This window comes from Erythrolamprus reginae, chromosome 1 (assembly GCF_031021105.1).
Source record: "Erythrolamprus reginae isolate rEryReg1 chromosome 1, rEryReg1.hap1, whole genome shotgun sequence".
Taxonomy (NCBI): Eukaryota; Metazoa; Chordata; class Lepidosauria; order Squamata; family Dipsadidae; genus Erythrolamprus; species Erythrolamprus reginae.
The window spans coordinates 82,587,418-82,713,075 of record NC_091950.1 but is presented as its reverse complement, the minus strand read 5'-3'; the positions used below and the strand labels follow the sequence as shown (position 1 = coordinate 82,713,075).

At 38.1% G+C, this 125,658-nt stretch overlaps 2 protein-coding genes across 3 annotated transcripts; one reads left to right on the top strand and one right to left on the bottom strand.

Annotated features, from left to right (window-relative positions):
* Positions 1-11,151: 11,151 nt before the first annotated feature.
* FSIP1 (fibrous sheath interacting protein 1) lies at positions 11,152-56,033 on the top strand. 2 transcript variants are annotated; one of them, XM_070734181.1, is made up of 13 exons: positions 11,152-11,236; positions 12,485-12,616; positions 12,882-13,038; positions 14,793-14,891; positions 16,719-16,897; positions 18,237-18,330; positions 19,399-19,494; positions 20,136-20,254; positions 22,679-22,783; positions 25,829-25,993; positions 29,413-29,544; positions 52,628-53,132; positions 55,414-56,033. In XM_070734181.1, the coding sequence occupies exons 2-13, from the start codon at positions 12,491-12,493 to the stop codon at positions 55,446-55,448; spliced, it is 1,812 nt and encodes a 603-aa protein (XP_070590282.1). In that variant the 5' UTR covers positions 11,152-11,236; positions 12,485-12,490; the 3' UTR covers positions 55,449-56,033. The 2 variants fall into 2 exon arrangements, with proteins under 2 accessions (XP_070590282.1, XP_070590290.1); XM_070734189.1 differs by lacking the exon at positions 16,719-16,897 and having other exon boundaries at positions 11,162-11,236.
* Positions 56,034-71,470: 15,437 nt separating this feature from the next.
* THBS1 (thrombospondin 1) lies at positions 71,471-93,861 on the bottom strand. The gene is made up of 22 exons (XM_070756622.1): positions 93,788-93,861; positions 92,983-93,077; positions 90,513-91,087; positions 89,895-89,970; positions 89,498-89,685; positions 88,215-88,325; positions 86,543-86,636; positions 85,599-85,772; positions 84,401-84,577; positions 84,037-84,210; positions 82,832-82,959; positions 82,585-82,737; positions 81,968-82,186; positions 81,133-81,240; positions 80,244-80,403; positions 79,582-79,700; positions 78,678-78,912; positions 77,338-77,565; positions 75,896-76,167; positions 75,449-75,546; positions 74,608-74,747; positions 71,471-73,915 (listed from the first exon to the last, which is right to left on the bottom strand). The coding sequence occupies exons 2-22, from the start codon at positions 93,047-93,049 to the stop codon at positions 73,911-73,913; spliced, it is 3,501 nt and encodes a 1,166-aa protein (XP_070612723.1). The 5' UTR covers positions 93,050-93,077; positions 93,788-93,861; the 3' UTR covers positions 71,471-73,910.
* Positions 93,862-125,658: the final 31,797 nt, after the last annotated feature.

Here is a 125,658-nt window from a genome sequence, read left to right as displayed (position 1 = left end):
GGTCAACCGGCAATCATAATTAATAATAATAATAATTTATTAGATTTGTATGCCGCCCCTCTCCGAAGACTCGGGGCGGCTCACAACAATAATACAAAACAATATTATAGCGAAACAAATCTAATATTAAAAAAGAAGCATAACAAATCCTATCATATTTAAAAACCAAACAACACATACATACCAAACATAAAATATAAAAAGCCTGGGGAAAAAGGTGTCTCAACTCCCCCATGCCTGGCGGTATAGGTGGTTCTTGAGTAATTTATGATTTGGTGAGAGGAAGGAAATTTCCTCTACTGGTTCTATAGAGCTGGTCCAAACTGGGAGCAATCCACCTCTGTCTGAAGGAAATGGGAGTGATTGGAAATAGGAAACTTAAATGAGAAAAGAAATATTTGAAAATCATTCCTGGCTACCTAATGCAGTGGGTTCACTCTACACATTATAGAAATCAAAATCTATTGCAATAACAATAATCTTACATGTATCCAGACATTTCACTCTTGTCTGCTTTCCCCCCTTCTGTATTTTGACTATGGTTTATTATTTATTCCATTAATCTGGAAGATCCTTTGTCTCTTTCATTTATTAGTTTGCAAGCAATCTCTTTTCTCCATTATAAAATGATGTAAAAGTGATTACTACAATTCATTCTTAAAACCCTAAGCTGATTTTATAAACTTAAGACATTCCTGCATTCAAATGCTATAAATAGTTTGTGCTTCTGGGCCACTGAATATAATAGAATTCTGGATTTTAACTATTAGTGAAATATTGTTACTTTTTAACATACCATTTCCTAAAATAACTGCTATCTTTGTAGCAATCATATTTAAATAGCACCGTGTTTAATTCTAGGGAACAAAACAGCATAAGCAGAGCTTATAAAACAAAGGTGTTCCTCCTTAATGAAATATCCTCATATGAAATATCAAAGGGGTCTCCAGTTTCTAAGAAATCTAAGAGTTATTTCTGTATGTTATCAATAGTAAACTTTGCAATAAACTTTATAAATACTGTAATAAATAAATAATTTACTACCAGTGAATCAAGTTTTTCTGTGTTTTTGCGTCTCAAACTTTTTGTGATAATAATAATTTTTGGTTGGCTTTGCATTTACAGTAATTACATCCTGAATTCCTGAAAATATTTACATATTTAGTTGTTGCTAAATGGCATGACAATTATCTGGATACAGAGCTAATTCAAAAACTACTCTGCTCTTCAAGTGGTTTCTTCTCAGCAAACTGGAGAAAGGTATCAAGTGTGCTATAGAATTTAATATCATTTGGGATTTGTACTAATGGCACGTGCAGCGGTGGGCTATGAGCTGGAACTCTAAATTGCACTCGCTGCTGCGGCTCTTAATTGCTTACGGGGCCAACGCGATTTTGCTTCTGCACCTGTGGAGGTAGCAAAGTCACACATGGAGCCTCAAGTGCGCCTGTGTTTCGGCAAGGATTTTTTGCTTCTGCGCATGCCAAAACACAGGCGCATCTGCGGCTTCGTGGGCGATTTTGCTACCTCCACAGGTGCAGAAGCAAAATCGCGCTGGCCCCGCAAGCACTTACGAGCTGCGATGGCGAGTGCAATTTAGCATTCCGGCTCGTAGCCCACCACTGGGCATGTATAATCAGATAAAAGATTGCTTGCCAAATTTGTTACAAATTTGTTACAAATATTTGTGGGATGGGGCACATAGAACTATAGAACAGTGTTTCCCAACCTTGGCAACTTGGAGATATTTGGACTTCAACTCCCAGAATCCCCCAGCCAGCATTCGCTGGCTGGGGAATTCTGGGAGTTGAAGTCCAAATATCTCCAAGTTGCCAAGGTTGGGAAACACTGCTATAGAACACGAGTGAGCTTCTCCGAATACCAGGACTGCATGTGGTTTCCGGACATTGAGAAATGGCAAGTTTTGTTTTGTGTTTTTTTACTTGCAAAAAGTATTGACCCCTGGCAACTGTCTGGACATGTCCTTATTATTCAACCTTACATTATCTACAATAGACCTCTCCCCTTTTCTAAGAGGTCTGTAAGGGGCGTGCATAAGTGCACCTTTGTGCCCATCCTCCTCCTCCTTCTCGGAAAGCGGCATAGAGACACCACCAGCAGGAGTTGCAGGGGGCCTTTTTCCTCCCCCCTCTTTTCTGAACAGCTGATCAGTGCCCATTCGCCTGGCTACCCAGCCTGAGGCAGGGAGCGACCCATGAAGGAGAGCAAGGGAAATGTGATGTAAATTGTCACCCCAGTGAGCGATACTGGTGAGGTTGTAAGTCGAGGACTTAACAGTTCACTTGAACGATGATGATCATTCAAGTCACTCCCACTTGGTCACATGGCTGGCAAGCCACTCCTACCCAGTCACATGACCATCAAACCATACGACAAAATAAGCAACATCCACAGTAAAACTTTTGGCAGCCCATTACTGCTGATGGGCACAAACGGACCGAGAGCATTTCACCCTTGGTGCATACCCTTACCATCAAGAAGCTTAAAAGAACTGGCATTTATTATTTGCCTATCCAAAATTTTTCTGAATGTCTGTCCTTGCAAAATAAATTAAACATTTTGTAAATTTATTAAAAATAATATCATGAAATAAGCATAAGAAAGCCTCCCAAAATGTAATTCAGTTTTGGAGTTAAATTTTAATTTGTCCCAATACTCCAAACAATTCTACGCTTTTAATCTGGATCATCTTACATTTCAGGGGTAGAGATGAAAGGGGTCATTTAGCTACTGGATCCAACTCTTTGCTCAGTCCAGAAATCCAAATTAAAGCTTATCAGGTAGATGCTCTCTAAGCATTGCTTGAGAACACCATATGAAGTGGAACCAATCACATGCTGTGTAAATTAGTTTTACTGTAATACACGAGGAAATGCTTTTTTGCTCCAAATCAGGAGATAAATTTAAATGTATCGAGACAACTGTGTGGAAATATTTATACTAAGCTAAAGAATATAGCTTCATATCCCATTCCTTAAACATTTTTAAATTGATCCAATGGCATTAGATCTCTTTTATAAGTAAGCAGAGAGGTTTCCAAACACATATTCCATATTAATTGACATTAGAGTTTCCTGGTTTATTTATAAACAAAGGATATTGTCAGTACAGTATATAGTAACATCTTACACTCCCAAGGTTCTGTACTTTATCCCTAAAACTCCTTTTTGAAATCTCTGTGATTCTTGCTTCCATAGCTGAATCCTGTAGTATGGGAACTGAAGCTATGTGGTTGTCATTGTCTGGGTTTATTAAATTATCATTTATCCTTTTAATAATTGTGTTATAATATTACAATTTTGTACTTATTTTATTTATGTAAAGCAGTCAGTCAGTCTTATAAAATAACATATGCATCTGTAAAATAAATAAATGCAACTTAGCACTAATGCTAACCAGTATGATTGAATAAATGACATTAATATAAAAAAATTTCAAGAGCTCCAAAATAAGTAAAAGCAATCTTATATTTTTTTATATAAATATATATTTGGAGGCACTCCAAAATCAAAGAATGTACATATTTCTGAAGTGATACACTTTATTTATACCAATCAGTTTTCACTAGCTGTGGATAACAGCACAGTATATGTTTAAATTCAAAAGTAAGCACTGTTATGTTGTCCAATGTTTTAAAACAACATAAAACAACCAGTGACTGACAGATTTGGTTTTATATAACCATAATATTTCTGCATTTATTCATCTCAGTAATCCTGGAATCGGGAAGAGATAATACCTATGTATTAGCAAGAGAAATCCTTATTATTGATAACTAATGAATAATATATTGAAAAAAATACTTCAAGAGTATAAAAAGACTTTAGAAAAACAAATTAAAGTTTCATAGGAGAGAACACAGATGATAAATGTATAACATTTTGGGCAATATTACAGGACAGCTCTCCCAAATGAGATAAAACTTTTTTCAATATAATACAAAATGTGATTAATGTACTGAATAGATGCGCATAAGCCATAAACAACTATGCAAATTTAATTGATTGTCCTGCCTGCTGTATGAATAAACAAACTAATGAATCATTATTTGCATAATTCAATTGCGTTGCAGCTAAATAAAGAAGTAGTTTTGGAACACTTGCTCCCAGTAATATCAATGTGATGCTTCTACTGATTCAAGAACATTGTGTCCCTATTAATGTAAAGTTAAAATAATATGCTTTATAGTAGATGTTATAGCAAAGATCAAGAATGTTATTCCCTTTCACTTCATATTCAGCTGTATATTAATCACCTTATCTAATTCTAATTCTGAAACCTTTTGCCACATCTATCCTTATGAAGCAAATGTCTTCCTTGTATAGAAAAAGCTGACAACCTGTCTTTGCAATTTCTTTTTTATACTGTCTAACTACCAGCAAACAAGGTAGCCATCTGGATGCCTGCCACAGCTCAATGATGCATGAGCTCAAGCAGAACAGTTTTTGAAAGAAAAAAAGTCTCTCTATCTTTTTCAACCAGCATCCTAAGACAGAAGTGGCAAACAATTAACAGGCTTGGTATGGGGGCCAGTAGAAATTCAATAAAATTGAACGAAGAACAGGAGACATGGAGAAATGGATCGGAGTTTTAAGCATGACACAGCAAGGTACACAAACAGAAGTTTTAGTAGTTGTTCTCAATATTTTCTTTCTGGCACTGAGGCCATAAATCCACCGAGACTCCAATCTATGTATAGCTCAGTGTTTCTCAACCTTTCTAATGCTGTGACTCCTTAATACAGTTACTCATGTTGTGGTGACCCCCATCCATGAGTCTAGGCCAATTCTCCCAACAGAGCTTTAAGCTGATTGGCAGGAAGGTCAGAGGGACACCCCCACTGTAAACACCTGATTGGTTGGATTGTAAAAATATGTTCCAAGGCGCCAGAATAGAAGCTTTAGTTCCTAACACCATGGGATATTTGTCTTTTCCCGTGGTCTTAGGCATCCCCTGTGAAACGGTCATTTGACCCCCAAAGGGGTCCCAACCCCTATGTTGAGAACCACTGTTCTAGAGTATTCTATGATTCTACAGTCACACTGAAATAGAGGTGTGTATATGTGTTTGTGTGTGTAAAGAGAGAAGAGGTAAGGTTGGTTGGTTGTGGAATCCATTTTCCTGCTAACAAGAGCTTACAAAACATTTGTCAGACCAATCCTAGAATATAGCTCGCCTGTATGGAACCCACATTGCATATCTGACATCAACACAATTGAGAGAGTCCAGAAATATTTCACAAGAAGAGTCCTTCACTCCTCTTCTCACAACAAAATACCTTACTCCGCCAGACTTGAAATTCTTGGTTTAGACAACTTACAACTCTGTCGTCTCCGTTCTGACTTAATTATAGTTCATAAAATCATATACCAAAATGTTCTACCTGTTAACGACTACTTCACCTTCAACCGCAACAACACACGAGCATGAAATCGATTTAAACTAAATGTCAACCGCTCCAAACTTGACTGCAAAAAATACGACTTCAGCAACAGAGTAATCAAAGCCTGGAATGCACTGCCTGACTCTGAGGTTTCTACTCCTAACCCCAAAACCTTTAACCTTAGACTATCTACAATTGGCCTCTCCCCCTTTCTAAGAGGTCTGTAAGGGGCGTGCATAAGCGCACCACTGTGTCTACGGTCCCTGTCCTATTGTCTTCTTTTGTTACTTTTTATCATTACTTATCTAATGTTTTATTTGTACAAATTATCACCCTATAATTGTTTGACTAAATCAATCAATCAATCAATCAATCAATCAATAGTCTTAGGCGACCCCTGTGAAATGGTCATTGGACCCCCAAAGGGGTCCCGAACCCCAGGTTGAGAACCACTGGTATAGCTGATAAAGTTAGACATCAGATCCTGCACTTTCACAGACCTGCTTGATGGCAAGCCTCTTGCAGCTGTAGAGTTTGCTTCTCTGTTGGATCTTTATCATACACCTCTACTCAGAATAGGAAGCTAACTTCAGAATCTGAGTAATAATGAGTGCAAGAAGGGAGTCCTGGTTTAAGCCACAGGAGAGTTCTTGGCTGCAATACTGCTGGAATCATCTCTGCCAAGACTGTTCTCGCTGCCTGTTCTGTTAATCTTTAACAGAACCAGGAGCAGGAAGGGAAGGGGTTAAACATTTGCCAAAATCATGTAAAAATGTTTGCAATTTAGCAGTACCCATCTTAATAGAATCAAAGGCTCAAGATGAGTTTTGTGAACAGTCCATTGAGAATCCCCCAAACCAATACCGCCAGTAGATCTGTTTGGATTTAAAACTGCCTTTTCGAACTCTACTTGTAATTTAGCATTTAGCTTTACTGTATATACCACTTCATAGTGCTTTTTCAGCCCTCTCTAAGCCTTTTTGAACTCTGCTTGTAATTTAGCATTTAGACTTATATGAATCAGCATATTGCCCCCAACAATCTGGGTCCTCATTTTACACACCTCAGAAGGATGGAAGGCTTGAGTCAACCTTGAGCTGATGGTGAGATTTGAACTGCTGAATTACAGCTAGCGGTTAGCTGAAGTATCGTGCCATTGATAAGGATAATATGCAAATCCCTATCAAGTTAGCTTCCTTTTCTGGACAGAATAATGACCATCATCTATGGATTTGTCACAAGGTTCAGATAAAACATGAAGCCATATATAAACCAGTTGTGCCAAGATTATAGGCAAAGCTGCAGCAAATGTAGAGTTGACAGATTGATTTACTCAAACTTAGTTCAGGGATCTACTACTCCAGACTCAGTGAATTTTTTATTCATAATTTTGGTTGTAGTTCTGTTAACCCATTATGCGAACCAAGGCAAAGAGAATGCCTAAATGGTTAAGAGCAGGGGTTAACTCAAAGAGGCCCATTGTACCAGTAGGAGAGAAATAGCTGAGGAAGGATTTGGAAAACCAGTGTGAGAGTTCTTTGCGCAAATATACCGGCAGAAAGCTGAGATACTTTTAGCATTATCTCTGAAGATTGTGAATCACACTTAGTTAATATTCTGAAAGCTGGGCATTCCAACTTTCCTAGGCAAAATGTTCATGAAGAAATGATTATAAACAAGATCTAAGTATTGCCCACAAGATCATATGCGGCAACGTCCTGCCTGTCGGCGACTACTTCAGCTTCAACCACAACAACACAAGAGCACAGAACAGATTTAAACTTAATATTAACCACTCCAAACTTGACTGTAAAAAATATGACTTCAGTAACCGAGTTGTCGAAGCATGGAACTCATTACCGGACTCCATAGTGTCATCCCCAAATTCCCAACACTTTACCCTTAGATTATCTATGGTTGACCTATCCAGATTCCTAAGAGGTCAGTAAGGGGCAAGTACAAGTGCACTAGAGTGCCTTCCATCCCCTGTCCTATTGCTCTCCTATATCTCCTATACCTTTCTTCTATTCCTATATCTCTTCTTCTATTCTTTTATTGATATGTTCTATTACTACATCTTCTTTTCTATTATTTCTTAGATATATTTTACTATGAGTATCTCCTCTATAACCTTCATCATGTATTTTACTATGTGTATATAGATATATACTCACTAAAACCCTCATTGTGTATTGGACAAAATAAATGAATGAATGAATGAATGAATGAATGAATGAATGAATGAATGAATGATGCCAAATCAGGTAGGATTTTGCAACTGCCAGCTTTTATGAAGAGACTCTATTTTGCTCCTTCATTCCAATGACATCAACAATGTCAATATGTATGCCGTGTTTACATCTCTTGCACACAGCCTCTGGGTATTTAGCATCACTAAATAGCATTCCATTGATTGCAGTGCTTAATTCCCTTTTCAGTTCATTGCTTGTTTACACATGACACACTGAACCACAAATTAGTCAACTTAGGGTGCTGGACAAACACAGCTACGGGTACTTTATGTTTCAATGTATAATGCAAACTAATAAACAAATCATTAACATGAGTAAGTATCTCAGGCAAATGCAGTTTTTGTGTAGGTCAGTCATACAGTTTCACTTGCATCTGCAATCCCTCAAGAAAATCAAGATAAAGCAGTCTATTATTCACAATGTATATATCTAAAATTATGGCTTCTATGTATGTGTGTGTCAAAAAAGAGAACATAGAAGCAATATTATGATGCACCTCTTGTTCCTTTTGTACACACAAAAGGGGTAGGGCTTCCATTGTGACTCTACTCCTACCCCCCTTGAAACAACTCTGCAGCTGTCAACTTCACGTCAAACACAATTCCCAATGGTATGTGTTCATGTCCAAGTTGTTTTCTTGACAACACAGTAGAAGTGGTTTGTCATTGCCTTTGTCCTGGATTTTTCAATTTCTCAAGTCTAGTCTGCGCCCTGTATTTGCTAGCTTCCCATGTAAAGATATAACAGAGTTGGAAGGGACCTTGGAGGTCTTCTAGTCCAACCCCTTGCTTAGGCAGGAAACCCTACACCACTTCAGACAAAAAGAGGGCCATGAAAATATTTACGTACCCCTCTCAACCTGGACATAAATTGTTTCAACTCCTACCCTCAAAGCGACCCTAGCACTGCACTCCAAGACAACTAGGTACAAGAACAGTTTTTTCTCCAAACACCATCACTCTGCTAAACAAATAATTCCCTCACCACTGTCCAACCATTCACTAAGGCTGCAATACTATTACTATTAGTTTTCTCATCATTGCTATCACCCATCTCCTCCCACATATGACTGTATGACTGTAACCTGTTGCTTGTATCCTTACAATTGACATTAATATTATTTTCTGATAGCTTGTTTTTACCCTATGACAATCATTAAGGGCTGTACCTCATAATTTTGAGAAATGTATAATATCTTTTATGTACACTGAGAGCATATGCACCAAAGACAAATTCCTTGTGTGCCTAATCACACTTGGCCAATAATTCAATTCAATTTCTATTTCTATTCTATTCTATAAATGATTACCCAACATCTTCTTAAAAAACATCTCTGTTGGAGCATTCACAACTTCTGGAGGCAAGTTGTTCCACTGATTAATTGTTCTGTCAGGAAATTTCCCCTTAGTTTTAAGCTGCTTCTCTCCTTGATTAGTTTCCACCCATTGCTTCTTGTCCTACCCTCAGGTGCTTTGGGGAATAGCTTGACTCCCTCTTCTTTGTGGCAACCCTTGAGATATTGGAACACTGCTATCATGTCACCCCAACCCTTATTTTCATTATGCTAGACATACCCAGTTCCTGCAGCAGTTCTTCATATGTTTTAGTCTCCAGTCCCCTAATCATTTTTGTTTCTCTTCTCTGCACTCTTTCTAGAGAAGTGGTTCCCAACTTTTTTTTGGCCATGCCCATGTAAGCATTTATAAAATCCTGATCCTGATATATAATTCTTACTATTCAAAAAGTGAACTATTAACCTGGAGGAAGCCTAAAGGGCTATTAAATAGTTTTAAATAAGGTTCCAATTGTCCCCATTTGCATAGTCCTCTTTAGTTTGTGTTCACTGTACTGATATAAGCTAATTAATCCATGTTGGGGAGGGGGAGAGTAATAGAATGCAAGTCAGAAGACTCCATCTGGTGGCCGAAGAAGAATCCATTAAATAATTTGGGGTTGTCTACAAGTAAAAACTAAACCATCCATTCATCACCATTCATATCCTCTTTTAGGCTGCCTATTCACATGTAACAGAAAGAGACATGCCTCTGTTTTTATTCTCAAGTAAAGCACTTTCTTTTCAAAGTTCATAAATCCCGAGGAATAGATACTAGAAGCACCTTTAATTATGACGAGTATATAATAGAATAGAATAGAATTTTATTGGTCAAGTGTGATTGGACAAACAAGGAATTTGTCTTGGTTCATATACTCTCAGCATACATAAAAGAAAGATACATTTGTCAAGAACCATGTGGTACAACACTTAGCGATTGTCATAGGGGTCAAATAAGCAATGGATAAACAATAAATAAAAATAAATAAATAAATAATAAAATAATAAAAATCTTAGGATACAAGCAACAAGTATGTATGTACCACATCACATGCATTCAGGGGATGACTGCTGCTAAAGTAAAGTACATTAAAGCAACATAAAACAAAACTCCCACAATAAAAAAAATGAATTGATTTAGTATTTGTTTGGTCACACCAGTGAAAGTACTTAGAATCTTTAATCTTCCTTATCCATCCATGCACCCACCCCAAAGAACTGCTGTTTTTTTAAAAAAAAAAATCCACCCCACCCCCCAATCAGACATTCCTAAATTGCAAGCATGCTTGCTGAAAAATTCTGGAACTTAAGAGTCCACTAAGTTGCTGGGGTTGAGGGAAAAAACCAAACAAATTCCCTTAGAGCAGTGTTTCCCAATCGTGGCAACTTGAAGATATTTGGACTTCAACTCCCAGAATTCCCCAGCCAGCAAAAACTGGCTGGGGAATTCTGGGAGTTGAAGTCCAAATATCTTCAAGTTGCCAAGGTTGGGAAACACTGCCTTAGAGAATAAGACTGGACAATGGCAAAATAACGGAAGGTTACGGTTATTGATTGAATTAGTTGATTGATTAATATATTGGGTTTTTAGCTGTAGTTTTTAATGTCTTAGATTTATTTTATATGCTTTATTTTTACACTGTAACCAGTTTTCGGAGAAGGGCGGCATACAAATCAAATAATAAATAAATAAATGAATGAATGAATGAATGAATGAATGTGTAAATATTGTTGCAAAGAAAATGACATGGCTGTTTCCATAAAATTGCCAAGAGCTCCGCAAGAAAGACCTATGTAAATAAGGACACTAGAGTCGGAGTGGAAAAATAGATTCGGAGTGGAAAGATCCGGATCCCCACTGTACTGAACTCATTGTACTGTACTCTCCAGTGTCTTTTCCAGAGTTTTGCATCCTATCGGAAGATACGGAGGCTCTTTAGAACTTATATATATAGTGTAACAATAATAATAATAAAATAAAACTATCAATACCCGAGCATCTATATCAATGCTCCGCTTCAATTTTCCTAACTAGCTCTTGCTTTTTTCCGTATAGCGCCGACGGCCACTAAACTGCAGAGCGTTACCTGTAAAGCGTCAAAAAGCCAGCGTCTTAACTTCCGCCCTTAGTGGCTGCCCTGCTTCCTGTTTCCGCTCTATCCCTGGATTGTCATAGCAACACAGAAGCAGGGCGACTAGTTGCTGTTTCTTGATGGAGTCTGTTGCTTGTTTTGTCCGCCTCTGGAGGTGCATTTCTAATATTCTTTCGGGGTTATACAGTAGATTGAGTGTTGTGTGTAGCCGATTCTCCCCCCCCTTTTTTTTTCGTCTGGTAAGGGGAAATTATTATTTTTTCAACGATCGTTATGATGAATCTTTGGCGTTCAGGTTCATGTTGGATACCAATACAATAGCAGGAAGCCCAAGATAAGCCTTATGTATTTTGTTTTGCTTTGCTTTCTATATAATTATGTAAATTATATAATATAAATAAAATACATCTACAGTGTGTAAAACATCAATATAAATCAGATCTTCTAGTTTTTGATTGCAATGTTTTTCGGTTGTTTATTTACTTATTAGATTTTTTTAAATCCTGTCTTCATTACCTTATAAATAGCTCAAGGCAGTGTAGCAATTTTCTGGCTAAACTTTCTGCTTCCACTCATGTTCAATACAAAACAATGCTATGAAGATTGTTTTGGACCAAAGAGCCACCAAAATAATATTTTCAAAATATTAGTTCATTATCTTGTGACTGTTTCAATTAACCACACAGTGATAGTAAAACAATCAGTATTTTATTGTGCAATGGTAAATATGGTATCATAATGGTAATGGTAAATAGGTAAATAGTTAACATAAAGCAAGCTAAACATGTATATTTGTAGATGAAGTACATTTGCAAATAAAACTCTGTCATGGTTTCTGTCATGGCTATTTTCAGAAGTAACATTTTTTACTATTGATGTTTGGCTTTTAAGGATCCCCCTAACTCTCATTAAATTATTATTTTTTAAAATCTAGACATAGTGTAACTGATATTGTCTCTCTCTAACAAGGGCTGATGTTGGATCTGTTTGTAGTGGCAATAAGGGAAAATTATTATTATGCAAGAAGCTGGTGTCATGTTTTGTTTTCTCCTTCATATTAAGAAAAGTGTAGTTTAGAACTCAATTGGAGCTAGCCTGCCTGATTTTTTTCTTCCTTTCTGAATAAAAAAGATGGGGGGAAATCTTCATATAGCTTCAAAGCTATGAAAATCCCAGACTTTTGATTCCCATTCCTTGTGCCAGCCAGTCAAGGTCAAGTAAGTCTTACAGTCTCCTCGCCATAGCAGGGCCATTTATCCACTCATTTCTTTTGCCTGTTAAACTGAACCACTGATATAAACTGCAAAACTAAGAAGATAATGGAAGTTCATTACTGAAAATGAAGCCTGCAGAATTGTTAAAATAGATTCCATATAATTAAGTTCTTTTCTAATAATTTAAGGCTACAATGGATATTACAAGAGGAAGTCTGGATGGGATTTCCAGACCAGCATCTAACTCAAGAAATAATCATGGAAGCAAAATTTTAAGTTCATCTCTTGAGATTTTAACGCCGGAACCAGACCAGTCTAAGGTAGTTACTCTTTCTGCTCTGTTACTTGTTCTACTCTCTATAGACCTTTCAAAGTTTTGCATAGAGTTTCAGATTACAAGCCACTAGGTAAATGAATAATTACATGCTTTATTTAATTTTTTTCTAAAAAGAATATAAAAAGTCACATTTGTGGATTTTACCAAAGTATATTAGGTTATGATAATAAATAAGGAGCTTTGGATAAAAAGATTGATATGCTTGTTAAAACTTTCCATAAAAACTTTCTATTCCATATTGTTTCCAGGTTGATTTTTGCAATAATCACATAGAGGAGAACTCAAAAGAAAATTATGATAAAAATGGGGAGGAATATGAAACTCAACAAAGTTTCTCAGAACAAACATCTGAAGAAAAAACTGGTGATTTTCAACGGGTGGGAGAGCATACAAATCAGGAGGCAGGTATGGCAAGTACTACAACATCAATGTAACGATATTCATGTTTACTTATAATAATGTGCAAAATGCAGCCGGGCGAGCAGTCATGGGCTTGCCCAGACATTCACACATTTCTCCAACACTCTGCATTGGTTGCCAATCAGTTTCTGGACCCAATTCAAAGTGTTGGTTATGACCTATAAAGCCCTACATGGCATGGGACCAGAATACCTCCCAGACCGCCTTCTGCTGCATGAATCCCAGCGACTGCTCAGGTCCCACAGAGTCGGCCTCCTCCAGGTTCCGTCAACCAGACAATGTCGTTTGGCAGGACCTAGAGGGAGAGCCTTCTCTGTGGGGGACCTGGCCTCTGGAATCAGCTCCCCCCCGGAGATTTGTACGGCCCCCACCCTCCTTGCCTTCCGTAAGAATCTGAAGACTCACTTGTACCAGGCCTGGGGCCGCTAGATCTTCGCCCCTGCCCAATGAATGTGTGAGAGGATGTGGAGTGAATGGAATTATTGTTTTTCATGGTTTTTGCGGTGTTTTTTCTTGATTTTTAATTAATTAATTGGATTGTATTATGTTAATTGGATTGTATATTTTATATGTTGTGAGCTGCTCCGAGTCCTCGGAGAGAGGCGGCATAGAAATCCAATAAATGAATGAATGAATGAATGAATGAATGAATGAATGAATGAATGAGTGAGTGAGTGAGTGAGTGAATGAATGAATGAATGAATGAATGAATGAATGAATGAATGAATGTATAATAAGACCTGCGGCAATGATATAACTATATAAATATCTTAGATTTTGTAATTGGGTTCAAAAGGGACCTCCGGCGGAAAGAATGCAAATTAAACATGTCTCTAACAAAGATTGAGACAATGACCATGACGAAGACCAAAAAATCGGAGTATATAGTGGTTCCTCAGAACTTTTCCAAATAGTGAGGAATGAGGAATGACTTCCAGGTGCTGTGGATGGTTGTTCCTCATGCAGACACTGCAAGATAGCAGTTTTCTGCAGGTCTAAGAGCTGAGAGATGAAAAAAATAGCCATCATGTTCACAGCTGTAGTGGAAACTTTCTAAGGATACTGAGTTTGCAAACTTCACTTTCTAATTATTTTTGGAAATTGTTTATTTACTATTCTAAGGCTGTTAGAGATCTTTGAAGGACAAGTTTGGAAAGCCATCTAGTGAATTTACTTCTTTTCTTGAGCAAGAAAAAAATAACTCAGTGTGGGAATTTAAAGAATTGGATATTCTAGTTTTTGTTGCTTTTTGCTACTGTAATTAAGAACTTTTAATAAAAATGAGGTTCAGGTTAATTATATCTCTGTATAAAAAGAATAAAAGTAAATTTAACTGGCTAAATTAGTGCTTATATCTAGACTTTGTGGTATTGGACTGTGACATAGCTTTTCGTACTGTAGTATTTACATGCTAAGATAATTTCAATTGCTGAATTTCTGTTTCCTGATAAGATACCAAGAGTTTTGCCAGCAAAGAACGATCCAGTTGTCCTTTGATCTTTATAACACTTTAGGACAATGTGGAAAAATAAGGAACAATTAATACATAAATATAAATGTTAAATTCATTAAAGAATGTATATAAATATTTTACAAGATTAGGTTCAGTGAATTGAACATAAGACGAAATAGTTGGTTCCAGATTGCAGCCACCTTGGAGTAATTCTCTTTTGCAGTTGGTTTGATTCTTTAATAGCACTTTTAAATAGCACTTCTGTGCACTGTTCCTCTTTTTTCAGAATATTCTTCCAGTTCAGGAGATTCTGGTGATGACTTTGCTGAAAACAAACGCTCTTGCAGCAATACTTCTCAGAATAAGCCAGTTGAACCACAAAAAGGTATTTATCTTTTGTACTTTGTCTTATAGTTAGGGTTAAAAAGCAAGCTTAGTTTACAAGCATTAATAATTGTAGTGGGAAGGAAATGCAAATTATGAAATAGTGTTAATGCAAGTCTTGGCATTTTTTAATGTGTGTCATGATGGTGCACACTTACAAAAGGAATGGAGATTGCATTGTGCTGCTATAATGTTGTTTTTGTCATTTTGTTGAAAGCTTCAGATTCTATGGCACATCAGAAGTTTCTATTTTCCTGCGTGTCCTAATATTGTTAATTTGCTTTGGATAGTTGCATACCAATTACCTTCTACTTTTTAATGACTACAAAATAGTTCTCTGTTTCTGAGCTTTCTATTAGAATGATAATTTAAATTATTATACACATATAAAACTGGGGAAGATGAAAATTCTACTCTGTCTGCCTGTCTGTCTGTCTGTCTGTCTTTCCTTCCTTCCTTCCTTCCTTCTTTCTTTCCTTCTTTCTTTCCTTCTTTCCTTCCCTCCTCCCTTCTTTCTTTCTTTCCTTCTTCCTTCCTTCCTTCCTTCCTTCCTTCCTTCCTTCCTTCCTTCCTTCCTTCCTTTCTTTCTTTCTTTCTTTCTTTCTTTCTTTCTTATAACATTTATATAGCCACCCATCCTTCAGACAACTCTGGGCGGCTCTCAGTAAAATCCTTTAAAAGCTGTACAATACACTACTTAATATTTACTTTTAAAAATTAAAACACAAAACATTTTTTAAAAAAACCTGTCACCAATCCAAGCAAATATAGCATTGTCTAATCCCCCAATGCTTGGGGGAAAAGCCAGGTCTTTAAGACTTTAAAGAAGGCTAAAAGGGTAGAAGTCTACTGGGCATAATATCCCATGGGGGAAAGATTGCCATGGAAAGGCAAGTTTCTCATTAGATAACAATATTTGGGGGAGGAATAAGGAGTGTGCCCAGCCTATCTGGCATGGCCTTAAAGAATGGGTAGATGGGTAGATGTCCTTAAAGAAAGGTGGTTTTTCAAGAGGCCTGACCTTGTGCCATATAGAGCTTTAAAAGTGATGACTAGTACCTTGAGTTGCAACCAGGAAGAAATTGGAAGCCTAGATAGCTTGTAGACCTAGGCATCCTTATTACTGTGCGTATTGCCTTGTTCTGGGCCAGTTGAAGTTTCTGGGTGGTCTTCAAGGACAGCCCCATGTAGAATGTATTGCAGCATAATGCTAGAATTTCCTACATCTTCATTTATGAATAATCAATTAAGTGATGACCATGTATGGTTGACTAACCAAGGATTCCAGGCCAGAAAAAGGTGTGATTGGTGCACTAGACGAATCTGTGCAAAGGCTCCTGGCCTCAGCTACCATCTGCTCCTCAAGATGGAGCATGAGTCCAGAAGGACCTCCAAATTACACATCAATTCACACACACTCAGGAAATGCCATCCTGCCCAGAGTCAAAGATAGGGAATCATTTGGTCCTGGGGGCCCAAAACTCAAAGTCTTGCCAGGGTTGAGTCGAAGCCACTTCCTCCCATCCAGATCCTTACAACCTCCAGGCACTTGGTCTACATTGTCACTGCATCACTTATCTGGTTAGGGATGGACATCAGTTTATTTCATAAATATTTGTATTAGCAATAATAGTTTTGAAACAATTTTCAGCTTCATTAATGAAGAGCAATATTTTCTTTAAAATATTGTAGCATGGTTTGTATTCCCAGTGGATTGCTGAATAATATGCTTCATTTGATGAGGTTTTAGTAGATCAACTTGAAATGCAATTAAGAATATTTCTGATGGAAAGATGATTTGATTTTAATAGTCAGTTTTATATGTAAGTGACACCCAGGACTGCAAACTTGAATGATTCTAAGGGAAAAGATGTAGATCTTCTCATCCTCAAAGCAATAAAAAAGATGAAAAGGTTGGACCAGATATTGGCAAATAAACAATCCCGGGAAAGAGCTGTTAAAAAGCAAGGCAGAGAATTGAAAGCAAAACTATGGGAAGAATTTCAGGTTAGAAATACAACAGCAATTCCAAAATACTTCTATGAACCATCATTTATATATGATTATGAATGGCTATGTTTGTTTACATTTGAATTGCTTTTTGGCATATACCAATCATTTATCTATTATGTATGTGCTTGACTTATATTTTCTGCTCAATTATGTATTTTCTGCTCAGTTAAGCTAGCTATTAATTAATTTAGTAAGTCTGTAGATATGGCTTGGTAGAAGTTAATCTAGTTTGATAAATTATGGATGAATTGCTACAGAACTGAATATTAAAATGTATTTTATTTATTTAATTGGATTTATATGCCACCCCTCTCTGAGGACTGGGGAGGCTTACAACATATAAAAACAATGCAACATCATAATCCAATTAATTTAAAACAGTTAATCTAAACCCCCAGTAATATTAAAATCAGTCATTGCCATTCACACAACAGACATACACTATGTTCATTTGGCCAGGGGGCTAGGGTCTAATGGTCCCAAACCTGGTGGATTAAATGAGTCTTGAGACTCTTGCGGAAGGTGAAGAGAGTGGGGCAGTGCAGATCTCTGGAGGGAGCTGATTCCAGAGGGCTGCCCCCCCCCCCCCCACAGAAGGCTCTTTCCCTAGGCCACGCCAAACAACATTGTCTAGTTGACGGGATCTGGAGAAGGGACCTCACCGGTCACTGGGACTCATGCGGCAGGAGGCGGTCCTCCAGGTAATCTGCTCCGATGCCATATAGGGCTTTATAGGTCATTACCAACTTTGAATTGTGTCCAGAAGCCAATCTGCAACCAGATTGTGGAGTGCTGGAGAAACTTGGGCATATCTGGGAAGGCCCATGATTGCTTCCGTGGCTGCGTTTTGCACAATTTGCAGTTTCCAAACACTCTTCAAAATCTCTTAGTATAAAATATTTGTGTGCTAAATTTATATGAATTTATTATATTGTAGTGTTCCTACAACATAAACATATACACCCGAGTCTTCGGAGAAGGGCGGCATAGATATCTAATAAATAATAATAATAATAATAATAATAGTAGTAATAATAATAATAATAATAATAATATCATGCAGTATTTTCTGAAAATACTCTGCTCAAATCTTTGCTTACTTATAAGTTTAGTAATCTGTTGCTAAAAGATGCAATTACCAACATTTTGTTGAGTACATAGCCCAATGATAAAAGTGTGTGCAAATCATGTGGGGATAAAAACAAAGGGGTAAAACCTGCAGTTGTGAGGTGGAGTCTTTTAGAAACTTAAGGAAAAGTTTAGCAGCATGCATAAAAAGTCTGGAATGTCCATTTCCTTATATGTACATATGTATTTCACTACCTGAATGCAGTCTATGACATCCCGAAGTTCTTCAATAATCAATGAAGAGGAAGAAAACACTGGCAGATTTTTAGCTTTGGACTCACCATTATCTGGGACTCCTGGTAAGAATTTTAAAAAATATTATTTTTTGTATTAATTCTAATATAGGGCTAGCAACCTACAGCCTTTGAACTCTTCGTAACAGCTTTCAGAACCTCCTTTGAATGTGATTGATGAAAATTGGTGGCTTTGCTACTTTCCTTTTTGAGTAGAAAACATCACATTTGTAGCATATGTTTTTCACATATTTTTAAAAGTCCACCCAGTTTATATTATTGTATTATCACTGTGGGACATAGCATCTCCTAAATACCGAGTGCAGTTTTTGGTTGTCAGAAGATTGTTTAGTTTAATTTAATTTAATTTATTTGACTTCTATGCCGCCCAATCCCATGGAACTCAGGGTGGCTTACAATAATAAGTCAAATATTAAATACTTAAAAAAGTAAAATCCCATTAAAAAAAACAATAAAACCGTCTAATCAAACAAACATGCATACCAAATAAAGCATAATTTGGCTGTGACAAGATGGTAGCATTAACGCCGCCCCAGGCCCGCCAGTACAGCCAGGTCTTCACAGCCTTTTGGAAGGCCAGTAGGGTGGGAGCAGTACAGACATCATAATTGTTTACCCCTCTTATGTGATATATTGTAGCAAAAAGGCAATTTGTCCCCTAATTCAAAACTCCTACAACTCATATCAGTCAGGACTAGATGGTGTACCAGAGCATAAGCTTTTCTGATGTCTGTTATTTTTAAATTCACCTTGAAAATATAGGGAAAATGATTACTGTAGCTAACTTAGTTCAACCTAACAAAGTTGCTGAAAGACCCAATCCAACAGCTTCTTTGAATCAGTTTAGATCCAAACTGATCCCTCACTTGCTGAATAGAAATCATCAAGGAGAAATTTCCTGACAGTTAGAACAATTAATCAATGGAAGAGCTTGCCTCCAGAAGTTGTGAATGTTCCAACATTGTAAGTTTTAAAGATGTTGGATCATTTGTCTGAAGTGGTGTAGGGTTTTCTGCCTAAGCAGGGGGTTAGACTAGAAGATCTCCAATGATTATCCAACTCTGTTATTCTAGTCTGTTCTATCTTATTTCACAGTATGTGTTTCATTAACAGACCTTTGTCCTTGCGAAGATAATGGAACGTTTAACATATTTAAAACTCAGCTTCCTCCAGAAAATTATGAGACTAACGCAAGAGAAACAAAACAAGGTACAATATACTTTTGTTCTCCAGATATAATTTTAAAAGAATAACAAATATATGACAGCATGCTTTTATATTATATTGTTGTTTTTATTATTATTGTTGTTGTTATTGTTATTATTGTTGTTGTTATTGTTTTTATTAGTATTGTTGTTATTATTATTATTGTTGTTATTATTATTATCATCATCATCATCATCATTATATGGATTGCATGAAATAGAAGCATTTTTTGTCTATATATTGGCCCAGCATTGGCAATATTTAGACATAATACTGTAAAAATTACTTTTTCCCAAGAATTGTTTTGTATGATTCTTCCCTGACATTTGATGCGAGATCAAAAATTTCAATTTCATATTTACTCCATTCTTGGGAAAATGCATTTTGGATTTGAGGATGGTTGGCATGGCTTTGAATTTCATGTTAGTTTGTTCTTAGTTTGTGTTATCAATGAGTTTGCAGTAAGGTGGCTAATATTTTGTTAGGGTTAATATTGAAACGCAATTTACAATCCACAATACAATAACAAAATAAAAACTTTTACATAAAATGGTGAAACTCAATTTTGAAATTTAATTGAAATACCGGTAGCTATTTTTTCTTTATTATTTGTTTCCTCAATAATTTATTTTCTCTTTCAATAGCTGAAAGTGATTCAGCTGAAAGTGTAACAAAAAGTTCAATGAAGAAAATGGAAAACACTTGCTCCAAAGGTACAGCAAGCTTTAAAAAAACATCAAACTTTGTTAAAAAGAACATAGAGGTATGTATTTAATCATAAGATTGGTAAGATTTATTGTGATGACCCATATAGGGCAAGCAACACCGCTGAAGTAAAGACTTAACTCCCTTTTATTGCTCCAATTTTCCTCCAAAAGTCCCACCATTAACTGTAAGCAGTGGTGGGCTATGAGCCTGAACGCTAAATTGATGATATATTTGGAAATTGGGGAGTCCAGGACCTCCTCTGGTTCTATGATCTTGGAGATTTTTTAATTTAATCATAGCCTTCTTTTTGGACCAAATAAATATCCGGATTTCCCTATGTAAATTATTAAAGAAGGTTTTGTTCATGTTTATTGGGGCGACTTGAAAGAGGTAGAAGAATCTTGGTAAAATATTAGATTTTATTGCGAATATTTTCCCCATCAGGGAAAGTTTCAGATTGGACCATCTTAGTAAGTCTTTTTGGATATCTTTAAGTAGTTTATCGAAGTTATCTTTTTTTATGGTACTGTAATTTGAGGTCATCCATAAGACCAAATATTTATTTCTTTTGACTATTTTTAAGTTAATCAATTCTTCCAATAAGATATTTTGTTTTTGAGTCATGTTTTTGGTTAAAAAAAATTATGCCGCCTTTCTCCTTAGACTCAGGGCAGCTTACAACATGTTAGCAATAGCACTTTTTAACAGAGCCAGCATATTGCCCCCACAATCTGGGTCCTCATTTTACCCACCTCGGAAGGATGGAAGGCTGAGTCAACCTTGAGCTGGTGATAAGATTTGAACCACTGACCTACAGATCTAGCAATCAGCTTTAGTGGCCTACAGTACTGCACTCTACCCACTGCGCCACCTCGGCTCTGAACTGTTTACAAAGTTCATTGTAACTAAAAGTTAGGAATTATGTTGTGGAAGGGTAACACTGTCAAAAGATTTTTATGGAAATTTGTAGCATCTGGCCATGTAGTGCCAGCTACATATTATATATTAATATGTATTAATTATACAGGAGGGGCAGTGCATCTTATTAACTACTCATTCAGTAATCATTCAAAGTTACAAGAGTGCTAAAATAATTTTATGACCATTTATGATCATTTATGACATTCTCAGCCTCCTCAATTCATGTGATCTCTGTTACAATGTACTGTGTCTGACCTTTTTTTCTTTTCCTACCTTTGTAGAATGGGGAGACTGGAGAAGAAGAGATTAGGAGAGAGTAAGCAGGCACACAATGTGGAGTAGACATGAAAAGTAATGTGCTGATAAAACTCTCAGGAACATTGAGGTATTCAGCAGCCATTGTATGCCCGTTTATTCTCTTCTAACCCCAAGCTCCATTATGGCACAGCGTCCCGTTGGGAAAATAATTGATGACCACCAGTCATTCCAGTGCTTTTCTGTCCTTTTCTGCCTCCCTTGTGCCAACTGTATCCTCTCTTCTTCTCTCACTGCCCTCCAAAAAAAAAAGAGAACCGTGCCAAGTGATTTCTCTAGGCCAGGGGTAGGCAGAGTTGGCTCTTCTATGACATGTGGACTTCAACTCCCAGAATTCCTGAGCTAGCATGATTGGCTCAGGAATTCTGGGAGTTGAAGTCCACAAGTTTTTATTTATTATTAGAGTTGAAAGTCCAACCCCCTGTTGTACAGTTATATAGAGTTATAAATTATAGAACAGCCAACATTGCCTACCTCTGTTCTAGGCAATCTCTCCTCTGCCCCGCATCCCCCAACAGAACAGAGAGATTGCTGACGATGAGATTAGAGGAAAGTGCAGGCACACAATGGGTGTTTGCCAATTGGCTGCTGACATCAACACATTGCTTTTCATGTGATTAGTCTTTTCTAATCTCTTTCTCTCCAATGAATGTAAATACAAATATTAATTCCATTTTTGTTTATTATCCAGCACTTCAATAAACATTCTATAGGCTCAGAGATCAGTTAGGAGGCAAAGAAATGCAAAGATATGAAATTAGTTACTCTCTTCAGCTTTGACAGAAAGCTCAGTTATGATCATGTGATTTTCCACTTAGAAATTCCTTCATTTAATAACCAATGTGGGAGTCCCAAATGAGGTTGCTAATCTAGCACTACATGTAGTCCTCTTCCTTTTTTATTGAGAATGTGCTTGTTTCAAAAATGATTTGGAACAAATGCTTTGGAGCCTGTCAGGTGTAGCACCTCTACAATAATTTACTGTAGGTATCCTGTTTTTTCCACATTTCTGAAAAAAAATTGCTAATGTTTAAGGAATCACCCCTTAAAGTTGTAGCCCTTTTCTTAGGTTAGAAAGTCTGCTGGTTTATTGGATTAGCAGAGAGATATGTAAGATTGAAAGCATATCTTCCATCCATATTGTTTCTGAAGTATGCACAACTCTAATCCTTACTGATTTTAAAAGGATATTATTGATCTCCCAAGACTTCTCAATTTCCAAATTGCTTTCCTCTTTATGCAGTTGGCCAAAGATTCGTCAAGTGAAGCTATGCTAGAAGAAGAGAGACAGAGACTATCCGAATTACTGAAAGATACAGAAAATGATAGTAATAAACTTCAAGTTGAGGTATGAACTAGTAATATTGATTGAAAATACTTTTTCAACACAAGATACAAGGCAACTGAAATAATTCGCTATAGGGTTGTTTTCTTAGGCTTTTGCTGCAATGAGAAAAACAAATGTGGTATTGTGGAGAAGGTACTAGCCCAGGATTGGTGGTCCATGTTCAAGTCTCCAATTGATCATGAAATTCGCTATTTGATTTAGGGCCATTTACTTTCTTTCAAATTACCTCAGGAGATTTTAGAGATTAAAGAAAATGGAAATGTATTTTCTTTTGAGCTTTGAGAATGTTCCAAATCTACTGTGTTGCAAAGGAATAAAACTTTGTTTTCCTTTTTATGACATAATACAAATCAAAATGTGTTTCCAGTCTTCACTTTTAAAGGCATCCTGAAATTTAACATCTGCACAATATGAAAGTATGCATGCATACATTACATTTACAAACTAAACCAACTAGCTCAAATCAGCATTATATTGGTCCTCTTTAAATTTTATGCTCATATTATCCAGTGCTTGTACACAAAGTACAGCAGTATACGTATAGAATAGAATAGAATAGAATTTTATTGACCAAGTTTTATTGGACACACAAGGAATTTGTCTTGGTGCATATGCTCTCAGCGTCCATAAAATAAAATATACATTTGTCAAGAATCATGTGGTACAACACTTAATGATTGTCATAGGGGTCAAATAAGCAATGAATAAGCAATATTAATAAAAATCTTAGGATATAAGCAACAAGTTACAGTCATACAGTCAACATGGGAGGAAATGGGTGATAGGAATGATGAGAAAAACTAAGTCAACATGGGAGGAAATGGGTGATAGGAATGATGAGAAAAACTAGTAGAATAGAAATGCAGATTTAGTAGAAAGTCTGACAGTGCTGAGGGAATTATTTGTTTAGTAGAGTGATGGCGTTCAGAAAAAACTGTTCTTGTGTCTAGTTGTCTTGGTGTGCAGTGCTCTGTAGCGACATTTTGAGGGTAGGAGTTGAAACAATTTGTGTCCAGGATGTGAGGGGTCAGTAAATATTTTCCCCGCCCTCTTTTTGACTCGTGCAGTATACAGGTCCTCAATGGAAGGCAGGTTGGCAGCAATTGTTTTTTCTGCAGTTCTGATTGTCCTCTGAAGTCTGTGTCGGTCCTGTTGGGTTGCAGCACCAAAACAGACAGTTATAGAGGTGCAGATGACAGATTCAATGATTTCTCTGTAGAACTGTATCAGCAGCTCCTTGGGCAGTGAGCTTCCTGAGCTGGCGCAGAAAGAACATTCTTTGTTGTGCTTTTTTAATTATGTTTTTGATGTTAGGTGACCATTTTAGGTCTTGAGATATGATAGAACCTAGAAATTTGAAGGTCTCTACTGTTGATACTGTATTGTCTAGTATTGTGAGAGGTGGAAGGGTTTCTCCTACAGTCTACCACCATTTCTACGGTTTTGAGTGTGTTCAGTTCTAGATTGTTCTGGTCACACAATCATGCACCTTTGCATTCAGATGCCTTTTGTAGTTCTATTCAGATAACATCCAACTTTCCTTAATGAGGAAGTTATAATTAATCCTAGCTTTTGAGTTGGTGTGGGAAATGGCATAAAGCAGGAAGAGTCGTCTCTACATCTGAACCTTTGAACTGTTGTTATCCCAAGATATCATCTCCATCTATGTGGAAGCCTATTTAGAGCCTCAGAGCCAGGAGGTTGAAACCTAACATTATTGTTTGTTATGAGAGTGGAGCTAAGGATGGATGGTACCTGGCTTTGATTGCAACTTAAGTGAAGCTGGGATCGATTTGCATCTTTCATGGAACATTAGGCAGAGACTCATTCCAGTACAATCTAGATAAATTAGCCATTGGTTCTGAATGTAATCCAGTGGTGGGTCTGAGTGATAGAATCCATCCTAGTCAGTGGATATATCTGTGGCAGAATGTAGTCCAGAGTGACAGGGGAGAGGGACCCTTTCCTCGAAAGCAAAGAGATAGAAAAGCTTAGAGTCTCTGGTATGCAGGAAAAGGGCAAAGCGGGACCCTTCCTAGTAATTCACTAAGTATACCTCCATATGCAGATATGGAGATTGTTGTCTTAAGCCTGGCAAGACTAATGCAAGATCAAAGGAACCAACACTGACATGTGGGATTAACTTTTCAGTAATTTCTTTATTGTATTCACCTATTGACAGACCATTATCAAAAAAGTTGTACATCCTGCTCTGTAGATATAATTGCCTGAATGCTCTTGTGGCAGATGCAATATTTGATTTCTACATGGCATTGATGGTCCAGAGATTTCTTTTAGAATCATCACTTCAACCATGTAACTTTGTGCAAATTCAACCACTGTTCCCAGTGTAGCATTTTCTGAGTAATCTGGGTCATTCTTTGTATGCTTACAAAATATCACATGGAAACTTATTTTGAATGCTAGCATGCCAATTATTTCCAAAAATAAATAGGTAACCTAATTATCACAGGATTTTCCAACCTGCTACAGTATATTAAAAAATTCTGCCTCCTGTAAATTCAAGACCAAACATTGTCTTCCGTCTGTATTTATATGCCAGTAGGTGGTGCCCTTGTAATTTGGAAATCTTGAATTAGAGACTTTTAAAATTCTAAGAACTCACTAGAATACATAATAGTCTTCCACTTTTCTAACTACACTGCATTTAAAGTGCATATGTCTTTAACAGAGAATGGAAATGCATGCTCTGACTTAGAATGTGCATTGTCAATAGAAATATATACCCATTTTCATATAACTCTATTACAAAATTTAAATAAAAAGATAACAATAAAAATGTTTATAATAAAAAGGGGAAAAAATAAATGAAATAGGAAAAAGACAAAACCAAAATTGCAAGTAAAAGAAACAAAAGAGAAAAATGTATAAAGAAATGACTTCTTACACAATAGCTATGCGTATAAAAGTAAACTAACTTCTTAGTCTGTAGGTAGAGTGTGACATGTATTTTTATATAATCTATAATCTATTTTTTCTAATGTGATTTGAGGGGGAAATAATTATTTCATTTTACTTTAATAGGAAGAAACAATTGAAATATTTGTACCAGGTGAAGGATATACACCGGAACCAATGGAATATCATCAGCTTGCAGAAATTGATGCTAAACTCAAAATAATAATATCTGATGGAGATTTGTCTATGTTTCAGGGCTCCTGTCCAAAATCAGCCAGTAAGATTTATGAGGTATAGAATTGCTAAAAGATGGCAATATTATACTTTTAAAATTATTATTCTTTTGACAATATTGGCATTTAATCTCTTTTTTAAATTAATATATACATTTTGTAATAGATTCAGCCAGATAGGAAAGTATGTTTCTCATAAAGATTTATTAAGGGAATGCGATTGGAGATTGGGAAGTGTGAGAGTTGTATCCTCGACCACTTTCAGATGGTTTTTTTTTTAAAAATGCACCTATTGATTTACCTTAATCAAGTTGTGAAGTCCATATGTTTTTGCAGAGTAGGAGTTACAGGTTAGTGGATAATTTTTTTCTGAAACCAAATTGTTTGTTAGAGTGTAGGTTGTAGTTTCTAGGTGAAGGGTGATGGATTGATTTACGATTGATTCCATGACTTTGCAGATGATGGAACATAAAGAGATTGGTCTGTAATTTTCAACATTACTTGGATTTCCTTTTTTGGAGATAGAGATGACTGTGGCTAGTGACTGTAAATTGGCTAAGAAGCTAATCCTGAAGGATTTTTCAAAAATTATGCTTAGAGGTTCAGGTATGGTTGTGGAGAGCTTTTTAAAGAACTATGCACATAGACCATCAGGTCCAACGGATAGAGATGGCTTTAGGTTGCATAATGATTTTCCAACATCATATTCTGTAATATTGCTTTGTGTTAGATCATTGCACTTGTTTGGGGTGCGACTAGGAAATATTGGACATGAGCCATTGCTGTTTACAAAGACCGAGCTGAAGAATGTGTTAAAAGAGGTTGGCTTTAACGTCATCATCATTACAGTATATTCTTTACCATTTGGCCCTTTGAGGGGTGGGATGAATCTCGAGTCTTTGAGTTTGTAGTTTACAAAGTTGTAGAAGGTGCATGTAGAATTTGTGCTCAGAAGGTTTTCTTCTTTGTTAATGTGATAATTGATACATTCGGTCTTTAATTGGTGGCATAGATTTTTGTAGCGGCTTTTAAAGTTAGCAACGTAGCCAGTTTTGTTTTTCCGCCAGGGGATCTTTTTTCGTTATTTTTATGGGTAATTTGTTTTTCTTGGTTTTGGTGATAATTAGTGGTACATATAATTTAATGACTCTGCATTTTGAGCAAAAAAATATTGTAGTAGTCCTCAGCAGTATTACAGTCATCAAATAATGTTTGCCAATCAAGAGATGAGAGGTCAGCATCTATGATATCATATTTGACTTTTTTAAAATTGTAATTGGTTATACCCAATCACTCTACCATCATTGTTGGATTGACCATTTTATGAAAGCAGTTTTCAGCTAAGTAAATGTAAAAAATTGAGGCAGAAATCCAGGAAGTGGATTTTTCTATTTTTTTTCTCTGTGAAGTAGCAAGCAACAAAAATATCTACGGATGGGCTATAATTTCCTGGGGATTGTTTATAATTCTTGTCAAAGATTTTGGTTATGTACAATCTCAAAAGCTACTTTGCCATAAGCTTCGTAAGAAAAGGATTTCATTGTCAATGTAGCATGTAACATATACTGGTATTTCTGCAATACTGAGTACTGCTCATCAGCATATAGGAAATACACAGAAGACAATACCATTTTGTGCTTGCATTGTGATATAGTACAACACTGCTTTTGTTGGTTGCCTCTGACCCTTGCCTCCTACAGGTACCTCTGAGGACCACTTTGAGAGTGAACCTGTTTATAAGAATGAATAATGAGTTATGTTGGGTGAATCCATCTGATTGTGATTTATTTAACAAAACTAAGTTCAATAAATTATGGCTTCATATGATATGTTTTATAAAGCCATTCATTATTTCAACAAGCTAATAACAATAAATCTAGACAGTTGGAAAAACATTGGTTTCTTATCTGCTGACTGTGTTCCAGAAATGCTACTAACAATTTTTCTGTGCTTCATCAATTCTAAATATTTTAAATTCTATTCAATGGTTTGACTTAAACTACAGAAAAATATTCCTTATGTAATACATGTTCAGGTTTTTTTTTGTTAAGATTTGAATTGGGGGGAGGGTTGGCAAATTTTGAAAAGCCATTCAGCTTCATATTATGCAGCCAGAGATTATCTTTGGTCATTCATATTTGCCAAATACTGACTTGAGATATAAACGATGTCATAGCAACAAGTGAGAAGATGGAAAGAAAGTAAAAAGCTGGACTTTGTTAAAACTTTCATTCCAATAATGAAGAATATTATTCTTGTCTCTCGTTCAGTTTTCTAATAATCAACATTTATTTATTTATTAAATTATTTATTAAATTTGTATGCTGCCCCTCTCCGTAGACATATAAGAATAGGGTCATTTCACACATTTTTTGAAATGTAGGACAAATGAAATGTATCTATGTATGCATGTGTATACATAGATACAGCTTGTAGTAATTCTGAATGTGCATGTGTAATAATTCTTTTTTATACAAATGCAATTGAAACACTGATTACAGAACCATCAGTGAATCCCTCAGAAAAATTCTAAGTAAAGATGCTAAGCTTTTATTTTTGAAAAAATTTGATCATGTACTTAAAAATTGTTTCCCAGCTTTGTTGGCTGATATCTTCCTTTCTTCACTTCACCAGGAACCTTAGTGTTTTCCCTGTAAAATACATTTAACGGCTTCATTTTTCTAATTAAAATCTTGATTTTCTAATTCAAAATCTACACTTTTAAAGTGAGAAATAGCTATTGCTTCTACATACAAGTAATGTTTGGTGGAGGGCTTGGTTTAATTGCACTACACTCTCAAACAGACAAACTGAGAAGTTGATTTCACAGAGTTGCTGTAGGGAGGATCTTATTCTTGGAAACAGGAAAGCATAGGTAACCCTTTCAGTACATACTTTGCATGGTACTATTAGCAAAAAAGGATCACTTTAGTTCCACAATACCATGGAGTTGTTCAGGAATAAAGTGGCTTTTTGGGGTTGGTTGTAATCATTTTATTAGATTGCTCACACGATACAATTAATACCACCTCCCTGCCCCAGTTAGGCTCACTTTGTAAGTGGATTTGAATTGTTTTTGAAAATTATATAGGTTCATACACAGGTTCTAATTTTGCCAAGAAAAGTTCATACTTTAATTGGTATTTTAGAAAAGAGCTTACTCTAAATAGCAATTTAAATTATTTTATCATTGCTAGCATGACTAATTTTGCTTTTTATTTGGAACAGAAATAGGACAATTTTATATTTTCTAAAGCATTATATGTATGTGCTAATGATATTGTAACTCAACTCAAATTTTAGCTAATGCCAGACTTACAAATGAATTTTACTTAGCTCAGATAATTGAACTGGAACTCAGGCTAATTTGTAGAAGGCATTTAATGTATGGGAATCGTGCTTCAGTAACAAGGGATTAGTCAAGATAGTTTTCCTTTTAAAATTCAGTACTTTTATTATTATTTGCTTTTCTTAAAGGAATCCTTGGCTTATGCAAATAGAAAGCTGAAAATTCCAGGTGAAAAGATCTTAAGAGACACTAAAGAAGAACGTGATCAACAAAACAGGCTTAAAGAAATCAACCAACAACTTAAAAACCTAGAAGAAACTGTAAGTCTCCTAAAATTTATAATTTTTTAAAAGTATTATATATGGAGCATAAGAAAAAGTTGCAAATACTGATTAACCAGTAAATGTTTTGTTGCAATACTATTGTGATCTTAACAACTGATAAATTATAACACCGCGTCTAAGTAGCTTTGAGATAAATGTGTATTCTGCTTATTTATAATCGTATCTAGATAAAATGAAACTGATTAGATTGTATGACAATTTAAAATCTATTCATAAAGTTATTTTTAAAAAATTCTTTTTATTTTCTATCTTCACACTGTGTGTAGCTAAAACTATATCAAATTGATTTATGCATCATCAGGTTGGAATCAACTTTTAGTGACAACATAGATTGATTTTATCCAAAAATCATCTGCTCCCAACCTGATCCTTTAGGTTTTCCACTACAATAATTGAATCCGTCCACTCTGCTCTTGGTTATTCTCTTCTCTTTCTTTCTACTTTTCCCAGCTCTAGAACTTTTTAAAGAGAGCTAAGTCTTTCCATAATGTATCTGAACTAGCATAATTTGAGCCTGGTCACTTGTGCCTCAGAACTCTGGATCAATTTATTTAATGATGCAGTTGGTTGTTTCCTTGCTTGTTCATGGTATTCTCAGAACTCTTCTCCAACTCCAAAGTTCAAAAATGTCAAAATTCTTTCTGTGCTGCTTTTCAACTTCATATTGGAATACCAATAAACCAATAGAAATATTAAAGGCTAAAAAGGCAATGATAATCTCTTTGTGTGTGTGTGTGTCCCTACTTTAAAAGCTGAAGGGGGAGAAAGATTGAAAATGTCTTGAAAAGATGCTTCATCTATCTAGCACCTGTATTAATGATCCCTATAGACCAGGGGTGTCAAAATCAAGACCTGGGGACTGGATCCACCTGTAGGACTGCCCTGGAAACAGCTAAGGACAGTGTGTGGTTCTCCCGAGTTCCATTTTTGGTGGCAGAGGTTGCAAGTGGCTGCCTCAGCGAAAATGGTTCTCAGGAGCCTGTTTTCACTCGGGCCACTACAGGTGCCCCTGACAGAAGTGATGTCGAGTTGACCATGCCTACCCTGTCCATGCCTACCCCAGGCCCTCAAGGTCAAACACAACTTTGATGCAGCCCTCAATGAAATTGAGTTTGACACCCCTGCCATAAAACATTCTTATCTACTAAGAGCCTTCAGTTAACGCCAAGAACAATGAGGTGTTTTGTGAGGGGAAAAAAGCTTTATCTTATTAAAGTAAGGTAAGAAAAGCCAAACTGAGAATAAGAGTGAGTCAATGTTTGCCTGTCACCGTTTTCACTTTTTATATTTACATTAACTTTCACTCCTTACATTTGAGAAGTAGTTTGCCACCTAGTTGACCTTGCATTTTAACAGAAATTAATCTCATAAAATGAGACTTGCCCTTGTGCAAACAAATGGTAAGATACCATTTCGTCCAAATTTACAATCCAAAAGTCCCTTCTTAGAATGACAAATCTGCAGTAGCTTATATCAGTTTTGTAATGTCAGTTTAGTGAGCGGTGAAACCTCCAAACAAAACAAATCCAGGCTGTGTAATTTCTTTTTGCTGTTGACCTTTGCTCCCTTTCTCCCACTCAGTCACTGAGCCTTGCTATTTATGGGAATACAAGTCTGGACAGGAACCTTCCCATTGGTGGCTTAGTCTGCAATAACCAATGCTTTGGAATGCTTTGGGCTACTGATTCATTAAAATACAATGAATGTTCACAGGTCAGTTTCAAGGTCTGATTAGTATAAAACTGTGCCTTGGAATTTGCTTAGCAGGTACTTACCACTCCTTCACCGCATACCAGACATTTTTTCTTGACTTGAGAGAATGCCCATAAGACATTATGGAAGTAGAAACTATTCTTCACTTATTAAATTATAAATAAATAAACCACCTGCATTGTTGCATAACCTAAAGCCAGATTGGCATTTCTTTATACTGTGAAAACTCTTTGGTACTTTTGACCCTCATTTTCAAAGAAGATATGTGAGGTATTGGGAGAGTTTATAGACAAGAAAAAAAGCTGTATTATGATAGAAAAACAGTGACTCTTATTCAGTTGCGGATTTACCAATATAGTGCAGGAGATATGCTTGAGATATCTGTAATGCTAAGAACCACGCTTTATTTATTCTCCTTTTCTCATATGCACATACCAGCATTATATACATTCCTGCAGGCTTTGTAATTGGTTTGTTCAATTATTTCACTTCATTACTCATTTAACAACTTTTTGCAAGATTTTCTGAAGGATCATTTGCCAGGAGGACAAGAGAAGGCAAATTATGACATATACATTATTTCATTATGCAAATTCTACACCTTGTTTACTTTCTGCAGACACTGAGGCACAAATATAAAATGGCAAGCATTTGCACATCATCATATGCATGTAAATATTTTGAAATCATTGCATTTTGTTAAGATGGCTTCTTGAGCTCATTATTTAAAAACAACTAAGAAAGTATTTTTATAATATAAAAATCTATGATATATTGTGTTAAGATTGCAGAATGAATGTACAAAAATAAATGCTAATAGCTGTTTATACCATTATATAACACTTCAGAGGATCCAATAGCAAGTTAAAAAGCTGACTGTAAGAGCAGAGAAATTTGGATGGAGTGGGGGGGGGGGGGGGATAAAAGGATTCAAGGCCAAAGACATGAAGACAAAATATAAATGTATTATTATGTCAGGTTTGAGGCTTTGAAATTTACAGTGACTCTGGGCTGCTTATTGTTAAAATAGACATTACCAATGAAAACGAATGCAGCTGAGTAGAAGATCCCCTCCACAAATAATAAAGACTTAACCACCGTCCTAATCCAAATAATTATGTTTTAAATCAATGAAAGAAAAGAAACACCCTTGTCAAGTCTTAATCTACTATTTTGAGCTCAATTCATTTTCTCTTCTCTGTGACTGTTTTTTTTTCTATGTTCTTTCAACCTACAATTCCTGCCAGTGGGAAGCTGTCCCATCCTGTAGCACAAAAACGAATATTGTGAAAATATTGTCAGAGTATATTCTCTGAGCAGAAGCCAAATTAATTAACTTGCAGAGTTAATTTGGTTCATTTTCTTAGTCCACTGAAATCCCATGGTGCTGTGAGGTTATGTAAGGTCAGCAGTGGCCCTCATGGTTTTTTTTCTTTTATAAAAAATATGTAACAGAAAAGTTATTAGGCAACAAATTATTTTAATCACATTTTTGAAGTTGTTTTACAGTCAGGTTTTGCATATAGATCTACAGGCATAATGACCTTGTTCTTTCCGTTGCTCTTTTTACATGCGAAAGGAGGATATATTTCAAGGCTCTGTTGTTGGCTAGGAACAAATTGTTTAATGCGAGTAAGGTCAAATGCTAATTCACTGAAACCAGAAATTAAGTAATCAGAATATCAATCCACAAGATATCCTAGTTTGAAAAGAAAGCGTTATTTTCCATAATCAGGTAGAATAAACTGAATTTTACAGTTAAACAAAGTTAAAATAAATCTAAATCTTGATTTGAATGATATTATTTAGGGCCAAAATTGTTCCATTTATTTTTCCAAATTCTAAAAACAGCAGTAGTTACTCATAGTGGAATAACAGACATATTAATGCTACTTGTACCTAGTTTGATAATGAAATGTCTGGAAGCAAACAACAAAGCTCAAAAGATACCAAGGATTCCATAGTTGAGAGAGAAAGAGAGAGAGAGAGAGAGAGATAATACATATACGTATATGAACGAATATGAAGACCACCGATTTGATCTCTCCTGACACCAAATGTGTTCATTTTATTATTGGAGACTGCAAGCAACAATATCATAATTAACTACATTCCCTGTAATTTTTTTTTTTACACAAATTATCAAATTACAGGGAATTTGATCAATCCTTTATAATGCTGCGTGGAAAGGAAAGAAGCTCCTCTTCATTGAAGTGAAGAGGAAACCCTTGTTCGTAGGCGTTCCTCTCTGTATTTAGATCTCAGTGCTTTTGCCTTTGCAAGAATAATAGATGGAAGTAAATTTATTCACAAAGACCAAGTCACTGAGCAAATTCTTTTCAGTCTATCATAAATATTCACTATATCTTGTTCATCAAATAAATCAAATGCAAATCTATATCATTTGTTTCTAGCAATGTTTTCCCGCTTTTGTTATGGATGTACTCGGGTATTCTGAAGGTCAGATGGAGCCAGCAGACCATAAAATCTAGCCAGTGAGAGAACTGGAACTAAGGAAATCTCAAGGGTTTATTAAATGATGAGAAACTCTTGTTGTTTTGCCCATGTGTTACATAATTGCTGTCAATGCAGTGCTATTAAAATTCCACACTAGTCCTAACAGGAACCCCATTTTTGTAGCTGAAAGAAGAGATGAAGAAATGTTTAGCTAGCATTTCACCAATATTATAACACACTTCCATTTTTATTCTTGCGGCATCTTGGTTTTGGAAGACTCTGCCTTGAATATATTGTGCTAATTACCATATAAATAAAGGAGTTAAATAAGCTTAATACAGAATTATCCTTTATGCCAGTAACCAGATTCTGCATATTAAAACAAGCATAATTCAGGCTAATTATGTTTAGAATGCCACAGTTTGAAGTGTTGTCCCTTTCTTTCTATTTGTTCTGGTCAAAAGTAAATTGAAGTTATTTAGCTACAGTGCAAACAGAGAGGTCATTATTTCTTTACAACATGCTCTCAGTAATAACATTCCAAGAACGAGTTTAATCCATCCAATGTTAATTCGTAGCAGTCCAATGTATTGCAGCTTGCATTTGAAAGATTTAAACCTTATGTATTCTTACCATCGTAAATTTTAATTATTTAAAAAAACATAATGGGTAGGGAAAGTCTGTACTTTTTCATTCATTAAATGAGCTTATTCAAAGATTTGACACAATTAAAACTTTCGTTTCAAATCAAGATTGATAAGGTTTCTATAGTCATCATTTGCAATGACTTTGGTAACATACTGAGCAAAGGCTATTTTGTTATTTTATTTTATTTACTAATTTATATGGCTATTCAGCTCTTATATAGGTGACTGGAAGGCTTGCAACGTTTTAAAAAATCCATTATCTAATAAAAATCATCAACCCCACCTCTCACGGCTGCAACAATACAATAATTATTTATTACTAGAATTATTAGTAATTTTAGAATTAACCTGGCTTTTCAGAGGTTTGCATAAATTATATGTCTGCTATTCAAATAATCATTTAAAATACAGTACACTTCTGTGATATAGTAAAATAAATGTTTCTTTTAATGTTATTTCACTGGAACCCTTTCCTGTATAAACTAGATGCCATAACAGTTTTACTTGAAGACCACATTTGCCTTTGAGAAACATTTCTGTATCCGAAGGGGCAAGAGACAAGTGGCTATGATCAAAATATTGTATATTTAGCGCATACTTGCATACCTTTAAACTATCTAGCTCTCTTTCTGTCAGTATTTGAAGAATCCTCCCCTCTCCCCATTGTATGAAGCTAATTTTGTTGACTGCCCAATAATTCTTAAATTCTGATTGCCGAAGCCAGAACATTTGTCTTTCAATACTTTAAGATCCACAATCAGGGACAGTGGTGGAGGTGGTAGCCAAGGGTTGCAGGGAGAGCTGGGAAGGTTTCTCTGCATGCATTGTACTGACAGCAACAAAGATTATGATGTGGCAGCATGTGCAAAGTCAGGTGTTAAAACCTACTTCAGTTTACTTCTTTCTTCAAACATCTTTTCCTTCCTTCAGAAATTCACTACAAAGGTTTACACATGTGATAGTGGATTTTCAGCTCTTTATATAGTTGAATGTTATCCCAAGTCTAAGACATTCTTGGTTACAAAAATCTCACTTCAGATTATTGTTGATTTCAAATGTATATTCATATACAGTATATCCCATTAGGTTTTATGGAAAGTATCTTAAATACAAGGTAAAATAATTATTAAACAGTTTTGTAAGCCTTGTATTGTTTTCAATACCTTTTTTTAGTTGTTAAAAATAGATTGTGTTGTTCAGTTTGGAAAAGTTTGAGAAAGGTTAGTTTAAACTACTTTTTTCCATTTTGGAGTCTTGCTGAACTTGTTTAGCTTACAAAAGTTAATTATTGGAACAAAGGAATCTGGCTACCAATTGCGACAAGTGCTACTGTATTTTAAAATATAATTTAATTAACCATTAACACAAGCAAGGGAAATTAATGCCCCCCTGCAATGTGGTAATTTAGTCAACATAAGCCAGAAGCTGTCATATAAACATTTACACTGTAATTCTATGCATATGTTTGACTTATTTTTCTACCTTTCAAAATAAATATTTGTTCAGTCTTCATCAGTCCTTTTTAAATTTAAATATTTCAATTTAAATTTTATATGATAAAGGCTTTTTATAAAGCAGTTAAGCATATTGTCTACTGTGAAGTTGTCCAATTTATGATATTAAAGAGTTAAAGCTTCAATAAAAGGGACAGTGCTACACATAATTTAGCATTAAATTACTGTAAATTAAATTAAAGCAGATAATGCTAAACATATTTTAGGTACAAAGGTGTTGTTATCTAATTTTTGCCATGTCTACAAAATTGTGAATTATAAAGTAAAAATTCCAGAGTACAAATATCTGGAGTTACTTGAATAGGTCTGGATTAAATTCACTTTTTCCCCCTTCCATTTTTAAAGAGTCAGAATTAATTCTAATCTTTCATTTATTTTTTTGCTCTCTGTCTCTGGATACTTAAAATGGCACAATGTCTTTTCAGACTGATTATAAACAGACAAAGCGGGTAATTTAAAGTATTCCCACCTGATTCTGTGAGGCCATTTGCACATGGCCAGCATATTTCATCACAGGGTATTTTTACAAATGACATCAGGCTGATAAGTACAATCTTTGACTTTTGTCACTTTGCGCTAAGGTACAGATTGGAAAACTTAATATGTAAAAACTTAGTCTAGAGATAAATATATCTTCTTGTGACATGATTCCGTTCAACTGTAAGAGTTATATATGGCTTTCAGATGCGTTAACAAGAAAAACAAAAATGGGATCCCTATCATGTTCTTTCCATGGAAGTTCAGAATATCTACTTTCTTTCTACTGTATATTAAATTAGTCACCATATATAGACTTAATTGTTTTGCCAGAAAGGGTAATATGCCATTAACTTTCAAAGGAACTATGTGATAAAACACATGCATAACATTTATCCTTGGTAATCCAAACTGAGTCCTAGAAACAATCTTGGATTTGAAAATTTGAATCTGGCATTTTCTCCTGCTTAAGCAATGATTTCAAACAGATACTTTAGAAATTGTGTATCTTAAGGTTTGGTGGTTGGCTTTAACTGAAGCTGCACAAACAATGGGGCTAAGAAATCAGTCAAATTAGAGGTTTTGGCATTTTAATTACACATTTTAGTATACTAAATGCTCCATTTTATTTAAAAAAAAAGAAATTTACAGTAGCTGGCAGAAGCAAAAGGCTATTGTTCAATGTGCAGGAAACGGGTGCTGTGTGGCTAGCAAACCAGTGATATAGGTTGGCCAGAGAGGAAAAAACCCAACAATTTAGCATCCATGATTGAAGATGGAGTTGAACCAGGGTGAAATCCAACAAATTCTAACAGGTTCTGGAGAACCAGTAGCGGAAATTTTAAGTAGTTTGGAGAACCAGCAAATACCATCTCTGATTGCCCCCAGAGTGGGTTGGGAATGGAGATTTTGCAATATCCTTCCCCCAGGAGTGGGGAGGGAATGGGGATTTTGCAGTATACTTCCCCTGCCAGGCCCACCAGGCCACACCATGCCTCCCAAGCCATACCCACAGAACCAGTAGTAAAAAATTTGGATTTGACCACTGAGTTGAACTTGGGATTCCATGGTACCTAATGAGATAAGGGTTGGGTCATTGTTTGTGAGAAAGATGAGTTTTAGGCTGGTATTTTTTTTTTTCATTTCAATACTGGATGATCTGTAATCACAGTACTGTGATACCTTGTCTTACGAACCCCTCGTCATACGAACTTTTCGAGATACGAGCCTGGGGTTTAAGATTTTTTTGCCTCTTCTTCCAAACTATTTTCACCTTACGAACCCAAGCCGCTGCCGCTGGGATGCCCCGCCTTCGGACTTCCGTTGTCAGCAAAGCGCCCGTTTTTGTGCTGCTGGAGGCTCCCCTCCATGGGAAAACCCACCTCCGGACTTCCATGTTTTTGCGATGCTGCAGTGGAATCCTAGCAGGGGAATCCCAGCAGCGCAAAAATATGGGGTTTCCCAGTGAAGGGAGCCTCGGCGAAATCGCAGCATCGCAAAAACACGGAAATCTGGAGGTGGGGTTTCGAGGGCTTCCATGTTTTTGCGATACTGCGATTTTGCTGAGGTTCCCCTCACTGGGAAATCCCACCTCCGGACTTCCGTTGCCAGTGAAGCACCCGTTTTTGCGCTGCTGGGATTCCCCTGCAGCATTGCAAAACATGGAAGTCCGGAGGTGGGGTTTCCCATGGAGGGGAGCCTCAGGGGAATCCCAGCAGCGCAAAAACGGGTGCTTCGGCTGGAAAAACGGGTGAGTTTTGGGCTTACAGCTTGCACGCATTAATCGCTTTTCCATTGATTCCTATGGGAAACATTGTTTTGTCTTACAAACTTTTCACCATACAAACCTTGTCCCGGAACCAATTAAGTTTGTAATACGAGGTATCACTGTATTTTACATTTGTGTGAATTGATTCTGCTTTGTATGAGAATATTTAAATTTGTCCCCATCATCCCAATCAATCATGTACAGATTATAGTAGTACTATTCAGGACAAAAAAGTATGTAGACTTCCTCTCTTGATTTACTTTGCTTGAGTATCTACAGATATTTTTCCTTCCTTCCTTCCTTCCTTCCTTCCTTCCTTCCTTCCTTCCTTCCTTCCTTCCTCCCTCCCTCCCTCCCTCCCTTCCTTGATAAAAGTACAAATTATCAAGATGATTTTTACAATTTTACTGTCTGTGTACCGTATAGAATATCAGTATAGAAACTTTCGCACAATGTGCATAATACTCCCATGTGTTCTATGCGTGTACAATTCCTATAAAATGCAGAGTATGTGTTGAGGTTTTGTAGAAATTGGGTGGAGGCTAAACATTGGCATCTCAATTTAGTTTTCCACTATGATAGCAGTTTTTCGAATCTCAAGAATCTTTTTTAGCACTGTTGCTGTTAGAGATCTTTAAAACTGATAGACTTAGAAAAGGAAAGAATAAAACTGCTTCTTCTAGTATATTTAAAAATCTCTGGCTTTGTTCTCTAAATGTTTTACAGGTTTTTTTTTAGTATTTGGCATTAATGAAGGTTGTTATTTACTTTGGATGTTTGTGAATAAGATTGCTAATATGCTTGAAAAGTAAACTAAATAACTAGCTTGCTCTGAATATTAAGTTTATTTAAACAAACTACTGTAATAGGTTTGGGCTGAATTCCAAAGAAAGGGTGTGTATACATGGCAGATAATCATGCATCTAGTCAGAGTTTTGTTTGCTGATTTTACGGTACTGAGCTAGAACAAATTATATCTTCTTTTTAGTTTCTGGCTATATATTTATGTTATTGAAGAAAAATTGGGCACATACTACCTGAAACAGATTATCACGTAGCAAGGAAATTTCCTCTGCAAATTTGTCACCCGTGTTTATCAAGTAGGGAGTCATAAAGCACAGTATTTTGACTCATTCAGATTAAAGAAATAAAAAGAGGCCAGGAACCTACAATAGTATTCAGTATCTTATATTTAATAAACAGTTTTTATCTATTTAAAACATTTCTATTTCCACCATCTTATAACCAAAATCTGGATGCCCAGCAATAAAATCATATATATAACTAAACCAAAAGTAATAAAGCCAAAGAAGAACCCCACCCCCACCCCCCAGAAAAATCTAATATCCTAACTACATATTTTCCTACTGTGATCAGTGTTACTTCTAATTTTTTGGGGGGGTGGGCGGAAAAGTATAGTGTCTGAGCGGCAGTCCCTTTGGGACTGGGCGGCACAGAAATAATAAACAAACAAACAAACAAACAAACAAACAAATAAATAAATAAATAAATAAATAAAAAACCCACCCTGTTTTGCCTTAGAGAATTTCAAAATAAAATACTGTACTGTGTGTCTATAACAGTGAGCTCATAATAGGGCAACTCTATCAATATCAAAATGCCACTTAAATAGTTGAGCTAGTTTCAAACTAGATTTTGATTTTCTTTCTCTCTTCCTTACTCCCATTCTTTTTCTTTCTCTTTTCCTTCCTCTCTTTTTTCTATCTGTTTCTCTTCTTCTCTTCCTCTCTCTCTCCTTCCCTCTCACTCTTTCCCTCTTGGCTTCTGGGCAGGTTTGAAAAACTCTGAGTTGATGATGATTTTTAAGTGTGCCATGGCTCACTGCTCAGCTTAGAGGGAACTATGACTGTGATGTCACCCTATCCCAGGGTCTGAGGAAAGAAGCAGATCTTGATATTTTCTAGATTGGAGGCCTGTTGGATCCCCAAGGATTGGATAGTCCATTGGCCAGAGACCTGTAATGGGAAAGGCACATAATCCAGCAAAATAAAACTAGAGATTTTGAACTGAGAAAAGACGATAAGAATTATACATGTTTAAATATTGTTGAATATATGGCTTAAAGAGATCTTTAACCATATATTCTTTTTCTTGCTCATGATGCTAGAACTCAGGAACTAACTAAATTGTTTCTCATCCAGAACCGAAAAGAAACCATTCATATACAACATAATAAACTCAAGAATGTTACTAACACAGATAGCACAGCTTTATAAAGATTTCAGGATGGGCAGTTTATTATTAAATGGAATCCAAAGACGGCATACTTTGAATACCAGGTATAGCCAACAAACAGAAGAGGAAAGCTTTTTCATGGATTACATCACCTGCTTATAGATTTCTGAGGGAGACCAGCTTGCCATGGTCATCTCATCACAGGACAACTTGCTGTGGGACAAGAGTTACATTAATATCAAAGAAAGGGTGGAATGGAATCATTTAAAAAGGATGCTAAAGGAGGGGACATAATGAAATGTGAATGGTAACTATTAAAATATTTTTATTTATTTTAAATAATAAAATAGAATTATTACATTGTTTTACAGCAAGTTGTCCCATAGTGAGTTGGCCGTGATGAGTTGGCTGCAGCAAGTTGGCTTGACTATGGCAAGTTGTCCCATTCACCTCAGAATGGAGTGGGCTTCATCAGCTGATAGAAAATTCAAGAAAGGCATTCAGATGAATTTTGTGCTCCAAATGCTCCCAGAACCTAGATGGTACTACAGACAAGATCTGTTTTCTAATCACTGTCAGTTATATTAATTGAAGAATAGGAAAAACCTTTTTATCAGATATTCGACATAATCGTTTGAAACAGTACAATAAATAGGAACATGTCATTTGAAAAAGTCCTATCAAAATTTGTCTTATCTAGATTAACAATGTAATTTGACACAATCCTCTTGCATTTCCTTGTTCTAACATTACTAATATTGATTTGAATTGGTAATGCCATACATGGGGGTTTTTCATAGACCTAACTAATCCAAATGACTGAGTGACGGACACTATGGAAAAAAACCAGAACAGAAAGTAAAAGAGAAATAAATTGTATGTATGTATGTATGTATGTATGTATGTATGCATGCATGCATGTGAGTGTACGGTAAAGAAAGAAAAACATGTTCACATGCAAATTATTTGATATAAATGTTAGATTATAAGGCTTATGATTATTTAAATGTTGTGGAATAATAAACAATTCTTTATTCCCAGAAGTCCTTTATGATCTTCAGGAATACCATGGGATTCAGTGGCCCATAAAATATTAAGCATTGGCCTGATCTAATATTAGCATCTCAATTGCCAGAAGAAGCAATTCAGATCAGAAGGATAATGTTTTTGTATAGTGTGATTTATCAAGCTATTGTTTCAAGGCAGTAGTTTTTTTCAGATCTTCTCAGTAGCATTCAATTTAATTCTTTTTTATTCATCATTTTTATTTTTATTTATTAAAATATATACAAGGATTTCAACGTAATGCACCCCAGATGGTTAATAACTGTAGAGATCTAGTATGAGTGACCCCTTCATCCCTCCATCTTCTTACAAGAACAAGTTACTGTTCATTAAGATATAACTGCATGACTGTGTTAGCTGCAGAAGAATCTGAGCACGGGAAGAGGGAATTGTCCGGACAGGAGAGCAGGAATGTAGAATATGCAAACTTACAACAACCTTCAACAGATGCGATTTGCGGACATGAGAAAAGAAAGGCTAAGACCTCTCTGGATGTGAAGACATGGGAAAAGAGCAGGCTGGATTTAAATAAATGCATATAAATTCTTTATTATGTTTCCTGCCTCTCAGAAACTATCAATGGTGGGTCTATTGTGATCGCTGGCAGAGAAGTAACAATAAAGACTTAATTCCTAAACTGATAGCTGACCAGTCTACCAGTATTTGAAATAGAAGGCTCACAAATAAAAATATAACTATTTGTAAGTTTTATTACAGATACTGGAAAAGATGTTAGTAAAACAAAATTAGTAGCTACAAAATTTGAGTTAGGTATAAAGCAGTTGAAATCCTATGATGCTTTCTTCTGTTTGCATATTGTATTGTATTTATTTTTTGGCTGAATGAGTGTTTAATGCCAGCATACTGTTTTTTATAACGAACCAATCCAATCTCAGCCTCTTTTTTTCCTTACTAGCTGTCATATCTAAAAGTATTTGTCCAAGGCTTTGGTGAGTCATGCTTGTACTGGCAAACACCTAACAGTGTTGCCTGGACAGTATTGTATCTAGATCTCCATTTCAGTTTCTTGCTGGGAGTATAGTTAGACTTATACAGCAGAATCTGGACATTACATTTCAAGGTGACATTTGAAAATAATTTTGGGATGGCAACTTTGTGACTAGTTTTTAACTGGGCGACTTTGGTTGCCAAAGTGACTTTCAGCCCAATTCATTTCACATGGTTATTGTGAAGAAAACAGGAGGAGGAAGGAATATTAGGTTAGCTGCCTTAATTACTCATAAAATAATAAAGATAGGATAAAACTCTAGTAAATAAATATTAAACAAACAAATGAATAAATTCTTTAATAATATTTTGACAAAATAAATGATAGAAGGAAGAAACCCTTTTCTCTTTATAAATCTATCCTGAAAGACCCAACTTCTTTTAAAAACAATTTTCCCTAAGCAGTTTAAAAAAAAATCTATTTCCCACTGAAATAAAAGGGGAGAAAGAGATTGGGGCTCATTTGAAATAGATGAAGAAAATTAGGTAATCTCTCTTTTTGTCCATTTTGGTCTTACATTCACATTCTTCCACTGAGTTAAGGTTACTTAAAAATGAAGGAACCTGTTCTACCACATTCCTTTTATATAAACAGTTTATATCATTATTTATACCAGGGTACAACACTTCAGACAGAGTTGAAGTTGAACTCCCATTCTGGAGTATAACATTGGTGATTCTCCAGCTGATTCCCACGCTCTGATTTCTACCTGACTTTTAGCTGATTAGTTCTTTCTTCTTAGAAAAATAAATTGTTTACAAGTGACTGACAGTTTGAAGTACTGACAGTTTTGCACTGCTGAAACATACTTTCCCACCTTAGACTAAGAGGTGCTCTTCACGTTTACAATTTAGTTGGTTTTAAGATAAAAATAATCTATCTCACAAGAGTTGTGCATTTTTTGGTATTTCTCCATAGATTTGCCTCCTGATTAGGAGCAAACAAAAGCAGAGCAGCAATGTCTACCTCAATTGAGCAAACGTTAAGTGGGGCTGAAGCCATTCAGCCACTTCTGATTTAAAGACAAAGCAGTGTTGTTTATTCCCAGAGGCCAAGTTGGTAGAGGTATTCCTATATCAATTGTTCACTCAGAGGCATTTCAGCTTTCTGAGGGGTATTTTGTGATTCCCAGAAGCTGTATATTAACCCGGGGTTTCTCCCAATGCTGTTGTAGCCATTGTAGGATGTGTAATGTACTACACAAAAGAGTTCAGCTGAATTAACATTCTGATTTAAACAACCTAGAAATTAGGCAACTCATCCACTTGAAACAGTGCAGAATTTAGACCGATCGATGGTGTGCTGTATCAGTTTAGCAACAGGCAGGAATGGTTTAAGGGAATGTTTCTAGTGCTGTTAAATGTCGTGAAATCAAAATTAATGAGCCAAAAAATATGAGAAAAGAGCTAAATGTTATTTAATTCCTATCAAGATGTAATGTATGTAAGGTAAACCATAGGAAATAAAACAAAAAGGAAAACATTGAACAGTCTTATTTTTATAATACATTATCATACTAATTGCCTTATCTATCCATCCATCCATCCATCCATCCATCCATATCTATCTGTCTATCTGTCTGTCTGTCTGTCTGTCTGTCTGTCTATCTATCTATCTATCTATCTATCTATCTATCTATCTATCTATCTATCTATCTATCTATCTATTTTAATTTTATTTAATTTATATTGCTGCCTATTCGCCTATGGAGACTTAAGGCGGCTTACAGAATATAAAAGCAATACACATTTAAAGCAATAAAAATGAGCAAAAAGTATAAAATAAATTAATATTGTACAATATAACAAACTCACAGCCACCTTTCACCCCCTGCCCCGGCGATAGCAGATCCCACGAGCCATTTAATCGGTTCCACCCCGCTCTGGGCTTCCCAGGCCTGCTGGCAGAAGCAGGTCTTCAGAGTGGGGACCATTCTAATTTCTGGGGGAATGATGTTCCAGAGAGACAGAGACACCATGGAGAAGGCCCTTCTGGGTCCCACCAGGTGTATTTCCCTCAGGGATGGGACCCACAACATTCCCTGCATGTCCACTCTGATGGGTAGATGTGACTGGCAAGAGACGGTCCCTCAGATAATCTGGCTCCAAGTCATGAAGGGCTTTAAAAATGACAACCAGGACCTCTAATTGCACCAGGAAGCAAATCAGCAACCAATACAGAACCTGCAGGAGAGGTAATACATGTATGTGCACGCCAGGATCTGCACAAAACCATGCAGGGTGTATCCTATGTCAATTCAAGGCAAATGTCATTTCCTTTGTGTCTTTTAAAAGAAGGAATATTTTAAAAATAAAAACTTCCTTTGTGTAAAACTTACATTAGAAAGCCAGTTTAGTATAGTGGTTAAGGCACCAGGCTAGAAACCTTTAGACTATGAATTCTCTCTCTGTCTTAGTCACAAAACTAGCTTGGTGAGCTTGGGTCAGTCACTTTCTCTCAGCCCTAGGAAGGAGGCAATGGCAAACTACTTCTGCAAAACTTTGCCAAGAAAACTGCATGGATTTGTCAGACAATCTCCAAAAATCAGACATGAGTGAATGAAATTTAATAAAAAGCCTACAATATGCATTTTCAACATATTCTAAGTCCCAGAACTCATCAGATGTCGATCTTCAGAACTGGGTACCCTGCTACTGCTGTTCATCCTTTCCATGGCTTCTTATTCCCCTCTGCATTTTTATGATCTGACTACTAGAAAGAAAATCAGGAATGGGCTTCTTTCCAGGGGTCAGATAAATCAGATCCCAAAGGAAAAGGAAACACAAACGGAGAGCAGCAGAGGTGATAGTGAGAGTACAAGGCCTTTTAAAATCTGTAGCTGATAATCTGATTTATAGAACAACAAAAGCACCTGAAAAACCACATTGGTAAGATGACGCTCAGATGGCTTCAGGAAGTGCATCCAACTAATACATTTTATTGAAAAGCATAAAACTTTATAAATGAGCTTAAGGTTCCACATTTTTTCTTTTCTGGATTTTCATATCCTGGTCTGTGATAGATAGAAAATAAATAAATAAATGCAAGACAATCCTAAATGATTTACACTAAAGAATGCTTTGGGGAATGGTAGCGAAATAGTTGACTTTTTAAAGCCAGTTATATGCAGTTAACAATTATTACATCCGGGATTAATTAAGAATGGGAGAGCCAATGGTCAATGGCCTTTTACCCCTGTCAAATGAAGGGCTATAATATTTAAGCCATCAAATTATTTCTCAAAATGCAGTCGTATAAACATGTATTTGAGAGGAAACACCATCAAATGTAGTGGCATTCATTTCTTTTAAAAGTGTGACTGTACCATTTGTCTATACTTTTCTGCCATACAGTGGTACCTCTATCTAAGAATGCCTCTATTTACAAACCTTTATAGATAAGAACCATTTTCCACTTACAAACCCAAGCCTCTGAAACTGTAACCGGAAAAGGCAGGGAGAAGCCTCCATGGGGCCTCTCTAGAATCTCCTGGGAGGAAACAGGACTGGAAAAGGCAGGGAGAAGCTTCTGTGGGGCATCTCTAGGAATCTCCTGGGAGGAAACAGGGCCTCCCTCCTCCCTGTGGTTTCCCCAATCGCACACATTATTTGCTTTTACATTGATTCTTATGGGGAAAATTGCTGCTTGTTACAAACTTTTCTACTTAAGAACCTGGTCATGGAACAAATTAAGTTCATAAGTAGAGGTACCACTGTACTTAAAAAAAATAATATTTTAGTTCATTTGATTTTTTTTTTAATGCTGAATGGCTTTTGTGCTCCCTGTTTTTACTGGAAAAATTGGCACTGGGCTTTTGTGAATTTTTCCGATCCCACTCAAACCTATTTCCATAAAGTTCAGAGGAACAAGGAAAAACATAAGGCTTCTTATCTATTCTTTCTGCAAAGTGAATTGCCTTTAAGAATCAAGGTAGCTATTAAAAAGGTATTTGGGGAACTGAAATAACTGTTTGAATAAACAAGATGAGTTATTGCTCAAAAATCTTTGTTATCATACAAAGCATCATTAATAAACACTCTTTAAAACATTACAAAAATAATGAATGTTGTTCTTAGGTTTTCCTAACATCCTCAATATAAACTTTGAGATGATGAGCACTGAGATCACTTGATATCTAAGTAGAAAATAAAATTATACTAGAAAATTATCTGGCTTTCTATCATTGAAAAGTGCCAAAACCATTGAATCATTGAAATATTTTTGGCTTACAGAGAAGTTAAGGACTATGTGATGAAACAAGATTCATATTTTTCTTTAAAAAACTTGCTGGCATATAACATGGAATAATTAAATACTGTGTATGCACGCACATGCCTGTATCTGAGCAAGCTAAATTGGATTGTCAAATAGTATACTGAAAAGTTTCTTTGTGAGGCTCCAGTATGTATATGGCAGGAAGAGATTTATTTCCTAACCTCAGGTCTTCCTAGAAATTTTGGAAAAGGCACCATCTTAAGGTTTGATTTAAGAGCAGAAGCAATGTTTAAGTAGGAAACTAGAGCCTCTTTAAGGATTGCCTCTGTATGATAGTTAGATTTTTCTGTTTGTTTCATTGCTGAGTTGCCATTTTAGTATAAAGAAAAATATAAAACATCAGTATTTGTATACAGGAATGAAAACTATTAAGCCATAGATTATTAAAATGCCAGGTTTATAAGATCTTGGATTTTAGAAATTTCTCATTTTTTCCCCTTGACTTCTTTTTATTATTGTTACTGTTATTTTGATTTTATATTGTTGTGAGCCACCCTAAGTCCTCCGGGATTGGGTGGCATAGAAGTCAAATTAAATAAATAAACAAATCTTTAAGAGCTGTGATAGCACAGTGGTTAGAATGCAGTATTGTAGACTAAATCTGCTGACTGCTAGGAGTTAGATCTTGACTGGCTCAAAGTTGACTCAGCCTTCCATCTTTCAGTAAAGATCTCTGAGATCAGTAAAATGGGGACTCAGAGAGTGAGGAACTGCAGCGGCGGCTTCCTTCAGCCCGCGCACTAGCTGAAAGAAGCCGGTCTTTCTCAGCGGTCAGCAGCAGTGGGTTGTTAACAATACAGAGAGGGTTTTAAAAGTCCAAATACTCGTTAAATACATACAAAAATATCTTTCCTCTACTTCGCGGAAATTCATTTTTCGTGTGTGGTCTTGGAACGCATCCCTCGTGAAAAACGAGGGATCACTACAGTAATTTTTAATTAATACAAAGGAAATTTAATTTTTAAATGCTGAAAAGCCAACAGCTTTTCTTACCCATTATCCGCCTTTCTTTTTTAAATCTAAACTGTTTTTCTCCCTCTGTATACCTGCAGAAGCTTAGGTTATAAATGTTAATAAGAAATAGAATAGAACAGAATTCTTTATTGACGAAGTGTGATTAGACACACAATATGCTCTCAGTGTACATAAAAGAAAATATAGATTTGTGAAGAAACATGTGGTACAACACTTAATGATTGTCATAGGGGTCAAATAAGCAATGAAGAAACAATCAATATTAATAAAAATCCTAGAATACAAGCAACAAGTTACAGTCATACAGTCCTAAGTGGGAGGAAAAGGATGAGAGGAATGATGAGAAAAAACTAGTAGAAATAGAAGTGCAGACTGGTAGTAAAAAGTTTGACAGTGTTGAGGGAATTATTTGTTTAGTAGAGTGATGGCGTTCGGGGAAAAACTGTTCTTGTGTCTAGTTGTCTTGATGTGCAGTGCTCTGTAGCGACGTTTTGAGGGTAGGAAATGAAAATATTGTAATCATCAAAGGACTTATGACAAATGTTATCACACCCGCTAGGGACCTGTAATTTTTGGTTCTGGGGAGCAAAACTATGCAGGAATCTGGATCATAACGTTCCATGTGACCAATTTCTGGGAAACTGTACTGCTCAATGCTTCCTTTTTATGTATTTCTGGAGTAAATGTTTTTTTTCCCATACAAGTAAAGTTTGCAGCATACTTTAATTCCTTTCATTACTATATGCATTTTTTTATTTGTAGATCTGAATAATATATTTTAGGGAAGTACACTATGCGTGCTGTTCCTCTTATTTTGTTTCTAGAATGCATGTTTGAGAAATCTCTATGAGAAGCCAACTGAACTACTTTCTTTTCTTTCTCTGAGTGCTATTTGAAGTTAGGTTTTAAATATATTTATTTAAAGAGCATAAAAGAGCATAAAGAAGTAACACATTTTAACCATTTTGGTGACCAGTCCCCATTGTAGTGCTCTCATAAAAAACAGCTAGAAAACATTGAACTAGAAACCTTGGATTTCCAAAAGGATTTGTACACAAAGTGATTATGAATGGACATTCCTACCACATGCAGAGGACTTTTCCTATAGATTGGATTTATCCTATATCCTCATACAACTAAGGAATGTAGCTAAGCTCACAAACTGTCAGGTGGAAAATGGCATCTTGGGTCAGGACAACCATGCTAGTAGCCTCTCTCTGGCTTACATAAAGAGAACTGGCAGGAAGATTCGTTAGAGAGCATCCACCATGACTGAATATGAATAAGGAGCTGCCCAGACTCCATTCTTCATTTTTGCAATGAAAGCTATTATCTGCATAGACAGAGCATCTGGTTAAAAATTAAGAAAAAGAATGAGACCATTATTTACTGCAATTTGATCTGTGAAAACTGCATAGCAATGTTCATTCCTCTTTAAATGTGTCCTTCTGTAATAAGTGATTTGCAGATATGTCAGTCAAAAATGCATATCTTAATAGTTAACCTTTAAATATATATTAATTTAGCTTTCATGTTTTAAATATGGAAAGACTGTAGAAGTATTAGGAATTCCAGAGGGCTTCCAGTTTGCAGTAAAAGGCCAGAGCAAGGATAGTGAAATAAATTAAGGAATGGCAGTGATTGCATTCATGCACTGCACAAACTGAAACATGATTTGTTTACTTTTGGTTTAGCTATTTATATGAATCTAGCCTTATGGTTTAGAAATAGTTGCAGTCCCTTGGACTGCAAGGCAATCAAACCCATCAGTCTTAGAGGAAATCAACCCTGACTGCTCTTTAGAAGGACAGAACCTGAAGATGAAACTCAAATGTTTTGGTCACCAAATAGAAGGAAAGACTCACTGGAGAAAAGCCTCGTGCTGTGAAAGATTGAGGGCAAAAGAAGAACGGGACAACAGAGAATGAGGTAGCTGGATGGAATCACTGAAACAGTCGGAGTGAATTGAAATGAACTCCGGTGTATGGTAGAGGACAGAAAGGCCTGGAGGAACGTTGTCCATGGGATAGCGATGGGTTGGACATGACTTCGTGATTAATAACAACAAAATCCTCATATTAATTGCTTTCAAGATAACTCTATTCATGAAACCATTTTTGCCTCCTCCATCCTAACAAAACCTAATAAATTGCCTTTTATGTTTTTAACTTTTCATCTTTATCTTTTATAACATCTCCTCAAATTTATCCAACCATTACCATGTAGTTTCAAGATCTCACCATCCAAAACCTTTAAGCTCCATTAATTTTCATGCTATTGCTCAGTACATGTATAAATACCGGTACTTCCCAGGAACCCAAGGTTGATTGGGTGAATTGAAATTATTGGCTGAATTGAATCTAATACTGATTTACTGAAGGAATTGGTAATACAGTATTCCTAAAACATTCAATGTACTGATTTTAGGTTAGATAGTAGAACTTGAATTTTTTCAGGAGTATAAACAGAACATTTTTTAGATAAGGCCTGACCATCCCAAACAAGGATTTGAAGGGATTGAAGTAGAAGACTCCAAGGTCCCTTTCAATTCTGTTATTGTATTCTGTATAGAAATATCTTGTTCCATCTTCTAGTTTTTGGACCATAAAGATATTTTTAAATAGATAACAGATATCTGGAATTCATTCCTTAAAATCAAGAAGGTAAGAGTCCTCAAAAAGGGGAGGCATACAAATATAATAATAATAATAATAATAATAATAATAATAATAATAATTATTATTATTATTATTATTATTATTATTATTATTATTATTATTATTATTATTATTATTATGGGTTTTTTCCTTTTTTCATTATGTGAGAGTATTTTGCTGAGTACCACATTTGATAAAGCTGAATGGCTCATAAAGTGACAAATTTTGTTTTTTAGGAATATAATTTCATATCATGCTACTTGAGTATAACATTTTGTAATAACAATTTAAGACTAATTTAAATTTGCATATTGAAATGCCTTTTATATTAATTTGAAGATTTAAACTTAGTGTTAGAATTAGGTTCTATTAAGAACTGCTACCAATATTACTATATATATATTACAAAATGAAGTACCGGTATACAGAATTACAGTAATTTCTGACTAATGTAGAACATTTTTCAAGTTTAAAAGGTTGACTATCAGGTCAAGAAAATTCAAAGTTCAGATGTGGCAACTAAGATGTGGTAATAGATGTGGTAATTAATCTTCAATGAAGATTATAGTTGAAAAATGTTTTCCATATTGAGTTAATAACTTCATTTGCCAGGAAGGAATTGTTCAGAATTTCCAATGAGAAACATGGAGAATCCTAGCAGCTGTTACTATGTTCAAATTCAACTATGTATCACTTGTAGGAATAAACACAACACAACATTTGGTGATGAATTAGTTTCATTCTTAAATAATGAAGAGTAGGTTTTTCATTTTTTTTAGTTTTGAATCCATTAACTTTCAAAAATTAAATATTTCAATTCCTCATTTTACACTTCTGGTAGATAGTCAATGCTGACCTTCATCTTATTTCTTTAATTCCAAGTAAAACTCAATGGTTGGTTTCATTTCCAGCACTAGATCTTATAAGGAAACTTCCCAAGGCATCTGGACCATATTATGTTGAACATTTATATAGATTGTCCAGCAGTAGCTATAGGTACATCATAAGCAGAATATAATATTTCAAAGTTTTTAAAATAACCATTATAAATCAACTGATTTAACATATTTTTCCATCTTGACCCAAGTTTTCCAATAGAAGTATATTTGCTGCTATCTTCACATTTTGATTATACCAGTTTCAATTTCTCCTATAAATTTGGGACCAAACTGCTTACCTATTAATAACTAATATGTCTAAAAACTTTTAAGCTGAAAAAGAACATCCGCTTTTATTAGATATTGGTGTTCAAAGTTGCCAATTTTACAAAGACATTAAATGTTGAATGCAATTAGAGAGTAATTGAAAGATAATATTTAGACAGGTTCTCAGTCCATAGAAATCTAGGTGTTAGAATGAAAGCACAATGGTTAAGAGTTGAAAATCTAGTAGTTTAAAGAAACTATCAAAAAGCCGTCTACATTTGAGCAAAACTATTTAGGGATTTTGGCCTGCCATGAATATTTTGTCAGTAATTTCTACAAAATATCTAAAGGTAATTAAAGGTTTTCCTGTCCAGTTGTGTCTAACTCTAGGACATGGTGCTCATTTCTGTTTCTTGGCCAAGGGAGCCGGTCTTGTTCAAATAAATTTTCATTATTATTATTATTACTATTATTATTTATTATTTATGGTCATTTGGCCAGCATGACGATGCACCAAAGGCACAGGGAATGTTGTTACCTTCTCACTGAAGTGGTACCCCTTTATCTACACTCATTTGGATCTTTTCGAACTGTTATGTGGGTAGGAGCTGGGACAAGGAATGGAAGCTCACCCCTTCCATAGTGTTTGGGTCTTGAACCCAGGCTGTCAGTTTTCCAGCTGGCAAACTCAGTGTCTTTAACCAATGAACCATTGCCGCCTCCCCATAAAATATCTATTAGGAATTAACATTTGAACCTTCTTAAAATATACATTAGTCTTAAAGTAGCATTCATTTGAAATACTGTACATTGATAGTTCAGTGAAAAAAAGAGATAAAATCTAAATTAACAATTAGATCTCATATTGCCAAGTAGGCTATCTTGCGAGGTGTTCTTTCTCAGGATCACTTCATTTCATTGTTCTAGCAAGTTTGTGTATGCTTTGTTTTTAAAAAAATTCAAAGGCGACAAATGTATTTCTAATAACAGATCACACTGAAAATGCCTTGATTCATAATCTGGCCATGTTCATTTCTTTCAGATCTTAATTTATGACCTTTAGCATCGGGCATCAATGCTACCATGATTCTGTCTGTGCTGTTTTATAATGAAATTATTTGTAGTTTCCTTTTGATGGGAATTTTCCCCTTATTTTCGCAGCCAGATGTACCTCCTTGCCTCTCAGAAGCGCAACTTAATGCCCTTCTGGCAGACTGCATGCAAAGGCTAAGAAGAGAATGTGATCATAATCTGACCAGATGTCAGGAAAATTCTGTTGAGAGGATGAGCCCTTGTGGCATCTTTGAAGAGAACATGCCAGACTCTAGGAATGAAGAGTTAGATGATATTCAACTACCAGCAAACGAGGAAATGCTCGGAGATGAATATACAGATATATTTTCAAAGGAAAAAATAGACTCCTGCTGTAATCCCAGCAAGACGTTTTTTGAATTTCCCATGTCGGACAAAAAGGGAAATGAAGAAGACCAAGAGGAGGCACCAGACATTGCTAATGGCTCTGAAGATTTCTTCAAGTCAAAGGTTCTCAGTACAGACAAGATGAAAAAGACTCCTTTCCTTGATGAAGCTTTTTATTGTGTCAGCATGAACAATGAACTTTCCACAGAGGCCAGCATTCCTAGCATACCACTAAAAACCAGAGGAGGTGAGGCTGTTAATACACTTTTACACCAAGCATTTGATTATGATTATAAAAGCCCAAACAAGTCAAGCAGGATTTCATCAAACATATGCACTATTGCTGGTTATGTGCAAAAGCACAGAATAATGTTGAGACCATTTCAAAATGTTTTCTGACATTTTTTAACTGGCAAAAATGGCAATTTTACCAGTTCATGGTACCCAAAATAATGTTTTTTTCAGTTAGTGATAATGTTGCTGTTGAAATAAGATGGTCCTTCTGAATCTGTTGTAAAACCCAGTTCCTCGTATGCTTGTAATATTTTAACTTAAATAACACTGGTACTGGATGAAGGAATTTGAATTTTATAAAAAAGAATATACTCATTTATTCATTTCAGAGGTTAATATCAATATCTTTCTTATATTGTCTATTGCTGCTTTCCTTCCTTGCTGAACTTAGGTTGCATTTAGTATTTATTAAATTTAACCTCTTATTTTGATAACATTTCACGACAGATTTAGAATATAATGTCTATGACTTACAATTTTTTTCGGACTATAAGACACAGTATAAGGTGCACCAAGATTTCGAAGGGGTAAGTAAGAAAAAAGTGTTTGTCTTCCCTGGTCTCCAGGAGTACTCTGCAGGCCTCCAAACCCTCTGTGTGCCCCATTTTTTGCAAAAATGGGGCACAGAGACAGTTTGAGAGGGAGAAACATAGAAACATAGAGGAGGCCTGCAGAGAGTTCCTGAGGGCTAGGAGAAGGCAAAAATGGCCCATTTTCACCCGGTTTTTGTAAAAACAGTGATGTTTTTATCTTTCCTGGGCCTCCAGGAACACTTTGCAGACCAACCAAACACTCTGTGCACCCCGTTTTTGAAAAATGTGGGAACGGGATTTCTGGAGGCCAAAAATGTCTGTATTCAGTGTATAAGACACACCAAACTTTCCATCATCTTTTAGGGGGGAGGGGGGAAGGTGCATTTTATACTCTGAAAAATATGGTACATGTCAGTTGTCAGATCATGGTTATCCCAAAGGTGCTTTTCAAAAGGCAACTGGATTTTCTTGGGGTTTCTCCCCCCCCCCCCCCTGAAAATCTTTTACTTAGTTTTAAAAAAAGAAATGTGTCAGTGTGACTGGATTGTGACTGATGCATTGTGTTTCAGTAAATATTTTCCCTGCCCTCTTTTTGACTTGTGCAGTGTACAGGTCCTCAATGGAAGGCACGTTGGCAGCAATTGCTATCTAATTAGATCTAAGTTAGAGCCATGTCACTCTTGGTTCTACTACTAATGGTTAAACCTCTTCGAACTAATAAATATACTGGTCTCAGCTGCACCAAGATGAAGTCTAGATTTATCCATTCATGGCCTAGGTATAGATTGCTAATGATAGGATAGATCCTCAGTCACATAGACAGTAATGTTTCCATGTTATTTAAATTTATCTATGCCTCAGATGTTGTGCCCAGAGCTGTTTGCTCAGATCTTTTGGCTCAATAATTTGAAATATTTTATTAAATATATCATGTTGATGTGTTTAATATTGTTTACTTTAATAAGCAAATGCAAATGATAACATAGACTGCACAGATTAGAACATTATGTAATTTCTTATAATGGGCAGGTCCCATACATGAGGAATTAGCAATCTAAAATAGCCAAAGTTGAAAGCAACAGCAAGAGTGGGAATAAAATGATAATGAAAAATAGATGCAAATAAATATAGTTACACATATAGTTATACATTATTGGACATTGAAGGGTGCTTATTATTTTGAATACCATTTCATTTTTCAGTGTGAATCCAACACAATGCCATTTGTATTAGCAACCATTCTGTCTTCCTGAGTTGAGTTAGTATTCTCCTTCTTCAAACCTGGATAATCTTCTGATATTTTTATTCTATTAGATAAAATGCCAAACTTGCCTAAAATTATCCTGAATTCTTCATTAGAATTCACAATATCCAGTTAGCTAGAAATGAACAATAGATGTCTGAATTGATAACAGATAGAGACTCTATAGTTTAAAAGATTCTGTAGTTCTAAAAATGTGAACATGTGTTATATTTATGGAGATAATTTTAAAATTGATACATATTGTTCAACCTATAAAGTTATTCTGTTGAACCTGGATGTAGATAAAATGTAAAAAGTGGTCTTTCAAGCTATTTCTGTGGTATTCAGATTGAGATGATGATGATGAGAGTTCTGGGCAACACAATTCAAAATTTATATTTTCAAGTTGAATACTAAAAACATTTCATTAACCCAGGAATGATTTTATTTCTGTGCAGATCAGCTGGAAGATGAAGATGTGAGTGGAGAGTGATGTTCTACCAACATAAACAACATTGCTAAAATCTACTTCATTAATTCTTTGTGTATTGTTTTAAAAAATTGTCTCATAATTAATATTGTTGTTTTATATTAATATATAAGGACTTCTAAATAAAGATCTCCTGATTAACCTCTTTCTAGGGATTATTTATGTACATACAAAAGTTTTACAGATCTAAAACTGTTAAGCTCCTCTATCAGCACATACTGTATATATTCCATTATATCAATATTTATATTGTTCAGCAAATTTATGTAAGTGATAATAATAGCACTTTCCTAACCATAAGGTATATTTAAATACTAATATAACTATTTTTATGCTTGTTATATGCAATATGCCCTCATATTAAGGGTTCATATGGAAGGAACCCAATGTATGTACAATCATATGCTTTCCAGCATTTCTCCTAAATGTGCAATCTGTAAACATAAGTATCCTTATTCCATCCTAAGATAAAATACAGAAAATAGTATAAGGGCAGACTAGATGGATCATGAGGGTTTTTTTCTGCCGTCAGTCTTCTATGTTTCTATGTTTTTATGTATCATTTGAATAAACATTTTTGGAAGTGGATGATTATCTGAAGCATTAAATAGTTAAACATCCTTAATTTTTGAAAACATAAAGCAAACTGGCAAAGAATAATGGAGATATCCTGTATCAATAAAGTGCAGGCAGATTATAATTGTTTTACAGGAATAGGTTGACATTTCCTTTTAATTTTGTTCATTTCTGATTTTAATGTATGAAACTAGTACATGAAATCAACAAGCAGAAACAAATTTGACTCTTTTCATTTGTACAAATAGATTTGCAACAATCAGTTTAGCAATGGAACATTATAGAATGGTGCTATGTATTACTATTTTACTTGAAATAATGGGAACAATAATGCTCACTCAAGTAAAGAAGCAGACAAATGTTGACTATAATTCAGCTAAACATGGAGGAAGGGCATAGCAATGTCTACGTTTCTGACAGTTCTTTTGCATTCAAGTAAGATTTTATGCAATGTAGATCTTTTAAAAAAACATTTTTGCAAAATTCTAAGAAAGCAGCAATGACTTAGATGTCATTGTATTTTGACATAAGTTTGACAAAACATGTCAGCTCATACAACTTTACGTTAGCAATGTATGCAAGGCATTACTCATAAACACCATATGTTCTCTTCTTAACCACAAGTATTCCACAATTCAGCCTTTTTTTATTAACGGCTCAATCTAGGTTCTTGTTTCCTCAATTTTAGAGTCAATTTACAAATCGAATTAAAATAATTCAATTTCTAAATCAAGAATATATTATTTTGTGTTAATTAAATAAACTAATAATTTAATTTATAATTTAGTTAAAGCAATTAAAATCTTAATATTTAATATTGATATTTAATATTAAGTCATTTATAATATTTAATATAGCTTTCTGAAGCAGATATGCCTTCATTTTGATCAGTGAACCTACAGTCTACAGTGTTTCCTACATTAATCAGACCAATGTGCATGTGCCTTCCTCTACACATTCTGGTCAGTAAAAAATGTATGTCAAGACATTTTCATATCCTCTGTAGCACATGGATTCTTCACTTGACCTGGGTTTGATACTAGGCCTCTCCTCAAATATCACAAGAAGACTAATTATTTATAACTATTTCATCTTGTTTAGTGTTTCAATAAAATAATGAAAAGGATAAATATAACAAATTAGGGTCAAAATGCTATGCAACAGGCAAAACATTAACTCATTGTAGCTTTATAATCATGCCATCCACTTGTGAGCAAATATAGCATTAGATCTCTCTCTCTCTCTGTGTTCGATATTTATTTGACTAAGCTGTATATTTTCCTATCTTTTTGGAACGAGCTTAGCCTATATCTGTTGTATAAGGAAACAAAAGCCAAGAATCTATAGGCATATATTAAGAAAGAGTGTTAAAAATTGATCTAATTACATATGGTTAACGATACAGCCGGAATCAAGAAGCAAATTGAAGACATAACAATAATTGCTTAGTGAAAGAAGGAATTTATTATGATTACTAATTCATTTGTAAATCACTGGAAAAATAAAAGTGATGTTAAAGAAGAAGGAAGGACCCTAAAGAAGATGACAGAAGTTTAAACTCTTATAGACAATCAAGATAATTTATTAGGATGTATTTACATACACATTGTTACTCATTTATGAAAGAAACAAAAAATATAGACACAAAACATCATGAAGTAAAAACAGTGGGCAAATCTATGGGGAAAAAATCAAATGTACACCAAGCTGCAATTTGAGGAAAATTTGATGCAAGTGTTCTATGTCTTCACCTGTGACTGCAAAATGAACAAACCATATACCTATAAATGTTGAAAATGACAAAAAAAGGAATATTATACTCTAGTTTTTTTAAAGACTAAAAATGCTGAAAAGAAGCTGTACAAAAAAATTCTGGAAAAAATATATTTAATATCTAATATATATTTATTAGCTATGATTCCACAAGGTTAAATTAAAAGTACCAGAATTTATTAAAGTATATTCGAACAATGATAAGAATCAATGGGGCACAATAGCAGATAAGGGAAACTTTGCCTTCAATACAGATTGGGATACTAATGTTGGAGAATATGCAGACATTGAAAAATTGATTGTATATATTCACAGCAGAAGTCTAATTTACATTCAAGTAGGATTCTGGGTAAGGTCACCCGAGGAAACGGGTTGAGTTACCATCAGTATGCTGATGACACTCAGCTATACATCTCCACCCGATGTCCACTCAGAGAAGCAGTGGAAGAAATGTGCTGGTATCTGGACGCTGTTAGGGTCTGGATGGGTGCTAACAGACTCAAACTCAACCCCAACAAGATGGAGTGACTGTTGGTTCTGCCTCCCAAGGACACTTCCACCCATACTTTACAGTGGGGGGGGGACTTCTGACCCACTTAGAGAGGGTCCACAACTTGGGCATCCTCCTTGATCTACAGTTGACTTTGGAACATCATTTGTTGGCTGTGGCAAGGGGGGCGTTTGCCCAGGTTCTCCTGGTACACCAGTTATGGTCCTATCTAGACAGGGAGTCTCTGATCATGGTCACTCATGCCCTTTTTACTTCGAGGTTCGACTGCAATGTTCTCTACATGGGGCTACTTTTGAAGAGTGTTCGTAAACTACAAATTGTGCAAGTCCTCGGCATAAAAATCCAATTAAAAAATAAATAATTCTTCATCTAAATGCAGCATATATGCAATAACGAAACAAGTCAAGATAATTTAATAATATTAATAATAATAATTTATTAGACTTGTATGCCGCCCCTCTCCAAAGACTCAGGGTGAGTCACAACAGCAAAAGAACAATATAATGTAATACAAATCTAATAATTTAAAAATTGACTAAAAACCCACTATCTTTAAAAATTATCAATACAATACAGTCACAACCACACATAACTCTTAATGGTCAAAAAAGGGGATACATTAATTGCCCCATGCCTGGCGACATAGATAGATCTTTAGGGTCTTGCAGAAGGCGAGGAGGGTGGGGGCAGTTTGAACCTCTGGGGGGAGTTGATTCCTGAGGGCTGGGGCCGCCCCAGAGAAGATTCTTTCCCTAGGCCCTGCCAGACAATATTGTTTAGTCAACGGGACCTGGAGAAGGCCAACTTTGTGGGACTTAATAGGCCTCTGGGATTCATGCGGCAGAAGGTGGTCCCATAGGTATTCTGGTCCGATGCCATGTAGGGCCTTATCACCATCCCCAACACTTTGAATTGTGTCCGGAAACTAATCAGCAACCAGTGCAGGCTGTAGAGTGTTGAGGAAACATGGGTGTATCTCGGACAACCCATGAGTGCTCACGCGGCCGCATTCTGCATGATCTGAAGTTTCCGAACACTCTTCAGAGGTAGTCCCATGTAGAGAGTGTTGCAGTAGTTGAACCTCGAGGGGATAAGGGCGTGAGCAGTGACTCCCTATCCAAATAGGGCTGCAACTGGTGCACCAGGCAAACCTGGGCAAACACCCTCCTCACCACAGCTGAAAAATGATTTTCTAAAGCCAGCTGTAGATTGGGGAGGACACCCAAATTGTGGACGTTCTCTGAGGGAGTCAATAATCCCCCCAGGGTAATGGACAGACAGATGGGATTGTCCTTGGGAGGCAAAACCCACAGCCACTCCTTGTCAGGGTTGAGTTTGAGCCTGTTGATACCCAGAATATGTTCTTTTAAAAGAAAAAGATAAATAGATTTTAAAAATAGTTCAGATGACCCAAATAGAAATGAGTAGTACAGGTAGTCCTCAATTTAAGACCACCATTGAGCCCAAAATTCATGGTGTTAAGTGGGAAATTTGTTAAGTGACTTTTGCCCCATTTTATGACTTTTTGTTCCATATTTGCTAGGCGAATCACTTTCATTTGTTGAATTAATAACATGGTCGTTAAGTGAATCCGGTTTCTCCATTGACATTGCTTGTCCGAAGTTTATAAAAAGGGTTCACATGACTCCGGGTCTCTGCAACCGTTATAAATGTGAGTCAGTTGATTATTAATTAATTTATTATTTATTAATTGGACTTATATGCCACCCCTCTCCGTGGATCATGGGGATACTACAATGGTCATAAGTGTGAAAAATGCTCATATCACTTTTTTCAGTGCCATTGTAACTTTGAAGAGTCACTAGGTGAACTGTTGTTTGTCAAGGACGACCTGTAAATTCTGTAAGTGTCAGAATTTAACAGATGTGCAGGCCATTTTGTAGAGGATCTTCGCTTTTGAACTCACAGTTTTGCACAATATTTTTGCCATGTTGTTTCATTCCCACCCACCCACCCACCCACCCCAGCCAAGATTTCCCAATACATGTGCTGATGTGGCATCAAGCTCAGCAGTAAAGCAAATCAACACAGACTTCATGATTGTGCATTGTGTGTCATGAAAAGCATTGCAATTGCATATTTCGGTTTGTCTAGCATCATCAAAACCAACCAGAGATCATGAGAAAATATTGGGTCCATGTTCAGTTCACTTTTTGTGTCTGACAAATGTATGAGTCCATCCCTGCTTCTGGTTTCTGTGTCTTTCTTGCACTTTACAGCAGTCTCTAGGCCAAAATGCTTGTATTGATATATAAAGTCTTGTATAACTAGGCTCTCTACACGGGGCTACCTCTGAAGAGCATTCGGAAACTACAAATTGTGCAGAATGCAGCTATGCGAGCAATCATGGGTCTCCAACGGTATGCCCATGTTTCTTCAGCATTCCGCGGACTGCATTGGCAATTGGTTTCTGGACACGACTCAAAGTGTTGGTTATGACTTATAAAGTCCTATATATCATTGGACCAGATTACTTATGGGACCGCCTTCTGCCACATGAATCCCAGCATCTGATTAGGTCCCACTGAGTCAGCCTTCTCCAGGTCCCATCAACTAGACTGTCACTTGGCAGGGGCTAGGGGAAGAGCCTTCTCTGTGGGGGGCCCAACCCTCTGGAATCAACTCCCCCCAGAGATTCGCACTGCCCTCCCTTGCCTTGCACAAGAATCTGAAAACCTATTTATGCCAACAGGCTTGGAGTCACTAGACCCTAGCCTCTGGCCAATAAATGTGTGGTATGTTTGTGGTTTGAATCTGAATGAATGATTTTTAATGTTTTAGCCTTTTTAGAATGGTTTTAGATTAGTTATTTCTATTAATTGGATTTAGATGTGTTATTGTATATTGCTTTTTTATTGATGTGTTGTGAGCCACCCTGAGTCCACGGAGAAGGACGGCATGCAAGTCCAATCAATCAATCAATAAATCAATCAATCAATACGTAATCACATTATTATTTTTATAACTGTCCAGCCTATAAAATACGGCAGGCCCTTCCTTTGGATGTGGTGCATTAGCTACAACTTGGTATTTGGCAATCTGAGAGGATACATTTGAAACCCTTCCTATCCAATTACAATAAGCATTGAATCTTTATAATTTTTGGCATTTACAATTGAGTTACACATTTTTATACTGATCATATTACTTTATGAAATAGCTGAGAACTGCCCTTGGCAAAAAGATGTTTGGGCATTCCTGCTATAGCCCTGTAACTCTTATCCCATTGATCTTGGTAACAACAACCACTTGGTAAACTCTTGTAAGTCAAGGACTACCTGTAATTGCAGATGACTAAAGTGTCAGAGTTTAACATAGTTGTGCAGGTCATTTTGTAGAGGATCTTCCCCTTTGAACTTGCACTTTTGCACAACATTTTTCCCATGTTGTTTTATTTCCTCCCCCATCCCAAGATTTCTCAATACATGTACTGATGTGGCATCAAGCTCAGCAGTAAAGCAAACCAACACAGACTTTATGATTGTGCATTATGTGTCATGAAAGCATTGCAATTGGACATTTCAGTTTGCCTAGCATCATCAATACCAAACAGAGGTCATGTGAGAACATTGTGTCACATTCAGTTCACTTTTTGTGTCTGACAAATGTATGAGTCCATCCCTGGTTCTAGTTTGCCTGTCTTTCTTGCACTGTACAGCAGTCTCTAGGCCAAAATGCTTGAATTGATATATAAAGTCTTGTATACTCTATTTTTTGGAGTATAAGATCCACCCATTCACACACCCCATAAAGAGGGTGAAAATGTCAGTGCATTTTATACACCGAATAGAGCCATTTTTTGCTGTTAAGAAGCCCCACCCTGCGTCCCATTTTTATGAAAAATGGGCAAGTTTTTCACAAAAATGGGGTGAAAAAGAAGGTCTGGGAAGCTTGCAGAAAACTCCTGGGGATTGGCGGAAGACAAAAATCCCCAATTTTTGTGAAAAAATGGGAGAAAACTGGCCGTTTTTTGACTATCAGAATGAAACCCAACAACTAGAGATAGATAGATAGATAGATAGATAGATAGATAGATAGATAGATAGATAGATAGATAGACAGACAGACAGACAGATAGACAGATAGATAGATAAAAAGATGGGTGGGTGGGTGGGTGGCTGGATGGATGGATGGATGGGCAGGTTGGTGGATGGATGGATGGACGGACGGACGGAGAGACAGGAGAAGGCAGAGAGAAAGTTGGAGAATGAAGTGTGGAGAGCAAGTGTTCATTCCTCAGCAGAGAAGAATAATCCAGGATGGCTTTTCTAGAAGTCCAAAGGGATGAGACCTCCACCCAAGACATTGAAGGAGAGATCCAACCACTACCCAAACTAGGACTAGTAGCACTAATGATGTTACCTAGATTAAATAATGAAATATCTGCAAGAAAACAACTAAGTTCAAAGAATTGCAAAAAAAGATCAAGCAATGCTGAGCACACTCCAGTAATCCTAGTCCGTTCCTTTCTGTTCTTGCTTTTGTTGCACTCAGAAACAGGGGAGGGAGATGAAGTAAAAGGAGGAGGAAAGGAGAGGTAGAGGGGAAAAGTCACTTCTGGAAGATCTGGGAAGAAATTCAGCACCAGTACTCTCTTGTTTGGCCTCTTATAAATCCCCATTGAAAGTAATTGTATACAGTGTTCCCTCAATTTTCACGGGGGATGCGTTCCGAGACCATCCGCGAAAGTTGAATTTCTGCAAAGTAGAGATGTGGAAGTAAATACATTATTTTTGGCTATGAACAGTATCACAAGCCTTCCCTTAACACTTTAAACCCCTAAATTGCAATTTCCCATTCCCTTAGCAACCATTTAGATTATTACTCACCATGTTACTTTATTAAAGTTTATTAAAAAAAATATTTATTAAAGGTGGACGAAAGTTTGGCGATGACATATGATGTCATCGGGCGGGAAAAACCATGGTATAGGAGGGAAAATTAATTTTTTAATTAATATTTTTGAAAAACCGTGGTATAGACTTTTCGCATCTGCGAACACTGTATAGCAAAAAGTGTAAAAAGCATCCCCTGTGGTGTAGCTTTTATCACCTTTGCAAAGAGATGCATCCTCACTTCTAAAATGAAGTTTTAATGAATCCTGTGTCACACTGTGACACAGTTAATAGAAAACGTGCAAATCACATTTAAAATTATGCTGACAAAACTGCGGTAAAGAACTGCTTTTCCCCTTTTTGATCTTCCCTGATTGTGTAAGAGCGAATGTAACATTAAAGCTGTTTTGTAATATCTGCATAACCCTTCTCACCCTTTCCTTTTAAGCTTTCTGTTCTTATTTTCTGAATCTAAACCAAGTGTTGAATATGTGCCCATGAAAAACATCCCTAACTCTGGATTAGATTGTACTCTAGTTTAAATCAAAGAAGAGGAAACTCTAGGAGAATTTCACACAGGCTTAAGGATCATCTTCCTCCGTGAAGAGTTATTTGTTCCAGAAGACATGAGCTCTGAGGTCATTGCATTTACATTACCCATCATCCTAGGGAAGCTATCTTCAGAATGAGGGATATTGGTCTTACAGACGTTGCAAATCAACTGGTCTTACTATTGCACATATTGATTGGGAGCATTGGGAGTGTACAGCAACACCTGAAGGGCCACACTCAGTTTTGGGCTACCCCCGGTATGCCTGGGATCACCTATACAGTAGTGGAAATGGCAATGCGTGTGCATCTGTGTGTTCCCACCACACGCATGTGTGCCCCTGGGTACCCTGCAACCCTGCAATCCTGCAACCCTGCGCACCACCATGTACCCCTGTGCAAGAATTTGCAAAGAAATCTGTGAAAATCACCAAAATCTCATGCGAGGACGCTCGCACAAGCAGGATTTCAGTGCTTTTTGGCCTTTATTTGCTTCTGCACATGTCTTCGTGCAAGATTTTGGCGATTTCAGCACCGATCCAGTAGGGAAAGATATGTGCAGCCCATGTTGATTGAGCACGCAAAGCATTACTCTTAAAACACACCCTACAAAAATGACATTGTAAATAAAGTTCCTGAAAATTTATATTCAAGCAGGATTTAAACATTTCAACTGTTTCATATTCTTTCCAACTACTGCTTAGGATGTTGAAGCCTACTATGCTTTCTTCTGTTGCCTATATCACAGTCCTGTTCCATTCAGTCTATTGTCTGATCTGACCAACCATTTGTTTTGAATGATATCCAGAAAGTATTTACCATAACACATCACATTTATTTACTACTTTAAATAGACTGTTTCTCTAAATATAAAATCTGACAATTTTAACCATATTATTATTATTATTATTATTATTATTATTATTATTAATATTATTAATATTATATTAATATTATTTTAATAATAATAATAATAATAATAATAATAATAATAATAATAATTTATTAGACTTATATGCCGCCACTTTCCGAAGACTGGGGGCGGCTCACAACAGCTATAAAACAGTACAGTACAAATCTAATAGTTAAAACTATCACTAAAAGCCCACTATCTTAAAAAACAATCAGTACTATACAATCACAGCCACATATAACTCTTAATGGTCAGAGAAGGGGATACATTAATTGTCCCATGCCTGGTGACATAGATAGGTCTTTAAGGTCTTGCGGAAAGCAAGGAGGGTGGGGGCAATTTGAATCTCCGGGGGGAGTTGACTCCAGAGGGCCAGGGCTGCCACAGCGAAGGCTCTTCCCCTAGGCCCCGCCAGATGACATTGTTTAGTTGATGGGATCTGGAGAAGGCCAACTCTGTGGGACCTAATCAGCCGCTGGGATTCATGCGGCAGAAGACGGTCCCATAGGTATTCTGGTCCGATGCCATGTAGGGCCTTATAGGTCATCCCCAACACTTTGAACTGTGTCCGAAAACTAATTGGAAACCAATGCAGGCCGCAGAGAGTTGACAAAACATGGGCGTATCTGGGACGACCCATGACTGCTCACGTGGCTGCAACTGGTGCACCAGGCCAAACTGGGTAAATGCTCTCCTCGCCGCAGCCGAAAGATGATGTTCTTGTTGCGATGGATGGAATTTTAATGAGTCTCGGCAGTCAGGAATCAAAGTAAAAACAAACTTTATTTAGAAAGAAAATAAATTGTGCCAGGAGCGGCACTTATCAAGTAGCCGAAACATGGCTGAACACACAGAAGAGAATAGATTGGAATGTTTGCCTACGTAAGCAGGCGGATGTGACATGTAGGAAAGATATGAATTGTGGGAGTGATGTATGAGGGGGTGTGATCAGAGGGGGAAGGCACACATCAAATCCTTCAAATACTGAATGTCTCTGTTGGCTGGCAATTCTCAGCGTGACAGTTCTAAAGTCAGCTGTGGATCGAGGAGGACGCCCAAGTTGTGGACCCTCTCTGAGGGGGGTCAATAATTCCTCCCCCCCAAGCATAATGGACGGACAGATGGGATTGTCCTTGGGAGGCAAAACCCACAGCCACTCTGTATTGTCAGGGTTGAGTTTGAGCCTATTAGTACCCAAGTAGTCACTTTAGGTGAAATGAGCAGCTAAATAAATTCAATAAATAGAAATACTTAAGTACCGTATTTTATTTATTAAAATGTATTGTATTATATTATTATATTAATTATATTAATTTAACAGATTAACAGAGTAGGCAGAGAACTTGTAGGTCATCTGCTGCACGAATCACAGTGACCGGTTAGGTCCCACAGAGTTAGCCTTCTCTGGGTCCCATCGACTAAACAATGTCATCTGGCGAGACCCAGGGGAAGAGCCTTCTCTGTGACAGCCCCAACCCTCTGGAACCATCTCTCCCCAGAGATCAGAATTGCCCCCACCCTCCTCGCCTTTCGTAAACTCCTTAAAACCCACCTCTGTTGTCAGGTACAGGGGAATTGAGATATTCCTTCCCCCAGGCCTATACAATTTATGCATGGTATGTTTGTGTGTATGTTTGGTTTTTAATAAGGGTTTTTAGCTATTTTAAATATTAAATTTGTCATACGCTGTTTTATTATTGTTGTTAGCCGCCCCAAGTTTATGGAGAGAGGCGACATAAAAATCTAATAAATAAATAAAATAAAAATAAATCAAGTCCAACCCTTCACCCAAACATACACCATTTCTGACAAATGGCAATCCAATCACTTCTTGAAAGCTTCCTATAATGAAGCTCCTACAATTTCTGAATGCAAGCTGTCCCATTGGTTGCTTGTTCTCACTGTCAGAAAATTTCTCCTTATTTCTAGCTTGAATCGACTTGATCGATTTCCAGCCATTATTGCTTATTTTGCCTTTAGGTGCCCCAGAAGGCAGCTTGACTCTCTCATCTCTGTGGCAGCCCACCACTAGACTAGCCTTGCTGAGTACCTGCATCCTTTCATTGTATGTTTTAGCCCCCCAGTCTATAACCATCTTTGTTATTCTTTTCTGCATTCTTTCTAGAGTCTGCATAGAAACATAGAAGACTGACAGCAGAAAAAGACCTCATGATCCATCTAGTCTGCCCTTATACTATTTTTGCATTTTATCTTAGGATGGATATATGTTTATCCCAGGCGTGTTTAAATTCAGTTACTGTGGATTTACCAACCACGTCTGCTGGAAGTTTGTTCCAAGGATCTATAGTGTTCCCTCGATTTTTGCGGGTTCGAACTTCGCAAATAGCCTATATCATGGTTTTTCAAAAAATATTAATTAAAAAATACTTCGCGTTTTTTTTTCTATACCATGGTTTTTCCTGGCCAATTATGTCATATGTCATCACCAAACTAATAATTTTTGCAAATAAATAACAAAAAAAAAATTATTGTTAATAAATAATTGTTTATAAATATCAGGATCACTAAGTGTCTTATTCAATGGTGAGTACCAGTAATAATGGTGAGTAAATGGTTGTTAAGGGAATAGGAAATGGTAATTTAGGGGTTTAAAATGTTAAGGGATGGCTTGTGATACTGTCCATAGCCAAAAATTGTGTATTTACTTCTGCATCTCTACTTCGCGGAAATTTGACTTTCGTGGGCGGTCTCGGAACGCATCCCCCGTGAAAATCGAGGGAACACTGTATTACTTTTTCAGTAAAATAATATTTTCTCATGTTGCTTTTGATCTTTTCCCCAACTAACTTCAGATTGTGTCCTCTTGTTCTTGTGTTCACTTTCCTATTAAAAACACTTCCCTCCTGAACCTTATTTAACCCTTTGACATATTTAAATGTTTCGATCATGCCCCCCCTTTTCCTTCTGTCTTCCACTATTGTATTGTATTGTATTATTATAATACATTACATTATTCTTATTATTACATTACATTATTATTTCATATACTGTATTATATTTCATATTTATTATGCTTTATGTACAGAGGAAGTAATTCTACACCAAAGAAGGTCCTGAAATGATGAATAGCTGTAATTAGAATATGGAACAAACAGTGATTTTGTATACTGTATACACAACACCTTTGTTATAAACGTGGTACTTTGTTTTGAGAGGAGTTGCCCCCAATTAAAAGCATAAGACTTCTAATTAACATGGATATAACATGCTGGCAACAAAACAACGAAAGGACAATTCTCAAATTCCCTAAAACTCAATAGTGCATCTTATTAGGAATATGGAGAGAAATTTTCTAGTTATCGGTATCTAAACTGTTTGAGATAAGATTTGTTTCAGAAATGTTTCCTAAATCTGCCATCACCTGCTAGACCAGCTACTGGAGGAGGCTTTAAAGCTGTTATAGGATGACTTATATCCAGTTGATTTGGTTGCAGGGGTGGGCTACTGCCTGGAGGGGGGAGGAGGAACGTAGTGGGGTAGCGAAAATGGAGCTCCACCTCAGAGCACCCAATTTGCACTGAAAGATGTTGAAATAAATTGCAGGCCGTCCTGCATAAGCCATGCCCACAGCGTGTTAGTAAAAATTTTGGTAGCTCTTCACTGTTTAGTTGATTAGAAACCTATATTAGAAAAACACCACAATGGCCTATTTCACTGATTTTTACAACCAGAAGAATTTTTGCAGCTTGGAATAATGCTGTGTAGTTTTCATTTTTAAAAAAGCTTATGGCTTTACTTTCATGCAGCTCTTTTTGTTTCAAAAGTGCATTCTATTTCTGAATGATTTATGTGTGTCATTTTGAAATGGCTGGTTTAAGTATACCCATTTTAAACTTTTAAAGCTGTGAGCTACAATTATCCACTTTACAAAGGCATTGGCTGTTATCCAGGTGAAACTGGTCCAGTGCCTCACTGACATCAAACGAACTCAACGAAACAGGCATTATGCACATCTGTTTCCAACATGTATTAGACAGAAGTTCTGCAATCACATATATTATTTTTATTTATGTAAATTATTTCAAAGCTGTCAACATTGAAACGTCTTTTTATTAGGTACAGAAAGCATATTTTTATCTCACATGCGATAAGGCATGAGTTGCCAAGGTTGGGAAACACTGCTATAAGGCATGTATATACACAGATGGACGATGGTCCACAGCTATATACTATATAACTTTGCTTAGATGATGGGTGCCACAGGTGGCACGCAGAGCCATATCTGCTGGCACACGAGCCGTTACCCTAGCTCAATTCCAATGTGCATGTGTCTGCCGGCCAGCTGATATTTGGCTTGCACAGAGGCTCTAGGAGGGCGCTTTTGGCTTCCAGAGAGACTCTGGGGGAATGGGGGAGGCTCCAGGGAAGCCTCTGCAACCTGGGGAGGGTGAAACACGAGCTTGCTGGGCCCACTAGGAGTTGGGAAATAGGCCATTTCTGGCCTCTAGAGGGCCTCCGGGGGTGGGAGGGGTGGTGGAAGCTGCTCCCCCCTCCCCAGACATTGGTTTATTTATTTATTTATTTATTTATTTATTTATTTATTTATTTATTTATTTATTTATTTATTTATTTATATTTATTGTTAGAGTTGAAAGGGACCATGAAGGCCATCGAGTTCAACTCCCTGCCCAAGCAGGAACCCTATAGTACATCAGTCAATGGCAGTTCAATCTTCTCTTAAAAATGTCCAGAGTGTTGGAGTTCACAACGTCCGCTGGTAGGTTGTTCCATTGGTTGATTGCTCTGACCGTCAGGAAGTTCCTCCTTATCTCCATGTTGAATCTCTTCTTGGTCAGCTTCCAGCTGTTGTTCCTCGTCTGGCCCTCTGGTTCCCTGAAGAATAAAGTGATCCCCTCCTCTCTGTGACATCCCCTCGTATACTTGTAGACTGCTATCATGTCCGCTCTGGCCCTCCTTTTCTCTAGGCTATCCATGCCCAGTTTCCTCAGTCTCTCTTCGTAAGTCTTGGTTTCCAATCCCTTAATCATCTTGGTTGCTCTTTTTTGCACCTTCTCCAGAGTTTCAATGTCTCTTTTGAAGTGTGGTGACCAGAACTGAATACAGTACTCCAGGTGTGGTCTGACCAGGCTGTAGTAGAGTGGTATTAAGACTTCCCTGGTCTTAATTATGTGTGTGGGCATTCACACCTGTGCATTAGCACACACGCACACTCTTTCGGCACCCAGGGAAAAAAAGGTTCGCCATCACTGATATAGACTCTCTGCTGTCAGGGGATTCCCAGACTTGATGGGGGAAAAATGTTTTGAGAGTTTTCCAGAAGGATTGGGGCCAATCTCATTCTGATTAACTGACTAGCAGCATTAGCATGATGAAGATCTACCATTATATAAATATTACAGCAGAAACAAGAAAAGCTTCCTATTGGGATGGTATTTTGCACACCATCAAAGCCTTATTTTGGTATACAAAATACCATCCAAAGAGGAAGCATTTGCTGTTTCTGCTGTAACATTTAGTACTCATATAATGATAAATCTTCCTTGCTTTGTGGAAAGTTGTTTCATGGGCATAAAGACAGATCCTGTGTGATATAGTGGTTAAGATATTGGTCTTGTAGCGGGGAGGCACAGGTTCAAGCCCACGTCCCGCCATGGAAATAAATAAGTATTTCTACATAGACTCCTCACCTTGACCCTGATATGTAGAAAACATGGATTCCGACAAAAATTAAATACTGATTTATTCTTTTTGCCATTTAAAAAACCCCGAATAGATTTCCTTTGTCGTTGATAAAGTTTTTTCCCCCTTGGTAATTTCTTTTGCAAATCAAATTTCTATTTTCTAACCATTTTTTAAAAATAGTGATTGAATTGCTTGGAGTAAGTAATCAGAAAAAATTGAAGACCAGAACAGTAATGAACCTGTAGGAATCCATAGTCTATGGAGAGGGACGGCATACAAATCTAAATAATAATAATAATAATAATAATAATAATAATAATAATAATAATAACAACAACAACAACAATAATAATAATAATAATTTGTTTTTAGAAATATGCAAGCCATTCTGTGTACAAGATGTTCCATGTTTCTCTGCACAGGTCATTTTGGGTGATGTTCTGCCAGAACTGAAATTCAAGTTTCAAAAGTTTTGTTCCATTTGCAGAACAGAATTGAACCATTTTGCCCTGGGCCTCGACTAAAACATACCTGTTCCAGGTTAACATACTGGAATCAGGGAAAGCGTGGAAAAAAGCCAAAAATGCAGCAACTGGGATGGCTGAAGAGAGGGTAGAAGACTGGGAAAATTACAGTTCAGGAGAACGAGAGAGATGGAAAGTCATTTTCATTATTACTCATTTCTTAGCTGCTTCATGGTTAGATTGCAGCATGGGCCTTATGTGGTGCTGCCCTTGAAGATCTTTGGAGCTATAGTTGATCCAGAATTTAGTGCATGGGTAATTATGGTCACACCACAATATGCCCATGTAAACTTGTATCGTCGCAAGCTACACTCTCCCCAAGTTGGTTTCTGGAAACAATTCAAGATGCTGGTGATCATCTATGTTTTTTATGGCATAAAACAGGACAAACTCTCTCCCTCCTGGATTGGTTATCATGCTCCAAGTGTAATCAATTAAGTAATGGAATCCAGAAAGTATTGTTTCTTTGTTGTTGTGTTCACCCTACTACTCCTGAGATCAATATAAATAGGACTCTATATTAAATTATTTTGGCTAATTGAAGGTTACAAACAAGCAAATAAACAGGATAGTTTCCATATGGATGGAAGAAGAATTGAACTGGAATAACTCCTTTTTTTTGTTTTAATGAAAATAGGAAGAAAAATATGAAGCAACAGTTAAAAGTTGTAAATATAAACTTTGAAATTTTTATTTCATGTACATGGGAAATTTTATCACACAATTTACATCTTTTAAAACTGTAAAATGGTTAAAATGTGTACAAAATATGCTCATTCTTTGAAAAAAGTATTTACTAATAGAAAATTAACACTACTGGGGAGGAAAATAAAATTATTCTTCAGTTCAGTGTGCAAATGAAATATAAAAATAGAAACACTACAGCCCTATAGGTAGCATTTCCTGATAATTTATTTAAATAGAACATCTACACAAACAGGAGATTAACTATTCCAACAGTTATGAAAAAAAATAATTTATACAAATTCAAGGAATAGAATACAAGATGTCAGAGAGAAAAAAAAATCTAACAGAATATGATAAATTGTTCTCAGCACTGTTCCAATGCTGTTTTCTTACTGGGAATATGAATTATGACTATATACAACTTGCGATATATATTTTTTTATTTAGAAAAAAAATCATCCTTCTAATTCTACAGTAGCTTTAAATTTTGTAAGACATTTAAACTCTGTTTGATCCAAAGGTTTTTTCCCCCTTTCATTTTTCAGTCAAACAACAATGAGGTAATATTTGTACATTTTAAAAAATTGCCTTTGACATTCTTTGTTTTAATGTAACAGGTTCGTAGAGAAAGTGAAGCTAGTCTTACACTACAAGCAATCTTCAAATGATGTTCCAAACACCCCACCTCCCATGCAAGGTGTCTTCTGTAGTCCACACTGGTGAGAAAATTGGGTATTCTGTTGGAATGAAATGATGGTCTTTTTCCTCCATATCCTCCAAACAGATCTTCTCTTTTTAATTTAGCATATGGACCAACAGGAATGTATCATGATCTTAACCAGCAGTATTATAAAGGTTATAAGGCCAACACCTGAATACCTCCTGTGCAAATAACATAGGTCAAAGGATTGTGACCTACGGTAATTTGAAGCTATTCCATTTTTTTTCTTGACCAACAGGGACAGTCAACAGGTATACATTGTCTGCTTTGGCAATACAACAATAAGTAGCCTGCTTGGTTACTTAGTCAGCTGTTTTGCACAGAGGATGAAAACACACTGAGAACAATTCCTACCCTATTGTTCTACATTGCTTAGGGGGAACTTACTCTTTGCGATCTAAAATAGTATTAAAAGTAACTATCAAAATTCATTTAGAACAATAAATAACCTTTATTTACAATCTTTCTGTCATAGAAAAATGTAGCAAAATGGATAGTCTTGACGCATTGTTTCCATTTTAATCTACAGTCCTTTGTTAATCGGAACAGGCAAGATAGGTAAAAAATAAATATTTTGCATTTATTTTATCTACAGAGGTCTTCCACAAAAACAATTTTTGGAACATTTTTTTTTTTAAAAAAAACCCTCACCCTTGCATTTTATAGAACAGAATTTTAAATTTAAACGCACTCGTCACTCATTGTGCATTTGAAACTTTCATAAAAATGTTTAAAAAGTTATCGAAGGCCACCACAAGTGCTAAATTGAGATGAAAGTGCTTTTTGACACTTTTAACATTGTTGCTGGATCTGCATGAGAACCAGGTTGCGGATGCAGAAGAACAGGAAATCTTGCGTTACCCATATGTTCCTCGCCCTTCATTCCCCCCCCCCCCCGATCAACCTACTTCAAACAAATGTGCCATGATTGTTGTTTCATTTGCCCCATTGTAGATTTTTTTAAAATGTTATTAATATTGCATGTAGCTAGTTAGCAAGTATAACTTGCAAGTATTTTCCTACACAATTAAGCGAAGTAGGCTCTATTTGTGGAAACAGAACTAAGGTATAATCTTAGGTGTGAGCATAAAGTGATCCATACTGCTGAATTAATTGGGGCTTATGCCTGAGCAAATGTGCACTGGACAATGATCCAGGGCAGTATGCAACAATTCATCCAATTTACCTTGACATAAACCCTAGGAAGCATAGTTCTCTTTTAGAAAGTGAGGCGCACTCAAACCTAACTCAAACCTTCTTCCCTTCCTTCTTCTATAGGTTGGAACCTCTAGTTTAATTTTTAAGTAGTCCACATAAAGATACCCTTGTTGCAAAAGTGCTGATCCATTGGACCTCCAGTTAAAAAGAGGCAGTGACAATGCCCAGCTACTACAAACATCTTTCTCAAAGAAATGTCTATTCATTTCTGAAGCGGAGGAATGTTCTTCTTCCTGAAAGACATGTTTCTTCCGTGCTAGCAGAGGTCAGATGGGAAGAGTTGCAAATTTCTCTCTCTCTCAAAAGCATTCTCTTGAAACAGGTCACGGAGTCTGACTCTCACGAAGGCAGGAAGAGAGGAATGAGCAAAAAACAAAACACAACACAACAAATGGTCCCCCAAGGTTCCTAGAAAGGTTCAGAAGGTGCAATACCAGCATTTTGAATCTCTATAATTAACTGCCTTCCAATCATTAATCTGCAAAAAAAGAGAGAGAGACATTAAGCAATTACAATTAGAGATAAATTTATAGAATAGTAATCAACATACAAAATCAAGACCTAACTGTACTGGTACTTCTGGGGTGGGTTCTAATTTACCTCTCCACCAGTTTGCTTCCTCACACACCATGCACTTTCCGTGCAAGCACATGTGCAGTGCCGAAAATTCACAATTTTTTAAAAATAAGCCAAAAAACAAGATGGTGGCAGAAACTCTGCTTCTGCACATGCGCAGAAGATTTTTTTTTTTAATTCCCCCTGCCAACAAATATTCCAAAAAGAAGATGGCAGAACCGGCTTTGTGATGTCACCAGCGGTTTGCTACTTGTTCTATAGAACTGGCGCGAACTGGGAGGTACCCACCTCTGTTGTACTTATACAAAAGGTGGGGTTATTTCAAGGGAAGATATGCCAGAGACAGTTACAAGCCTACTAATGCTCTAACGAAAGCAATTGCCCAATTCAGATATCTGTAATTCAGATAGTTATTTATTTTAAATCATCTTAAATTTAAGATATTTTCCCCATCCAGCAAAAAAGAAAACTATTTGCAAACACATTTCTTATTTATATTTATGAAGTGTGATCTAATACTACTAAAATTAAGTTTATAAAGATATATTAAATACTTCATTATATTAATTCTAACAAAACAAGATATGTTCTTACCTTTGCACTCATATTTTAGATCAGAGAAGAATATCATTTCCTGAGAGAAGACAAACAGTCCTAAGCGACCACCCGCATAGGTTTTGTCATAGAGAGGGCCAGAGTCAGCCATGACTTTCTTTCCTTCATACATTACCACTCTGTAAGGAAGAGCAATGATAATTAATCTTTAGCATGAAATAACCTACAGTACTTACACTGTAATCTTGAGTAAGCCTTTCCCCAAAGATATAAATTGTTCAAAGTACAGTGATACCTCGTCTTACAAACGCCTCATCATACAAACTTTTCGAGATACAAACCCGGGGTTTAAGATTTTTTTGCCTCTTCTTACAAACTATTTTCACCTTACAAACCCACTGCCACCGCTGGGATGCCCCACCTTCGGACTTCCATTGCCAGCGACGCGCCCGTTTTTGTGCTGCTGGGATTCCCCTGAAGCTCCCCTCCATGGGAAACCCCACCTCCGGACTTCTGTGTTTTTGTGATTCTGCAGGGGAATCCCAGCAGCGCAAAAACGGGCGCTTCGCTGGCAATGGAAGTCCGGAGGTGGGGTTTCCCAGCAAGGGGAGCCTCAGCGAAATTGCAGCATCGCAAAAACACAGAGGTCCGGAGGTGGGGTTTCCCATGGAGGGGAGCTTCAGGGGAATCCCAGCAGCACAAAAACGGGCGCTTCGGCTGGCAAAAGGGGTGAATTTTGGGCTTGCACACATTAATTGCTTTTCCATTGATTCCTATGGGAAACATTGTTTCGTCTTACAAACTTTTCACCTTAAGAACCTCGTCCCAGAACCAATTAAGTTTGTAAGACAAGGTATCACTGTATATCGGTGATGCTTACCTTATGAAGCCAGTTTTTGGCCTGTGAACCAGACGCCATCTATAAGCAGTGAAGTCTTTCCAGCCTATTTGACGAGGGTCGTGCCACAGAGTCTTTACCTGAAAGATAAATGTAAGGATGAATTGTGCATTGCAATTACATTTATATAAGTCCTGCAGATAAAACATAAGCTCTTGGCAGGTACAGAAGACTTTTCTTTTTTAAAAAAAGTTTGTTATGCTTAAAATATTTTAAGATGCCCTGTTTTCCCCCAAATAAGACATCCTCTGATAATAAGCCTAATCGGGCTTTTGAGTGCATGGCAATAAGGTGAAGCACTTATTTCGGGGTTCAAAAAAATATAAGACAAGGTCTTATTTTCGGGGAAGCATGGTAGCTATGTTTTACATTAGTGTAAAAGGTCAAATTTTTTGGCAAATGATATTAATAATAGAAATGATCTATTACCTGTCCAATAGTATTTCCAGTATGCCACAAGGCATTACGAAGGTGTACTCCAGGACCTGTGGTAGAATTTACCACTTTGATAGAAAGACCCGAATATCCTTGAGCTTTGGTTGGCTGTGATTCCCAATATGTTTGGGTAACCTGCTTCCACATGACCACATAAAAACGGCTGCTGGATTGATACCCAAATACAAAGCCAGCATAGTCATCGTCTCTTTCCGTGTTAATGAAGAAAGTACCACTGAAGTCAACAGCATTAAATTCATCAAAACCTGGGAAAAAGAAAAATAAGTAACTATTAGCTTTCAGATCGATGTCAATTCATGCTTTAAAAGCCATTCTCTGTAAGATTTCATTAAACAAATTTTTATGCCTCCCTCCCCCTCCCCCCTCTGTCTTTAAAATTAGTTTAGACTCAAAACTTCTGTCTTTAAAATTAGTTTAGACTCAAAACTTCTGTCTTTAAAATTAGTTTAGACTCAAAACCCCTCTATCTTTAAAATTAGTTTAGACTCAAAACCCCTCTGTCTTTAAAATTAGTTTAGACTCAAAACTTCTAATCAAAACATATATTTTCTGGATGATTATGTTTTTCCTGTCACTATTTGCCCTGTCAAAATATTCTTAGACAATGAATTGAAATTAAATAGAATTAGAACTACAATTCACGATTGCATCTTCAATCATGATTTATATCCATTGCATTGTGCAATGCTGCATCTTTCCAGCAAAAGCGAATAGGCATATTGAAAGAGCTTTTGTATGTATATTCAGATGTTCTGTTATGCAGACATTTTATTGGATAAGGCATAAAGGAGCTTAAGCAACATTGTTGTTGTTTAATTTCCTGAAATCAATGTTTTTATCCTTGCCCTCTTTTTTTCAGTGCCTGACCATTCCAAAAACGGAACAGCTGGCATTTCTAAGAACGCTTTATGAAAAACATTTTTTTAAAATTAAAATTTTAAAACAATTGTAAACATGGTGATGAGGTGAACAAATGTGAATATGAGGGTGAAGAATATCTATATCCTTATACCTTATATATATCCCTATATCCTTATATCCTTATAGGGGTGAAATGCTCCCAGTTTGCTCATGCCTGTCAATCACTGGAGAGCTGGTAGCGATGGCAGCATGAGGCTCTGCCCATCTGCCTGGATGCCGCCATTTGAGTTCTTTTACCCTCTGCGAACGCACAGAATGCTTTGCGCATGTGAAAAGGGTAAAATAACACAATTGGCGGTGTCTGAATGGGTGGGCGGAGCCTTGAACTGCCTTTGCAGCTGGCTCTCTGACGACCGACAGGCCTGAGCAAACCAGGAGCATTTCATTCCTGCCTTAGACAACAATATGGTATTTGTTGACCAGAAGATGATGATTCTCAGTGGATGTGTGTGCAAACACACACAAATAAAAGAAGCCAAAACCTTTATGCTCACCAATAGCAAGTCCAGGATCACAGTTGACAGTCTGAACCAGTTCTTTGCCTTTGTGACGAACAATCCAGTTGGGATCAATTTGAGACGTTCCCTTTGGATCCAAGGGAATCATCTGGAATCGCCGGAAGTCTGTCTCACTTATCTGAACATTCTCAGGGCAGACGTCATCAATGTCTTTCACATTATCATTGTCAAAATCATCTTTGCATGCATCTCCCCGCCCATCACCTGACAAAAAAGAGAGGAATAAGGGATGAGTTCAGAAAGAAAGAAATGAACATCAGAGCCAAACATGGTATATTTTAGACTTCCAGTAGCAGATAGCTTGAGCAATTATACATAGGAAGCAGTTCAAGAATTAGTTAAGTGGCTGGAATTCTTAGCAACTAATTTTTAAATAACAGCAACTTTTAAATGTTTATACAAGAGGACCTGTTTAAACATGTCCTTAAAACCTGCCGATATTCCCTGATCCTGAGCTACCATATGCCCTTTGGAAGATATTTAGAGCCCTACATGGTTTAAGATTAGATTATCTATGGGACCATCTCTTGCCTCATGTATCCCAGCGGTCAGTTAGGGCTCACAGAGTTGGCCTTCTCCAGGTCCCATCAGTCAAACAATGCCAGCTGGCAGGCCCTAGCGGAAGAGCCTTCTCTGTGGTGGCTCTGGCCCTCTGGAATCAACTGCCCCCGGAGAGTCACATTGCTCCCACCTTCCTGGTTTTTTGGAAGTTGCCGAAGACACATGGTTGCTGACAGGCTTGGGGCTGATGAACATTCTGCACCTGCCTATGTTGTGACTGAGATATGTATGAATGTGAATGAATGGTTTTAAGATAGGGTTTTTAAGGTTGTTATTTTAGTATGTTTAAAGGATTTTAGATTTTTAATTGATCCATTTTACTTTGGTTTCTACAATGTGATGTCTTGTATTTATTCCTATGTTGTAAGCCACCCTGAGTCTTCGGAGAAGGGTGGACTAGAAATTGAAATAATAAATAAGTAAATAAAAATAATCAAATTTCAGTTGTTAAATTGATTGTTTTTTCTCTAGGCTTCATTTATATATTTTTTTAGATGTAGAGAAAAGCATGTATGCCTGTATGTATATATGCACTCTGTGTGAGTACAGTTTGCCACTCAAGAGATATACAAATTGGAGTAACTTAACATTTTAACAAACAAACAACCAACCAACAGGGAGTCAAAGGAACGTTGCACTTGAAGAAAAACAACATGTTCATATTAATGCTTGGTATTAAACCACTTTGAAGACTTCATTACATGTCTAAATGTTATGCCGCCTCTTTCTGATTTAATGCAAATTATCTTTCTTACCATCTGAATCAACTTGGTCGGGGTTGGGAACCAATCTGCAATTGTCTCTGTCATCAGGAATACCATCATTGTCATCATCGTGGTCACAGGCATCCCCTTTCCCATCTTTGTCATGGTCAGCTTGGTTCGCATTGGGCACATAAGGACAGTTATCGAGATTATTCTGGTGGCCATCTTCATCAATGTCCTGGTTGTCATCACACTTATCCCCTATGCGATCAGAGTCTGAATCCATCTGAAAGCAAAATGTGGGAACATTGGTCAGGGCAAAGATTTAGAAACCCTGGAAGATAGCCTCTTGAAATAGGAGGCCATCCAGAGGTCTCTTTTGGGACCGAGACTCCAATGGTCATATTGAACCCTTCATTTTATTAGCTTGTGGAGAAGCAGTTTTTGCACGTATGGGCCTTTCACTTTACTAAAGCGAACAGAGATAAATATGTCTAGTAACATACTAAGTTTGGAATTATTGGGAACTTTAGCTCTGTGTAGGATTCACCTTCAGTTAGTGAATGATAATCTCTTGTTTTGGAGAAGGGCGGCATAGAAATCTGATAAATAAATAAAGTCAAACTTTGCTGTGGCTTCTATTATCTGTAGTGCGTTTTTAAAGTTGGTAGCAACCGTAATGTTTCTACCTTTCTAAAATATAGCCAGATGATGTTTAGATATAGAAGGCTATGTTGAATAAACCATATAAAAAACAACCGGTGTTCAGTTTTCGCCACCACATAAAATAAATTCTCTGAAACAGATATAGACATAATCAATTGTAGTGCTTAAAGTGGTACATTATTTTGGAAACCAATAGGGTATCCTTTCTTGATTAGTTGACACACATTACAGAGCTGTTCATGGCATTCTATAAATTAGAAGATTAAAAAAATATTTCATTTAAACTGACCTGGTCTGGATTATGCGCCATTGGGCAGTTGTCACACTGATCTCCAACACCATCCAAATCTGAATCTATTTGATCCACATTGTACACATATTGGCAGTTGTCTCTTTCATTAAGAATGCCTAGAAATGCAGAGGAACCCATTCAGGTATCTTTAATGGTAAATGTATAGCAGCAATTAAGATAAAACGGTTCATAGAAGCCAAAATCATAGCCTATCACTTTAGGCATCTAACACTAACAGAACTAACATTTCAATTAACTGTTCAATGGCAGCACATCTTATAGTTTAAGTTATCTGCAACCCAAATAGGATGCAGTATGAAATTAAATCTGCTTCTCAAGAAGCTGCCACATATGACATAAAATAAGCAGATGAAAAACATAGGATGTTATTAGAATATGCAATGGTAAAAGTACCTCCAAAATGGCAGGGGTATAACTTAGTTTCTCTAGTTTTCATTTATTTATTTGAAATGTTTGGTATATTGTATGCTGCCCCGAGTCTACGGAGAGGGGCGGCATACAAATCTAATACAAATCTAATAAATAAATATCCAGGCCATCATTAAGAGTAGAACTTGCTCAAAGGCAGACTGTCTATCTTGAGATGACCTGGACAGTCATGCCATAATAGAAGAAAAGAAGAAGTAACCAAACTTTACCATCTCCATCAATATCCACAGCACAGGCATCGCCTTCTCCATTTTGGTCTGTGTCTATCTGAAGAGGATTATGGTTGTATGGGCAATTATCACAGCGATCACCAACATCATCCCTATCATAGTCATACTGTTGTGGATTGTAATGGAATGGACAGTTGTCCTGCAGAAAGAACATTTAAACGTCTTGTTAAATTATGCTGATATTTGCACAGGCAGTGCCATGAATAACTTATTCAGTACATTAAGTAGAGTGGGAAGCAGTAAAGGGCTACCAAATTTTTTTCCATCACACTGTGGGTGAGGCTTATGCAGGATGCCCTGCATTTTCTTTCAACATCTTTCAGTGCAAATTGGGTGCTCTTGGGTGGAACTCCATTTTTGCTACCCCACTGAGTCCCTGTCCCCCTCATCCAGGCAGCAGCCCACCCCTGGTGGGTAGTAAAGGTATGTTGCGAGGATTATTTCTGCCACATAAAATAAAGGTGAGCAGTAATAAATATTATATAAGCAATGCAGCATCCATATTTTATTGCAAAAGTGATATTTAAAAATAAATAAATAAATTTTTAGCTACAAGTTAGTTAACTATTTCAAATGGCTGCTACCTTTCAATCTCGTATCATGAATTCAATCTCCTCTTTCTGTGTTTTACATTAGTGGTGGGGAGGGACAGTATAGTGGTGGGCAAACCTGTCATTTTACTATGAACAGAGTTGGAATGGACAAGGATTTTTGTTTCATATTTTCCTTTTTCTTCCACTGACTGCATTATTAATCCATTCCAAGAGGATATACATGCAATTTTCTTTTGCTCTTTGGCTATCACTGATATGGACATTGTCTATACTACAGAGGAACATGATTTTTTTTTAAAAAAAATGAAACTTGCCCTATCGTCAGGAATGTTGTCATTGTCATCGTCATCATCACAGGCATCACCAATTCCATCATCATCATAATCTTCTTGTCCAGAATTGGGAAGTTTAGGGCAATTATCCTGCAGGGAGAGATACAGAACATGTCTTTAATTTCACACAAAGTAGTGCTCAGATTACAAAGGCAGAACCTGTCTTGGCGACTCTTTAATTTAGAGCAGTGTCAGCACCACAATAACCATGAACTTTGAACAACAAGAAGAAATAATTATTCTGAAACACTTATGCTTGCCCAAAATAAGCATTTTTAAAACAACAACAACAGTATGTGAGTTATGATTAATCAGTTATGTCCATGGCAACTAATTTATTTAAATGTACTACACTGCATCAGAAATATGCCCACCATCAGATTTTCATAATGTTGTGCCCTTTTGTGCTATCTCCTTTAGGGGATATTATTTTCCCAAGAATTATTTTGCATCACAAAATTTGGAAAAATGGCCTGTCATAAGTTCATTTAAGAAGTATTAATTCAATAAGTTCATACAAAAATACTAACCAAACCACTTTTCTCCAGTATTAGCAATAGTATTTAGACTTATATAATGCTTTTACAGCCCTCTCTAAGCAGTTTAAGAATGAGCATATTGTCAACTATCTGGGTCCTCAATTTAGCCCACCCCTTGGAAGGATGGAAGGCTGAGTCAACCTTGAGCCGGTGGTGAGATTTGAACTGCTGCACTACAGCTAGCAGTTAGCTGAAGAAGCCTGCAGTGCTGCACTCTAACCACTGTGCCACTCCGGCTCCAAAGGATGGAATGACATATAATGATGAAATAGACTTACCTTAGTACAGTGGTAAGTAGCATTGGCAACACACAGAAGATCCTCATTTGGCCATCCATCTAAGTCAGTGTCTTCTCCACAGATAACTCCATTGCCGGCATATCCTGGTTTGCATTCGCAGCGATACATTGGGTCACTGAAGTGTCCAAGGTAGATGCACTTGGCGTACTTGTTGCAGGTGTGAGTTCCATCCGCACATGGATTACGTGGCTTGCACACCTAAAAGAGAGTTAAGAATACACTTTGCAGGTAGGTCTTTGCCTTGTTCTTCTTTTAATTTTTTCATTGGAGAACCGACACCTGACATTTCTACTGAGTTTTCAAAGCAAGCAAGTGTGGACTTCAGCTCCCAGAATTCCCCAGCCGGCAACGCTGGCAGGGGAATTCTGGGAGTTGAAGTCCACACATCTTCAAAAGCCCAAGGTTGAGCTTGATTCAAACTGAATTTCTTATATGCAACTGGGTGCCTCTGAGCAAAATTACATGGCTGGATGTAATAAAGTAAACTGCTACCTGGTATCTTCTTTAATTATTGGTCATACATGGAAATGAAGGGGCCCTAGATTGAAAAGGGACAGAAGTTTCATAAACAGGAAACATCTCTATTTTGACGGTACCTGTTTGTTTGTCATTGCATCTTCCACACCCACACCAAAGGGCTGTGTTCCAGTGAAGCGAGAGGGACAAGGCTGGCAGTGATAACCAGGTACAGTATTCTCACATCTGTGAACTCCACCAAGTACGAAGCATGTATCTGGGACCTCTTGGCACTGAAATATGGAGATGTGGGAAAAAGGTTTGGCCATGGATTCATTTGCAAACGTCTCGAACATTGATTATATGAATGCATGCAAATTAACTTACTTCATCGATATCTTTGCAACTAATTCCATTTCCTTGATAGCCAGCAGGGCATGGACCACATTTCCAGGAACCATCGTGGAAACTAGTGCATTTGGATCCCGCAAAACAAGGATTAGACAGACATCCATCTAAAAATGGCAAGAAAATTGGCACAAATCAACTTTTATTTTCTTGGCTTTTCTCGTCATTAGAACGAGGTGGCTACCTTAAAAATATCTGATAGAATATCAGGAGTAGCAACAAGATTACGGAAGTATAGTCTAAAATTAAGAGGTACAAGAAACAATGAATATGTTTGGAAAATAAGCTATAGTGATTAATTTGGAAGAAAATTGAAAATTAAAGGTGGTAGGCCCAGGTGACAAAAATAGAAGGCAAGAGGAAGTAGAAAGGAAGGGGAGAGAGGAGGAGGGATATAGGAAAGAGGGAGAGATGGAGAAAGAAAATAGATGGAAGAGAGGGAGATGGGGATGGGAGTACAGTTCCCTCGCTTTTCGCGGGGGATGCGTTCTGAGACTGCCCGCGAAAGTTGAATTTCCGCGAAGTAGAGATGTGGAAGTAAATACACTATTTTTGGCTATGAACAGTATCACAAGCTTTTCCTTAACACTTTAAACCCCTAAAGTGCAATGTTCCTTTCCCTTAGCAACCATTCAGATTATTACTCACCATGTTTATTTATTAAAGTTTATTAAAAAAAATATTTATTAAAGGCAGACAAAAGTTTGGCGATGACATATGATGTCATCGGGTGGGAAAAACTGTGGTATAGGGAAAACCCCCGCAAAGTATTTTTTAATTAATATTTTTGAAAAACCATGGTATAGACTTTCCGCGAAGTTCGAACCCGCGAAAATCGAGGGAACACTGTAGTGTGAAATATGGAAGGAAAACGGATGGAAGATAAAAGTACAAAAGGCACAAATTTAGGATATGGCATTTTGGACAGAAATGTATAATTATGTAGGCTTTCATATTATGATATATGTATGGATATTTATGTAAAGTTGGTGAAAAAATAAAAAAAGTATTAAAAAAAAGATTATGGAAGTCATAATGCAGTCATTTTGCCAAAATACTTCACATTTCTTTGTTATGAAATTTAGGCTGTTGCATTCTCTACTTTGCCATACTTTTCTGAAAATGACACAGCACTGTTACAGATTGATAGCTGCTTGATAGTTCACGATGGGCTCATGACTCACCGATTGGGCAATCCTGCTTGTTGCACATCTGAGTGGCTGTTGCATCACCAATGCAATCTTTCCCTTCAAATTTGGGCTCCGGGTTATTGCAGAGACGGCTGCGTTTCTGAATGCCTCCTCCACAGGTAATTGGACAGGCATCCCAAGGTGACCATGGTCCCCAGTTCCCATTAACTGGAAAAAAAATTGAATATTTCTGTACCTTGGAACTGAAGGGGGAAATGCCATTGGTATTAGAAATTCAGGTTGATTTAGGTGATATTTTTTGACCAAGTTTTAATAATTCCTGTTCTCAGTCTCCGGTGATGAATATTAAAATACTACCATGTTTCTCGTACAAAACCATTTTAAGCAGGGAACTTACTTGGGCATGGGTTTTTCTGGCAAGGCATGTTGTCGCGTGCTTCTCCTTCACATGGTTTGCCTCCCATCTGAGGAAGTGGAGAATTGCACAGTCGGATTCGCGTGATCAACCCGGTTCCACAAGTAACAGAGCAGGAAGACCAAGGAGACCAATGGCTCCAAGCACCATTTTGTCTGACTGTAAGCAGAAAAATGTAGCTTAGTGAGTATCAAATCGATTAGGAAATGACCATACTGTGAGATCTTTGGAACTCGTTGAGTTTGATTATGGGTAGCACTGATAATATTACCTAGTTGGGTAATGAAATGTCTGCAAGAAAAGAACCAAATTCAGAGAGCACCAATGAATCCACAGCTCAACATCACCTACAAATGTTCTCTTCTATTAATTATCACACTGCAAAAATATATAGATATTGCTGTCCACTTGAATAAAAAAAAATCATTTTTATAGGGAGTATAGTGGCATCTCTAACTAAGAACGCCTCTACTTATGAACTTTTCTAGATAAGAACGGGGTGTTCAATTTTTTTTTGCCTTTTCTCAAGAACCATTTTCTACTTACAAACCTGAGCCTCCGAAACTGTAACCGGAAAAGGCAGGGAGAAGCCTCCGTGGGGTCTCTCTAGGAATCTCCTGGGAGGAAACAGGGCCAGAAAAGGCAGGGAGACGCCTCTGTGGGGCCTCTCTAGGAATCTCTTAGGATGAAACAGAGCCAGAAAAGGCAGGGAGAAGCCTCCGTAGGGTCTCTCTAACAATCTCCCAGGAGGAAACAGGGCTGGAAAAGGTGGAGAGAGGCCTCTGTGGGGCCTCTCTAGGAATCTCCTAGGAGGAAACAGGGCCAGAAAAGGCGGGGAGAAGCCTCCATGGAGCCTCTCTAGAAATCTCCTGGAAGGAAACAGGGCCTCCACCCTCCCTATGGTTTCCCCAATCACACACATTATTTGCTATTACATTGATTCCTATGGGAAAAATTGCTTCTTCTTACAAACTTTTCTACTTAAGAACCTGGTCACGGAACGAATTAAGTTCATAAGTAGAGGTGCCACTACATTGTTGCTTTAATCATCCTAAATCCTATTACAAGTGAATGTTTTACACCAAACGGAAGTAAATCAGTGTTTCCTCATATTAAGTATGGAAGGACAGAGTAAGAATAGATAGAATGTATCTACACTGTAAAGAATTTGAATGCTTACATCTCTTATCACATTCTTGCATGTTACATATCCGTGTTTGCACTGAGGAGCCTTCACAAAGATGGTTGATTCTGTCACAGGAACGACCTCTCTGCTGAATCCCATTGCCGCAGGTTGTAGAGCAAGTGGTCCACTCAGACCAGGGAGACCAAGAGTCATCTGCGGAATCGCTTGCTGTAAAAAGAAGAAAAATAAATATAATAAATACTTAATAAAATAAAAGTAGCCACCATTCTTAGAAGTTACCTCAATAGGGAGCAGAGATTGCCAAAATAATATAGTGACAGTTTCTATATTGCTCTGTAAATTTCCATTTACTCTGACCTTTTATAACCAAACTATCCAAATTACATGTGAATGTTTATAAGAAATATTCAGAATCAGATTATTAAGGTCTCGGGTAACATATTTTGGAGATTTATGGGACACCTAGTACTCACCCAGGAAAAGAAAATAAACACAAATATTCATGCTACCAGTTCCTGAAATCTCCCAAGGGATATGGAAAAAATTAAGATTTTGCTTTGCTTTCCTCAAACTATGAAACATAACTCGGAATAAACTCGTGGGAGTTTCATCATTCTTAGAAATCTGTATTCTCCTGTATGCTCTCCTGACTGGACCTGTAGTTCTTTCTCAATTTTATTTGACTTTTAATTTTCACCTAATTCAACTTACTTTGACACAAGCCATCTATCTGCAAACTGGAAAAAAAAGATTGCTATTGTGTCCTTAGTTCAAAATTTAATATTTATAGCTGATCCTAAATGTAGCGGTAATTTCAGAGATGTCTGCATTAGTTTCAGAATTTCTGGATAGAAACTCTCATATATATATATACCTTTTGAGGTAAATTATACCTCCTGGGTACAGGCATTAAAAATGCAAAATCAGACAAACAAACTGAATCATATCAAATAAGTTAAGGGGAAGTAGTTACTTACGCCAACATCGTGGGCAGCATTCACCATCAGGAACTGTGGCATTGGAACAAGGCATGAGAGGGCAAGATACTTTATGGCACATTATAGCAGAATTCTAAACAGGGGGGAAAAACCTCATATTAAAAAAATCCCACATAAATCTGATATTTTGTTTCCCAATGCCTTAATACTCTACTACAACCAGTCATACTCCATTGTGCAAAGTATTTTCCCCCCAACAGCTGTTTAACATTTAGAAAGGAGAAACTATAATTAGTATGGAAGAAGAGAGAGAGAAAATAAACCCATCTTCTTTCCAACTGGAAGTAGTAAGGATACTTTAGGGATTGACTTTAAAGCAACCTATGTCACCAGGTTAGTAATCATGAAGCCAGAAATAGACTTCAAACGTTACAATCAGGACTGATTTTTAGTCCTGATTGTAAGTTTTGAGCCTATTTTTGACTTTCAGTCCCATTAAGCTGAATGCAATTTTAATCAGTGTGCAGATGACTGCTGTCTGGAATCTGAACAATGGGTAATTTGGCTTTTGGTGGATTATACTGAAGCTTTTGAAGTCAAAGAAAACCAAAGAATATGAAGTCCTTCAATGATTTGCAATCCTTATTTATTTTGGTATCCCTTTGTTCATTTAATCAGCAGCTACTACCCAATCTTGTTGAGTAGCTTTCCAGATCTTGTCTCGTTAAACTAATAAAAATGCTCAAAGTTGCCATCTTGGTTATTCATCTGAATTTTATTTGATCATTACAGTCATTGGTAGAATGGATTTAGGAAAGTTGGCTCCACATTCAAACAAATCCATGTTGTAGCTTGATGTGTATTTTTCATCTTATGCCAAGAAAACAAAACAAATGACTGAGCAAAAGGAGGAATGATAACTTTTGCCAACTCTGTTCTTTAAAGGATAATAGACAACATGTTTTGTAGCTTTAGGGGATAACATAAACAAAGGCTGAATTAGATGTCAGTAGTATAAAGAAAATCACAGAAGCTTTAGCAAATACAACTGTCTCACACTGTCAAAAAGGCAGCTCTGATTAGGAAGCAAGCTTAGTAGAATATTCTACTAAGCATATAGATCAGGGGTGGGCAATTAATTTTGCCATGGGGCCGCATGAGAAATTGGGATGTTTTTTGAGGGCCGGACCCTTGCCTGACCTAAACACCAAGACCCACTCTACAGACCCCTAATTGTTTGCTTTACGGCAGCATGGTGTACCACCGTCACTGCGCTGGAGTGTTTGTGTGGTTTCTGTGCTCGGCCGCTCTTGGTAGGAGGTTGGGGTCCGTTCCAGTGCGAGGATGAAAGAGCTTACCGTGTCTGCCGGGATCCCTCCAGTTCCTGCTTTCTTCATGATTCATCAGGAAAGCAGGAACCAGACGAATCCCGGCAGATGCGGTGAGCTCTTTCATCCTCACACTGGAGCGGACTCCGATCTCCGCGGACCGGTCACAAATAGCGGGCGGGCCGGATGCAGCCTGCGGGCTGCCCCTTGCCCAGGTCTGATATAGATGGTGGCAGGTTTAATTTGAAAAGAATGGATTCAAACTTTCTTGTAAAGATAGTAATAGATATTTGGGTCACCAATTTCTGTGCCTGGGTTACATTTTGCATAATGTAGATCCATGATAAATCCTTTGCTGATGGGTTAGTTTTAAGGAATCTTACCTGGCAGGTACATGTGGTACATGTGTCGGTGGTCCATTCAGCTGTATTTTCATAGACAACATCATTGTGGAAACATACTCCTTCCTTTTTATCATGTTTGCCGATAAATTCCTTTATATCAGACATAAAAGGAATGGATAATAATAAAGATTTATAAATCAGTCTGAATCTGACAGAGCAAGAAAATTCCTTTTACACTGATTACTTAGAAAGGATTACACTTCCAGGTTAAATGCTATAGTTCTTCATACCCACATAGTATTTTAAACGATGTAATTGAAATAATACATTTATTTTTCGCCCAAGCAGGAGACCCTACATCTGCCCTCTACCTAGGATTGAACTCACAACCTCCTGATTGTGAGGCAAGAGCTCCACCTCGGGGCCACAGCAGTTGGATTTCGACCACTTGAGGAAGCTTCAGGGGAAGCTGGACTATATACAGAGGCAAGCTTTAGCCAGTTTTCTAGGACCATAGTTATTAGAGAGTTTAAGAAAAATACTGCAAATGACTATAGATATACCTCAGTTTATGACCATAATTGAACAATTATGGTCATAATTGTGATAGTTGTTATGTGGGTCATCTTGTGACAGTACCCAATTTTATGACTTTAAACAAATGCTGTGTTTGATAAGTAAACCCATTGTTTGCTATGGGATGTTTTTTTTTTAAATCTGGAAATTGGAAGTAAATACCAGTTTCCAGCAAAAAAGCGCCGCATTGCAGTCATGTGACCATGTCAACAATCATGCATGCAGGCCAATTGCCAAGCATTCAAAATGTGATCATATGAATATGTGGGGCCAGCTGGCCATTGGAACTTCAAATCTGGGTTGTAACTAGCTTTTTGAATGGTTGCTGAGCAACTGGTTATAAGCAGAGGATTACATGTAAAGCAGGATATATCTTCTTTTAGGTCAGTTGCAAAAACAGTTCATATTAGACACTGGCTAAATTTAGTGTAATGCTATATTGGCTTTGATTTAATATAATTAGGTGACGCTAAACATATTTAATTCAGCATACTACAATACAGATCAAATCATGGCTTAACATGTATGAAGCATTTCTAGGTTGGCGGCTGAGAAGAAAGAAACATAGCTTTCTTCTTATGCACAAACATTGCCCAGGCTGGTCACTTAAAAATATTTCTTCCTTACAGTACTGTAAGTGAATGTCTGTTTCCCATCATTTTGGAATGGAAAATAGCTTGCGTTTATGAGTCAGGGAGTCCTTAGGAGGCTTTTGATTATTTCTTGAGTATTTAATATCCACTTACCTTACCGTTGACAGATTTTTGAACTTCTATTACCAGGGCACGCAGGCTTTGCAATTCTATAAACATTTTGGTTAGATCGTCACAAGTAAAGCCACAGATGTCCTTGGTTTTCTGGCCAATGTAGTTGGTGCGAATGGCTGAACGGGAGCCATTCATGGGATTGTCTAATTTAATAAATGTTCCAGTAGCTAAAGAAACAATTAAAACACATACAGATTATATACAGAAACGCTGCCAAAACTGACAGAATTCAGCTTAAACACAAGTAAGGAAATATTTCCTTAAAATATGGTGATCTGCATTTCATTTTTATGTCTAAACTCATCCATCTCACGTAAACAGATACCTTATAATCAATACAGGCCAATACATTTGAAGAAAAAGGTTTCTAACTTACAGCTCTCACAGCCTTTATTCCTCAGGATGGTTTCCAGTGAAGTTCCAAACACAAACCGTACATTCTGCATCATTCCCTGAAAACATAAAGATTGAAAAAAATCCATCACTATTGCCAGGGGAATTCTCGATGCATATTCATCATATACGTGTCAATTTATGTTTAAACTCTCACATTGTTTTTGCCTATAATCTATTAGTCAGCTTGGGTTAGGAGTGACCTATATTTAATTCAGCCTGTGTAAGAATGTTCATACCTATATTTAAAGATGTTATTGTTTTCATTTGTAATGCAAGCGTAAACTTTGCTGGCCAGAATTCTCATTCGTTGATAATAAGTCAGTCTTTCACTTCCTTTTCATATCAACAAGGATGAAATCTTAACTGTGCCTAATTTTTTAACAGAAAACTCAAATTCAATTTAAAGCTTACACCATTGGACATACATATTAATATTCCAAGGGTCATTTAAATCCCCATTGCTGTGGAGAGTAAGTCAATAATGAACAGTCAGGGGAAAAAGTTTTACTTTCTTGGAACTATTTTGTTTTTCAAACTGGCAAATCAAATTGGCTTCCTTGAATTGGACTCTTGAATCTGTTATAAGAAAGTTCCTTACTTGGAAGTTGTCGTTAACTCCTCCTTTAGCAATACGGAGTCTGGCTCTGTTGAACAGATCCCGAGTGAAGATGTCTTGAATAGAAATTTCCAGCTCCACATTTTTCATTTTGTCACAGCCCACAACGAGTTGAGCCCGATCCTCTTGCACAAAGAGGGTGATGCTACTCCATCGTGCAAGGGGCAACTTCACCCCCTCCACTGACACCAAACTTTGGTTACCTTCATCAGGAAAGACACTCAGGTCCAAAGTTTTTGCCCTGCCATTTAGCACCAACTTGAAAATATAGCCAGAATTGTCTTTGCGTTCCACAGCCAGTATGGTGCTGGCATCCTTCTTTATCGGGCGAAGATTAGCTAACAAAATGAAGCCCTTCTCGGCTTGGATGGAATAAAGGATGTCTTGAAATTTGTCATCAGGAACTGCAGGGATACGGTTAGCATCATCTATGCGGTAGGCAGGGCTGGAAGTCTCTAGTCCTTTGGTCGGATGCACCCCCCGTCCTTTGTGGGTACCCTTGCGGGCCAAGCCAGTTAACTCAAAGAAATCGAAAACACTGTTATCGTCACTAGTCTCTGTCAAGATAAAGGAGAGGAAGGGAGAGACAGAGAGATGGTTATGTTGGGCAGGGACAGGTCTAAAGAGCTCCCACTGCTGTTATTTTTTTTTCCAATTCTTAAGATTTTATTTAAAGTTGAGAAATTCATAATGATTCCAGCTTTCCTACCCTATATATTGCACCCTGTGAACTCCTTGCTATAATCAAGAAGCAAAGAAACCCAATAGTTGAGAATAGTTTTCCCCAAATGTATAGTTCAACTCTGTTAAAATAAATTTATAGAGAAAACATAGCATCTAAATAGCTGCCACTGCTGTTATTATTGGACTCTCTCTCTTTTGTTGATAACTGGAGGAGCCTCAAGAAATATATGCTGCCAAAAGTTATAGAGAAAAGGATTTAGATCTTACAGCAATTTCCAATTACAGCTTGGGTTCTGCTGCAGCAAAGCAATAGAGGCAAGCTGCAAAATGCTTGGTTTCCCATACATGTTTCCCAGTTTTTCCTGGTTGAATGAGCCAAAGAGGATAAAAGAAGGGCGATTGGCCAAACGACAATAGAAATCAAAAGTCCCGAATTTTTCCTGCCTTTCCCCTTGTCGCCTCCAGGGGCTATGAAGATGCAAAGTGGAGGGCAAGGCAAAGACATAAGACTCCCAAGTAATGATCCAGGCTGTCAGAGGGACAAACCCAAAAGAGGGAGCCCAAAGCAATCGAGAAAGCCAGCTCTGCCCCCCAAAAGAAGCAGAGCCAAACAACAGGGGGATCAGTAAAGCTTCAGGGCAGCTAGGTGGGAGAGATAAATAGCATTGGTAGCTTCTGGCTCAACCTAGATGCCTTGGACCACCTGAAGCATCAGGGATCTGGCTGAGGGTAATGACCCCTCCTTTCCATTATGGAATCCGGGAGCTGGGCTTACCTCTTTTTACTTTATAAATAAACTACCATACAGAACTATGACACCCCGTCGCCCCGCTCCTTTGCTGTGCTGCCTGGTCTGGCTCAGAGCGTCCTTGGCGTGGTGCCCTAGCCCCAAGCGGAGGCAGATGCCAAGATCAATAGTCCTCTCGGAGCCAGAAGCAAAATGCCTGGAGCCCACCAACCCTTCTCAAATATCAAGCCACAAGCAGTCTGTGCTCCCCTCCTCTGGCAGAGGAGCCCCTCAAGCCAAGAGAAGTGGGACAAGTGATTGCCCACCATCCCTTAGCACAGACAGCTTTCCATCCCTGGCTGATGTCAGTCCCTGCCTTGTAAGCAAAGTGGCTTAGGCAGTGCAGTCTTCCAGGGGAACAGAGACTGTCTTTTCAACCCTGTACTCTCTCGGCTGGGTTGGTCTGCAACTCCTTGGCAGTTATCCCCAGAAAACAAGGAGAGATATAAAAATCCAGGCACCAGGTTAGAGAGAGGTGTAACTGAATCTTCAGAGAGGGGCGGCATACAAGTCTAATAAATTATTATTATCATCATCATCATCATCATCATCATCATCATCATCATCATCTAGAGCAATACCATGTATGTACTGCTTCACAGTGCTTTACAGCCCTCTCTAAACATTTTATAGAGAGTAAGCATATTTTCCCCAACAATCGGGGTCCTCAATTGGGTACCCACTGCATTGTTCTGTTTGAAGCCTGGTTTGGAATCCGGATGAGGGTTCTCTAGACTAGAGCAGTGTTTCCCAACCTTGGCAACATGAAGATATGCTGGCTGGGGAATTCTGGGAGTTGAAGTCCAAATATCTTCAAGTTGCCAAGGTTGGGAAACACTGCCATAGATGACTTTCTCCCTTCTCTCCCTCCAAACTACATCCCGAATTTGAGCCTCCCAATTCAGAGCAGCCTCCCTATTTTACCCGCGACGTCTCTCCCTGCCCCCCTCCCCGCCACTCCGCGATCCCACAATCTTTTACCTGGAATCCAGTTGGTTGCGCAGGCTCCAAGCATCAGAAGGAGAAAGAGACAACCAGGTAGCTCCATGGCAGGAACTTCGCCCCAAGGGGAAAACCTTCAAAGCAAGACCACATACCGTCACCGGTCAATTCGACGACCTCGGGACTATCGCCCTCGTACCTCTCCCTCTCAACCCCAAGCAAGCCGCCCCGAAGGGGAGAGAAGAAGAAGAAGTCCGCAAGCTAGGAAGGAGACGGCGCGATGGGAAGAAGAAAGGGGGAGAAATGGTAACTACGGACCAAAACCTCGAGCGAGCCAGGTAGAAGAAGGAAGGGAAAGAATGGGAAGGAAGGAAGGTGGGGAAAATGGGAAGGAAGGAAGGAAAGAAAGAAGGAAGGGAAAGAATGGGAAGGAAAGAAGGGATGAATGAATGACTGAATGGATGGAACGAAGAAAGAAAGGAAGGAAAAGAATGGGAAGGAAGGAAGGTGGGGAAAATGGGAAGGAAGGAAGGAAAGAAAGAAGGAAGGAAGGAAGGAAGGAAGGGAAAGAATGGGAAGGAAAGAAAGAAGCAAATAAGAAAGGAAGGGAAAGAATAGGAATGAAGGAAGGAAAAAAGGGAGGAAGGGAAAGAATGAGAAGGAAGGAAAAAAGGAAGGAAAAAAGGAAGGAAGGGAAAGAATGGGAAGGAAGAAGAAAGGAAGAAGGAAAAAAAGGAAGGAATGGAAAAGAAGGAAGGAAGAGCGCTGAAGCTTTTCTCTAAGTATCTTGATTGTCTTTTCCAAGCAAAGTTGTAGGAGGGGGGGGGGAGTCTCCAGGACTTACTTTTTTGTAGGAAGCGGCAAAGGATCCCCCCAGAATCAGATCCTCTCGGAGAGCAAATGTGATTGTATAGAACTCCGTACAAAAAATCCTTCCCCGGCTTTTCTTGGGCGTTCTTGCAAAGTTTCCCCAAGCGCGGGTCGAAACACCTCAGTTCGGTTCCACCCGTTCGAGAGGCGAGTAAGCGTCCTTCGGCGGTCCTGGGAGCAGCCTGAGAAGCGCGAGGGACCTTCGCCTGCCCGGAGGACCGAAAACGGATCAAGAGGAGCTGGCTCCTCCCCCTGTGGATCTCCTCCCGGTGATCACCCGCGCCGTTTGCAACTGAGCGGCGGCAGGAGTTCCCCTCGCCTTTAAAGAGGTCGGACGCTCGCACCCCCGAAACTCCGCCAGCCAATCAGCGGCGGCCGGACAGGAAGCGGGCTGGAACGGATCCCATTCACTCGCAACGAGGCGAGACGCACAGGCATGCGCGCACCCGGGCAAGCCGCCCCCCCTCCATACCAAAGTGCAGTCCGGGAGAAGTCAGTGATGCGCGGGGGCGGTTGGTGACAGATTTGTTCCGATCAGTGGGGCTTCCCCCCTCCTCCTCCCCACTTGGTCATCTAGGGGGGGCTGCATTGTCCCTGGAGGCTTGTGGAGGGGGGGGGGGAGAAAGCTGGGTTGTTCCTGGAGCTCCCCCACTTGGCAAAGGAAAGGGGCACCATCTACATTCCAAGCAGTTGTGAATTCCTGGGTGTTAACAATGTGCGGGGAAATTCCTCTTCAAGAGAGCAAAAGGCGCTGGGCGAGTTCTGGGCATCTAATTGCCCAAAAGATGAGTCCCCCCCCCATTCCTGGACTTGGCGAAACAAAGAGTAACTCAAGGGAAGAAGAAACTATGGGGTTTTGCTCTTTCCAGCACTTTGTCTGGGGTGTGCTCTCCTCATCTATGCTCAGACTTGCAGCCAAAGTTCAACTTTGCTACCGTTCGTCTCAAATACTTCAGTGGTCAGAGAAAGCTGCTGCTGGGTTTTTTAAATTATTATTATTTTCTCCACCATATTCATATGTACTTCAGCAATATATTGATAAATGCCTGGAATGCATTTACCGGACTCTGTGGTTTCTTCCCCAAACCCCCAAAACTGTCCACTTGGGAAGCAACGCTGATTGACAATCAATTTCACGTTCTGTTGTGCACCTTAAACTTTATACAGAACAAAGTATTCAATGAGAATATTTCATTCATTCAGATCTTTGATGTATCATTTGAGCGTTCCCTTTATTTTTTTGAACAGCGTATATCAATAATATACTGTACATAATTATACTTTCCCCCTTCTATCATTCTACAATCAACATTCTATTATGTCCTTATTTACTTCTAACCACCAGTCTCTTATTCTTTGTTTCTTCACACTCCCCTCCCTCTTCCTCCATCTCTCCCCTCTTGCTTTCTTCCTCCTCCTCTCCCACTCCTAGAGAAAGGTTCTTTGACAACCTTCCGCGCCTTTTCGAGTTTTCGTCCTCCTTCCCTTCTTTTATTATTTTCCACCACGGAACCAGACCCTTAGTCCCGTTATCTCTTCCCAGAGCACAAGAGGACGGGGAAGGGTGTGTGTGTGTGTGTCTGATGCCCCTCCCAGTTCGAAGACCCTAACTTGAAGCTGATCAGGTGTTCTCACGCGCGCCTGTGTGAAACAGGTTTATTAAAGTTTTTTTAAATTATTATCATTAAAGCCATCCTGTGAGTTAAACAAAGATAGCTCGTTCTGGTCATCCTGCTATGGAGACAACAGACGATAATACACTAGGGATTTGAGCTACGAGGGACCCAACTACAGTATTTCAAGTAGGGTTTTTTTGGGTGTGTGTGTGTGTGTTCCAGAATATGGTGTTTAGTGGTGCAGCATCTGTTCCATGCCGGTCCTGTCCTGCTTCCTTAGGGGTACCTCTGGTGGCAGCCTCGGAGATCATCTGGGCAGGACATTATATGGGGGGGGGGACGACGACTGAGAAATCCAGCAGGATTGGAGGGGGGGGGGGCTGACGAGCTCAGCAGCAAAGAAGAGGAAGCAGCAGGACAGGACCGAGACGGTTTTCTGAGCAATAGCATTCAGACTTACACACCGCTTCATAATGCTTTTACAGCCCTCTCTAAGCGGTTTACGGAATCAGTATATTGCCCCCAACAACGTGGGTCCTCATTTTACCCACAAGACATCCCCCTGCCTGGTTCCTCCAGCTGTGGCTCATGGGTGGAGGGAGGGAGGGAGGGAGGGTCTCGTTATCTTTTGCCCAATATTTGGAAGGGGGGACACGTGGGGAAGGGGCTTTTATGGTACGGGCCCTGGGCACAGGATTTGAATTGTGTTAGCTCCCCCCCCCCCCGAAGGAAGGAAGGGGCTCATTCCCGTTCCCACGTGTAATGAGGTATGTGGGAATCATTGGTCCCATTCCCCATACAGGGCAGCTGGAGAAGAAGACGTAGTCCAAGTAGTTTTTTTTTAAAGAGTCGTGGTCCAATAGTTCAAACTATTTACTAAGTCTGCACTACTATCACTACTAGTTTTTCTCATCATTCCTATCACCCATTTCCTCCCACTTAGGACTGTATGACTAACTTGTTGCTTGTATCCTTAAGATTTGTATTAATGTTGATTGTTTCTTCATTGCTTCTTGGATCCCTATGACAATCATTAAGTTTTGTACCTCATGATTCTTGACAAATGTATATCTTTTATGTACACTGAGAGCGTATGCACCAAATTCCTTGTGTGTCCCAATCAACACTTGGCCAAAAAAGAATTCTTTTCTATTCATTTTGACCGGCGCTTCCTTCCCTTTGGTTCCCATTGGCGCGGGAATGTCCACTAGGGGGCGCCGGATGAATTCTTTATTTTGGCGGGTCAAGCGACGGGGGGAAAAAGTTTCAGTTCAAGATCGGCATTCCTGGGCCGGTGTGTGTGTGTGTGTGTGTGTGGAGGGGGGGGGGGGCGGGCGGGCGGGAGGCTGGCTGCCTTTTTCCCTTTTATAGAAAATCGAGAAGAGGAACGTCAATCGTCTCTCCCCCCCCCCCCTCTTCCCAAACAGACGCCTTCCATCCCCTCCCCTCCACGCCCGCCCGTGCGTATTTTCCTTAGCACTTGCTCCTGTTTGGACGCGAGCGGGAAGAAACCACCCAGAGGAAAGCCTGGCAGCCCCCGTCTTAGCGTCTCAGATCAGAAGGAATGAGGCTTGGCCGGTCCCGGTTCTTGCCTCCCTTCTCCCAAACGGAGATTTCTCTGAGGTGCGGCGGAGGCTTTTTTTAAAGCAGGTTTTGGCGGGAAAAGCTTTTTGCAGCCCCCTCATTGAGCGTCGCTCCGCCGGTTCTGGATTGCCACATTCGCGGCCTCCGTTTCTAACCTGGAACCGGAGGCAGCCCGGGAAGGGAGGGAGGGAGGGAGGCCCGGCCTCAAATGTCTGGGCGAAGCTGCTCTTTGCGCTTCGTTGCCTCACGACTGTTTAGGTAAGCAAATACCAGGTAATGCTGGTTCCCTTCCAAGCGAGAACGGAACGGGGAATACCTTCCGTTCCCTGACCGCTACTTTTGGCTGACCCGCTTTAAACACACACACACACAAACGGAGCTAGCCTTCATGAGAACCAAGCAGGGAGTTCCAGCTCTTGAAAAGACCATTGTTACTATGCCCTGCTGGCACATTGGAACGATTAATCGATTACTCCCTCTTGCACCCAATGGAAAGTTCTCCCACCAGGCATTTTAATCAGGAAAACAATAGCACTTAGATTTATATACTGCTTCAAAGTGCTTTACAGCCCTCTCAAAGCGGTTTACTGAATCAGCCTCTTGCCCCCAACAATCTGGGTCCTCATTTTCCCCACCTCGGAAGGATGGAAGGCTGAGGCAACCCTGAGCCTGATTAGATTCCATCTGCCAAACTGCGGGCAGCCCGTGATCAGCAGAAGTAGCCTGCAGTACTGCACTCTAACCACTGTGCCATTGTGAGGGTATTAGGGCCTATGACGGAGCAGCTCTGTCCCCACTTTGGGACAGATGAAAACAACTTTCCTACAAGAAAAACCTTGGCTCTAGGTAGATCTGCAGAAGCTAGGTAGGGTGGGTGGTGGGTGGGTCTCCAACCTTGGCAACTTTTAAGACTTGTGGACTTCATCTCCCAGGAAAGCTGGCTGAGGAATTCTGGGAATTGAAGTCCACAAGTCTTAAAAGTTGCCAAGGTTGGAGACCTCCAAGCTAGGCTCTTGTTCCTTTTCATGCGATTGGATGATTCATAAGCACGAAGAGAGTAGGTTTGGTCTAATGGTTAAGGCCCTTCAGGCTAGAAACCACAAGCTTGTGAGATCTAGTTCCATTTTAGATATACAGTGGAACCCCGACATAAGAGCTGCTCTACTTAAGAGCAACTCGAGATAAGAGCTGGGAGGGGAGAGATATTTTTGTTCTACTTACAAGCCCAAATTCGAGATACAAGCGCCAAGGAGCTGTCTCCTGAAGCCAAACGCTAACTTCCGCGTTCGGCTTCAGGAGACAGCTGCGAAGCGGCGCGCGTGTTTTAAAAGGTTGCAGCCGGCCTGGGGGGCTCGGGGGGGTGCTTGCAGCTTTCTTTCTTGCTCTTTTTCTTTCTCTCTTTTACCTTCCCTTCCTCTATTTCTTCTTTTCTTTCTCCTTCCCACCTTCTTCCCTCCCTCCTTTCACTCATTCCTCTCTTACTCTCCCCTTTCATAAGTTTCCTTGCTTCCTTCCTCTGTTCCTGTCCCTTCCCCCTTTCTTTCTTTCTTTCTTTCTTTCTTTCTTTCTTTCTTTCTTGCTCTTTTTCTTTCTCTCTTTTACCTTCCCTTCCTCTATTTCTTCTTTTCTTTCTCCTTCCCACCTTCTTCCCTCCCTCCCTCCCTTCACTCATTCCTCTCTTACTCTCCCCTTTCATAAGTTTCCTTGCTTCCTTCCTCTGTTCCTGTCCCTTCCCTCTTTCCTTCCTTCCCACCCTCCGTCCATTCATTCACCCATTCCTCTCTTGATCGCTTAAAGCCGGTCCCTGGTGCAAAAAGGGTTGGGGACCTCTGTCCTACAGGATTGGGTGGCAGAGAAGTTGAACATATGTAAATTTAAAAGTTTAAGAAAGTTTACAAGTTAAGTGAAAGAAACTTCATTATTCATTTATATGTACATGTACATTTCTTCATTAAAAACATGTCTTTCTGCATAATTTAGACTAACTTTGTGAGTTTTTTGAGGGCTGGAACCAATTAAAATTATTTACATTAATTCCTATGGGGAAAAGTCGTTCGAGATAAGAGCTGCTCGACTTAAGAGCCCAGGTCCGGAACGAATTAAACTCGTATCTCGAGGTACCACTGTACAGTAAAAGCTGGCTGGATGACTTCGGGCCAGTTACTCTCAGCCTAATTTACCTCAGAGATTTGCTGTTTTGAGGAAAAGTTGGAGGAGGACTTAGATATGTTTGTTACCTTGAATTATTTATAAAAGTAATGAGGGATCTCTCCTTCCCTCCCCCTTCTTCCATCCATCCATCCATCCATCCATCTATCCATCCACCTGCTTTGTCATCTATAAGAACTTCCCATCTTTCCCCCCAAATCTGTTCAAAATGCAGGTGAACACTAAAGATCCCAAATGAATGAGGCTAGATTTTCCTTCAAACTACAGTGGTACCTCTACCTAAGAATGCCTCTACTTACGAACTTTTCCAGATAACAACTGGGTGTTCAAGTTTTTTTGCTTCTTCTCAAGAACCATTTTCCACTTACAAACCAGAGCCTCAGAAACTAACCGGAAAAGGCAGGGAGAAGCCTCCATGGGATCTCTCTAGGAATTTCCTGAGAGGAAACAGGCCTCCACCCTCCCTGTAGTTTCCCCAATCACACACATTATTTGCTTTTACATTGATTCCTATGGGAAAAAATGTTTCTTCTTACAAACTTTTCTACTTAAGAACCTGGTCATGGAATGAATTAAGTTCGTAAGTAGAGGTACCACTGTGAAACTTTTAAGATCATTTTTTCAAGCCCTTAGATGTCTGGATGTTTTTTCCCTACAAAGTGTAGTGGTTAACCATTACTTTTTTTTTAAAAAAGTAACACCCCAATTGTGGCTTAATGAAGATTCTCAGTCATCCAGGTAGGGTTGTCTGAAATCTGACTCATGGCAACTGGATTTATTTTCTTGGGGATTTGAAACATTTTGCTGCTTATCCATGTAGAAGTAGCTGAAGAAGCTACTTGAATAAGCAATGAAATATTTTGAACCAGCAAGAAAAAAATAGAAGTCTCCTTACCATGACTCAATCTCCAGCCAATTAGGGATTGTTATTGCTGCCTGGGAAAGCCGCCTGGGAAAGCCAAGGGAAATAATCAAAACCTTTAAAAAGAATATCTCGGACACCCAGAAAAATACAGCATACTTCATTTAATCCTCCAGGGAAAGATTGAAGGCAAACAAGGCAAACAGGCACAAGAACACAATGGCTTCAAAATCTAAGGGACTGGCTTGGACAAAACTCAGAAGCACTTTTTTGTGCCACTGTTGATAAAAACAGGATTGCTAACCTGAGTCTTTGGAGAGAGGCGGCATACAAATCTAATATATTTGATACATACATACATACATACATACATACATACATACATACATATATATACAGTGTTCCCTCGATTTTCATGGGGGATGCATTCCGAGACCGCCTGCGAAAGTCGAATTTCCGCGAAGTAGAGATGCGGACCATTTTTGGCTATGGACAGTATCGCAAGCCTTCTCTTAACACTTTAAACCCCTAAATTACCATTTCCCATTCCCTTAACAACCATTTACTCACCATTATTACTGGTACTCACCATTGAATAAGACACTTAGTGATCCTGGTATTTATAAACATAGTTATTTATTAACAATAATAATTATTTTTTATTTATTTGCAAAAATTATTAGTTTGGTGATGATGTATGACGTCATCGGGTGGGAAAAACCGTGGTCTAGAAAAAAAACCCGCAAAGTATTTTTTAATTAATATTTTTTTTAAAACCGTGGCATAGACTATTCGCGAAGTTCGAACCTGTGAAAATCGAGGGAACACTGTATATATATGTTTTCGTAGATTTTCACAGGTACAGGTATGATGGTCTTGGTGTATTCGGGTTTCTTCCCGTGTAGGATTTGGAAACGTCGAAACGTCACCAGAAATTTCCAAATCCTACACGGGAAGAAACCCGAATATACCAAGACCGTCATATACTGTATATATTACAAGGCAGAGGCTGCCAGATCGAATCCCAGTAAGGAGGGGTGTGGCTAGCTGATGAGGCCAGAACAAGGCCGAAATGGGACCATCCTAGTCTTCCTTAATTTTAAAATTCCAGCTAAAAACATTTGATACATACAGAATATAGTTGTCGGCTATGAATAAATTAACTGCCTTGAAATGGTCCTGGGTTGGGCCTAGAGGCAAAAAGGAGCTGTGACGTTCCTTCAATATACCAGGGTGATCCGACATAAAAAAACATATAGCCCCTCCCTGGTACAGAGCTGGAGGGATCAGGTCTGGTGGCTCAACTGCTAATTCTCTGCCTTGCAAGGCAGAAGCTGCCAGATCGAATCCCAGTAAGGAAGGGTGTGGCTAGCTGATGAGGCCAGAACAAGGCCGAAATGGGACCATCCTAGTCTCCCTTAATTTTAAAATTCCAGCTAAAAACATTTGATACATACAGAATATAGTTGTCGGCTATGAATAAATTAACTCCCTTGAAATGGTCCTGGGTTGGGCCTAGAGGCAAAAAGGAGCTGTGATGTTCCTTCAATATACCAGGGTGATCCGACATAAAAAAACATATAGCCCCTCCCTGGTACAGAGCTGGAGGAATCAGGTCTGGTGGCTCAACTGCTAATTCTCTGCCTTACAAGGCAGAAGATGCCAGATCGAATCCCAGTAAGTAAGGGTGTGGCTAGCTGATGAGGCCAGAACAAGGCCGAAATGGGACCATCCTAGTCTCCCTTAGTTTTAAAATTCCAGCTAAAAACATTTGAGATATATATATTGCCAATGTCCGATGATGGATAAGGCACAAGAAGAAGAATTCCTCGGGGGCTAACTAGGATCAGTATTGTGGCTTGGCATTTACCTGTTCAATTTTAAACTCTTAAGGCATAAGCCCACTTCCTTGTAAGTAAATTACAACAAATTCAATGATATTACTTTGAAGTAAGTTGTCAGTGTCCCAGTAAACATCTGAGAAATAAAACAGGGTTCAAGCCTTGGCCTTCTTCCAGGTTCCAATTTATTAACGGAGCCATCTGGGTTATGAACTGTAGTCAAACCGATACTAACCTCCATACAGTTCTCCACCCAGGCTAAGGTTCATCCCTCATCCCGACACCCACAAGTTTATCACGTGGACCACTCTGGTTCTCACAGTGTCCATGGTCCAGCCCCGTATTTTCAGCTGGTGCAGAACAAAGGATGACCTTGAAACTTCTGAAGGAATGTGTTGTGGCTAGTAACTTTCCCCTCACATGCAGCCAACACTCTCCAATTCCCACAGTACTATTCTAATTTGGTAGACTCCACTCAAACGATGGTTTGGGCCTGACATAAGTCTATATAGGTTATCAGTAATTTATTGGAAATTTCTAACCCTTTTGGGCATTTAGATTTAGATGTTTTTAAAAAGCAATCTATTATTTTTAATTAACTCAAGGCACCAAACATCCATAATATTCCTTTCTAATTTCCCCACAATTCTGTGAGATGGGTTGAGTTGAGAATGACCAGCCAAAGGTCACCCAACTAGCTTTCATGCCTAAAGCAGGACTAGAACTCCAGTTTCTTGGTTTCTAAACCAGCATCTTAACTAATACACCAAACTGGCTCTCTTGATTTTTAGCATAAATGATTTTTAGCTTTGTTGTAAGCTTGTCTGCTAACTGTTTTGCTCTGCTGTATTCAATATTATAAGCTTATGTTCTTTTATACTTATTGGTTTAGACTTGCAACTATCTACAAAATGCTGAAGTTAAAAATGCTCATTTAACATGATTAAAAACAAATATGAAATCCCAGATAATTTGGAGAGCATGCTTGTGCAGAAATATATACAGAGCTGTGAGTTCCATGAGATCCTCTAGATCAGTGATGGCGAATCTATGGCAGGGGGGCCACAGGTGGCACGTGGAGCCATATCTGCTGGCACGCGAGTCATTACCCTAGCTTAGCTCCAACGTGTATCTGTGTGCCAGCCAGCTGATTTTTGGCTCTCGCAGAGGCTCTGGGAGGGCATTTTTGGCTTCCAGAGAGCCTCCAGGGGGATGGGGGAGGGCGTTTTTACCCTCTTCTGGTTCCAGGAAAGCCTTTGGAGCCTAGGGAGGGCAAAACACGACCCTACTGTGTCCACCAGAAGTTGGGAAAAAGTCTGTTTCCTGCCTCCAGAGAGCCTCCGGGGGGTGGGAGAAGATGTTTTTGCCCTCCCCAGGCATTGAATTATGGGTGTGGGCACTCGGGCATGTGCGATAGTGCAGACGCACGCTCTTTCTGCACCTGAGGAAATAAAAGTTCGCCATCACTGCTCTAGATCCTACACCCATAAGGTCACAAGAAGTAAACAAGAGATGAAGGGGGAAAAAAAAGAACAATTGATACCTGTAGAGTTAATCACAGTGACTGCCCTTTTAGCTAGAAATACACAAAGTAACCCCACCCCACAATGACACCACAATTCCAATGATTTTCCATAATACAAAATATTTTAAGGCAATCTAGCTCCCACTAATTATATAACATCTGGATCTCCAGTCCCATACCTGGGTGTTATGTGAAGTTTGAGTTCTTATACGGCTTTAAGACAGCCATAGGAAAGAGAGAGAGATACTTCATCCTCCAACAAGTGTCAATCACTGAAGAAAGACCAAATGAGTCTCGCATTTCCTATTTTTAAATGTGTACCTGAGAGAGCATCTTCGATTAGATGGTTTGGTTTGATTGTCCTCTAGCCACTCCCTGTTTAGAGATAAATTTTGACTTCCTTTGACTTGTAAGACTTTGGGAATTAGGTTTCTCCTCATTCACTTCATTTATCACAATACATCTAATCATGGCATTGATAAACTCTCCAATAACAACAGGCAATTTAAGGAAATAGTGGGTTTAGACTGGTACGCCTGAACTGGTAGTGACCCACTGGTGATGTCACAGTGACATCACCGAAATGGTTTGTTTGCCGTGGGTGCCACCATTTTTTTTTAATTTTTAATTTTAATTTTTTCCTTCTGAACATGTGCAGAAGCCGAATTCCGGCACTGTGCCTGGGGTCTCCATCTTTTTTTTGGCTTTGCGTTTTGCTTTTTAATTTTTTTCCTAGACTTTTCTTTACTGCACATGCACGCAGGTGCAAAGCACATATGCCCATGCATATGTTGGTAAGTTGGAATCCACCCCTGGAATAGATGCACAATGATAACTGAATGCTGAATATTTCAGCAACTCAGGTTGCAAAGGTAAACATTGAGGGTTGACAATTTGGTGCTGTTCCGGTGTTTGGGATTTCCACTGTCATCAAGCACATATCGCATAATTGCTGCCAAGACTAAAATAAATGCGGGGCATCAGGTTTCCTATTGCTGCTTTACACAATTTTGGGGCAGAATTCAATTGAACATTGTGATATTTTCTTCTAGGCAGACATTTATGGAGTTGCCTTCCAAATTTTGCACTTTCTGCTATTCCCCTAGGAGAAAGAATGCAAAAAGTTGCAAAATGTACATTCTGCACAGAATAAAAACTAAACAAATATAGGAACATGAAATACAATATTTTGTTTTGATGTATCTTCAGTATTGTAATTTGAGCAAAAGGCAATAAATGGAAAGAAACATCTCATTTAACCTAGTTTGTCATACGAACAGTTGATTTTGTTACTTGGATAGATTTTACTCTTTATTAAATTATCTTTTATACATCACATTAAGTACACCTTGTTCTGAAACAGATATATGCTTATTTTAATTTTAAAAATACGATGTGTCCATGAATTCAAATAAAATTAATCAATACATAAAAGCATACCTATCTTTTTCATAAGTGAGCAACTGAAATGATAATAGGACTCTACAGAGAGGAGGGATAAGCGATGAACACAAATATTTGCCTGTAATAGTTTCAGTTTCCAAATAATTCTTCCTTTTTGGGTAAACGCTGTTTTGCTGTGTATATTTATTTTTATTTTATTTTGTTATTTGATTGTCAAACATGTACAAGGTGACAAGTATAAGTACGGACATAAACATGAACAAAGGAAGTAAATGCAGGTAAATGGGTACAGCAAGACAGGGACGGTAGGCACGCTGGTGTGCTTATGCACGCCCCCTTTAAGGACCTCTTAGGAATGGGTTGAGGTCCATTGTAGACAGTTTGGGATTGAAGCTGTAAGGGTTTGAGTGTCAGGCCGAAGCCAGAATGTTTGGAGGTTTTGGCCTGCCACATTATGCTACGTTCTTTTGGAATGTTTCTTGCTGTGGGAAGAGGGGAGGGGCGGTTGCATGAGGCGTCAGAGGCAGAAGTGGGCAGCAGGCAGGACGGGGTGGAACGCAGTTCCACCGATGGAAAAGAAGATGCGTGCGCAGCTCCAGCTGATCAGCGGCTGTCATTTCCTGGATTACTAGTCTCGTCTTGGCTCTCCTTTTTTCCCCTGGTGCTGCTGCGTCTGCGCTCCTTGCTTTTTTCCTCTTTCCTCCTTCCTGGCCTCGGATGAGCTTACCTCTCTCCTGCCCAGCTCCCCTCCAGCGTCACGTGGCCACCTCCGCCTGAGGTGCAAACAGAAGGCGTGGGTGGAAGTGGCGCTGGCAGCATTTATGCTTCTGGCAGCACCTGTCCGCCTAGCTACCCAGTCTTAGGTGGGGGGGCAACGCAAGAAGGAGAGTGCGGGAAATGCGAAGCAAATGGTCACCCCAGCGAGCGACACTAGTAAGGTTGTAAGTCAAGGACTTAACAGTTCACTTGAACGATAATGATCATTCAAGCCACTCCCACCTGATCACATGGCCGACAAGCCACTCTTACCCAGTCACATGACCATTAAGCCACACCCACAAAATAAACCACACCCGCAGTGTGGCAGTAAAATTTTTGGCTGCCCATTACTGGTTAGAGGTAGACAAAATAAATTCCTTTAAGTGATGAATTTGTGGGTATGGGACAGGAGAATGAACTGTAACCTGGAAGTAGAAATCCTGGGGAGATCAGATCTGGGTTTCCCCAGAGATGTGCCAAAATGGTTCTAAGAATAAATTGGAACTTTGAGGAACTATTTGCTTTGGACTCTGATTTAAATTTAGCTGTTAATTGGAATGCTTTTATTGAGGCTGTAACAACAGAGTTGGGTAAGGCATTCCGGATGTTGACCATTCTGTTGCTGTAGTTGTATTTTCTGCAATCAAGTTTGGAACAGTTTACCTTGAGCTTGTATTGATTGTTTGCCCATGAATTATTGTGAAGAAGTTGACAGGCAGGATGTTATAGCAGACAATTTTGTGAACTATGCTTAGATTGGACTGCAGGCAGCACAAATCCAGGTTGTCCAAGCCCAACAGTTCAAGCCTGGAGGCATAGGGAATTCTATTGTGAGTAGAGGAGTGGAGTACTTTTTTTGAGAAATACTTCTGAACCCGCTCAGTTGTGCTAATGTCCGATATACAGAATAGATATATGATCTACTCTGTTGTATAGAAGATGTGGTTGTAGATGTGGTCGGGGGTTGGGATTTCCTGAGATGCTATTGATCACTTAAGGCTCCTGTGAGCAGAACCCCTTCCCTCTTTCGTTCATGGCCATTTTGGCTAAGGAGAAGCAGTGACATGACCTTTGGCTTCCTCAGAGGCCTAACACCCAACTTGAATTTTCTGAAGCACTTGTCAGGGGTTAAGTAGTCATCTGACTGTATAAAGTCAAGGCCTAATTTTTAAAGCTCAAGTAGAACATTCTATATACAGTATGTGTTTAATAAATAGGACTAGTGCTCAAGTGAATATTAAACGGACCAGTTGACATGCATTTAAACATCTTATTCCATGTCCCTATGGACAGTACAAATTTTTGCCATGTTTACATTATGGAAAACGACTGGTGATTTTTCTGCTAGCACAGGATGCTTGGTAGAAGAAGAGAGGGAGAAAAAAGAGCCAGAGGAATGTATGAAATCTATGCTTGTCCCACTTTAAAGGATAGCAGCAGCTGGCGTCCCTGTTATGTGGCAAGGTAAGAATTGGCAACTGGGGTCATAAATGTAGTGTTGCCACTGTATATATATTTTTTCTGGCCCAAACCTTATGGATAGTCCTTTAATGCAACCATCTGGCTGTACCCTTAGTTAAATATTGAAAGAACCACTGAACCCCCTTCACCACAAAGGGGATATCTCAGCCTCTTCTCTATGCAACTATAGCCATAGCTCTATAGTTTTTTCATCACTGTGTCGTTTCTAATGTGGCCTTTGGTTCCTCCTACCTTCAGGTTAAATATGACTCGCAGCATCTAAAATATTGCCTAATCCAACACATATTACTATAGTTATATATATTATAATTTGTACAATAAATAACAAAAGTGCTAAAATAATGGCTTTCCTTCTTCACATTAAAATCTCTGGTTACTATATGATGCTGCAAACTCCTCAGGATCACTATATGCAGAAGAAATCTTAATATAAATCTTAATATAACCTAGCAACAAGTAGAACACAAGCAAAATTATTTGTTTATGATACTTTAAAAGAAATTGAGTAAATTAGTGAAAACGTTCACTTTTTCTCTTTGGCATGACCAAACATCTTTTTAAAATTGGAGTTCCCTCTTAGAATATAAATTTATCAGTATACCTCTGGCAACATTAAGAACACTATATAAATATATCATTTGCACATTTATTAATTGATTTCTCAAGTTTAAGGCACATGGCTAATGTAATGGGCTTAGATTGGACTGCATCCTTTGCAAATGCCAAAAAAAGGCATTGTTTTCTCTGTGTACCCCTTCTTTTCAGTTGTCTTAAGCAGATAACATAGGGACATGAGCTTTAAAACGGAGGATTGTTGAAACCATGCAAGAACCCAGAGTTTTGTGTAATTCAGTGTGACCTATGCATATGTAACATGAGCCACCCAGAATTGTTGGATACGAGATGAGTGGCAAATGCATTGTATAAATAAATAAAAATAAATAAACATGAGTTCCACTGATGGAAAGCCAAGTCAATTTGTGTGCTGCACTTGGAATGCGCTCTATAGGGAAATCTTTATACCAGTGTCTGTAGAGATTCTCAGTCATCCAGGTCATGGTTATTCCAAAGGTGCCTTTTCAGAAGGCAACTAGACTTTCTTGCTTTTTCTTTGAAGATGTTTAGCTCATGTTTAGATACAAGTAGAGGTACAAGAGATGGAAAATACAGTAGAAAATATAAGGAAAATTAAGAATACAAGAATCAGGGAAATGAGAAGGAAAATATTACATAAGTGGTATTATACTCCCGTTCAACTCACACACTTTCAGCAGAAAGTCAGGGGAATTGTTGGCACGGTTGTCAAGATAAAGGAGTGTTTACGCGTATGATTTGGGAATGCCCCATAGTGCAGGAATTTTGGCAAAAAGTGCAAGAGGACATAAATAGAATGTTAAATATACAATGGACAATCACTAAGGAAATGGCAGTATTAGCTAAAAGCAATGCGATGGGAGAATTTAGAGAAATAAAACAAGCAGCAATAGAAAGCGCTCAGGCGGTAATAGTTTTGGGTTGGAAGGATGCAACAAAATGGACAATGCAAAATTGGTATAGGTACATGGTGGACCATATTCAATTTGAAATGATGGATAAAAGGATACATTTGGATAATGAAACTAAATTGAGACAACTGATGGGATGGTGGGACAAAGTAAGAAGATATTTGACGAGTAGAATCCGAGACCAAGCTACAAGAAATAAATTGGAATCACTCTATAATATGTAAATAGATATATTGCTTTTGGCTTAAAGTGGGTTATATAAGAAGCACCCCTGATTTGGTGGTGGGGTATGTGTGTGTGTCTGGGTGATGGGCATTTTTCACTATGCACTGTTTTATGTTGTGTGTATATTAAATTTGCTAAAAAATCAAATAAAAATATATTTTTAAAAAAATTTAAAAAAAGAAGATGTTTAGCTCCTCATCCAAGAAGCTTCTTCAGCTTTGACAGGATAGTGGAGAATGGAAAGCTTTATATTCCATGCAGACAGCTGTTTACTTGTATACTTTTTGAGGGTCATTGAAGCAGTTGGAGGTTTATCTATGTCCTCAGGATCACCTGAGTAGTGTTAATGGTTCCTGTAGTCTTCAATTTTTCCCCTGGAAATCCATTCATACTTCCACACCATTCAAAGGGTGCTCATCCCAAATTGTATAGCTAAAGGTCCATTAGCACTACTCAGATGATCCTGAGGCCACAGATTAGCCTCCAAGTGCTTCAACAACCCTTGAAAAGGATGCAAATGACCCAGTAGTGGGTGGCTACCAAAATGGTAGAGGACAGCACACTGGTAGCGAACGGTGAGCTGTGTGTGCAGCTTCGGTTGTCTTGTGGGCATGCACGGGTGTCCCAGTATGTTTTTGGTTCTGCGCATGCGCATGTAAATCCACGTGAGATTTTGATGATTTTTTTCTGCATGTGCAGAGGCAAAAAAATAATAATCAAAGAAATCTTTTTGGTGCGCGTCCCCTCCCAAGATTTTGCTTCCTGAGCATGCACAGAAGCAAAAACGCTGAGACACACATGCACACAAGACAACCAAAGCTATGCACACAGCGCACCAGTTGCAGCGGTAGCAGCAATCCACCCCTGAAATGATCAGCTGTCTGCAAGCAATTCAAATCCTTGCATTCCCCACTATCCAGTCAGAGCTGAAGAGGTTGCTTGGATAAGAAGTTAAAAATCTTCACAGAAAAGGCAAGAAAGTCCAGTTGCTTTCTGAAAAAGCATCTTTGGGACTTTATAGTAGTGCGTTTTCTTGGCTAAGGTTTGGTATGCTTAAAAAGATCATAGTAGAGGGATGTATACAAACACAGGGATGCTTAGAGTGGAGATGGTGGGAGTAGAGGAGAAAACCTGAAACGGCTTTCTTAAGTGCAAAAAGAGATGCTGCTCTTTCTTCACAAAGAATGAACTAATTGATGCATACTAAAACATAATTGGATCAGGGATGCGTTCATGGTGGTTTGGACTGGATTGCATGAACTGGTTAGCGATCCACTGGTGACATCACAATGACGATGTGAAACGGCAGCGAAGGTAAATGGAAGCCACCCTTGAATTGGATGAGTCATACTTTGTTAAATAATGTTAAACCATAAGCAATCGCATTATGCCTTAGCATGATATGAGAATTCAATTGGCAGGGATTTTTCATAGACTATATTTAAGAATGTGGAGGATTTGACAGAGAGGGGGAGGGGGAGAGAGAACAGCATTCCATTCACTCCTTTCCTCCCAATTTTTGGTAAACTACAGATAAAACTTAGAAATATGTGTTTCATTTACAGCAATTCTTGGAAGTAGTATTTATGCTTCCAATTACACTGCAGACCAAACAATTTTCCCTCTTTAGCTGATAAGATAGAGTTTCAAAAATAAAAGTGATGGAGTTTCTCCCCACTCCCAACTTTCAACTTGCTACTCTAGCCAATTCTAGAGTATGAATATGTGGGTAAATTAAGATCTAAGCGTAACCAATAGATGCACTATTCTAATTCTACTCTTCGTATTATTTCCTAATTGTAGAATCAAGGAAGGATTTTCTGTTATTAATGGCAAGATTTCCTGTTTTGTGGTTCAATCAGATGCATTAACTGCTTGATTGAGCTGGTGTTCCTCTGACAGGTAAATATTTTTTGCCATCTTCCTTTCCACCAATGACCTCTGCAATGAATAGATAAAGTCCCACATCTTATCCTACAGTCCTTTTCAGTGTTCTTCCTGCATCGTACCCCAAAATGCTTCATACATTTCAGACACCTTCATTTCCAGGGTTTTATTTCCAGAGTTCTCCTGGGTGTTTTTAAGGGTTTCCATGCCACATTTGATCCTTTCCTTCTTGTATGAGAATTATTTCCTAATCAGAATCTAAACTAGAGCCTATTCTCAGCTCCTTATATCAGCAAAGCAAGCTCACATTGTTCTATTTAGATGTCTTCATAGGTATCAGAAGAGCAAGCAAGAAGTTATGGCTGAGAACCTGTTTATCATAATTTTGCTTTCGGGGAACAATTCCCACTGTGGGCATGGGACTTGATTGCAATGATTATGAAACTAATTGCAAGATCAAGGAATTGCATTGTTGCATGTTTAAATTTAATTTCTTCCATAGAGTGGGGTTTAGCACCTGATATTTTTAGAAAAAAACCATAAATGCACATGATGAAAAATATGTGTTGATTATTTTATGCAGACACTATCTAAGATTTCTATTCATTAGATCTGTCATCTCTTTCAGTGTCCTCATTATAATTCATCCTCTCCTCCAGTTTGCTTTCCTATGACAGGGAAGTCTTTGAATGAACAACCTCTTCTTTGAATTTAGGAGTTAATTTCTGAACAAGAAATGGCCCAAGCTTTCCAGGGTTACTAATTATAATTTTCTCCTGCAGAACACGTGTTTACTGAAAAGCTGGCTATTTCTGGCTTGGACTATAAGTAATGCTCAAGTAATGTTGTCAAAGAGAGATATTGAGATGGGTGATAGTAATGAAAGCTTATGGTTCTTTTGGAGGGAGACTGAGATTTCTCGTTACTCAGCTAGAGAATGGACCCAGGCAATTAATTAAACATTGACCTATCTAACCAACACTTTCCATGTACATTCTGAAAATGGCTTGGCTGTATTCTGATTTTCAGTGATATGAATTGTGGCTTTCAGTAAAACATCCCTTTATTTGATATCACCTAATTAATAGGCATAACATAAAAGCCATTCAACACAATGAAACATTTCCCTACCCCCATTGCTTGGATCATACCAATAGAAATGGCAGCCTCAACAAAAATCTTTTCATCAACAACATAAATTTCTTTATACAACTCCTGAGTGCCGAAGATTAATTTTTTGCTGTTAGTATATGTACTGTCACTTAAAAAAAAATATCAATGTATCATAAACAAATGAAGAGTGGTTGGATTTGGGTTTGGCTAATCTAGAGAAAAAAAGGACTAGACAGAACATGATAGCAGTATTTCAGTATTTGAGAGGATGCCAAAAAGAGGAGGAGGTCAATTTATTTTCCAGAGCACCAGAGGACAGAACAAGAATCAATGGATGGAAACTGTTGTGGTTAGCTCTGGCCCAGCTCCTGCCCCAAGGAATGTGCAGGTGGATGTGGGGGAAACATCCACATGCCGCAGGCCTGTTTTGCTCCCGATGGAATCTGCCAACGAAGCCTCCTCTGACCAAGGAAGCATGAGTGACAGGGAAGAAGGGAGTTTGGCAGACAGCCCAGGAGGAAATCAATCACCTGTATCATCCTTGGATTCTGAACAAGAATTAATGACACATCCACGCATGTGTAGAGTGATGCATAGAAAACAACAACTGAAGGATTATTACAAGAGAAAATGAGGCCACCTGTGGTTGGGTGGGGCTGCTGTAATTAGTGCTACAGATAAAAGTGCAACCTGGTGTTTTAGCCTCATGGCAGTTTATCTGATTTATTGCTTCGTCAAGTTCGTGGTTTTTGTGCTGTTCAAGATTGTGTGTGGACTCTCTGGACTTTAGAATTGGACTCAAGTTCCCAGTTACTGGGTGAGCAATTGGATTGCATTTAACCTGTGCCTTGTGTGTACCAGAAAATCCCTTTGACATTTAAAAAGGGAGCTGTTTCTGTTTTTCTGTTTATAAAAACTTTTGGGTTTTCCTTTTATCATGTGGTGTGTGTCTTCCTGGACTAATTACCCTGTAATTACAGGTGGTTGAAACACGCTGGCAGAACAGAAACTAATCAAGGAGAGAAGCAACCTGGAATTGAGGATAAATTTCCTAACAATGAGGACAATTAACCAGTGGTGCAGCTTGCCTTCAGACGTTGAGGATGCTCCATAAATGGAGGTTTTTAAAAACAATCATTTGTCTGAAATTGTATATGATTTACTGCTTGAGTAGGCTGGACTAGAAGACTGTTGACCTCTGTTGACCACTGTTGACCTCACCCAATTCCTAAGAGGTCAGTAAGGGGCGTGCATAAGCACACCAGCGTGCCTACCATCCCCTGTCCCAATGTTTCCCTCTTACTAATATTATCTATATAAACACTGTTATATCTTTGTATACTACCAATACGCAATTGACAAAGGAAACAAACAAACAAACAAACAAACAAACAAACAAACATATTCACTTATGAAAGGTACTCAGAGGTACTCTCCTGATTGTTCATGATAAGTTCTCAAAATTCTCCCTTTTTCCTGACAGTTCCAAGAATTTCAGTAGTTTAAATCCCATTGGAAATAATGTGTTTTCCCTGCTAGGTCAAGGAGCACAGGCTGTTTCTGTTAAAGGTAAGTGTAATTAGACAAAGAGAGAATTGTGGTTGATCTCTGGGGTTGCCATTTAAGCAAGTTAAAAGGGCATAAAACGCTTTTGTTCCCTCATTCTATTAAGTGAATTGTTCATAGAAGAATGTCATAAACGGAGAGGGGTTTTTCGGATTGCAAATCCAACAATGTTGTGGCAAGTTTTTGTAAACAATTTCAAAAGAGTGTTCATGAGCCATCCACCAAAATATGTATGGCTATTTTACTAATCTGACAGTTGCTACATCATGGTAGACTGAAACTCTTGGGTTTTTTTTAAAAAAAAATTAAAATGAAAACAAATTCTGGATATTGTTGACATTGCAAATTCAGTCTTATGGATTAGTTGATATTATAGCCCATATTTATTCACATGACAAAAAAAACAACCCACACACCCACAACCCACACCATAAGTATAAAGCAGGGATCCCCAAACTTGGCAATTGTAAGACTTGTGGACTTCAACTATCAGAATTCTCCAGCCAGCATAAGTGGCTGGAGAATTCTGAGTTGAAGTCCATAAGTCTTAAGATGCCAAGTTTGAAGATCTTTGGTATAAAGCTTTTAAAAATGTGGTTAAAAAGTTGTTACCTTGTACCACTATGTTGACTCCAAATGGGCACTGTATTCCACTCATTCTATTGTCTGTTCTAAACTCACATACATTATAATCATTATCTCCATTATACCATTTTACCCTATAAAATGAATTCCATTTCACCTTTTCACCTTTTCATTTTTCATTTCATTTTTTTCTCTGATTTACTTAATATTTGCTTCTCTCCATAGATAAACCTTATAATAATTTATCCATCCATTGGTTGTATAACAGAGTATGGGGGAAGGAATGCGGGTTCAAGGAGCATGCAAATTGAAATTTTAAAATATATATATAAACACTTCCTATTCATGCATTTCTCTGTAAAGTTACAGTTATGTCCTCATTGTATGAGGATCAGCAGTGAAATCTACTTACCTTTCCTACTGATTTGGAAGCTGCGTTATTTGCACAAATGCTTTTTCACCCTTTGCACATGAGCAGAAAGCTTTTTGCATGCACAGTAGGTTAAAAAATAAATGGTGGCCTTTGGGTGGGTAGATGGAGCCTTGCTCTGCTGTTGCTACTGGTTCTCCGAATAACAAGCCTCCACCGGTACACGCAAATCGGGTAGCATTTCACCTCTGATGAAGATGCATGCGTTTATAGGATGAGGAAAATAAACGTTTCGTTTAAAAAGATTTGTGACATACACATTCACCAGGTTGTTCTGTAAAACTTCAAATACTGAAACCACAAGCTTATATTTCCATTTCATCTTACATGCTCAATATCTGGAGTCTCTCATAGACAAAAGCCTGCATCAAAAAGTGTCAACAAGAACAGTGGCATTAAACAACATACATTCAGAATTAAATACTGTGAGAGCTCAGGTATTTGAACTGAGAATCAGCAATTATTACAAATTTGATCTGAAATCCAGAATTTAAGGAATGGGGAATTAGGCCGATGACAATGGAAGTCCAAAATTCTTGTGTCGCCATTGCAAATCCATCAGAGATATATGATTAAGCAGTTTATGTAAGAATAATTTTTAGTCAAATACCTTTGCTCAGAAACAAAGACCTGGCATTAGAATGTTACTTCGGTATTAGGGATAGGACATTTCCCCCCATCATTCCTAATAGTTACCAAGGGATGCAGAGTGTATGACATAAACCCCACCAAGGGTGGGTTCTAACTTACCTTGCTGCTAGTTTGCTTCCTCCCACACCGTGTGAATGCACCATATGGGCATGTACACACATGCACAGTGCCGAAAAATAAAAATTTTAAATTAAAAAAAAAATCCCTCCCAAAAAAGTAAAAAACAAAATGGCGATACATGTGCAGTGCTGGAAACTCAGCTTCTGCACATGTGCAGAAGAGAAAAAACCCAGGATATAATTCCCTCCCGATCCATTTTTTTTTTTTAAAAATATATGGCATCCACAGATCTGCACCAACAGAGCCAGTTCTGTGACATCATCGTGACATCACTAGCGGCTTGCTACCGGTCTGGGAGAACCAGTCCAAACCCACTTCTGTTCCCCCCAGAAAATTAATAAGGATATCCTGGAAAAACAGTGGAAACAGTCTGTGTTCCCTTCAGTTGCTTCTCCCAGCATCATCTGCCTGTTGCCACAATGTCTAATGGAATGTTGGTTCTGATCTCAGCCCAGTTATATCTTGAATAGTTTTCTAGTAAGTTCTATTTAATATATACATGATGATAGATTTTCCTAGTACGGCTCTATATTTCAAGGTGCCCCAATTGAACTTTATTCAGACTCGTATTGGATTTTTTTTTTTTTTTTAAAAACCCCTGCGTTATAATTTAACGTTCACAGAGGGTTGTGAGGCAATCGCATTTTCAGGATAATTTGAAACCCAAACTATGTGAACAAATGAGGAAAACAACACTAGAACAAAGCCAATAAAAGAAACAACATGAAAGAAATAGAATTGTTGTGTAAAAACAGCACTTAAACATAATTTTTAAAAATAGCAACGTTAGAGGTTTTTCCCAGATGTTTGTTCTGTTACCTATTAAGCTTAAAGGCCTGGAACTTTTCAAAATAACTACAGTAGAAACAAACAAAAAATCATGGGAGAAACTATTAACATACAGGTAATTCTTGTCCTACGACCACAATTGAACCCAAAATTGCCATTGCTACACAAGACAATTGTTAAGTGAGTTGCACCCCATTTTTACCATAGTTGTTAAGTGAATTGTGGTTTTTAAATGAATCATGTTGTTAAGCAAATCTGGCTTCCCTCATGGCTTTCACTTGTCAGAAGCCAACTAAAACAGTCTTAAGTACATGCCAGTTGCCAAGTGCTGGTCATGAGGATGCTACAATGGTCATACGTGTTAAAAACAGTCATAGGTCACTTTTTCAGTGCTGCTGTCACTTTGAATGGCCACTAAACATATAGTTGTAAATCAAGGACTGCCTGTCTTGTCATGTATCTGGTTGCAGACAGAAGCTTTAAGATCACCTTGTGAGATGCTTTTAGGATTCTTCCTGTGGAATCATTGGCGCTTTCTGAGTCGGTTGTTTGCTTGCAGATGTTTATTTATTGTTAGAGTTGAAAGGGACCTTACAGGTCATCGAGTCCAACCCCCTGCTTAAGCAGGAAATCCTACAGCATCCCAGCCAAATGGCAGTCCAATCTCCTCTTGAAAATGTCCAAAGTTGGGGAGTTGACAACCTCCGCTGGCAGGCCGTTCCACTGGTTGATCGCTCTCACCATCAGGAAATTCTTCCTTATCTCCAGGTTGAATCTTTGCTTGGTCAGCTTCCATACGAGGAAAGGTTGCTGGAACTGGGCATGGATAGTCTAGTAAAAAGAAGGGCTGGGGGGACATGATAGCTGTATACAGCAGTTTGGTAATGAAACAAGGAATTTGTCTGGTGCATATGCTCTCAGTCTACATAAAATAAAATATACATTTGTCAAGAATCATGAGATACAACAATGATTGTCATGGGGTCAAATAAGCAATTTCTTTATTTATTTATTAAATTTTTATGCCGCCCTTCTCCTTAGACTCAGGACGGCTTACAACATGTTAGCAATAGCACTTTTTAAACAGAGCAAGGCTATTGCCCCCACAATCCGGGTCCTCATTTTACCCACCTCGGAAGGATGGAAGGCTGAGTCAACCTTGAGCCGGTGATGAGATTTGAACCGCTGACCTTCAGATCTACAAGTCAGTTTCAGTGGCCTGCAGCACAGCACTCTACCTGCTGCGCCGCCTCGACAATGAGAAAACAATATTAATAAAAATCTTAAGGATACAAGCAACAAGTTACAGTCATATAGTCATAAGTGGGAGGCAATGGGTGATTAGAATGATGAGGAAAAAACTAGTAGTAATAGTAGTGCAGAGTTGGTAAATAGTTTGACAGTGTTGAGGGAATTATTTGTTTAGCAGAGTGATGGCGTTTGGGGAAAAACCTGTTTTTGTGTCTAGCTGTCTTGGTGTGTAATGCGGCATTTTGAGGGTAGGAGTTGAAACAGTTTATGTCCAGGATGTCCAGGATGTGACGGGTCAGCAAATATTTTCACAGCCCTCTTTTTGACTCATGCAGTATACAGGTACTCAATGTGTCTAAGATCTGAGTGGTAGATTTGATCCAGAAAGTGGTAAATGTGTCATTATATTAAGGCCCGTTTTTCACCCTCCCCAAGCTCTAGAATAGCTTTTATTCCTCAGGTGCTGAAAGAGCCTGTGCACATGCTATCCCACATATGTGAGTGGCCACACCCATAATTCAATGCCTGGGGAGGGCAAAAACATATTTCTCTGTCCTCCAGAGGCCAGAAATGGCCTGTTTCCCAACTTCTGGTGGACCCAGTAGGCTCATGTTTTGCCCTCCCCAGGCTCCAAAGGCTTCTCTGGAGTTGGAGGAGGGTAAAAATGCCCTCCCCCATCCCCCGAAGGTTCTCTGGAAGCCAAAAATATCCTCCCAGAGCTTCTGTGCAAGCCAAAAATCAGCTGTCCAGCACACAAAAGCACGTTGGAGCTTAGCTAAGGCAGCAGCTCGTGTGCCAGCAGATATGGCTCTGCATGCCACCTGTAGCACCCATGCCATAGGTTCGCCATATAGGAAAAAGTCATTTCTGTTATGGTTCTCTTGCATAGCAATGATATTTTTCTGGAAGCCAACCTAATGGTGATATTATCTGCACTGTGCTTTTGCATTTGGGAATTAGCATGTACAGCTTGACCAACCTTTTATCTTTTCTGTTTCTCTTTGTTAGAAATGTTTGTGTATTATCATATGTGTTAAGTTATTTATTTCTTTATTTTACTTGTTTTTATTGTTTTGGCTTTTATGGACCGTGCTCCCCAAAGGTTTGTCTGCATGAACTATAAATATTTTAAATACATAAAATTATGGCATATTCATTTACCCTGGAGCTCTTTACCATTTTGGATCAAATCTTGGGCCATTAAATTGTTCAACAGAGATCTGCTGGAATCGGGTGGTTCTAACTTACCTCACTGCTGGTTGGCTTCCTCCCATGCTGCATGGCTGTTTGTAGGCACATGCACATGCAAATGCATGCACACATGAGCAGTGCTGAAAACTCAGCTTCTATGCATGTGCAGAAACAAAAACAAGCTAAAAATATCAAAATACACAGTGCTGAAAACATGGTTTCTGTGCATGTGCAAAAAGCAAAACCCAGCAATTAAAAATTATTTTTTTTAAAATCCCACCCCAAAGATGGCGACATCGATGGACTGGCACCGGCAGAACCGGCTACGATTTACTACTGGTTCTGTGGAACCAGTGCGAACAAGGATGATCCCACATGTTGTTGGGATTGCATAGGTTTGTAATGCAACATTTGAAAAAAACATTGTTTCAAGTATCTGCTTTTTATTATTATCACTATGTACAGTTATTATAATGATTTATAATATTGAACTGGAGACCACGTCATCATGTAAAAACATTAACTATTTCAAAAATGTCCTCTGAAGTCATTGGATTCTTCCAGGAAAAGGCGCAACCGTAATTCTTGTGGGAAATTTGCTCCTTGGTGATGATATGATGATGTAACCAGCAGATTCCAAGTGTAAACAATTAGTATATATCTGTATATGAGCAACTCTGAAATTATGGACTGGGAAATGCCATTTCAAAACATTAAATGTCACTTTAGAAATGGAACATATCATTGCTTTGTAAAATTTTAAGTAGTTCGGAGAACTAGCAAATACCATATCTGTCTGGCCCCAGAGTGGGGTGGGAATGGAGGTTTTGCAATATCCTTCCCTCAGGTCTAGAGAGGGAATGGGGATTTTGCAGTACCCTTCTGTCACACCCATCAAACCACACTACACCATGCCCACCAAGTCATGTCCATAGAACGGTTATTTAAAAATTTTGGATTTCACCACTGTGATGAATATTCTTTGAGAACTATAAGAAAGGATGTGTTTTTCAGCAAGATGGCATGTGTTTTTAAGTATGATCTTGAGGTGTTGGGATGAAAAATTCTGTTATTGGTAGCAGCAAAACACCACTTGGCTGATAGATCTCACTGATCAACCATACTGACTGTTTAACAGTTCTCTGCCAATATATAAATGTGAAAAACGTGTACAGATGCTCATGTCCTTAGGATCCTGGTATCTCAATACAGGTGAAACTTGAAAAATTAGAATATTGTGCAAAAGTTCATTTATTTCAGTAATACAATTTAAAAGGCGAAACGTAATATGTGGCAGAGGCTCATCACATGCAAGGCAAGGTAGTTCAAGCAGTGATTTGTCATAATTGTGATGATTATGGGGTACAGCTCATGAAAAACTCCAATCCCCCATTTCAGAAAATTAGAACATTATATGCAATCAATAAAACAAGGATTGTACATAGAACAATATCAGACCTCTGAAAAATATAAGCATGCATATGTATTCAGTACTTGGTTTGGGCCCCTTTTGCAGCAATTACTGCCTCAATGCGGTGTGGCATGGAAGCTATCAGCCTGTGGAACAACTGAGATGTTATGGAAGACCAGCCTTCAGCTCTTCTGCATTGTTCGGTCTCATGTCTCATCTTTCTCTTGGCAATGCCCCATAGATTCTCTATGGGGTTCAGGTCAGGCGGGTTTGTTGGCCAATGAAGTATAGTAATCCCATAGTCATTGAAGCAGATTTTGGTGCTTTTGACAGTGTGGGCAGGTGCCAAGTCCTGCTGGAAAATGAAGTAAATATCTCCATAAAGCTCGTCTGCGGACGGAAGCATGAATTGCTCCAAAATCTCCTGGTAGAAGGCTGTGTTGATCCTGGACTTAATGAAGCACAGTGGACAACACCAGCAGATGACATGGCACATCTCATTTGGAAACCAAGGACCCAAAGTATGGAGGAAGAATAGAGAGGCACACACTGCAAAGTGCTTGAAGTCCAGTGTGAAGTTTTCACAGTCTATGTTGATTGACATCTTGGGTGTGTTTAACCTGAATTTGGAAAGATTAAAACCTAGAGTAGACCTTTGAAGCAGTTAAAATAAATTTAGTATAACAAATCTATTGTTCTTAGTGATAAATTGTTTTATTGCTTGGATGCCTCTGACAATAGCAGAAAACCTAACATTTCCTAATGAAAGAGGTGAGTTGCTTTTTATTGGAATGTGGTAAACTTCCTTATATAGGCCTATCTACATAACATGGCACTGCATAGTTTTTGGCAATGCCTCTTCAGGTTTATGATTTGATTTTGGTTTCTATGTTTGCACATTGATCAACATTGTACTAAACAAGGAGAAATAGTACTATTTTACAGCTGTAATAAAAACGGAAACCATTGCAATTATATAGTGGTGGTAGAAATCATTGCGTACTTATTAAATCAGAAGAACGTTTTACTCATCTTTAAGGATGCTGAATGGTGCAGTATAACCTTCCTGAGAGGGTGAAAAGACATTTCAACTCAAATTATACTATTTTGTTCTGACAATACCTGCTTGTCATATTCATAATTATATGAATAAACATTTCAACCATAGCTTCCTTTTATTTATTTACATACTTAAGAAATATCCCATCAGATAGCTAATAGAGTAATGGAGTTGGAAGGGACATTGACCTTGGAGCTCAAGCAGGAGATCCTATACCAGTGATGATGAAGCTTTTTTTCCTTGGGTGCCAAAAGAGTGTGCACATTATTGCACATGCACAAGTGCACATATCCATAATTCAATGCCTGGGAAGGGTGAAAACAGCTTGCCCTTCCCCCTGGAGGGCCTCTGGAGGCCGGAAACAGCCTGTTTTCCAACTTCTGGTGGGCCTAGTAGGCTCATGTTTCATCCTCCCCAGGCTCCAGAGGCTTCCCTTGAGCCGTGGGAGGATAAAAGCGACCTTCTCCATCCCCCCCGGAGGCTCTCTGGAAGTAAAAAACACCCTTTCAGAGGCTCTGTGTGAGCCAAAAATCAGCTCGCCAGCACATACATGCATGTTGGAGCTGAGCTAGGGCAATAGCTCACATGCCAGTAGATAAGGCTCTGCGTGCCAACTGTGGTACCCATGCCATAGGTTCGCCATCACTGTCTTATACCATTTCAGACAAATGGTTGTCACTTAAATTTTTAAATTTAAATTTTCATTTAGAAGAATTGGGACTCTTTAAATCTCCCAAGACTCTACCATACTGTTTAAAAACGTTTAAGTTCAGTCCTTCACAGCATCTGAACTTTCAGAAGAAAGAGCTTGTAGAAGGTCTAGTGGTAGATCTCTACATGAAATCTTGGAAAACCATTATCATTTTGAGTGCACAGAGATGGAATAGGTGGATCAATTACCTGGTTTCCCGTATTACATCCTTTAGAATATAGCAAATTTGGAATAATAAAATAGGAGACCATCTTGTAGGTATCTGATTAGCCATATCAGAGACAAAATGTATGGTGGGATTGGTTGTTAGCCTCACGCATCTTACACTCTTTCTTAGAATAGTATAAGTCATGTCTATTAATCAAAAGCCTAAAATGCTGCTGGTCTGTCCAGCAAGAGGTTTTATTATGCAGCAGTATCTTTGTTGATCTCGCACATGGAAATTCTTAGAAAACACATGCAGCGCAGAGCAGAGTTCAAATATATTTATTGTTCTTCCCTCACACAGCAATAGCACTGGCAGCAATACTTCAAAAGGTAAATCATATACCCAAAGTTCAATCGTAGTAAATTCTTGCTGTTTCCAAAATTCTGCATGCTCTATTTACAATGTAGTCTATTGGGAGATGATGTAACTTTTACGTTTCCTAAATTTATTTCTAATATATTTGTATGATCTACAAGGTCCACTCTGTGTAGCTTATATTGATGGCCTGGATGCATGCCTTCTTTTTTGTCTTTGACGTTTGCAAAACAACAGAGCAACATAATCCAGAAAAGAAAAAAAAATTAGAGGCAAGAGGTCAGTGACTCTTGTGACTAACAAGTTATTTTCTCAGTTGTTATTGATCTAAATCAAAAAAGATAGACAGAAGGCTAGAAGGACTATGAGAGAAAATAGAATGGGTGTGTGCAGTGGTGAAATGTATTCTTTTTTGCCAATGGTTCTGTGGGCATGGCTTAGTGGGAGTGCCTTGGTGGGGAGTCATGTGGCTGGGTGGGCATGGCCAATTATTATTTTTCTTTGGAATTTTCAAGTAAAAACGTTTTTAAAAAGTTATAATGATCAGCTGGTGTTTCCCCAGGTTAGGGGCTAGCACCTCACGGGAAGCAGGTCCCAGGGGAAGAGCCTTCTCTGTGGTGGCCCCGACCCTCTGGAACCAGCTCCCCCCTGAGATTAGAACTGCCCCCACCCTCCTTGCCTTTCGTAAACTCCTTAAAACCCACCTCTGTCCTCAGGCATGGGGGAACTGATATAACTTCCCCAGGCCTATATTGTTTATGTATGGTATGTTGTGTGCATATTTTTTAAAAAATTATGGGTTTTTAGTTTTAATTATTAGATTTGTATTCTACATTGTTTTTTCTATTACTATTGTGAGCCGCCCCGAGTCTACGGAGAGGGGCAGCATACAAATTTAATAAATATATAAACAAACAAACAAACAAAGCTAACCCCCCCCCCCATAAGCCTTGCAGGTGGGCCAAGCCTACAGAGGAACCCACCAGGCCTCTCTGGCTCTTCGCTCAGCAGCCTCCTGGACTCTGTCCTGCTTCTGACCTGGAGACAAAATATCTGAGGCAGAAGCAGCTTTGGCGAGTCCGACGTGCATCCGGCTTGCAGAATAGAGATTGGCTGGGTTAGGGCCAAAGCGCAGGCGCCGTGAATTGGGGAGGGTGGAAGGTGGCATCCAGGAGCATCAGTGGCATCAGGTGGCCGAGAGCTGAGGGTGAGCAAGTGGCGACCAGGGGACCTGTTTGGGGGTGTGGCTAGCCAGCCATTGCTACCAATATCGGTGAGCAACCAGCGGCCCAAACTATCAGTATGCCCAAACTGGTCCAAATTGGTAGCATTTCATCCCTGGTTGTGTGAGAGGTGCAACTGAAGTCATAATCTGAATATAAAGAAAAATGGTTAATTTTTGAAGGATATTATTTGTGGCTCTATTTCTGTTTGTGTGACAGTCTATATTTTTTGCCTAAATTTTTATTTGGCTACTGTCCGTGCTAGTTGAAAACAATCCACAGTTTTACCATATTCTATATACAGTATTTGCTGGCTGAGGAATTCTGGGAGTAGAAGTCCACAGAAATCTTAAAGTTGCTAAGGTTGGAGACCCCTGTTATAGAATATCTTCCAAACTATTGTCATAGATTGAGGAGACTTCGAAAAGTGCTGCATATGAATAGATCGAATAAATATTTTTCCCAATTTAAACAATTGAGAGACTCTCTTCTATTAAAACCTGCCTATGTGCAGAGATGGATATGATGACAAGAAGGCTGAATGACCAAGTAGAATCTGATTTGTATATTATCTGGAATAAAGTTTATACATGGATAGATAAGAATAAAGTTGAATATAAGATTATGAAAAAATCAAGTGTTATTGATATTTTTAGTAGTTGTTATTGTTGTTGGTTTTTTTCTTTTTTTATCAATTTAACTCTATGTTTATTAGAATATGTAAACAAAATTCTTCTTTTCAATTAGAATATTATTTTGACTTAAAGATTTAAGATTTTATCCTTTTTTTCTGTATTAAAAATTGACTTCAAGAAAAGAGGGGTAATTGTAACCCCTACTATGTGTTTAAATGTTTGTAAGTCTGTATGTCTTTTTATTGAAAATTAATAAAGTTTTGGAAAAAGAAACCCTGCCTATGAAAGGTTTTTATTGATTATATTTATAAACAATTATATGAATTGTTATTTTCATAGCAGACTTATTCTTCTTAAATGTCTTGGTCAGGTTATAATGTAAAACACCAAGTAAAATGGCTTGTGACCAACTTTTGGGGCAGTTTCTATTTTCTTCTTCTGTTGCCTTTTTTTTGGCTATCAATTACCATCTTTTGCCATGTTCCGTTCTTTGTATTTATTATTGTACAATTTATTGTTTGGGGAAGTTTACAGTTTATTTGTGAACTGTCCCAAATGGCTGGGAATTGGGTGGTGTATATGAATGAATATATGAATGAATGAATACATGAATAAATTGATAAATCTACCAATGTCAGTTTTCTCTCTTCCATTCCCCTCCACTGCTTCTCCTAATAATTTCTCAAACCCTTCGCTTTAGGAACAGGGAAAGATCATTATTTCACAAATGTTGCCCAGATAATAATTCAACTCAAAATTTCTACTCATATGAAAATCTATATATAAGTACTCTAGATCATATAGGAGAGCAGTACATGGAGACAAATTCATGACATTATAACCCCCACTCTGTGACACTACTACGGCCTCAGAAGAATGAATTCCATTGGTCACCTAGCAACACCAGCAATGGATAATCCATCAAAGTTCTATAACAAAGCTAAGAAGAGAAGAATTTTTGAAATGTTTTTCTTTGTCCTTGGACTGGGATGTCAGCTGTTCTGTCCGTTGCACTGACAATTATCAACTTTTTGCTAGCCTAGACTCTAAGCATCAACAAAGAAAAATAAATGTCAACATAGGAATAATGATGGATACTGGTTTGCATTTATTTTTCTTCATATTTATATAACATTGGTTGGATCCAGACATATCCATGCCTAAAGGAAAGGAAAGACAGAAGTATTTTAATATGTTTATAGGTTTAAATTTGAAGACCAACATTGTGTTTGATTTTCTGCATAGCTGTACACACACACACACACACACACACACACAGACACACACAGGAGTTTAAGAGGCTTAATTTAAACAAGCATAGAAAAGTTATGGTTGGAAGCTCATAGATAGAAATATTGTATGTTAAAGGAATCACAATAGAGTTGTGAATATCAAAATAAGATATTGAATGCACAACTACATATTGTTCTACAATTCACATGCTAATGGGGTAGGGATTAGGGTGGTTTAAGAAACTTGTGGATGCATATGCAGCTTCTGAGTAATCTAAGAGTTAAATCTGAACAGAAAATGAAATAGATATAGTCACTAAGGAAGTATGGCAGCAAGTAGGTAATATCTGAATAAATAAAATAAGGACAAAAGGGATTTGGGAATGGAAGGAAAGTGGAAGTGATGTGCCGGTGCCTGGAGGCTGTTGGGGCCTGGATGGGTGTCAACAAACTCAAACTCAACCCAGACAAGACGGAGTGGCTGTGGGTCTTGC

What these genes read in the sequence shown, in the direction of transcription:
- FSIP1 (XM_070734181.1), top strand. Translation starts at nt 12,491, where the DNA reads ATGGATATTACAAGAGGAAGTCTGGATGGGATTTCCAGACCAGCATCT. An exon ending in AACTATGGGAAGAATTTCAG is followed by an intron (nt 16,898 to 18,236) that starts GTTAGAAATACA and finishes ACCTGAATGCAG; the next exon opens with TCTATGACATCCCGAAGTTC. An exon ending in GTAATAAACTTCAAGTTGAG is followed by an intron (nt 22,784 to 25,828) that starts GTATGAACTAGT and finishes TTACTTTAATAG; the next exon opens with GAAGAAACAATTGAAATATT.
- THBS1 (XM_070756622.1), bottom strand. Translation starts at nt 93,049, where the DNA reads ATGGAGCTACCTGGTTGTCTCTTTCTCCTTCTGATGCTTGGAGCCTGC. An exon ending in CGCAACCAACTGGATTCCAG is followed by an intron (nt 91,088 to 92,982) that starts GTAAAAGATTGT and finishes TTATCTTGACAG; the next exon opens with AGACTAGTGACGATAACAGT. An exon ending in GCAAGAATGTGATAAGAGAT is followed by an intron (nt 84,578 to 85,598) that starts GTAAGCATTCAA and finishes TTCTGCTTACAG; the next exon opens with TCAGACAAAATGGTGCTTGG.